Source organism: Camelus bactrianus, unplaced genomic scaffold (assembly GCF_048773025.1).
Source record: "Camelus bactrianus isolate YW-2024 breed Bactrian camel unplaced genomic scaffold, ASM4877302v1 HiC_scaffold_45, whole genome shotgun sequence".
Lineage (NCBI taxonomy): Eukaryota > Metazoa > Chordata > Mammalia > Artiodactyla > Camelidae > Camelus > Camelus bactrianus.
Genome location: NW_027413961.1, coordinates 1,051,443 through 1,195,621, shown reverse-complemented (window position 1 = coordinate 1,195,621; position 144,179 = coordinate 1,051,443).

The following is a 144,179-nucleotide window of genomic DNA, read 5'->3' as shown; positions in this document are numbered from 1 at the left end:
CTAACAAGCTAGGTGAAGGACGGATTTCACACACACTTATCTCTTAGAAGTGAGCATGTGGAGAGACGTTCGTTCATCTAGCACAAAGGGAACGGGTTTAAGGGGATATTATACTCAGCTTTCTCAGTCCGTTTCCTAGTGCCGGTTTGAAGTTCTTACAGTTTTCAATGTAAAACCGATTTGAGCTAGTACTTCCCCAATATATATGAATGGAGTGTAGTTAGCAACTGAAAAGAAACTTTGTGTTCCCAACAAGCTAGGTGAAGGACGGCTTTCACAAACATTTATCTCTCAGAACTGAGCATGCGGAGTGACGTTCAATCACCTAGCACAAACGGATTGGGTTGCAGGAGAAGCTTTTTCTGTGGGTTCTGAGTCTGTTTCCTAGTGCCGGTTTGAAGTTCCTGCAGTTTTCACTGTAAAATCGAGTTGGAGCTAGTACCTCCCCATATATATGTATGGAGTGTAACTTACAACTGAAAAGAAACTTGTGTTCCCAACAAGCTAGGTGAAGGACGGCTTTCACACACAAATATCTCTCAGATCTGAGCATCTGTAGAGATGTTCATTCATCTAGCACAAAGGGAACGTGTTGCATGGGAACATTTTACTCTGGTTTCTCAGTGTGTTTCCTAGTGTCGGATGGAATTTCTTGCATTTTTCTCTGTAAAAAATAGTTGGAGATAGTACCTACCCATATATATATATGGAGTGTTGTTTGCAACTGAGAAGAATCTTTGTGTTCCCAACAAGATAAATGAAGGACGGCATTCACACACACTTATCTCTCAGACCTGAGCATGTGGAGAGACGTTCGTTCACCTAGCACAAAGGGAACGGTTTGCAGGGAAACTTTTACTCTGGTTTTCAATCGGTTTCCTAGTGCCGGTTTGAATTTCCTGCAATTTTCACTGTAAAACCGAGTTGGAGCTTACACACCCCCATATATTTATGGAGTGTAGTTTGCAACTTAAAAGAAACTTTGTTTTCCAAACAAGGTTGGTGATTGACTGCTTTCACACACACTTATCTCTCAGAACTGATCATGTGGATAGACGTTCGTTCATCTAACACAAAGGGAACGTGTTGAAGGGAAATTTTTACTCAGCATTCTCAGTCTGTTTCCTAGTGCCGGATAGACATTCCTGCTTTTTTCACTGTAAAACCTATTTGAGCTAGTACCTCCGCATGTATATGTATAGAGTGTATTTTGCTACTGAAAATAAACTTTGTGTTCCCAGCAAGCTAGGTGAAGGACGGCTTTCACTCACACTTATCTCTCAGAACTGAGCATGTCGAGAGACTTTCGTTCACCTCGCGCAAAGACAACGGGTTGCAGGAGAAACTTTTACTCTGGTTTCTCAGTCTGTTTCCTAGTGCCAGTTTCAAGTTCCTGCAGTTTTCACTATAAAACTGATTTGGATCTAGTACCTCTCCATATATATTTATGGAGTGTAGTTTGCATCTGGAAAGAATCTATGAGTTCCCAACAAGCTAGGTGAAGGCGGCTTTCACACACATTTTTCTCTCAGAACTGAGCATGTGTAGAGACATTCGTTCACCTAGCACAAAGTGAACGGGTTGCAGGGAAAATTTTACTAAGTTTCTCAGTGTGTTTCCTAGTGCCGTATTGAAGTTTCTGAAGTTTTCACAGTAAAAACGATTTGGATGTTGTACCTACCCTTATATATGTATGGATTGTGGTTTGCAAATGAATAGAATCTTTGTGTTCCCAAAAAGCTAGGTGAAGAAAGGCTTTCACACACACTTATCTCTCAGATCTGAGCATCTGGAGGAACGTTCATTCATTTAGCACAAAGGGAACGGGTTGCAGGGGAACTTTTAACTCTGGTTTCTCAGTGTGTTTCCTAGTGTCAGTTGGAAGTTCCTGCAGTTTTCTCTGTAAAACTGAGTTGGAGCTAGTACCTACCCATTTATATATATGGAGTGAAGTTTGCAATTTAGAAGAATCTTTGTATTCCCAACAAGCTCGGTGAAGGACGGCTTTCACACACACTTATCTCTAAGAACTGAGCATGTGGAGAGACGTTCGTTCATCTAGCACAAAGGGAACGGGTTGCAGGGAAAATTTTACTAAGCTTTCTCAGTGTGTTTCCTAGTGCCGTATTGAAGTTTCTGAAGTTTTCACAGTAAAACCGAGTTGGATCTTGTACCTACACTTATATATGTAATGATTGTGGTTTGCAAATGAATAGAATCTTTTTGTTCCCAAAAAGCTAGGTGAAGAAAGGCTTTCACACACACTTATCTCTCAGATCTGAGCATGTGAAGAGACGGTCATTCATCTAGCAGAAAACTAACAGGTTGCAGTGGAAAGTTTTACTCTGTTTTCTCAGTCTGTTTCCTAGTGCCAGTTTCAAGTTCCTGCAGTTTTCACTATAAAACCGAGTTGGATTTAGTACCTCACCATATATATTTATGGAGTGTAGTTTGCAACTGGAAAGAAACTATGTGTTCCCAACAAGCTAGGTGAAGGCGGCTTTCACACACACTTTTGTCTCAGAACTGAGCATGTGGAGAGACTTTCGTTCATCTAGCAAGAAGGGAACGGGTTGAAGAGAAAATTTTACTCAGCATTCTCAGTCTTTTTCCTAGTGCCGGATAGAAATTCCTGCTTTTTTCACTGTAAAACCGATTTGAGCTAGTACATCCGCATGTATATGTTTGGAGTGTATTTTGCAACTGAAAAGATACTTTGTGTTCCCAGCAAGCTAGGTGAAGGACGGCTTTCACACACACTTATCTCTCAGAACTGAGCATGTCGAGAGACTTTCGTTCACCTCGCGCATAGTGAACGGTTTGCAGGAGAAACTTTTTCTCTGGTTTCTCAGTCTGTTTCCTAGTGCCAGTTTGAAGTTCCTGCAGTTTTCACTATAAAACCGAGTTGGATTTAGTACCTCACCATATATATTTATGGAGTGTAGTTTGCAACTGGAAAGAAACTATGTGTTCCCAACAAGCTAGGTGAAGGTGGCTTTCACACACACTTTTGTCTCAGAACTGAGCATGTGGAGAGACGTTCGTTCATCTAGCACGAAGGAAACGGGTTGCAGTGGTAACTTGTTCTCTGGTTTCTCAGTCAGTTTCCTAGTGCCGGTTTGAATTTCCTGCAGTTTTCACTGTAAAACCGTGTTGGAGATTATACCTCCCCATATATGTATGCAGTGTAGTTTGCAACTGAAACAATCTTTGTGTTCCCAACAAGCTAGGTGAAGTACGGCTTTCACACACACTTATATCTTAGAAGTGAGCATGTGGAGAGACGTTCGTTTATCTAGCACAAAGGGAACGTGTGGAAGGGGAAATTTTACTCAGCTTTATCAGTCCTTTTCCAAGTGTCGGTTTGATGTTCTTACAGTTTTCACTATAAAAACGATTTGAGATATTACCTCCCCAATATATATGAATGGAGTGTAGTTAGCAACTGAAAAGTAACTTTGTGTTCTAAACAAGCTAGGTGAAGGACGGCTTTCACACACACTTATCTCTCAAAATGAGCATGCGGAGTGACGTCCATTCACCTAGCACAAACGGAACGGTTTGCAGGAGAAACTTTTACTCTGTGTTCTGAGTCTGTTTCCTAGTGCCGTTTTGAAGTTCCTGCAGTTTTCACTGTAAAAACGAGTTTTAGCTACTACCTCCCCATACATATTTATGGAGTGTAGTTTGCAACTGAAAAGGAACTTTGTGTTCCCAAGAAGCTAGGTGAAGGACGGCTTTCACACCCACTTATCTCTCAGAACTGAGCATGTGGAGAGAAGCTCGTTCATCTAGCACAGAGGGAACGGTTTGCAGGGGAAATTTAACTAAGCTTTCTCAGTCTGTTTCCAAGTGCCGTATCGAAGTTCCTGCAGTTTTCACTGTAAAATCGAAATGAGCTAGTACCTCCCCATATATATGTATGGAGTGTTGTTTGCAACTGAAAAGAAACTTTGTGTTCCCAACAAGCTAGTTGAAGGAGGCCTTTCAAACACACTTACTTCTCAGAACTGAGCATGTGCCGAGACGTTCATTCATTTAGCCCAAAGGGAATGCGTTGCAGGAGAAATTATTCTCTGGTTTCTCAATTTGTTTCCTAGTGCCGGTTTGAAGTATCTGCAGTTTTCACTGTAAACACGAGTTGGAGCTAGTACTTCCCCTTATATATGTATGGTTTGTGGTTTGCAACTGAATAGAATCTTTGTGTTCCCAACAAGCTAAGTGAAGTACGTCTTTCACACACACTTATCTCTCAGATCTGAGCATCTGGAGAGACGTTCATTCATCTAGCACAAAGGGAACGGGTTGCAGGGGAACATTTTACTCTTCTTTCTCAGTGTTTTTCCTAGTGTCAGTTGGAAGTTTCTGCAGTTTTCTCTGTAAACCGAGGTTGAGGTAGTACCTACCCATATATATGAATGGAGTGAGGTTTCCAATTGAGAAGAATCTTTGTGTTCACAACAAGCTAGGTGAAGGACGGCTTTCACACACACTTATCTCTCAGAAATGAGCATGTTGAGAGACGTTCGTTCATCCAGCACAAAGGGAACGGGTTGCATGTGAAATTTTACTAAGCTTTCTAAGTCTGTTTCCTAGTGCCGTATTGAAGTTCCTGCAGTTTTCACTGTAAACCCGAGTTGGAGCTAGTACCTACCCTTATATATGTATGGATTGTGGTTTGCAACTGAATAGAATCTTTGTTTTCCCAACAAGCTATGTGAAGAAAGGCTTTCACACACACTTATCTCTCAGATCTGAGCAAAAGATGAGACGGTCATTCATCTAGCACAAAGGTAACGGGTTGCAGGGGAACATTTTATTCTGGTTTCTCAGTGTGTTTCCTAGTGTCGGATGGAAGTTCCTGCAGTTTTCTCTATAAAACCGAGTTGGGGCTAGCACTTACCCATATATATGTATGGAGTGTAATTTGCAACTGAGAAGAAACTTTGTTTTTCCAAAAAGCTAGTTGAAGGACGGCTTTCATCCACACTTATCTTTCAGAACTGAGCATGTGGAGAGACGTTCGTTCATATAGCACAAAGGAAACGCTTTTCAGGAGAAACTTTTACTCTGGTTTCTCAGTATTTTTCCTAGTGCCGTTTTGAAGTTCCTGCAGTTTTCACTGTAAAACCGATTTTGAGCTTGTACCTCCCCATATATATTTATGGAGTGTAGTTTGCAACTGAAAAGAAACTTTGTGTTCCCAACAAGCTACATGAATTACGGCTTTCACACACACTTATCTCTCAAAACTGAGCATGTGGAGAGACGTTCGTTCATGTAGCACAAACGAACTAGTTGCAGGTGAAACTTGTTCTCTGTGTTCTCAGTGTGTTTCCTAGTGCCGGTATGAAGTTCCTGCATTTTTCACTGTAAAATCGAGTTGGAGCTAGTACCTCCCCATTTATATGTATGAATTGTAGTTTGCAACTGAAAAGATAATTTGTGTTCCCAACAATCAAGGTGAAGGACAGCTTTTACACACACTAATCTCTCAGAACTGAGCATGTGGATAGACGATCGTTCATCTAGCACAAAGGGAACGGGTTGCAGGTGAAACTGTTTTTTTGATTTCTCAGTCTGTTTCCTAGTGCCGGTTTGAAGTTCCTGCATTTTTCACTGTAAACCCGAGTTGGAGCTAGTACCTCCCCATATATATATGCAGTGAAGTTTGCTACTGAAAGAAACTTTGTGTTCCCAACAAGCTAGGTAAAGGACGGCATTTGCACACATTAATCTCTCAGAATTGAGCATGTGGAGAGACGTTCGTTCATTTAGCAAAAAGGGAAAGGTTTGCAGAGGAAACTGTTTCTCTGGTTTCTCAGTCTGTTTCCTAGTGCCGGTATTAAGTTCCTGCATTTTTCACTGTAAAACTGAGTTGGAGCTAGTACCTCCCCATTTACATGTATGAAGTGTAGTTTGCAACTGAAATGAAAAGTTGTATTACCAATAAGCTAGGTGAAGTACGGCTTTCACACACAGTTATCTCTCAGAACTGAGCATGTGGAGAGACGTTCGTTCATCTAGCACAAAATGGAACGTTTTCAGGAGAAACTTTTACTCTGGTTCTCGGTCTGTTTCGTAGTGACGGTTTGAAATTACTTCAGTTTTCACTGTAAAATCGAGTTGGAGCTAGACCTCCCTATATATATTTATGGAGTGTAGTTTGCAAATGAAAAGAAACTTTGTGTTACTAACAAGCTAGGTGAAGGGCGTCTTTCACACAAATTTATCTCTCAGAACTGTGCATGTGGAGAGACTGTCGTTCACCTAGCACAAAGAGAATGGGTATAAGAGAAACTTTTACTCTGGTTTCTAAGTCTTTTTCCCAGTGCAGGTTTGAAGTTCCTGCAGTTTTCACTGTAAAACCGAGTTGGAGCTATTACAACCCCATATATATTTATGGAGTGTAGTTTGCAACTGAAAAAATAGTTTGTGTTCCCAACAAGCTAGGTGAAGGATGGCTTTCACACATAATTATCTCTCAGAACTGAGCATGTGGAGAGACTTTCGTTCATCTAGCACAAAGGGAACGGGTTGAAGGGGAAATTTTACTAAACATTCTCAGTCTGTTTCCTAGTGCCTTATTGAAGTTCCTGCAGTTTTCACTGTAAAACCGATATGAGCTAGTACCTCCCCATATATATGTATGGAGTGTAGTTTGCAACTGAAATGAAACTTTGTGTTCCCGATAAGCTAGGTGAAGGTCGGCTTTCACATACACATATCTCTCAGAACTGAGCATGTGGAGAGACGTTCATTCATCTAGCACAAAGGGAACGGTTTGCAGGGGAAACTGTACTCTGGTTTCTCAGTCTGTTTCCTAGGGCCGGTATTAAGTTCCTGAATTTTTCACTGTAAAACAGATTTGTAGCTAGTACATCCCATTTAAATGTATGAACTGTAGTTTGCAACTGAAGTGAAAATTTGTATTACCAACAAGCTCGGTGAAGGACGGATTTCAAACACACTTATCTCTCAGAACTGAGCATGTGGAGAGACGTTCGTTCATCTAGCACAAAATGGAACGTTCTGCAGGAGAAACTTTTCTCTGGATTCTCAGTCTGTTTCATAGTGCCGGATTGAAGTTCCTGCAGTTTTCACTGTAAAACCGAATTGGAGCTAGTACCTCCCCATTTACATGTATGAAGTGTAGTTTGCAACTGAAATGAAAAGTTGTATTACCAACAAGCTAGGTGAAGTACGGCTTTCACACACAGTTATCTCTCAGAACTGAGCATGTGGAGAGACGTACGTTCATCTAGCACAAAATGGAACGTTTTGCAGGAGAAACTTTTACTCTGGTTCTCGGTCTGTTTTCTAGTGACGGTTTGAAATTACTGCAGTTTTCACTGTAAATTCGATTTGGAGCTAGACCTCCCTATATATATGTATGGAGTGTAGTTTGCAAATGAAAAGAAACTTTGTGTTACTAACAAGCTAGGTGAAGGGCGTCTTTCACACAAATTTATCTCTCAGAACTGTGCATGTAGAGAGACTCTCGTTCACCTAGCACAAAGAGAATGGGTATAAGAGAAACTTTTACTCTGGTTTCTAAGTCTGTTTCCCAGTGCAGGTTTGAAGTTCCTGCAGTTTTCACTGTAAAACCGAGTTGGAGCTATTACAACCCCATATATATATATGGAGTGTAGTTTGCAACTGAAATGAAAATTTGTATTACCAACAAGCTATGTGAAGTACGGCTTTCACACACAATTATCTCTCAGAACTGAGCATGTGGAGAGACGTTCGTTCATCTAGCACAAATTGGAACGTTTTGCAGGAGAAACTTTTTCTCTGGTTCTCGGTCTGATTCCTAGTGCCGGTTTGAAGTTCCCGCAGTTTTCACTGTGAAACCGATTTGGAGCCAGGACCGCACCATATATATGTATGGAGTGTAGTTTGCAAGTGAAAAGAAACTTTGTGTTCCCAACAAGATAGGTGAAGGTCGGCTTTCACACACAGTTATCTCTCAGAACTGAGCATGAGGAGAGACTTTCGTTCATGTAGCACAAAGGGAAAGGTTTGAAGGAGAAATTTTACTAATCTTTCTCTGTCTTTTTCCTGGTGCCGTATTGAAGTTCCTGCAGTTTTCACTGTAAAACCGAGTTGGAGCTAGGACCTCCCTATATATATGTATGGAGTGTAGTTTGCAACTGAAAAGCAACTTTGTGTTCCTAACAAGCTAGGTGAAGGACGTCTTTCAAACAAATTTATCTCTCAGAACTGAGCATGTGGAGAGAGGTTCGTTCACCTAGCACAAAGAGAATGGGTTTAAGGGAAATTTTACTCTGGGTTCTGAGTCTGTTTCCTAGTGCAGGTTTGAAGTTCCTGCAGTTTTCACTGTAAAACCGAGTTGGAGCTAGGACCTCCCTATATATATGTATGGAGTGTAGTTTGCAACTGAAAAGCAACTTTGTGTTCCTAACAAGCTAGGTGAAGGACGTCTTTCACAAAAATTTTTCTCTCAGTACTGAGCATGTGGAGAGAAATTCGTTCACCTAGCACAAAGAGAATGGGTTTAAAGAGAAACTTTTACTCTGGGTTCTGAGTCTGTTTCCTAGTGCAGGTTTGAAGTTCCTGCAGTTTTCACTGTAAAACCGAGTTGGAGCTAGTACCTCCCCATATATATGTATGGAGTGTAGTTTGCAACTGAAAACATACTTTGTGTTCCCAACAAGCTAGGTGAAGGTCGGCTTTCACAAACAATTTTCTCTCAGAACTGAGCATGTGTAGAGACGTTCGTTCACCTAGCACAAATGTAACGCGTTGTAGGGGAAATTTTACTAAGCTTTCTCAGTCTGTTTCCTAGTGCCGTATTGAAGTTCCTGCAGTTTTCACTGTAAAATCGATATGAGCTAGTACCTCCCCATTTATATGTATGGAGTGTAGTTTGCAATTGGAAAGAAACTTTGTTTTCCCGACAAGATAATTGAAAGTCGGCTTTCATACACACTTATATCTCAGATCTGAGCATGTGGAAAGACTTTCATTCATCTAGCACAAAGGGAAAGTTTTGCAGGAGAAACTATTCTCTGGTTTCTCAAACTGTTTCCTAGTGCCTGTTTGAACTTCCTGCAGTTTTCACTGTAAACCTGTGTTGGAGCTAGTACCTCCCCTTATATATATATGGATTGTTGTTTGCTACTGAAAAGAAACTTTGTGTTCCCAACAAGCTAGTTGAAGAACGGCTTTCACATGCACTTAACTCTCAGATCTGATCATCTGGAGAGAATTTCATTCATCTAGCACAAATGGAACCGGATGCAGGGGAACATATTTCTCTGGTTTCTCATTGTGTTTCCTAGTGTCGTTTGGAAGTTCCTGCAGTTTTCTCTGTAAAACCTTGTTGGAACTAGTAACTCCCCATATATATGTATGGATTGTAGTTTGCAATTGAGAAGAATCTTTGTGTTCCCAACAACCTAGGTGAAGGTTGGCTTCCACAAACCCTTATCTCTCAGAACTGAGCATGTGGAGAGACATTCGTTCACCTAGCAAAAATGGAAGGGTTTGCAGGGGAAACTCTTTCTCTGGATTCTGAGTCTGTTTCCTAGTGCCGGTTTTAAGTTCCTGCAGTTTACACTGTAAAACCGAGTTGGAGCTATTACCTCCCCATATATATGTATGGATTGTAGTGTGCAACTGAAATGATACTTTGTGTTCCCAACAAGCTAGGTTAAGGACGGCTTTCACACACAATTATCTCTCAGAACTGATCTTGTGGAGAGAATTTCGTTCATCTAGCACAAAGGGAACGGGTTTTAGGGGAAATTTTACTAAGCTTTCTCAGTCTGTTTCCTAGTGCCTTATTGAAATTCCTGCAGGTTTCACTGTAAAACCGATATGAGCTATTACCCCACCATATATATGTATGGAGTGTAGTTTGCAACTGAAAAGAAACTTTGTGTTCCCGACAAGCTAGGTGAAAGTCAGCTTTCACACATACTAATATCTCAGAACTGAGCATGCGGATAGACGTTCATTCATCTAGCACAAAGGGAATGGGTTGCAGGAGAAACTATTCTCTGGTTTCTCAATCTGTTTCCTAGTGCCTGTTTGAAGTTCCTGCAGTTTTCACTGTAAACCTGAGTTGGAGCTAGTACCTCCCCTTATATATATATGAATTGTAGTTTGCAATTGAGAAGAATCTTTGTGTTCCCAACAAACAAGGTGAAGGATGGCTTGCACACACATTAATCTCTCAGAACTGAGCATGTGGGGAGACGTTCGTTCACCTAGCAAAATTGGAAGAGGTTGCAGTAGAAACTGTTTCTCTGGGTTCTGTGTCTGTTTCCTAGTGCCGGTTTTAAGTTCCTGCAGTTTTCACTGTAAAACCGATTTGGAGCTAGTACCTAACCATATATATGTATGGAGGGTAGATAGCAACTGAAAGGTAATTTTGTGTTCCCAACAAGCTATGTGAAGGACGGCTTTAACACACATATATCTCTCAGAAATGAGCATGTGGAGAGACGTTCATTCACCTAGGACAAAGAAAAGTTTTACAGGAGAAACTTTTATTCTGGGTTGTGAGACTGTTTCCTAGTGCCGGTTTGAAGTTCCTGCATTTTTCACTGTAAAACCGATTTGAACTAATACCTCACCATATATATATATGGAGTGTATTTTGCACCTGAAAAGAATCTTTTTGTTCCCAACAAGCTAGCTGAATTACGACTTTCACACACACTTGTCTCACAGAACTTAGCATGTGGGGAAAATTCGTTCACCTAGCACAATGGGAACGCTTTGCATGTGTAACAGTTACTCTGGTTTCTCCTTTTTTTTTTCTAGTGCCGGTTTGAATTCCTGCAGATTTCACTGTTAAACCGTGTTGGAGCGTATAACTCCCCATATATGTAAGCTTTGTTGTTTGCAACTAAAAGAAACTTTGTGTTCCCAACAAGCTAGTTTAAGGACGGCTTTCACACACACTTATCTCTCAGAACTGAGCATTTGGAGAGACGTTCGTTCATCTAGCACAAAGAGAACGGGTTGCAGGGGAATCTGTTACTCTGGTTTCTCAGTGTGTTTCCTTCCCTGTATTAAGTTCCTGCATTTTTCACTGTAAAACCGAGTTGGAGCTAGTACATCCCCATTTGTATGTATGAACTGTAGTTTGCGACTGAAATGAAAATTTGTATTAACAACAAGTTAGGTGAAGGACGGCTTTCACACACACATATCTTTCAGAAATGTGCTTGTGGAGAGACGTTCGTTCATCTAACACAAAATGGAAAGTTCTGCAGGAGAAACTTTTACTCTGGATTCTCAGTCTGTTTCCTAGTGCCGGTTTGAAGCTCCTGCAGTTTTCACTGTAAAACCGAGTTGGAACTAGTACCTCCCCATATATATGTTTGGAGTGTAGTTTGCTACTGAGAAGAAACTTTGTGTTCATAACAAGCAAGTTGAAGGACGGCTTTCACACACACTTATCTCTCAGAAAATAGCATGTGGGGAGACGTTCGTTCCTCTAGCTCAATGGGAACGGTTTGCAGGGGAAACTTTTACTCTGGTTTCTCAGTCTGGTTCCTAGTGCCGGTTTGAAGTTCCTGCATTTTTCACTGTAAAACCGAGTTGGAGCTAGTAACTACCGTTTTATATGTATGAAGTGTAGTTTGCAACTGAAATGAAAATTTGTATTCCGAACAAGCTAGTTGAAGGACGGCTTTCACACACAGTTATCACTCAGAACTGAGCATGTGGAGAAAATTCGTTCACCTAGCACAATTTAAACGCTTTGCAAGTGTAACATTTATCTGGATTCTAAGTCTTTTTTCTAGTGCCGGTTTGAATTCCTGCAGTTTTCACTGTTAAACCGTGTTGGATCTTAGAACTCCGCATATATGTAAGCAGTGTAGTTTGCAACTAAAATAATCTCTGTGTTCCCAACAAGCTAGGTGAAGGACGGCTTTTACACACACTAATTTCTCTGAACTGAGCATGTGGAGAGACGATCGTTCATCTAGCACAAAGGGAACGGGTTACAGTTGAAACTGTTTTTTTGGTTTCTCAGTCTGTTTCCTAGTGCCGGTTTGAAGTTCCTGCAGTTTTCACTGTAAAACCGTGTTGGAGCTTATTCCTCCCCATATATGTATGCAGTGTAATTTGCAACTGAAAGAAACTTTGTGTTCCCAACAAGCTTGGTGAAGGACGGCATTTGCACACACTTATCTCTCAGAACTGAGCATGTGGAGAGACGTTCGTTCATCTAGCACAAAGGACACGGTTTGGAGGGGAAACTGTTTCTGTGGTTTCTCAGTCTGTTTCCTAGTGCCGGTATTAAATTCCAGCATTTTTCACTGTAAAATCGTGTTGGAGCTAGTACCTCCCCATTTACATGTATGAAGTGTAGTTTGCAACTGAAATGAAAAATTGTATTACCAACAAACTAGGTGAAGCACGGCTTTCACACACACTTATCTCTCAGAACTGAGCATGTGGAGAGACGTTCGTTCATCTAGCACAAAATGGAACGTTTTGCAGGAGAAACTTTTACTCTGGTCTCGGTCTGTTTCCTAGTGCCGGTTTGAAGTTCCTGCAGTTTTCACTGTGAAACCGATTTGGAGCCAGGACCGCACCATATATATGTATGGAGTGTAGTTTGCAACTGAAAAGAAACTTTCTTTTCCCAACAAGGTAGGTGAATATAGGTTTTCACACACAGTTATCTCTCAGAATTGAGCATGTGGAGAGACGTTCGTTCATGTAGCACAAAGGGAAAGGTTTGCAGGAGAAATTTTCCTAACTTTTTTCATTCTGTTTCTGGTGACGTATTGAAGTTCCTGCAGTTTTCACTGTAAAACCGAGTTGGAGCTAGGACCTCGCTATATATATGTATTCAGTGTAGTTTGCAACTGAAAAGAAACTATGTGTTCCTAACAAGCTAGGTGAAGGACGTCTTTCACACAAATTTATCTCTCAGAAATTAGCATGTGGAGAGACGTTCGTTCACATAGCACAAAGAGAATGGGTTTAAAGAGAAACTTTTACTCTGGGTTCTGAGTCTGTTTCCTACTGCAGGTTTGAAGTTCCTGCAGTTTTCACTGTAAAACCGAGTTGGAGCTCATACCTCCCCATATATATGTATGGAGTGTAGTTTGCAACTGAATAGATTCTTTGTGTTCCAAACAAGCTATGTGAAGGACGCCTTTCACACACACTTATATCTCAGAACTGAGCATGTGGAGAGACGTACATTCATCTAGCACAAAGGGAAAGGGTTGCAGTAGAAACTATTCTCTGGTTTCTCAATCTGTTTCCAAGTGCCTGTTTGAAGTTCCTGCAGTTTTCACTGTAAACCTGAGTTGGAGCTAGTACCTCCCCTTATATATGTATGGATTGTTGTTTGCAACTGAAAAGAAACTTTGTGTTCCCAACAAGCTAGTCGAAGGACGGCTTTCACACACACTTAACTCTCTGATCTGAGCATCTGGAAAGAAGTTCATTCACCTAGCACAAATGGGAAGGGTTACAGAGGAACATTTTTCTCTGGTTTCTCAATGTGTTTCCTATTGTCGTTTGGAAGTTCCTGCAGTTTTCTCTGTAAAACCGGTTTGGAGCTAATACTTCCCTTATATATGTATGGATTGTAGTTTGCAATTGAGAAGAATCTTTGTGTTCCCAACAACCTAGTTCTAGTATGGTTTCCACACACACTTATCCCTCAGAACTGAGCATGTGGAGAGACGTTCATTCACCTAACAAAAAGGGAAGCGGTTGCAGGTGAAACTGTTTCTCTGGGTTCTGAGTCTGTTTCCTAGTGCCGGTTTTAAGTTCCTGCAGTTTTCACTGTAAAACCTAGTTGGAGCTAGTACCTAACCATATATATGTATGGAGTGTAGATTGCAACTGAAAGGAAACTTTGTGTTTCCAACAAGCACTGTGAAGGCGGCTTTCACACACATATATCTCTCAGAATGAGCATGTCGAGAGACGTTCATTCACCTAGGACAAAGAAACGGTTTACAGGAGAAACTTTTATTCTGGGTTCTGAGACTGTTTCGTAGTGCCGGTTTGAAGTTCCTGCAGTTTTCACCGTAAAACCGATTTGGAGCTAGTACCTCCCCATCTATATTTATGGAGTGTAGTTTGCAAATGTAAAGAAATTTTGTGTTCCCAACAAGCTAGTTGAATGACGGCTTTCACACACACTTATTTCTCAGAACTCAGCATGTGGAGATACATTCATTCATCTAGCACAAATGGAACGTGTTGCGGGAGGAACTATTCCCTTGTTTCTCATTTTGTTTCCTAGTGCTGGTTTGAAGTTCCTGCCGTTTTCACTGTAAACCCGAGTTGGAACTAGTACCTCCACTTATATATGTATGGATTGTGGTTTGCAAATTAAAAGAAACTTTTTGTTCCCAACAACCTAGGTGAAGGACGGCTTTCACACACATTTATCACTCAGATCTGAGCATCTGGAGAGACGTTCATTCATCAAACAAAATAGGAACGGGTTGCAGTGGAACATTTTACTCTGGTTTCTCAGTGTGTTTCCTAGTGTCGGTTGGAATTTCCTGCAGTTTTCTCTGTAAAATCGAGTTGGAGCTAGTACCTACCCATACATATTAATGGAGTGTAGATTGCACCTGAAAAGAAACTTTGTGTTCCCTACAAGCTTGGTGAAAGACGACTTTCACACACACTTACCTCTCAGAACTGAGCATGTGGAGAGACGTTCTTTCATCAGGCACAAAGGGAACGAATTGAAGTTGAAATTTTACTCAGCTTTCTCAGTCCGTATCCTAGTGCCGGTTTGAAGATCCTGCAGTTTTCACTGTAAAACCGATTTGAGCTAGTACCTCACCATATATATGTATGGAGTGTTGTTTTCAAATGAAAAGAATTTTTGTGTTCCCAACAAGCTAGCTGAAGGACGGCTTTCACACACAGTTATCTCTCAGAACTTAGAATTTGGAGAAAATTCGTTCACCTAGCACAATGGGAATTCTTTGCAAGTGTAACATTTACTCTGGTTTCTCATTCTTTTTTCTAGTGCCGGTTTGAATTCCTGCAGTTTTCACTGTAAAACCGTGTAGGATCTTATAACTCCCCATATATGTAAGCTGTTTTGTTTGCAACTAAAGAAACTTTGTGTTCCCAACAAGCTAGGTGAAGGACGGCTTTCACACACACTTATCTCTCAGAACTGAGCATGTGGAGAGACGTTCGTTCATCTAACACAAAGAGAAATGGTTGCAGAGGAATCTGTTACTCTGGTTTCTCAATGTGTTTCCTTCCCGGTATTAATTTCCTGCATTTTTCACTGTAAAACCGAGTTGGAGCTAGTACATCCCCATTTATATGTATGAACTGTAGTTTGCAACTGAAATGAAAATTTGTATTACCAACAAGCTAGGTGAAGGACGGCTTTCACACACACATATCTTTCAGAAATTACTATGTGGAGAGACGTTCGTTCATCTAGCACAAAGGGAACGGCTGGAAGGGAAAATTTACTCATCTTTCTCAGTCCGTTTCCTAGTGCCGGTTTGAAGTTCCTGCAGTTATCACAGTAAAACAGATTTGGAGCGAGTACTTCCCCATATATATATATGGAGTGTAGTTTGCAACTGAAAAGAAACTTTGTGTTCCCTCAAGCTAGGTGAAGGACGGCTTTCACACACACTTATCTCTCAGATCTGAGCATGAGGAGAGACGTTCGTTCATCTAGCACAATGGGAACGGGTAGCAGGAGAAATTGTTACTCTGGTTTCTCAGTCTGTTTCCTAGAGCCGGTTTGAAGTTCCTGCAGTTTTCACTGTAAAACCGAGTTGGAGATTATACCTCCCCATATATGTATGCAGTGTAGTTTGCAACTGAAAGAATCTGTGTTTTCCCAACAAGCTAGGTGAAGGATGGCTTTCACACACACTTATTTCTCAGAACTGAGCATGTGGAGAGACGTTCGTTCATCTAGCACAAAGGGAACTTGTGGAAGAGGAAACTTTCAATCTGGTTTTTCGTTCTGTTTCCTAGTGCCGGTTTGAAGTTCCAGCACTTTTAACTGTAAAACAGTGTTGGAGCCAGGACATCCCCATATATATGTATGGAGTGTAGTTTGCAACTGAATAGAAAATTTGTGTTCCCAAGAAGCTAGGTGAAGGACGGCTTTCACAGACACAAATCTCTCAGAAATGAACATGTAGGGAGACTTTCGTTCATCTAGCAAAAAGTGAACGGGAAGCAGGGGATAGTTTTACTCTGGTTTCTCAGTCAGTTTCATAGTGCCGGTATGAAGTTCCTGCATTTTTTGCTGTAAAAAAGAATTGGAGCTAGTACCTCCCCATTTATATGTATGAACTGTAGTTTGCAACTGAAATGAAAATTAGTATTCCCAACAAGCTAGGTGAAGTACGGCTTTCACACACACTTATCTCTCAGAAATGAGCATGTGGAGAATATTTCATTCAACTAGCAAAAAGGGAACGGGTTGCAGGAGAAACTTTTACTCTGGATTCTCTGGCTGTTTCCTAGTGCCGGTTTGAAGTTCCTGCAGTTTTCACTGTAAAACCGAGTTGGAGCTAGTACCTCCACATATATATATATGGAGTGTATTTTGCAACTTAAAAGAAACTTTGTGTTCCCAACATGCTATTAGATGGACAGCTTTCACACACACTTATCTCTCAGAACTGAGCATGTGAATAGACGTTCGTTCACCTAGCACAAAGGGAACGGGTTGTAGGGAAAATTTTACTCAGCATTCTCAGTCTGTTTCTTAGTGCCGGATGAAATTCCTGCTATTTTCACTGTAAAACCTATTTGAGTTTGTACCTCAGCATGTATATGTATGGAGTGTATTTTGCAACTGAAAAGAAACTTTGTGTTCCCGACATGCTAGCTGAAGGACGGCTTTCACACACACTTATCTCTCAGAATTTAGCATTTGGAGAAAATTCGTTCACCTAGCACAATGGGAATTCTTTGCTAGTGTAACATTTACTCTGGTTTCTCATTCTTTTTTCTAGTGCCGGTTTGAATTCCTGCAGTTTTCACTGTAAAACCGTGTTGGAGCTTATTACTCCCCATATATGTAAGCTGTGTTGTTTGCAACTAAAAGAAACTTTGTGTTCCCAACAAGCTAGGTGAAGGACTGCTTTCACACACACTTATCTCTCAGAACTGAGCATGTGGAGAGACGTTCGTTCATCTAGCACAAAGAGAACGTGTTGCAGGGGAATCTGTTACTCTGGTTTCTCAGTGTGTTTCCTTCCCGGTATTAAGTTCCTGCATTTTTCACTGTAAAACCGAGTTGGAGCTATTACCTCCCCATTTACACGTATGAAGTGTAGTTTGCAACTCAAATGAAAATTTGTATTACCAACAAGCTAGGTGAAGTACGGCTTTCACACACACTTGTCTCTCAGAACTGAGCATGTTGAGAGACGTTCGTTCATCTAGCACAAAATGGAAAGTTTTGCAGGAGAAACTTTTACTCTAGTTCTCGGTATGTTTCCTAGTGCCGGTTTAAAGTTCCTGCAGTTTTCAGTGTAAAACCGATTTGGAGCCAGGACCGACCCATATAAATTTATGGAGTGTAGTTTGCAACTGAAAAGAAACTGTGTGTTCCCAACAAGATAGGTGAAGGACGGCTTTCACACACACTTATCTCTCAAAACTGAGCATGTGGAGAAAAGTTCGTTCACCTAGAAAATTGGAACGCTTTGTAAGTGTAATATTTACACTGGTTTCTCAGTCTGTTTCTTAGTGCCGGTTTGAAGTTCTTGTAATTTTCACTGTAAAACCGTGTTGCAGCTTGGACCTCCCAATATAAATGTATGGACTGTAGTTTGCAACTGAAAGAATCTATGTGTTCCCTAAAAGCTATGTGAAGGACGGCTTTCAGACACACTTATCTCTAAGAACTGAGCATGTGGAGAGACGTTCGTTCATCTAGCACAAAGGGAACGCGAGGAAGGGGAAATTTTACTCATCTTTTTCAGTCCGTTTCCTAGTGCCGCGTTGAAGATCCTGTAGTTTTCACAGTAAAACAGATTTGAAGCAAGTACTTCCCCATATATATATTTGGAGTGTAGTTTGCAAGTGAAAAGAAATTTTGTGTTCCCAACAAGGTAGGTGAAGGTAGGTTTTCACACACAGTTATCTCTCAAAATTGAGCATGTGGAGAGACGTTCGTTCATGTAGCACAAAGGGAAATGTTTGCAGGAGAAATTTTACTAAACTTTCTCAGTCTGTTTCTGGTGACGTATTGAAGTTCCTGCAGTTTTCACTGTAAAACCGATATGAGCTAGTACCTCCCCATATATATGTATGGAGTGTAGTTTGCAACTGAAAAGATACTTTGTGTTCCCGACAAGCTAGGTGAAGGTCGGCTTTCACACACACTTATATCTCAGAACTGAGCATGTGGAGAGACGTACATTCATCTAGCACAAAGGGAAAGGGTTGCAGTAGAAACTATTCTCTGGTTTCTCAATCTGTTTCCAAGTGTCTGTTTGAAGTTCCTGCAGTTTTCACAGTAAACCTGAGTTGGAGCTAGTACCTCCCCTTATATATGTATGGATTGTTGTTTGCAACTGAAAAGAAACATTGTGTTCCCAACAAGCTAGTCGAAGGACGGCTTTCACACACACTTAACTCTCAGATCTGAGCATCTGGAGAGAACTTCATTCATCTAGCACAAATGGGAATGGTTGCAGGGGAACATTTTTCTCTGGTTTCTCAGTGTGTTTCCTAGTGTCATTTGGAAGTTCCTGCAGTTTTCTCTGTAAAACCGATTTGGAGCTAGTACATCCCCATATATATGTATGGATTGTAGTTTGCAATTGAGAAGAATCTTTGTGTTCCCAACAACCTAGTTGTAGGATGGCTTCCACACACACTTATCCCTCAGAACTGAGCATGTGGAGAGACGTTCATTCACCTAGCAATAAGGGAAGAGTTTGCAGGTGAAACTGTTTCTCTGGGTTCTGAGTCTGTTTCCTAGTGCCGGGTTTAAGTTCCTGCAGTTTTCACTGTAACATCGAGTTGGGGCTAGTACCTAACCATATATATGTATGGAGTGTAGATTGCAACTGAAAGGAAACTTTGTGTTTCCAACAAGCTCTGTGAAGGCGGCTTTCACACACATATATCTCTCAGAAATGAGCATGTTGAGAGACGTTCATTCACCTAGGACAAAGAAACGGTTTACAGGAGAAACTTTTATTCTGGGTTCTGAGACTGTTTCCTAGTGCCGGTTTGAAGTTCCTGCAGTTTTCACCGTAAAACCGATTTGGAGCTAGTACATCCCCATCTATATTTATGGAGTGTAGTTTGCAAATGTAAAGAAATTTTGTGTTCCCAACAAGCTAGTTGAATGACGGCTTTCACACACACTTATTTCTCAGAACTCAGCATGTGGAGATACATTCATTCATCTAGCACAAATGGAACGTGTTGCGGGAGGAACTATTCCCTTGTTTCTCATTTTGTTTCCTAGTGCTGGTTTGAAGTTCCTGCCGTTTTCACTGTAAACCCGAGTTGGAACAAGTACCTCCACTTATATATGTATGGATTGTGGTTTGCAAATTAAAAGAAACTTTGTGTTCCCAACAACCTAGGTGAAGGACGACTTTCACACACATTTATCACTCAGATCTGAGCATCTGGAGAGACGTTCATTCATCAAACAAAATAGGAACGGGTTGCAGTGGAACATTTTACTCTGGTTTCTCAGTGTGTTTCCTAGTGTCGGTTGGAATTTCCTGCAGTTTTCTCTGTAAAATCGAGTTGGAGCTAGTACCTACCCATACATATTAATGGAGTGTAGATTGCACCTGAAAAGAAACTTTGTGTTCCCTACAAGCTTGGTGAAAGACGACTTTCACACACACTTACCTCTCAGAACTGAGCATGTGGAGAGACGTTCTTTCATCAGGCACAAAGGGAACGAATTGAAGTTGAAATTTTACTCAGCTTTCTCAGTCCGTATCCTAGTGCCGGTTTGAAGATCCTGCAGTTTTCACTGTAAAACCGATTTGAGCTAGTACCTCACCATATATATGTATGGAGTGTTGTTTTCAAATGAAAAGAATTTTTGTGTTCCCAACAAGCTAGCTGAAGGACGGCTTTCACACACAGTTATCTCTCAGAACTTAGAATTTGGAGAAAATTCGTTCACCTAGCACAATGGGAATTCTTTGCAAGTGTAACATTTACTCTGGTTTCTCATTCTTTTTTCTAGTGCCGGTTTGAATTCCTGCAGTTTTCACTGTAAAACCGTGTAGGATCTTATAACTCCCCATATATGTAAGCTGTTTTGTTTGCAACTAAAGAAACTTTGTGTTCCCAACAAGCTAGGTGAAGGACGGCTTTCACACACACTTATCTCTCAGAACTGAGCATGTGGAGAGACGTTCGTTCATCTAACACAAAGAGAAATGGTTGCAGAGGAATCTGTTACTCTGGTTTCTCAATGTGTTTCCTTCCCGGTATTAATTTCCTGCATTTTTCACTGTAAAACCGAGTTGGAGCTAGTACATCCCCATTTATATGTATGAACTGTAGTTTGCAACTGAAATGAAAATTTGTATTACCAACAAGCTAGGTGAAGGACGGCTTTCACACACACATATCTTTCAGAAATTACTATGTGGAGAGACGTTCGTTCATCTAGCACAAAGGGAACGGCTGGAAGGGAAAATTTACTCATCTTTCTCAGTCCGTTTCCTAGTGCCGGTTTGAAGTTCCTGCAGTTATCACAGTAAAACAGATTTGGAGCGAGTACTTCCCCATATATATATATGGAGTGTAGTTTGCAACTGAAAAGAAACTTTGTGTTCCCTCAAGCTAGGTGAAGGACGGCTTTCACACACACTTATCTCTCAGAACTGAGCATGAGGAGAGACGTTCGTTCATCTAGCACAATGGGAACGGGTAGCAGGAGAAATTGTTACTCTGGTTTCTCAGTCTGTTTCCTAGAGCCGGTTTGAAGTTCCTGCAGTTTTCACTGTAAAACCGAGTTGGAGATTATACCTCCCCATATATGTATGCAGTGTAGTTTGCAACTGAAAGAATCTGTGTTTTCCCAACAAGCTAGGTGAAGGATGGCTTTCACACACACTTATTTCTCAGAACTGAGCATGTGGAGAGACGTTCGTTCATCTAGCACAAAGGGAACTTGTGGAAGAGGAAACTTTCAATCTGGTTTTTCGTTCTGTTTCCTAGTGCCGGTTTGAAGTTCCAGCACTTTTAACTGTAAAACAGTGTTGGAGCCAGGACATCCCCATATATATGTATGGAGTGTAGTTTGCAACTGAATAGAAAATTTGTGTTCCCAAGGAGCTAGGTGAAGGACGGCTTTCACACACACAAATCTCTCAGAAATGAACATGTAGGGAGACTTTCGTTCATCTAGCAAAAAGTGAACGGGAAGCAGGGGATAGTTTTACTCTGGTTTCTCAGTCAGTTTCATAGTGCCGGTATGAAGTTCCTGCATTTTTTGCTGTAAAAAAGAATTGGAGCTAGTACCTCCCCATTTATATGTATGAACTGTAGTTTGCAACTGAAATGAAAATTAGTATTCCCAACAAGCTAGGTGAAGTACGGCTTTCACACACACTTATCTCTCAGAAATGAGCATGTGGAGAATATTTCATTCAACTAGCAAAAAGGGAACGGGTTGCAGGAGAAACTTTTACTCTGGATTCTCTGGCTGTTTCCTAGTGCCGGTTTGAAGTTCCTGCAGTTTTCACTGTAAAACCGAGTTGGAGCTAGTACCTCCACATATATATATATGGAGTGTATTTTGCAACTTAAAAGAAACTTTGTGTTCCCAACATGCTATTAGATGGACAGCTTTCACACACACTTATCTCTCAGAACTGAGCATGTGAATAGACGTTCGTTCACCTAGCACAAAGGGAACGGGTTGTAGGGAAAATTTTACTCAGCATTCTCAGTCTGTTTCTTAGTGCCGGATGAAATTCCTGCTATTTTCACTGTAAAACCTATTTGAGTTTGTACCTCAGCATGTATATGTATGGAGTGTATTTTGCAACTGAAAAGAAACTTTGTGTTCCCGACATGCTAGCTGAAGGACGGCTTTCACACACACTTATCTCTCAGAATTTAGCATTTGGAGAAAATTCGTTCACCTAGCACAATGGGAATTCTTTGCTAGTGTAACATTTACTCTGGTTTCTCATTCTTTTTTCTAGTGCCGGTTTGAATTCCTGCAGTTTTCACTGTAAAACCGTGTTGGAGCTTATTACTCCCCATATATGTAAGCTGTGTTGTTTGCAACTAAAAGAAACTTTGTGTTCCCAACAAGCTAGGTGAAGGACTGCTTTCACACACACTTATCTCTCAGAACTGAGCATGTGGAGAGACGTTCGTTCATCTAGCACAAAGAGAACGTGTTGCAGGGGAATCTGTTACTCTGGTTTCTCAGTGTGTTTCCTTCCCGGTATTAAGTTCCTGCATTTTTCACTGTAAAACCGAGTTGGAGCTATTACCTCCCCATTTACACGTATGAAGTGTAGTTTGCAACTCAAATGAAAATTTGTATTACCAACAAGCTAGGTGAAGTACGGCTTTCACACACACTTGTCTCTCAGAACTGAGCATGTTGAGAGACGTTCGTTCATCTAGCACAAAATGGAAAGTTTTGCAGGAGAAACTTTTACTCTAGTTCTCGGTATGTTTCCTAGTGCCGGTTTAAAGTTCCTGCAGTTTTCAGTGTAAAACCGATTTGGAGCCAGGACCGACCCATATAAATTTATGGAGTGTAGTTTGCAACTGAAAAGAAACTGTGTGTTCCCAACAAGATAGGTGAAGGACGGCTTTCACACACACTTATCTCTCAAAACTGAGCATGTGGAGAAAAGTTCGTTCACCTAGAAAATTGGAACGCTTTGTAAGTGTAATATTTACACTGGTTTCTCAGTCTGTTTCTTAGTGCCGGTTTGAAGTTCTTGTAATTTTCACTGTAAAACCGTGTTGCAGCTTGGACCTCCCAATATAAATGTATGGACTGTAGTTTGCAACTGAAAGAATCTATGTGTTCCCTAAAAGCTATGTGAAGGACGGCTTTCAGACACACTTATCTCTAAGAACTGAGCATGTGGAGAGACGTTCGTTCATCTAGCACAAAGGGAACGCGAGGAAGGGGAAATTTTACTCATCTTTTTCAGTCCGTTTCCTAGTGCCGCGTTGAAGATCCTGTAGTTTTCACAGTAAAACAGATTTGAAGCAAGTACTTCCCCATATATATATTTGGAGTGTAGTTTGCAAGTGAAAAGAAATTTTGTGTTCCCAACAAGGTAGGTGAAGGTAGGTTTTCACACACAGTTATCTCTCAAAATTGAGCATGTGGAGAGACGTTCGTTCATGTAGCACAAAGGGAAATGTTTGCAGGAGAAATTTTACTAAACTTTCTCAGTCTGTTTCTGGTGACGTATTGAAGTTCCTGCAGTTTTCACTGTAAAACCGATATGAGCTAGTACCTCCCCATATATATGTATGGAGTGTAGTTTGCAACTGAAAAGATACTTTGTGTTCCCGACAAGCTAGGTGAAGGTCGGCTTTCACACACACTTATATCTCAGAACTGAGCATGTGGAGAGACGTACATTCATCTAGCACAAAGGGAAAGGGTTGCAGTAGAAACTATTCTCTGGTTTCTCAATCTGTTTCCAAGTGTCTGTTTGAAGTTCCTGCAGTTTTCACAGTAAACCTGAGTTGGAGCTAGTACCTCCCCTTATATATGTATGGATTGTTGTTTGCAACTGAAAAGAAACATTGTGTTCCCAACAAGCTAGTCGAAGGACGGCTTTCACACACACTTAACTCTCAGATCTGAGCATCTGGAGAGAACTTCATTCATCTAGCACAAATGGGAATGGTTGCAGGGGAACATTTTTCTCTGGTTTCTCAGTGTGTTTCCTAGTGTCATTTGGAAGTTCCTGCAGTTTTCTCTGTAAAACCGATTTGGAGCTAGTACATCCCCATATATATGTATGGATTGTAGTTTGCAATTGAGAAGAATCTTTGTGTTCCCAACAACCTAGTTGTAGGATGGCTTCCACACACACTTATCCCTCAGAACTGAGCATGTGGAGAGACGTTCATTCACCTAGCAATAAGGGAAGAGTTTGCAGGTGAAACTGTTTCTCTGGGTTCTGAGTCTGTTTCCTAGTGCCGGGTTTAAGTTCCTGCAGTTTTCACTGTAACATCGAGTTGGGGCTAGTACCTAACCATATATATGTATGGAGTGTAGATTGCAACTGAAAGGAAACTTTGTGTTTCCAACAAGCTCTGTGAAGGCGGCTTTCACACACATATATCTCTCAGAAATGAGCATGTTGAGAGACGTTCATTCACCTAGGACAAAGAAACGGTTTACAGGAGAAACTTTTATTCTGGGTTCTGAGACTGTTTCCTAGTGCCGGTTTGAAGTTCCTGCAGTTTTCACCGTAAAACCGATTTGGAGCTAGTACATCCCCATCTATATTTATGGAGTGTAGTTTGCAAATGTAAAGAAATTTTGTGTTCCCAACAAGCTAGTTGAATGACGGCTTTCACACACACTTATTTCTCAGAACTCAGCATGTGGAGATACATTCATTCATCTAGCACAAATGGAACGTGTTGCGGGAGGAACTATTCCCTTGTTTCTCATTTTGTTTCCTAGTGCTGGTTTGAAGTTCCTGCCGTTTTCACTGTAAACCCGAGTTGGAACAAGTACCTCCACTTATATATGTATGGATTGTGGTTTGCAAATTAAAAGAAACTTTGTGTTCCCAACAACCTAGGTGAAGGACGGCTTTCACACACATTTATCACTCAGATCTGAGCATCTGGAGAGACGTTCATTCATCAAACAAAATAGGAACGGGTTGCAGTGGAACATTTTACTCTGGTTTCTCAGTGTGTTTCCTAGTGTCGGTTGGAATTTCCTGCAGTTTTCTCTGTAAAATCGAGTTGGAGCTAGTACCTACCCATACATATTAATGGAGTGTAGATTGCACCTGAAAAGAAACTTTGTGTTCCCTACAAGCTTGGTGAAAGACGACTTTCACACACACTTACCTCTCAGAACTGAGCATGTGGAGAGACGTTCTTTCATCAGGCACAAAGGGAACGAATTGAAGTTGAAATTTTACTCAGCTTTCTCAGTCCGTATCCTAGTGCCGGTTTGAAGATCCTGCAGTTTTCACTGTAAAACCGATTTGAGCTAGTACCTCACCATATATATGTATGGAGTGTTGTTTTCAAATGAAAAGAATTTTTGTGTTCCCAACAAGCTAGCTGAAGGACGGCTTTCACACACAGTTATCTCTCAGAACTTAGAATTTGGAGAAAATTCGTTCACCTAGCACAATGGGAATTCTTTGCAAGTGTAACATTTACTCTGGTTTCTCATTCTTTTTTCTAGTGCCGGTTTGAATTCCTGCAGTTTTCACTGTAAAACCGTGTAGGATCTTATAACTCCCCATATATGTAAGCTGTTTTGTTTGCAACTAAAGAAACTTTGTGTTCCCAACAAGCTAGGTGAAGGACGGCTTTCACACACACTTATCTCTCAGAACTGAGCATGTGGAGAGACGTTCGTTCATCTAACACAAAGAGAAATGGTTGCAGAGGAATCTGTTACTCTGGTTTCTCAATGTGTTTCCTTCCCGGTATTAATTTCCTGCATTTTTCACTGTAAAACCGAGTTGGAGCTAGTACATCCCCATTTATATGTATGAACTGTAGTTTGCAACTGAAATGAAAATTTGTATTACCAACAAGCTAGGTGAAGGACGGCTTTCACACACACATATCTTTCAGAAATTACTATGTGGAGAGACGTTCGTTCATCTAGCACAAAGGGAACGGCTGGAAGGGAAAATTTACTCATCTTTCTCAGTCCGTTTCCTAGTGCCGGTTTGAAGTTCCTGCAGTTATCACAGTAAAACAGATTTGGAGCGAGTACTTCCCCATATATATATATGGAGTGTAGTTTGCAACTGAAAAGAAACTTTGTGTTCCCTCAAGCTAGGTGAAGGACGGCTTTCACACACACTTATCTCTCAGAACTGAGCATGAGGAGAGACGTTCGTTCATCTAGCACAATGGGAACGGGTAGCAGGAGAAATTGTTACTCTGGTTTCTCAGTCTGTTTCCTAGAGCCGGTTTGAAGTTCCTGCAGTTTTCACTGTAAAACCGAGTTGGAGATTATACCTCCCCATATATGTATGCAGTGTAGTTTGCAACTGAAAGAATCTGTGTTTTCCCAACAAGCTAGGTGAAGGATGGCTTTCACACACACTTATTTCTCAGAACTGAGCATGTGGAGAGACGTTCGTTCATCTAGCACAAAGGGAACTTGTGGAAGAGGAAACTTTCAATCTGGTTTTTCGTTCTGTTTCCTAGTGCCGGTTTGAAGTTCCAGCACTTTTAACTGTAAAACAGTGTTGGAGCCAGGACATCCCCATATATATGTATGGAGTGTAGTTTGCAACTGAATAGAAAATTTGTGTTCCCAAGAAGCTAGGTGAAGGACGGCTTTCACACACACAAATCTCTCAGAAATGAACATGTAGGGAGACTTTCGTTCATCTAGCAAAAAGTGAACGGGAAGCAGGGGATAGTTTTACTCTGGTTTCTCAGTCAGTTTCATAGTGCCGGTATGAAGTTCCTGCATTTTTTGCTGTAAAAAAGAATTGGAGCTAGTACCTCCCCATTTATATGTATGAACTGTAGTTTGCAACTGAAATGAAAATTAGTATTCCCAACAAGCTAGGTGAAGTACGGCTTTCACACACACTTATCTCTCAGAAATGAGCATGTGGAGAATATTTCATTCAACTAGCAAAAAGGGAACGGGTTGCAGGAGAAACTTTTACTCTGGATTCTCTGGCTGTTTCCTAGTGCCGGTTTGAAGTTCCTGCAGTTTTCACTGTAAAACCGAGTTGGAGCTAGTACCTCCACATATATATATATGGAGTGTATTTTGCAACTTAAAAGAAACTTTGTGTTCCCAACATGCTATTAGATGGACAGCTTTCACACACACTTATCTCTCAGAACTGAGCATGTGAATAGACGTTCGTTCACCTAGCACAAAGGGAACGGGTTGTAGGGAAAATTTTACTCAGCATTCTCAGTCTGTTTCTTAGTGCCGGATGAAATTCCTGCTATTTTCACTGTAAAACCTATTTGAGTTTGTACCTCAGCATGTATATGTATGGAGTGTATTTTGCAACTGAAAAGAAACTTTGTGTTCCCGACATGCTAGCTGAAGGACGGCTTTCACACACACTTATCTCTCAGAATTTAGCATTTGGAGAAAATTCGTTCACCTAGCACAATGGGAATTCTTTGCTAGTGTAACATTTACTCTGGTTTCTCATTCTTTTTTCTAGTGCCGGTTTGAATTCCTGCAGTTTTCACTGTAAAACCGTGTTGGAGCTTATTACTCCCCATATATGTAAGCTGTGTTGTTTGCAACTAAAAGAAACTTTGTGTTCCCAACAAGCTAGGTGAAGGACTGCTTTCACACACACTTATCTCTCAGAACTGAGCATGTGGAGAGACGTTCGTTCATCTAGCACAAAGAGAACGTGTTGCAGGGGAATCTGTTACTCTGGTTTCTCAGTGTGTTTCCTTCCCGGTATTAAGTTCCTGCATTTTTCACTGTAAAACCGAGTTGGAGCTATTACCTCCCCATTTACACGTATGAAGTGTAGTTTGCAACTCAAATGAAAATTTGTATTACCAACAAGCTAGGTGAAGTACGGCTTTCACACACACTTGTCTCTCAGAACTGAGCATGTTGAGAGACGTTCGTTCATCTTGCACAAAATGGAAAGTTTTGCAGGAGAAACTTTTACTCTAGTTCTCGGTATGTTTCCTAGTGCCGGTTTAAAGTTCCTGCAGTTTTCAGTGTAAAACCGATTTGGAGCCAGGACCGACCCATATAAATTTATGGAGTGTAGTTTGCAACTGAAAAGAAACTGTGTGTTCCCAACAAGATAGGTGAAGGACGGCTTTCACACACACTTATCTCTCAAAACTGAGCATGTGGAGAAAAGTTCGTTCACCTAGAAAATTGGAACGCTTTGTAAGTGTAATATTTACACTGGTTTCTCAGTCTGTTTCTTAGTGCCGGTTTGAAGTTCTTGTAATTTTCACTGTAAAACCGTGTTGCAGCTTGGACCTCCCAATATAAATGTATGGACTGTAGTTTGCAACTGAAAGAATCTATGTGTTCCCTAAAAGCTATGTGAAGGACGGCTTTCAGACACACTTATCTCTAAGAACTGAGCATGTGGAGAGACGTTCGTTCATCTAGCACAAAGGGAACGCGAGGAAGGGGAAATTTTACTCATCTTTTTCAGTCCGTTTCCTAGTGCCGCGTTGAAGATCCTGTAGTTTTCACAGTAAAACAGATTTGAAGCAAGTACTTCCCCATATATATATTTGGAGTGTAGTTTGCAAGTGAAAAGAAATTTTGTGTTCCCAACAAGGTAGGTGAAGGTAGGTTTTCACACACAGTTATCTCTCAAAATTGAGCATGTGGAGAGACGTTCGTTCATGTAGCACAAAGGGAAATGTTTGCAGGAGAAATTTTACTAAACTTTCTCAGTCTGTTTCTGGTGACGTATTGAAGTTCCTGCAGTTTTCACTGTAAAACCGATATGAGCTAGTACCTCCCCATATATATGTATGGAGTGTAGTTTGCAACTGAAAAGATACTTTGTGTTCCCGACAAGCTAGGTGAAGGTCGGCTTTCACACACACTTATATCTCAGAACTGAGCATGTGGAGAGACGTACATTCATCTAGCACAAAGGGAAAGGGTTGCAGTAGAAACTATTCTCTGGTTTCTCAATCTGTTTCCAAGTGTCTGTTTGAAGTTCCTGCAGTTTTCACAGTAAACCTGAGTTGGAGCTAGTACCTCCCCTTATATATGTATGGATTGTTGTTTGCAACTGAAAAGAAACATTGTGTTCCCAACAAGCTAGTCGAAGGACGGCTTTCACACACACTTAACTCTCAGATCTGAGCATCTGGAGAGAACTTCATTCATCTAGCACAAATGGGAATGGTTGCAGGGGAACATTTTTCTCTGGTTTCTCAGTGTGTTTCCTAGTGTCATTTGGAAGTTCCTGCAGTTTTCTCTGTAAAACCGATTTGGAGCTAGTACATCCCCATATATATGTATGGATTGTAGTTTGCAATTGAGAAGAATCTTTGTGTTCCCAACAACCTAGTTGTAGGATGGCTTCCACACACACTTATCCCTCAGAACTGAGCATGTGGAGAGACGTTCATTCACCTAGCAATAAGGGAAGAGTTTGCAGGTGAAACTGTTTCTCTGGGTTCTGAGTCTGTTTCCTAGTGCCGGGTTTAAGTTCCTGCAGTTTTCACTGTAACATCGAGTTGGGGCTAGTACCTAACCATATATATGTATGGAGTGTAGATTGCAACTGAAAGGAAACTTTGTGTTTCCAACAAGCTCTGTGAAGGCGGCTTTCACACACATATATCTCTCAGAAATGAGCATGTTGAGAGACGTTCATTCACCTAGGACAAAGAAACGGTTTACAGGAGAAACTTTTATTCTGGGTTCTGAGACTGTTTCCTAGTGCCGGTTTGAAGTTCCTGCAGTTTTCACCGTAAAACCGATTTGGAGCTAGTACATCCCCATCTATATTTATGGAGTGTAGTTTGCAAATGTAAAGAAATTTTGTGTTCCCAACAAGCTAGTTGAATGACGGCTTTCACACACACTTATTTCTCAGAACTCAGCATGTGGAGATACATTCATTCATCTAGCACAAATGGAACGTGTTGCGGGAGGAACTATTCCCTTGTTTCTCATTTTGTTTCCTAGTGCTGGTTTGAAGTTCCTGCCGTTTTCACTGTAAACCCGAGTTGGAACAAGTACCTCCACTTATATATGTATGGATTGTGGTTTGCAAATTAAAAGAAACTTTGTGTTCCCAACAACCTAGGTGAAGGACGGCTTTCACACACATTTATCACTCAGATCTGAGCATCTGGAGAGACGTTCATTCATCAAACAAAATAGGAACGGGTTGCAGTGGAACATTTTACTCTGGTTTCTCAGTGTGTTTCCTAGTGTCGGTTGGAATTTCCTGCAGTTTTCTCTGTAAAATCGAGTTGGAGCTAGTACCTACCCATACATATTAATGGAGTGTAGATTGCACCTGAAAAGAAACTTTGTGTTCCCTACAAGCTTGGTGAAAGACGACTTTCACACACACTTACCTCTCAGAACTGAGCATGTGGAGAGACGTTCTTTCATCAGGCACAAAGGGAACGAATTGAAGTTGAAATTTTACTCAGCTTTCTCAGTCCGTATCCTAGTGCCGGTTTGAAGATCCTGCAGTTTTCACTGTAAAACCGATTTGAGCTAGTACCTCACCATATATATGTATGGAGTGTTGTTTTCAAATGAAAAGAATTTTTGTGTTCCCAACAAGCTAGCTGAAGGACGGCTTTCACACACAGTTATCTCTCAGAACTTAGAATTTGGAGAAAATTCGTTCACCTAGCACAATGGGAATTCTTTGCAAGTGTAACATTTACTCTGCTTTCTCATTCTTTTTTCTAGTGCCGGTTTGAATTCCTGCAGTTTTCACTGTAAAACCGTGTAGGATCTTATAACTCCCCATATATGTAAGCTGTTTTGTTTGCAACTAAAGAAACTTTGTGTTCCCAACAAGCTAGGTGAAGGACGGCTTTCACACACACTTATCTCTCAGAACTGAGCATGTGGAGAGACGTTCGTTCATCTAACACAAAGAGAAATGGTTGCAGAGGAATCTGTTACTCTGGTTTCTCAATGTGTTTCCTTCCCGGTATTAATTTCCTGCATTTTTCACTGTAAAACCGAGTTGGAGCTAGTACATCCCCATTTATATGTATGAACTGTAGTTTGCAACTGAAATGAAAATTTGTATTACCAACAAGCTAGGTGAAGGACGGCTTTCACACACACATATCTTTCAGAAATTACTATGTGGAGAGACGTTCGTTCATCTAGCACAAAGGGAACGGCTGGAAGGGAAAATTTACTCATCTTTCTCAGTCCGTTTCCTAGTGCCGGTTTGAAGTTCCTGCAGTTATCACAGTAAAACAGATTTGGAGCGAGTACTTCCCCATATATATATATGGAGTGTAGTTTGCAACTGAAAAGAAACTTTGTGTTCCCTCAAGCTAGGTGAAGGACGGCTTTCACACACACTTATCTCTCAGAACTGAGCATGAGGAGAGACGTTCGTTCATCTAGCACAATGGGAACGGGTAGCAGGTGAAATTGTTACTCTGGTTTCTCAGTCTGTTTCCTAGAGCCGGTTTGAAGTTCCTGCAGTTTTCACTGTAAAACCGAGTTGGAGATTATACCTCCCCATATATGTATGCAGTGTAGTTTGCAACTGAAAGAATCTGTGTTTTCCCAACAAGCTAGGTGAAGGACGGCTTTCACACACACTTATTTCTCAGAACTGAGCATGTGGAGAGACGTTCGTTCATCTAGCACAAAGGGAACTTGTGGAAGAGGAAACTTTCAATCTGGTTTTTCGTTCTGTTTCCTAGTGCCGGTTTGAAGTTCCAGCACTTTTAACTGTAAAACAGTGTTGGAGCCAGGACATCCCCATATATATGTATGGAGTGTAGTTTGCAACTGAATAGAAAATTTGTGTTCCCAAGAAGCTAGGTGAAGGACGGCTTTCACACACACAAATCTCTCAGAAATGAACATGTAGGGAGACTTTCGTTCATCTAGCAAAAAGTGAACGGGAAGCAGGGGATAGTTTTACTCTGGTTTCTCAGTCAGTTTCATAGTGCCGGTATGAAGTTCCTGCATTTTTTGCTGTAAAAAAGAATTGGAGCTAGTACCTCCCCATTTATATGTATGAACTGTAGTTTGCAACTGAAATGAAAATTAGTATTCCCAACAAGCTAGGTGAAGTACGGCTTTCACACACACTTATCTCTCAGAAATGAGCATGTGGAGAATATTTCATTCAACTAGCAAAAAGGGAACGGGTTGCAGGAGAAACTTTTACTCTGGATTCTCTGGCTGTTTCCTAGTGCCGGTTTGAAGTTCCTGCAGTTTTCACTGTAAAACCGAGTTGGAGCTAGTACCTCCACATATATATATATGGAGTGTATTTTGCAACTTAAAAGAAACTTTGTGTTCCCAACATGCTATTAGATGGACAGCTTTCACACACACTTATCTCTCAGAACTGAGCATGTGAATAGACGTTCGTTCACCTAGCACAAAGGGAACGGGTTGTAGGGAAAATTTTACTCAGCATTCTCAGTCTGTTTCTTAGTGCCGGATGAAATTCCTGCTATTTTCACTGTAAAACCTATTTGAGTTTGTACCTCAGCATGTATATGTATGGAGTGTATTTTGCAACTGAAAAGAAACTTTGTGTTCCCGACATGCTAGCTGAAGGACGGCTTTCACACACACTTATCTCTCAGAATTTAGCATTTGGAGAAAATTCGTTCACCTAGCACAATGGGAATTCTTTGCTAGTGTAACATTTACTCTGGTTTCTCATTCTTTTTTCTAGTGCCGGTTTGAATTCCTGCAGTTTTCACTGTAAAACCGTGTTGGAGCTTATTACTCCCCATATATGTAAGCTGTGTTGTTTGCAACTAAAAGAAACTTTGTGTTCCCAACAAGCTAGGTGAAGGACTGCTTTCACACACACTTATCTCTCAGAACTGAGCATGTGGAGAGACGTTCGTTCATCTAGCACAAAGAGAACGTGTTGCAGGGGAATCTGTTACTCTGGTTTCTCAGTGTGTTTCCTTCCCGGTATTAAGTTCCTGCATTTTTCACTGTAAAACCGAGTTGGAGCTATTACCTCCCCATTTACACGTATGAAGTGTAGTTTGCAACTCAAATGAAAATTTGTATTACCAACAAGCTAGGTGAAGTACGGCTTTCACACACACTTGTCTCTCAGAACTGAGCATGTTGAGAGACGTTCGTTCATCTAGCACAAAATGGAAAGTTTTGCAGGAGAAACTTTTACTCTAGTTCTCGGTATGTTTCCTAGTGCCGGTTTAAAGTTCCTGCAGTTTTCAGTGTAAAACCGATTTGGAGCCAGGACCGACCCATATAAATTTATGGAGTGTAGTTTGCAACTGAAAAGAAACTGTGTGTTCCCAACAAGATAGGTGAAGGACGGCTTTCACACACACTTATCTCTCAAAACTGAGCATGTGGAGAAAAGTTCGTTCACCTAGAAAATTGGAACGCTTTGTAAGTGTAATATTTACACTGGTTTCTCAGTCTGTTTCTTAGTGCCGGTTTGAAGTTCTTGTAATTTTCACTGTAAAACCGTGTTGCAGCTTGGACCTCCCAATATAAATGTATGGACTGTAGTTTGCAACTGAAAGAATCTATGTGTTCCCTAAAAGCTATGTGAAGGACGGCTTTCAGACACACTTATCTCTAAGAACTGAGCATGTGGAGAGACGTTCGTTCATCTAGCACAAAGGGAACGCGAGGAAGGGGAAATTTTACTCATCTTTTTCAGTCCGTTTCCTAGTGCCGCGTTGAAGATCCTGTAGTTTTCACAGTAAAACAGATTTGAAGCAAGTACTTCCCCATATATATATTTGGAGTGTAGTTTGCAAGTGAAAAGAAATTTTGTGTTCCCAACAAGGTAGGTGAAGGTAGGTTTTCACACACAGTTATCTCTCAAAATTGAGCATGTGGAGAGACGTTCGTTCATGTAGCACAAAGGGAAATGTTTGCAGGAGAAATTTTACTAAACTTTCTCAGTCTGTTTCTGGTGACGTATTGAAGTTCCTGCAGTTTTCACTGTAAAACCGATATGAGCTAGTACCTCCCCATATATATGTATGGAGTGTAGTTTGCAACTGAAAAGATACTTTGTGTTCCCGACAAGCTAGGTGAAGGTCGGCTTTCACACACACTTATATCTCAGAACTGAGCATGTGGAGAGACGTACATTCATCTAGCACAAAGGGAAAGGGTTGCAGTAGAAACTATTCTCTGGTTTCTCAATCTGTTTCCAAGTGTCTGTTTGAAGTTCCTGCAGTTTTCACAGTAAACCTGAGTTGGAGCTAGTACCTCCCCTTATATATGTATGGATTGTTGTTTGCAACTGAAAAGAAACATTGTGTTCCCAACAAGCTAGTCGAAGGACGGCTTTCACACACACTTAACTCTCAGATCTGAGCATCTGGAGAGAACTTCATTCATCTAGCACAAATGGGAATGGTTGCAGGGGAACATTTTTCTCTGGTTTCTCAGTGTGTTTCCTAGTGTCATTTGGAAGTTCCTGCAGTTTTCTCTGTAAAACCGATTTGGAGCTAGTACATCCCCATATATATGTATGGATTGTAGTTTGCAATTGAGAAGAATCTTTGTGTTCCCAACAACCTAGTTGTAGGATGGCTTCCACACACACTTATCCCTCAGAACTGAGCATGTGGAGAGACGTTCATTCACCTAGCAATAAGGGAAGAGTTTGCAGGTGAAACTGTTTCTCTGGGTTCTGAGTCTGTTTCCTAGTGCCGGGTTTAAGTTCCTGCAGTTTTCACTGTAACATCGAGTTGGGGCTAGTACCTAACCATATATATGTATGGAGTGTAGATTGCAACTGAAAGGAAACTTTGTGTTTCCAACAAGCTCTGTGAAGGCGGCTTTCACACACATATATCTCTCAGAAATGAGCATGTTGAGAGACGTTCATTCACCTAGGACAAAGAAACGGTTTACAGGAGAAACTTTTATTCTGGGTTCTGAGACTGTTTCCTAGTGCCGGTTTGAAGTTCCTGCAGTTTTCACCGTAAAACCGATTTGGAGCTAGTACATCCCCATCTATATTTATGGAGTGTAGTTTGCAAATGTAAAGAAATTTTGTGTTCCCAACAAGCTAGTTGAATGACGGCTTTCACACACACTTATTTCTCAGAACTCAGCATGTGGAGATACATTCATTCATCTAGCACAAATGGAACGTGTTGCGGGAGGAACTATTCCCTTGTTTCTCATTTTGTTTCCTAGTGCTGGTTTGAAGTTCCTGCCGTTTTCACTGTAAACCCGAGTTGGAACAAGTACCTCCACTTATATATGTATGGATTGTGGTTTGCAAATTAAAAGAAACTTTGTGTTCCCAACAACCTAGGTGAAGGACGGCTTTCACACACATTTATCACTCAGATCTGAGCATCTGGAGAGACGTTCATTCATCAAACAAAATAGGAACGGGTTGCAGTGGAACATTTTACTCTGGTTTCTCAGTGTGTTTCCTAGTGTCGGTTGGAATTTCCTGCAGTTTTCTCTGTAAAATCGAGTTGGAGCTAGTACCTACCCATACATATTAATGGAGTGTAGATTGCACCTGAAAAGAAACTTTGTGTTCCCTACAAGCTTGGTGAAAGACGACTTTCACACACACTTACCTCTCAGAACTGAGCATGTGGAGAGACGTTCTTTCATCAGGCACAAAGGGAACGAATTGAAGTTGAAATTTTACTCAGCTTTCTCAGTCCGTATCCTAGTGCCGGTTTGAAGATCCTGCAGTTTTCACTGTAAAACCGATTTGAGCTAGTACCTCACCATATATATGTATGGAGTGTTGTTTTCAAATGAAAAGAATTTTTGTGTTCCCAACAAGCTAGCTGAAGGACGGCTTTCACACACAGTTATCTCTCAGAACTTAGAATTTGGAGAAAATTCGTTCACCTAGCACAATGGGAATTCTTTGCAAGTGTAACATTTACTCTGGTTTCTCATTCTTTTTTCTAGTGCCGGTTTGAATTCCTGCAGTTTTCACTGTAAAACCGTGTAGGATCTTATAACTCCCCATATACGTAAGCTGTTTTGTTTGCAACTAAAGAAACTTTGTGTTCCCAACAAGCTAGGTGAAGGACGGCTTTCACACACACTTATCTCTCAGAACTGAGCATGTGGAGAGACGTTCGTTCATCTAACACAAAGAGAAATGGTTGCAGAGGAATCTGTTACTCTGGTTTCTCAATGTGTTTCCTTCCCGGTATTAATTTCCTGCATTTTTCACTGTAAAACCGAGTTGGAGCTAGTACATCCCCATTTATATGTATGAACTGTAGTTTGCAACTGAAATGAAAATTTGTATTACCAACAAGCTAGGTGAAGGACGGCTTTCACACACACATATCTTTCAGAAATTACTATGTGGAGAGACGTTCGTTCATCTAGCACAAAGGGAACGGCTGGAAGGGAAAATTTACTCATCTTTCTCAGTCCGTTTCCTAGTGCCGGTTTGAAGTTCCTGCAGTTATCACAGTAAAACAGATTTGGAGCGAGTACTTCCCCATATATATATATGGAGTGTAGTTTGCAACTGAAAAGAAACTTTGTGTTCCCTCAAGCTAGGTGAAGGACGGCTTTCACACACACTTATCTCTCAGAACTGAGCATGAGGAGAGACGTTCGTTCATCTAGCACAATGGGAACGGGTAGCAGGTGAAATTGTTACTCTGGTTTCTCAGTCTGTTTCCTAGAGCCGGTTTGAAGTTCCTGCAGTTTTCACTGTAAAACCGAGTTGGAGATTATACCTCCCCATATATGTATGCAGTGTAGTTTGCAACTGAAAGAATCTGTGTTTTCCCAACAAGCTAGGTGAAGGACGGCTTTCACACACACTTATTTCTCAGAACTGAGCATGTGGAGAGACGTTCGTTCATCTAGCACAAAGGGAACTTGTGGAAGAGGAAACTTTCAATCTGGTTTTTCGTTCTGTTTCCTAGTGCCGGTTTGAAGTTCCAGCACTTTTAACTGTAAAACAGTGTTGGAGCCAGGACATCCCCATATATATGTATGGAGTGTAGTTTGCAACTGAATAGAAAATTTGTGTTCCCAAGAAGCTAGGTGAAGGACGGCTTTCACACACACAAATCTCTCAGAAATGAACATGTAGGGAGACTTTCGTTCATCTAGCAAAAAGTGAACGGGAAGCAGGGGATAGTTTTACTCTGGTTTCTCAGTCAGTTTCATAGTGCCGGTATGAAGTTCCTGCATTTTTTGCTGTAAAAAAGAATTGGAGCTAGTACCTCCCCATTTATATGTATGAACTGTAGTTTGCAACTGAAATGAAAATTAGTATTCCCAACAAGCTAGGTGAAGTACGGCTTTCACACACACTTATCTCTCAGAAATGAGCATGTGGAGAATATTTCATTCAACTAGCAAAAAGGGAACGGGTTGCAGGAGAAACTTTTACTCTGGATTCTCTGGCTGTTTCCTAGTGCCGGTTTGAAGTTCCTGCAGTTTTCACTGTAAAACCGAGTTGGAGTTAGTACCTCCACATATATATATATGGAGTGTATTTTGCAACTTAAAAGAAACTTTGTGTTCCCAACATGCTATTAGATGGACAGCTTTCACACACACTTATCTCTCAGAACTGAGCATGTGAATAGACGTTCGTTCACCTAGCACAAAGGGAACGGGTTGTAGGGAAAATTTTACTCAGCATTCTCAGTCTGTTTCTTAGTGCCGGATGAAATTCCTGCTATTTTCACTGTAAAACCTATTTGAGTTTGTACCTCAGCATGTATATGTATGGAGTGTATTTTGCAACTGAAAAGAAACTTTGTGTTCCCGACATGCTAGCTGAAGGACGGCTTTCACACACACTTATCTCTCAGAATTTAGCATTTGGAGAAAATTCGTTCACCTAGCACAATGGGAATTCTTTGCTAGTGTAACATTTACTCTGGTTTCTCATTCTTTTTTCTAGTGCCGGTTTGAATTCCTGCAGTTTTCACTGTAAAACCGTGTTGGAGCTTATTACTCCCCATATATGTAAGCTGTGTTGTTTGCAACTAAAAGAAACTTTGTGTTCCCAACAAGCTAGGTGAAGGACTGCTTTCACACACACTTATCTCTCAGAACTGAGCATGTGGAGAGACGTTCGTTCATCTAGCACAAAGAGAACGTGTTGCAGGGGAATCTGTTACTCTGGTTTCTCAGTGTGTTTCCTTCCCGGTATTAAGTTCCTGCATTTTTCACTGTAAAACCGAGTTGGAGCTATTACCTCCCCATTTACACGTATGAAGTGTAGTTTGCAACTCAAATGAAAATTTGTATTACCAACAAGCTAGGTGAAGTACGGCTTTCACACACACTTGTCTCTCAGAACTGAGCATGTTGAGAGACGTTCGTTCATCTAGCACAAAATGGAAAGTTTTGCAGGAGAAACTTTTACTCTAGTTCTCGGTATGTTTCCTAGTGCCGGTTTAAAGTTCCTGCAGTTTTCAGTGTAAAACCGATTTGGAGCCAGGACCGACCCATATAAATTTATGGAGTGTAGTTTGCAACTGAAAAGAAACTGTGTGTTCCCAACAAGATAGGTGAAGGACGGCTTTCACACACACTTATCTCTCAAAACTGAGCATGTGGAGAAAAGTTCGTTCACCTAGAAAATTGGAACGCTTTGTAAGTGTAATATTTACACTGGTTTCTCAGTCTGTTTCTTAGTGCCGGTTTGAAGTTCTTGTAATTTTCACTGTAAAACCGTGTTGCAGCTTGGACCTCCCAATATAAATGTATGGACTGTAGTTTGCAACTGAAAGAATCTATGTGTTCCCTAAAAGCTATGTGAAGGACGGCTTTCAGACACACTTATCTCTAAGAACTGAGCATGTGGAGAGACGTTCGTTCATCTAGCACAAAGGGAACGCGAGGAAGGGGAAATTTTACTCATCTTTTTCAGTCCGTTTCCTAGTGCCGCGTTGAAGATCCTGTAGTTTTCACAGTAAAACAGATTTGAAGCAAGTACTTCCCCATATATATATTTGGAGTGTAGTTTGCAAGTGAAAAGAAATTTTGTGTTCCCAACAAGGTAGGTGAAGGTAGGTTTTCACACACAGTTATCTCTCAAAATTGAGCATGTGGAGAGACGTTCGTTCATGTAGCACAAAGGGAAATGTTTGCAGGAGAAATTTTACTAAACTTTCTCAGTCTGTTTCTGGTGACGTATTGAAGTTCCTGCAGTTTTCACTGTAAAACCGATATGAGCTAGTACCTCCCCATATATATGTATGGAGTGTAGTTTGCAACTGAAAAGATACTTTGTGTTCCCGACAAGCTAGGTGAAGGTCGGCTTTCACACACACTTATATCTCAGAACTGAGCATGTGGAGAGACGTACATTCATCTAGCACAAAGGGAAAGGGTTGCAGTAGAAACTATTCTCTGGTTTCTCAATCTGTTTCCAAGTGTCTGTTTGAAGTTCCTGCAGTTTTCACAGTAAACCTGAGTTGGAGCTAGTACCTCCCCTTATATATGTATGGATTGTTGTTTGCAACTGAAAAGAAACATTGTGTTCCCAACAAGCTAGTCGAAGGACGGCTTTCACACACACTTAACTCTCAGATCTGAGCATCTGGAGAGAACTTCATTCATCTAGCACAAATGGGAATGGTTGCAGGGGAACATTTTTCTCTGGTTTCTCAGTGTGTTTCCTAGTGTCATTTGGAAGTTCCTGCAGTTTTCTCTGTAAAACCGATTTGGAGCTAGTACATCCCCATATATATGTATGGATTGTAGTTTGCAATTGAGAAGAATCTTTGTGTTCCCAACAACCTAGTTGTAGGATGGCTTCCACACACACTTATCCCTCAGAACTGAGCATGTGGAGAGACGTTCATTCACCTAGCAATAAGGGAAGAGTTTGCAGGTGAAACTGTTTCTCTGGGTTCTGAGTCTGTTTCCTAGTGCCGGGTTTAAGTTCCTGCAGTTTTCACTGTAACATCGAGTTGGGGCTAGTACCTAACCATATATATGTATGGAGTGTAGATTGCAACTGAAAGGAAACTTTGTGTTTCCAACAAGCTCTGTGAAGGCGGCTTTCACACACATATATCTCTCAGAAATGAGCATGTTGAGAGACGTTCATTCACCTAGGACAAAGAAACGGTTTACAGGAGAAACTTTTATTCTGGGTTCTGAGACTGTTTCCTAGTGCCGGTTTGAAGTTCCTGCAGTTTTCACCGTAAAACCGATTTGGAGCTAGTACATCCCCATCTATATTTATGGAGTGTAGTTTGCAAATGTAAAGAAATTTTGTGTTCCCAACAAGCTAGTTGAATGACGGCTTTCACACACACTTATTTCTCAGAACTCAGCATGTGGAGATACATTCATTCATCTAGCACAAATGGAACGTGTTGCGGGAGGAACTATTCCCTTGTTTCTCATTTTGTTTCCTAGTGCTGGTTTGAAGTTCCTGCCGTTTTCACTGTAAACCCGAGTTGGAACAAGTACCTCCACTTATATATGTATGGATTGTGGTTTGCAAATTAAAAGAAACTTTGTGTTCCCAACAACCTAGGTGAAGGACGGCTTTCACACACATTTATCACTCAGATCTGAGCATCTGGAGAGACGTTCATTCATCAAACAAAATAGGAACGGGTTGCAGTGGAACATTTTACTCTGGTTTCTCAGTGTGTTTCCTAGTGTCGGTTGGAATTTCCTGCAGTTTTCTCTGTAAAATCGAGTTGGAGCTAGTACCTACCCATACATATTAATGGAGTGTAGATTGCACCTGAAAAGAAACTTTGTGTTCCCTACAAGCTTGGTGAAAGACGACTTTCACACACACTTACCTCTCAGAACTGAGCATGTGGAGAGACGTTCTTTCATCAGGCACAAAGGGAACGAATTGAAGTTGAAATTTTACTCAGCTTTCTCAGTCCGTATCCTAGTGCCGGTTTGAAGATCCTGCAGTTTTCACTGTAAAACCGATTTGAGCTAGTACCTCACCATATATATGTATGGAGTGTTGTTTTCAAATGAAAAGAATTTTTGTGTTCCCAACAAGCTAGCTGAAGGACGGCTTTCACACACAGTTATCTCTCAGAACTTAGAATTTGGAGAAAATTCGTTCACCTAGCACAATGGGAATTCTTTGCAAGTGTAACATTTACTCTGGTTTCTCATTCTTTTTTCTAGTGCCGGTTTGAATTCCTGCAGTTTTCACTGTAAAACCGTGTAGGATCTTATAACTCCCCATATACGTAAGCTGTTTTGTTTGCAACTAAAGAAACTTTGTGTTCCCAACAAGCTAGGTGAAGGACGGCTTTCACACACACTTATCTCTCAGAACTGAGCATGTGGAGAGACGTTCGTTCATCTAACACAAAGAGAAATGGTTGCAGAGGAATCTGTTACTCTGGTTTCTCAATGTGTTTCCTTCCCGGTATTAATTTCCTGCATTTTTCACTGTAAAACCGAGTTGGAGCTAGTACATCCCCATTTATATGTATGAACTGTAGTTTGCAACTGAAATGAAAATTTGTATTACCAACAAGCTAGGTGAAGGACGGCTTTCACACACACATATCTTTCAGAAATTACTATGTGGAGAGACGTTCGTTCATCTAGCACAAAGGGAACGGCTGGAAGGGAAAATTTACTCATCTTTCTCAGTCCGTTTCCTAGTGCCGGTTTGAAGTTCCTGCAGTTATCACAGTAAAACAGATTTGGAGCGAGTACTTCCCCATATATATATATGGAGTGTAGTTTGCAACTGAAAAGAAACTTTGTGTTCCCTCAAGCTAGGTGAAGGACGGCTTTCACACACACTTATCTCTCAGAACTGAGCATGAGGAGAGACGTTCGTTCATCTAGCACAATGGGAACGGGTAGCAGGTGAAATTGTTACTCTGGTTTCTCAGTCTGTTTCCTAGAGCCGGTTTGAAGTTCCTGCAGTTTTCACTGTAAAACCGAGTTGGAGATTATACCTCCCCATATATGTATGCAGTGTAGTTTGCAACTGAAAGAATCTGTGTTTTCCCAACAAGCTAGGTGAAGGACGGCTTTCACACACACTTATTTCTCAGAACTGAGCATGTGGAGAGACGTTCGTTCATCTAGCACAAAGGGAACTTGTGGAAGAGGAAACTTTCAATCTGGTTTTTCGTTCTGTTTCCTAGTGCCGGTTTGAAGTTCCAGCACTTTTAACTGTAAAACAGTGTTGGAGCCAGGACATCCCCATATATATGTATGGAGTGTAGTTTGCAACTGAATAGAAAATTTGTGTTCCCAAGAAGCTAGGTGAAGGACGGCTTTCACACACACAAATCTCTCAGAAATGAACATGTAGGGAGACTTTCGTTCATCTAGCAAAAAGTGAACGGGAAGCAGGGGATAGTTTTACTCTGGTTTCTCAGTCAGTTTCATAGTGCCGGTATGAAGTTCCTGCATTTTTTGCTGTAAAAAAGAATTGGAGCTAGTACCTCCCCATTTATATGTATGAACTGTAGTTTGCAACTGAAATGAAAATTAGTATTCCCAACAAGCTAGGTGAAGTACGGCTTTCACACACACTTATCTCTCAGAAATGAGCATGTGGAGAATATTTCATTCAACTAGCAAAAAGGGAACGGGTTGCAGGAGAAACTTTTACTCTGGATTCTCTGGCTGTTTCCTAGTGCCGGTTTGAAGTTCCTGCAGTTTTCACTGTAAAACCGAGTTGGAGTTAGTACCTCCACATATATATATATGGAGTGTATTTTGCAACTTAAAAGAAACTTTGTGTTCCCAACATGCTATTAGATGGACAGCTTTCACACACACTTATCTCTCAGAACTGAGCATGTGAATAGACGTTCGTTCACCTAGCACAAAGGGAACGGGTTGTAGGGAAAATTTTACTCAGCATTCTCAGTCTGTTTCTTAGTGCCGGATGAAATTCCTGCTATTTTCACTGTAAAACCTATTTGAGTTTGTACCTCAGCATGTATATGTATGGAGTGTATTTTGCAACTGAAAAGAAACTTTGTGTTCCCGACATGCTAGCTGAAGGACGGCTTTCACACACACTTATCTCTCAGAATTTAGCATTTGGAGAAAATTCGTTCACCTAGCACAATGGGAATTCTTTGCTAGTGTAACATTTACTCTGGTTTCTCATTCTTTTTTCTAGTGCCGGTTTGAATTCCTGCAGTTTTCACTGTAAAACCGTGTTGGAGCTTATTACTCCCCATATATGTAAGCTGTGTTGTTTGCAACTAAAAGAAACTTTGTGTTCCCAACAAGCTAGGTGAAGGACTGCTTTCACACACACTTATCTCTCAGAACTGAGCATGTGGAGAGACGTTCGTTCATCTAGCACAAAGAGAACGTGTTGCAGGGGAATCTGTTACTCTGGTTTCTCAGTGTGTTTCCTTCCCGGTATTAAGTTCCTGCATTTTTCACTGTAAAACCGAGTTGGAGCTATTACCTCCCCATTTACACGTATGAAGTGTAGTTTGCAACTCAAATGAAAATTTGTATTACCAACAAGCTAGGTGAAGTACGGCTTTCACACACACTTGTCTCTCAGAACTGAGCATGTTGAGAGACGTTCGTTCATCTAGCACAAAATGGAAAGTTTTGCAGGAGAAACTTTTACTCTAGTTCTCGGTATGTTTCCTAGTGCCGGTTTAAAGTTCCTGCAGTTTTCAGTGTAAAACCGATTTGGAGCCAGGACCGACCCATATAAATTTATGGAGTGTAGTTTGCAACTGAAAAGAAACTGTGTGTTCCCAACAAGATAGGTGAAGGACGGCTTTCACACACACTTATCTCTCAAAACTGAGCATGTGGAGAAAAGTTCGTTCACCTAGAAAATTGGAACGCTTTGTAAGTGTAATATTTACACTGGTTTCTCAGTCTGTTTCTTAGTGCCGGTTTGAAGTTCTTGTAATTTTCACTGTAAAACCGTGTTGCAGCTTGGACCTCCCAATATAAATGTATGGACTGTAGTTTGCAACTGAAAGAATCTATGTGTTCCCTAAAAGCTATGTGAAGGACGGCTTTCAGACACACTTATCTCTAAGAACTGAGCATGTGGAGAGACGTTCGTTCATCTAGCACAAAGGGAACGCGAGGAAGGGGAAATTTTACTCATCTTTTTCAGTCCGTTTCCTAGTGCCGCGTTGAAGATCCTGTAGTTTTCACAGTAAAACAGATTTGAAGCAAGTACTTCCCCATATATATATTTGGAGTGTAGTTTGCAAGTGAAAAGAAATTTTGTGTTCCCAACAAGGTAGGTGAAGGTAGGTTTTCACACACAGTTATCTCTCAAAATTGAGCATGTGGAGAGACGTTCGTTCATGTAGCACAAAGGGAAATGTTTGCAGGAGAAATTTTACTAAACTTTCTCAGTCTGTTTCTGGTGACGTATTGAAGTTCCTGCAGTTTTCACTGTAAAACCGATATGAGCTAGTACCTCCCCATATATATGTATGGAGTGTAGTTTGCAACTGAAAAGATACTTTGTGTTCCCGACAAGCTAGGTGAAGGTCGGCTTTCACACACACTTATATCTCAGAACTGAGCATGTGGAGAGACGTACATTCATCTAGCACAAAGGGAAAGGGTTGCAGTAGAAACTATTCTCTGGTTTCTCAATCTGTTTCCAAGTGTCTGTTTGAAGTTCCTGCAGTTTTCACAGTAAACCTGAGTTGGAGCTAGTACCTCCCCTTATATATGTATGGATTGTTGTTTGCAACTGAAAAGAAACATTGTGTTCCCAACAAGCTAGTCGAAGGACGGCTTTCACACACACTTAACTCTCAGATCTGAGCATCTGGAGAGAACTTCATTCATCTAGCACAAATGGGAATGGTTGCAGGGGAACATTTTACTCTGGTTTCTCAGTGTGTTTCCTAGTGTCATTTGGAAGTTCCTGCAGTTTTCTCTGTAAAACCGATTTGGAGCTAGTACATCCCCATATATATGTATGGATTGTAGTTTGCAATTGAGAAGAATCTTTGTGTTCCCAACAACCTAGTTGTAGGATGGCTTCCACACACACTTATCCCTCAGAACTGAGCATGTGGAGAGACGTTCATTCACCTAGCAATAAGGGAAGAGTTTGCAGGTGAAACTGTTTCTCTGGGTTCTGAGTCTGTTTCCTAGTGCCGGGTTTAAGTTCCTGCAGTTTTCACTGTAACATCGAGTTGGGGCTAGTACCTAACCATATATATGTATGGAGTGTAGATTGCAACTGAAAGGAAACTTTGTGTTTCCAACAAGCTCTGTGAAGGCGGCTTTCACACACATATATCTCTCAGAAATGAGCATGTTGAGAGACGTTCATTCACCTAGGACAAAGAAACGGTTTACAGGAGAAACTTTTATTCTGGGTTCTGAGACTGTTTCCTAGTGCCGGTTTGAAGTTCCTGCAGTTTTCACTGTAAAACCGATTTGGAGCTAGTACCTCCCCATCTATATTTATGGAGTGTAGTTTGCAAATGAAAAGAAATTTTGTGTTCCCAACAACCTTGTTGAATGGCGGCTTTCACACACACTTATTTCTCAGAACTGAGCATGTGGGGAGACATTCATTCATCTAGCACAAATGGAACGTGTTGCAGGAGGAACTAGTCCCTTGATTCTCATTTTGTTTCCTAGTGCTGGTTTGAAGTTCCTGCAGTTTTCACTGTAAACCTGAGTTGGAACTAGTACCTCCAATTATATATGTATGGATTGTGGTTTGCAACTGAAAAAAAAATTTGTGTTCACAAAAAGCTATTTGAAGGACGGCATTCACACACATTTATCTCTCAGATCTAAGCATCTGGAGAGACGTTCACTCATCAAGCAAAATAGGAACGGGTTGCAGTGGAACATTTTACTCTGGGTTCTCAGTGTGTTTCCTAGTGTCGTTTGGAATTTCCTGCAGTTTTCTCTGTAAAATCGAGTTGGAGCTAGTACCTACCGATACATATGTATGGATTGTAGTTTGCAACTGAAAAGAAACTTTGTGTTCCCAACAAGCTTGGTGAAAGACGACTTTCACACACACTTATCTCTCAGAACTGAGCATGTGGAGAGACGTTCTTTCATCAGGCACAGAGGGAATGAATTGAAGTGGAAATTTTACTCAGCTTTCTCAGTCCGTATCCTAGAGCCGGTTTGAAGTTCCTGCAGTTTTCACTGTAAAACCGATTTGAGCTAGTACCTCACCATATATATTTATGGAGTGTTGTTTTCAACTGAAAAGAATCTTTGTGTTCCCAACAAGCTAGCTGAAGTACAGCTTTCACACAAAGTTATCTCTCAGAACTTAGAATTTGGAGAAAATTCGTTCACCTAGCACAATGGGAATTCTTTGCAAGTGTAACATTTACTCTGGTTTCTCATTCTTTTTTCTAGTGCCGGTTTGAATTCCTGCAGTTTTCACTGTAAAACCGTGTTGGAGCTTATAACTCCCCATATATGTAAGCTGTGTTGTTTGCAACTAAAATAAACTTTGTGTTCCCAACAAGCTAGATGAAGGACGGCTTTCACACACACATATCTCTCAGAACTGAGCATGTGGAGAGATGTTCGTTCATCTAGCACAAAGAGAACGGGTTGCAGGGGAATCTGTTACTCTGGTTTCTCAGTGTGTTTCCTTCCCTGTATTAAGTTCCTGCATTTTTCACTGTAAAACCGAGTTGGAGCTATTACCTCCCTATTTACATGATTGAAGTGTAGTTTGCAACTCAAATGAAAATTTGTATTACCAACAAGCTAGGTGAAGTACGGCTTTCACACACACTTGTCTCTCAGAATTGAGCATGTTGAGAGACGTTCGTTCATCTAGCACAAAATGGAACGTTTTGCAGGAGAAACTTTTACTCTAGTTCTCGGTATGTTTCCTAGTGCCGGTTTGAAGTTCCTGCAGTTTTCAGTGTAAAACCGATTTGGAGCCAGGCCTGCCCAATCTAAATTTATGGAGTGCAGTTTGCAACTGAAAGAAACTGTGTGTTCCCAAAAAGATAGGTGAAGGACGGTTTTCACACACACTTATCTCTCAAAACTGAGCATGTGGAGAAAAGTTCGTTCACCTAGAAAATGGGAACACTTTGCAAGTGCAATATTTACTGTGGTTTCTCAGTCTGTTTCTTAGTGCCGGTTTGAAGTTCTTGTAATTTTCACTGTAAAACCGTGTAGCAGCTTGAACCTCCCAATATAAATGTATGGACTGTAGTTTGCAACTGAAAGAATCTTGTGTTCCCTAAAAGCTATGTGAAGGACAGCTTTCAGACACACTTGTCTCTTAGAACTGAGCATGTGGAGAGACGTTCGTTCATCTAGCACAAAGGGAAATTTTGGAAAAGGAAACTTTCACTGTGGTTTTTCCTTCTGTTTCCTAGTGCCGGTTTGAAGTTCCAGCAGTTTTCACTGTAAATCAGAGTTGGAGCCAGGATATCCCCATATATATGTATGGAGTGTAGTTTGCAACTGAAAAGAAAATTTGTGTTCCCAAGAAGCTTGGTGAAGGACGGCTTTCACAGACACAAATCTCTCAGAAATGATCATGTAGGGAGACTTTCGTTCATCTAGCACAAAGTGAACGGGAAGCAGGGGAAAGTTTTACTCTAGATTCTCAGTCAGTTTCATAGTGCCGGTATGAAGTTCCTGCATTTTTCACTGTAAAGACGAATTGGAGCTAGTACCTCCCCATTTATATGTATGAACTGTAGTTTGCAACTGAAATGAAAATTAGTATTCCCAACAAGCTAGGTGAAGTACGGCTTTCACACACACTTATATCTCAGAACTGAGCATGTGGAGAATATGTCGTTCAACTAGCCAAAAGGGAACGGGTTGCAGGAGAAACTTTTACTCTGGATTCTCTGGCTGTTTTCTAGTGCCGGTTTGAAGTTCCTGCAGTTTTCACTGTAAAACCGAGTTGGAGCTAGTACCTCCCCATATATATAAATGGAGTGTATTTTGCAACTTAAAAGAAACTTTGTGTTCCCAACATGCTATTAGATGGACAGCTTTCACACACACTTATCTCTCAGAACTGAGCATGTGAATAGACGTTCGTTCACCTAGCACAAAGGGAACGGGTTGTAGGGAAAATTTTACTCAGCATTCTCAGTCTGTTTCTTAGTGCCGGATTGAAATTCCTGCTATTTTCACTGTAAAACCTATTTGAGTTTGTACGTCAGCATGTATATGTATGGAGTGTATTTTGCAACTGAAAAGAAAATTTGTGTTCCCAACAAGCTATCTGAAGGACGGCTTTCACACACACTTATCTCTCAGAACTTAGCATTTGGAGAAAATTCGTTCACCTAGCACAATGGGAATTCTTTGCTAGTGTAACATTTACTCTGGTTTCTCATTCTTTTTTCTAGTGCCTGTTTGAATTCCTGCAGTTTTCACTGTAAAACCGTGTTGGAGCTTATTACTCCCCATATATGTAAGCTATGTTGTTTGCAACTAAAAGAAACTTTGTGTTCCCAACAAGCTAGGTGAAGGACGGCTTTCACAGACACTTATCTCTCAGAACTGAGCATGTGGAGAGACGTTCATTCATCTAGCACAAAGAGAACGGGTTGCAGTGGAATCTGTTACTCTGGTTTCTCAGTGTGTTTCCTTCCCGGTATTAAGTTCCTGCATTTTTCACTGTAAAACCGAGTTGGAGCTAGTACATCCCCATTTATATGTATGAACTGTAGTTTGCAACTGAAATGAAAATTTGTATTACCAACAAGCTAGTTGAAGGACGGCTTTCACACACACATATCTTTCAGAAATGACCATGTGGAGAGACGTTCGTTCATGTAGCACAAAATTGAACGTTCTGCAAGAGAAACTTTTACTCTGGATTCTCAGTCTCTTTCCTAGTGCCGGTTTGAAGTTCCTTCAGTTTTCACTGTAAAACCGAGTTGGAACTAGTACCTCCCCATATATATGTATGGAGTGTTGTTACCTACTGAGAAGAAACTTTGTGTTCATAACAAGCAAGTTGAAGGACGGCTTACCACACACTTATCTCTCAGAAAATAGCATGTGGGGAGACGTTGATTCCTCTAGCTCAATGGGAACAGTTTGCAGGTGAAACTTTTACTCTGGTTTCTCAGTCTGGTTCCTAGTGCCGGTTTGAAGTTCCTGCATTTTTCACTGTAAAACTGAGTTGGAGATAGTAAGTACCCTTTTATATGTATGAAGTGTAGTTTGCAACTGAAATGAAAATTTGTATTCCCAACAAGCTAGGTGAAGGACGGCTTTCACACACACTTATCACTCAGAACTGAGCATGTGGAGAAAAGTTCGTTCACGTAGCACAATTGAAACGCTTTGCAAGTGTAACATTTAATCTGGATTCTCAGTCTGTTTCCTAGTGCCGTTTTGAAGTTCCTGCAGTTTTCACTGTAAAACCGTGTTGGAGCCAGGACCTCCCATTATAAATGTATGGACGGTAGTTTGCAACTGAAAGAAACTTTCTGTTCCCAACATGCTAGGTGTAGGTCGGCATTTGCACACACATATCTCTTAGAAATGAGCATGTGAAGAGACGTTCGTTCATCTAGCACAAATGGAATGTGTGGAAGGGGAAATTTTACTCATCTTTCTCAGTCCGTTTCCTAGTGCCGGTATTAAATTCCTGCATTTTTCACTGTAAAACTGATTTGGAGCTATTACCTCCCTATATATATATATGGATTGTAGTTTGCAACTCAAATGAAAATTTGTGTTCCCAACAAGCTAGGTGAAGTACGGCTTTCAAACACACTTATCTCTCAGAACTGAGCATGTTGAGAGACGTTCGTTCATCTAGCACAAAATGGAACGTTTTGCAGGAGAAACTGTTACTCTGGTTTTTCAGTCTGTTTCCTAGAGCCGGTTTGAAGTTCCTGCAGTTTTCACTGTAAAAACGAGTTGGAGATTTTACCTCCCCATATATGTATGCAGTGTAGTTTGCAACTGAAAGAATCTTTGTTTTCCCAACAAACTAGGTGAAGGACGGCTTTCACACACACTTATCTCTCAGAACTGAGCATGTGGAGAGACGTTCCTTCATGTAGCACAAAATGGAACTTTTTGCAGGAGAAACTTTTACTCTTGTCTCGGTCTGTTTCTTAGTGCCGGTTTGAAGTTCCTGCAGTTTTCACTGTGAAACCGATTTGGAGCCAGGAGGCACCATATATATGTAAGGAGTGTAGTTTGCAACTGAAAAGAAACTTTGTTTTCCCAACAAGGTAGGTGAAGGTAGGTTTTCACACACAGTTATCACTCAGAATTGAGCATGTGGAAAGACGTTCGTTCATGTAGCACAAAGGGAAAGGTTTGCAGGAGAAATTTTACTAACCTTTCTCAGTCTGTTTCTGGTGACGTATTGAAGTTCCTGCAGTTTTCACTGTAAAACGGAGTTGGAATTAGGACCTCCCTATATATATGTATGCAGTGTAGTTTGCAACTGAAAAGAAACTTTGTGTTCCTAACAAGCTAGGTGAAGGACGTCTTTCACACAAATTTATCTCTCAGAAATGAGCATGTGGAGAGACGTTCATACACATAGCACAAAGAGAATGGTTTTAAAGAGAAACTTTTACTCTGGGTTCTGAGTCTGTTTCCTAGTGCAGGTTTGAAGTTCCTGCAGTTTTCACTGTAAAACCGAGTTGGAGCTAGTACTTCCCCTTATATATGTATGGAGTGTAGTTTGCAACTGAAAAGATACTTTGTGTTCCCAACAAGCTATGTGAAGGACGGCTTTCACACACAATTATCTCTCAGAACTGAGCATGTGGATAGACTTTCGTTCATCTAGCACAAAGGGAACGGGTTGTAGGGGAAATTTTACTAAGCTTTCTCAGTCTGTTTCCTAGTGCCGTATTGAAGTTCCTGCAGTTTTCACTGTAAAACCGATATGAGCTATTACCTCCCCATATATATGTATGGAGTGTAGTTTGCAAATGAAAAGATACTTTGTGTTCTCGACAAGCTAGGTGAAGTTCGGCTTTCACACACACTTATATCTCAGAACTGAGCATGTGGAGAGACGTACATTCATCTAGCACAAAGGGAAAGGGTTGCAGGAGAAACTATTCTCTGGTTTCTCAATCTGTTTCCAAGTGCCTGTTTGAAGTTCCTGCAGTTTTCACTGTAAACCTGAGTTGGAGCTAGTACCTCCCCTTATATATGTATGGATTGTTGTTTGCAACTGAAAAGAAACTTTGTGTTCCCAACAAGCTAGTCAAAGGACGGCTTTCACACACACTTAACTCTCAGATCTGAGCATCTGGAGAGAAGTTCATTCATCTAGCACAAATGGGAAGGGTTGCAGGGGAACATTTTTCTCTGGTATTTCAGTGTGTTTCCTAGTGTCGTTTGGAAGTTCCTGCAGTTTTCTCTGTAAAACCGATTTGGAGCTAGTACATCCCCATATATATGTATGGATTGTAGTTTGCAATTGAGAAGAATCTTTGTGTTCCTTACAACCTTGGTGTAGGATGGCTTCCACACACACTTATCCCTCAGAAATGAGCATGTGGAGAGACGTTCATTCACCTAGCAAAAAGGGAAGAAGTTGCAGTTGAAACTGTTTCTCTGGGTTCTGAGACTGTTTCCTAGTGCCGGTTTTAAGTTCCTGCAATTTTCACTGTAAAACCGAGTTGGAACTAGTACCTAACCATATATATGTATGGAGTGTAGATTGCAACTGAAAGGAAACTTTGTGTTTCCAACATGCTCTGTGAAGGCGGCTTTCACACACATATATCTCTCAGAAATGAGTATGTTGAGAGACGTTCATTCACCTAGGACAAAGAAACGGTATACAGGATAACATTTATTCTGGGTTCTGAGACTGTTTCCTAGTGCCGGTTTGAAGTTCCTGCAGTTTTCACTGTAAAACCGATTTGGAGCTTGTACCTCCCCATCTATATTTATGGAGTGTAGTTTGCAAATGAAAAGAAATTTTGTGTTCCCAACAAGCTAGTTGAATGACGGCTTTCACACACACTTATTTCTCAGAACTGAGCATGTGGAGAGACATTCATTCATCTAGCACAAATGGAACGTGTTGCAGGAGGAACTATTCCCTTGTTTCTCATTTTGTTTCCTAGTGCTGGTTTGAAGTTCCTGCAGTTTTCACAGTAAACCCGAGTTGGAACTAGTACCTCCAATTATATATGTATGGATTGTGGTTTGCAACTGAAAAGAAACTTTGTGTTCCCAAAAAGCTATGTGAAGGACGGCTTTCACACACATTTATCTCTCAGATCTAAGCATCTGGAGAGACGTTCATTCATCAAGCAAAATAGGAACGGGTTGCAGTGGAACATTTTACTCTGGTTTCTCAGTGTGTTTCGTAGAGCCTGTTTGAAGTTCCTGCAGTTTTCATTGTAAATCCGATTTGAAGATTATACCTCCCCATATATGTATGCAGTGTAGTTAGCAACTGAAAGAATCTTTGTTTTCCCAACAAGCTAAGTGAAGGACGGCTTTCACACACACTTATCTCTTATAACTGAGCATGTGGAGAGACGTTCATTCATCTAGCACAAAGGGAACGGGTTGCAGTGGAACATTTTACTCTGGTTTCTCAGTGTGTTTCCTAGTGTCAGTTGGAAGTTCCTGCAGTTTTCTCTGTAAAACCGAGATGGAGCTAGTACCTACCCATAAATATGTATGGAGTGAGGTTTGCAATTGAGAAGAATCTTTGTGTTCCCAACAAGCTAGGTGAAGGACGGTTTTCACACACACTTATCTCTCAGAACTGAGCATGTGGAGAGACTTTCGTTCAACTAGCACAAAGGGAACATGTTGCAGGGGAAATTTTACTAAGCTTTCTCAGTCTGTTTCCTAGTGCCGTATTGAAGTTCCTGCAGTTTTCACTGTAAACCCGAGTTGGAGCTAGTACCTACCCTTATATATGTATGGATTGTGGTTTGCAACTGAATATAATCTTTGTGTTCCCAACAAGCTAGGTGAAGAAAGGCTTTCACACACACTTATCTCTCAGATCTGATCATCTGAAGAGACTGTCATTCATCTAGCAGAAGGGGAACGGGTTGCAGGGGAACAATTTACTCTGGTTTCTCAGTGTATTTAGTAGTGTCCGATGGAAGTTCCTGCAGATTTCTCTATAAAACCGAGTTGGGGCTAGTACTTACCCATATATATCTATGGCGTGTAGTTTGCAACTGACAAGAAACTTTGTGTTTACAACAAACTAGGTGAAGGACGGCTTTCATCCACACTTATCTTTCAGAACTCAGCATGTGGAGAGACGTTCGTTCCTTTAGCAAAAAGGAAACGGGTTTCAGGAGAAACTTTTACTCTGGTTTTTCACCCTTTTTCCTAGTGCCGTTTTGAAGTTCCTGCAGTTTTCACTGTAAAACGGAAATGAGCTTGTCCCTCCCCATATATATGTATGGTTTGGAGTTTGCAAGTGAAAAGAAACTTTGTGTTCTCAACAAGCTATGTGAAGGACGGCTTTCACACACAAATATCTCTCAGAACTGAGCATGCGGAGTGACGTTCGTTCACCTAGCACAAATGGAAAGGGTTGCAGGAGAAACTTTTACTCTGGGTACTGAGTCTGTTTATTAGTGCCAGTATGAAATTCCTGCATTTTTCACTGTAAATCCCAGTTGGAACTAGGTCCTCCCCATATATATGTATGGAGTGTAGTTTGCAACTGAAAAGAAACCTTGTGTTTCCAACAAGCTAGTAGAAGGACGGCTTTCACACATACATATCTCTCAGAACTGAGCATGTGGAGAGACGTTCGTTCATGTAGCACAAAGGGAATGGGTTGCAGCAGAAACTTTTACTCTGATTTCTCAGTCAGTTTCCTAGTGCCGGTTTGAAGTTCCTGCAGTTTTCACTGTAAAACCGTTTTGGGGCAAGGACATCCCCATACAAATTTATGGAGTGTTGTTTGCAACTAAAAAGAAACTTTGTGTTCCCAACAAGCAAGTTGAAGGACGGCTTACACACACACTTATCTCTCAGATCTGAGCATGTGGAGAGAATTTCGTTCATCAAGCCCAAAGGGAACGGTTTTAAGTGGAAATTTTCCTAAGCTTTCTCAGTCCGTTTCCTAGTGCCGGTTTGAATTTCCTGCAGTTTTCACTGTAAAACCGATTTGAGCTAGTACCTCCCCATATATATGTATGAAGTGTAGTTTGCAACTGAAAAGAAACTTTGTGTTCCCAAAAAGCTAAGTGAAGGACGGCTTTCACACACACTTATCTCTTATAACAGCATGTGGAGAGACTTTCGTAAATCTAGCACAAAGGGAACGGGTGGAAGGGGAAATTTTACTCTGATTTCTCAGTCCGTTTCCTAGTGCCGGTTTGAAGTTCCTGCAGTTTTCAGTATAAAACCGATTTGAGCTAGTACATCCCCAATATATATGAATGGAGTGTAGTTAGCAACTGAAAAGAAACTATGTGTTCCCAAAAAGCTAGCTGAAGGACGGCTTTCACACAAACTTATCTCTTATAACTGAGCATGTGGAGAGACGTTCGTTAATATAGCACAAAGGGAACGGGTGGAAGGGGAAATTTTACTCAGCTTTCTCAGTCCGTTTCCTAGTGCTGGTTTGAAGTTTCTGCAGTTTTCACTGTAAAACAGATTTGAGCTAGTACATCCCCAATATATATGAATGGAGTGTAGTTAGCAACTGAAAAGAAACTATGTGTTCCCAAAAAGCTAGCTGAAGGACGGCTTTCACACACACTTATCTCTCAAACCTGAGCATGCGGAGTGAAGTTCGTTCACCTAGCACAAAGGGAACGGGTTGCAGTGGAACATTTTACTCTGGTTTCTCAGTGTGTTCCCTAGTGTCAGTTGGAAGTTCCTGCAGTTTTCTCTGTAAAACCGAGATGGAGCTAGTACCTACCCATAAATATGTATGGAGTGAGGTTGGCAATTGAGAAGAATCTTTGTGTTCCCAAAAAGCTAGGTGAAGGACGGCTTTCACACACACTTATCTCTCAGAACTGAGCATGTGGAGAGACTTTCGTTCATCTAGCACAAAGGGAACATGTTGCAGGGGAAATTTTACTAAGCTTTCTCAGTCTGTTTCCTAGTGCCGTATTGAAGTTCCTGCAGTTTTCACTGTAAACCCGAGTTGGAGCTAGTACCTACCCTTATATATGTATGGATTGTGGTTTGCAACTGAATATAATCTTTGTGTTCCCAACAAGCTAGGTGAAGAAAGGCTTTCACACACACTTATCTCTCATTTCTGATCATCTGAAGAGACGGTCATTCATCTAGCACAATGGGAACGGGTTGCAGGGGAACAATTTACTCTGGTTTCTCAGTGTATTTAGTAGTGTCTGATGGAAGTTCCTGCAGATTTCTCTATAAAACCGAGTTGGGGCTAGTACTTACCCATATATATCTATGGCGTGTAGTTTGCAACTGAGAAGAAACTTTGTGTTTACAACAAACTAGGTGAAGGACGGCTTTCATCCACACTTATCTTTCAGAACTCAGCATGTGGAGAGACGTTCGTTCCTTTAGCAAAAAGGAAACGGGTTTCAGGAGAAACTTTTACTCTGGTTTTTCACCCTTTTTCCTAGTGCCGTTTTGAAGTTCCTGCAGTTTTCACTGTAAAACGGAAATGAGCTTGTCCCTCCCCATATATATGTATGGATTGGAGTTTGCAAGTGAAAAGAAACTTTGTGTTCTCAACAAGCTATGTGAAGGACGGCTTTCACACACAAATATCTCTCAGAACTGAGCATGCGGAGTGACGTTCATTCACCTAGCACAAATGGAAAGGGTTGCAGGAGAAACTTTTACTCTGGGTACTGAGTCTGTTTCCTATTACCGGTTTGAAATTCCTGCAATTTTCACTGTAAAACCGATATGAGCTAGTACCTCCCCATATATATGTATGGAGTGTAGTTTGCAACTGAAAAGAAACTTTGTGTTCCCGACAAGCTAGGTGAAGACGGCTTTCACACACACTTACCTCTCAGATCTGAGCATCTGGAGAGACGTTCATTCATCTAGCACAAGGGGAACGGGTTGCAGGGGAACATTTTACTGTTGTTTCTCAGTGTGTTTCTTATTGTCGGTTGGAAGTTCCTGCAGTTTTATTTTTAAAACAGAGTTCTAGCTAGTACCTCCCCATATATATGCATGGATTGTAGTTTTCAATTGAGAAGAAACTTTGTGTTCCCATCAACCTAGGTGAAGGATGGCTTCCACACACACATATCTCTCAGACCTGAGCATGTGGAGAGAAGTTCATTCACCTAGGACAAAGGAAACGGTTTAAAGGAGAAACTTTTACTCTGGGCTCTGAGACTGTTTCCTAGTGCCGGTTTGAAGTTCCTGCAGTTTTCACTGTAAAACCGATTTGGAGCTTGTACCTCCCTATCTATATTTATGGATTCTAGTTTGCAACTGAAAAGAAACTTTGTGTTCCCAACAAGCTATGTGAAGGACGGCTTTCACACAAACTTATCTCTCAGAACTGAGCATGTGGAAAGACGTTCATTCATCTAGCACAAAGGGAATGGGTTGCAGGTGGAACTATTCTCTGGTTTCTCATTCTGTTTCCTAGTGCCAGTTTGAAGATCCTGCAGTTTTCACTGTAAACCCGAGTTGGAGCTAGTATATCCCCTTATATATGTTTGGATTGTGGTTTGCAACTGAATAGAAACAATGTGTTCCCAACAAGCTAGGTGAAGGGCGGGTTTCACACACATTTATCTCTCAGATCTGAGCATCTGGAGAGACGTTCATTCATCTAGCACAATGTGAACGTTTTGCAGGGGATCATATTACTCTGGTTTCTCAGTGTGTTTCCTAGTGTCGGTTGGAAGTTCCTGCAGTTTTCTCTGTAAAACCGAGTTGGAGCTATTACCTACCCATATATAATTACGGAGTGTAGTTTGCCATTGAGAAGAATCTTTGTGTTCCCAACCAGCTAGTTGAAGGACGGCTTTCACACACACTTATCTCTCAGAACTGAGCATGTGGAGAGAATTTCGTTCATCAAGCCCAAAGGGAACGGTTTTAAGTGGAAATTTTCCTAAGCTTTCTCAGTCCGTTTCCTAGTGCCGGTTTGAATTTCCTGCAGTTTTCACTGTAAAACCGATTTGAGCTAGTACCTCCCCATATATATGTATGAAGTGTAGTTTGCAACTGAAAAGAAACTTTGTGTTCCCAACAAGCTAAGTGAAGGACGGCATTCACACACACTTATCTCTTATAACTGAGCATGTGGAGAGACGTTCGTTAATCTAGCACAATGGGAAAGGGTGGAAGGGGAAATTTTACTCAGATTTCTCTGTCCGTTTCCTAGTGCCGGTTTGAAGTTTCTGCAGTTTTCACTGTAAAACAGATTTGAGCTAGTACCTCCCCAATATATATGAATGGATTGTAGTTAGCAACTGAAAAGAAACTATGTGTTCCCAAAAAGCTAGCTGAAGGACGGCTTTCACACACACTTATCTCTCAAACCTGAGCATGCGGAGTGACGTTCGTTCACCTAGCACAAACGAAACGGGTTGCAGGAGAATATATTACTCTGGGTTCTGAGTCATTTTCCTAGTGTCGGTTTGAAGTTCCAGCACTTTTCACTGTAAATCCGAGTTGGAGCTAGTACATCCCCATATATATGTATGGATTGTAGTTTGCAACTGAAAAGAAACTTTGTGTTCCCAACAAGATATGTGAAGGACGGCTTTCACACCCACTTATCTCTCAGAACTGAGCATGTGGAGAGACGTTCGTTCATCTAGCACAAAGGGAACGGGTTGCAGGGGAAATTTTACTAAGATTTCTGAGTCTGTTTCCTAGTTCCATATTGAATTTCCTGCAGTTTTCACTATAAAACCTAAATGAGCTTGTCCCTCCCCATATATATGTATGGAGTGTAGTTTGCAACTGAAAAGAAACTTTGTGTTCCCGACAAGCTAGGTGAAGAACACCTTTCACACACACTTATCTCTCAGATCTGAGCATCTGAAGAGACGTTCATTCATCTAGCACAAAGGAAACGGGTTGCAGTGGAACATTTTACTCTGGTTTCTCAGTGTGTTTCCTAGTGTCAGTTGGAAGTTCCTGCAGTTTTCTCTGTTAAACCGAGATGGAGCTAGTACCTACCCATAAATATGTATGGATTGAGGTTTGCAATTGAGAAGAATCTTTGTGTTCCCAAAAAGCTAGGTGAAGGACGGCTTTCACACACACTTATCTCTCAGATCTGAGCATGTGGAGAGACTTTCGTTCATCTAGCACAAAGGGAAAATGTTGCAGGGGAAATTTTACTAAGCTTTCTCAGTCTGTTTCCTAGTGCCGTATTGAAGTTCCTGCAGTTTTCACTGTAAACCCGAGTTGGAGCTAGTACTTACCCTTATATATGTATGGATTGTGGTTTGCAACTGAATATAATCTTTGTGTTCCCAACAAGCTAGGTGAAGTAAGGCTTTCACACACACTTATCTCTCAGATCTGATCATCTGAAGACACGGTCATTCATCTAGCACAAGGGGAACGGGTTGCAGGGGAACAATTTACTCTGGTTTCTCAGTGTTTTTAGTAGAGTCTGATGGAAGTTCCTGCAGTTTTCTCTATAAAACCGAGTTGGGGCTTGTACTTCCCCATATATATCTATGGCGTGTAGTTTGCAACTGAGAAGAAACTTTGTGTTTACAACAAGCTAGGTGAAGGACGGCTTTCATCCACACTTATCTTTCAGAACTCAGCATGTGGAGAGACGTTCGTTCATTTAGCAAAAAGGAAACGGGTTTCAGGAAAAACTTTTACTCTGGTTTTTCAGCCTTTTTCCTAGTGCCGTTTTGAAGTTCCTGCAGTTTTCACTGTAAAACCGAAATGAGCTAGTCCCTCTCAATATATATGTATGGATTGTAGTTTGCAAGTGAAAAGAAACTTTGTTTTCCCAACAAGATATGTGAAGGACGGCTTTCACACAAACTTATCTCTCAGAACTGAGCATGTGGAAAGACGTTCATTCATCTAGCACAAAGGGAACGGGTTGCAGGAGGAACTATTCTCTGATTTCTCATTCTGTTTCCTAGTGCCGGTTTGAAAATCCTGCAGTTTTCACTGTAAAACCGATATGAGCTAGTACCTCCGCATATATATGTATGGAGTGTAGTTTGCAACTGAAAAGAAACTTTGTGTTCCCGACAAGCTAGGTGAAGACGGCTTTCACACACACTTACCTCTCAGATCTGAGCATCTGGAGAGAAGTTCATTCATCTAGCACAAGGGGAACGGGTTGCAGGGGAACATTTTACTGTTGTTTCTCAGTGTGTTTCTTATTGTCGGTTGGAAGTTCCTGTAGTTTTATTTTTAAAACATAGTTGGAGCTTTTACCTCCCCATATATATGTATGGATTGTAGTTTTTAATTGAGAAGAAACTTTGTGTTCCCTTCAACCTAGGTGAAGGATGGCTTCAACACACAAATATCCCTCAGACCTGAGCATGTGTAAAGACGTTCATTCACCTAGGACAAAGGAAACGGTTTAAAGGAGAAACTTTTACTCTGGGTTCTGAGACTGTTTCCTAGTGCTGGTTTGAAGTTCCTGCAGTTTTCACTGTAAAACCGATTTGGAGCTAGTACCTCCCTATCTATATTTATGGATTCTAGTTTGCAACTGGAAAGAAACTTTGTGTTCCCAACAAGCTATGTGAGGGACGGCTTTCACACAAACTTATCTCTCACAACTGAGCATGTGGAAAGACGTTCATTCATCTAGCACAAAGGGAACGGGTTGCAGGAGGAACTATTCTCTGGTTTCTCATTCTGTTTCCTAGTGCCAGTTTGAAGATCCTGCAGTTTTCACTGTAAACCCGAGTTGGAGCTAGTATATCCCCTTATATATGTTTGGATTGTGGTTTGCAACTGAATAGAAACATTGTGTTCCCAATAAGCTAGGTGAAGGGCGGGTTTCACACACATTTACCTCTCAGATCTGAGCATCTGGAGAGACATTCATTCATCTAGCACAAAGTGAACGGGTTGCAGGGGATCATTTTCTCTGGTTTCTCAGTGTGTTTCCTAGTGTCGGTTGGAAGTTCCTGCAGTTTTCTCTGTAAAACCGAGTTGGAGCTATTACCTACCCATATATAATTACGGAGTGTAGTTTGCCATTGAGAAGAATCTTTGTGTTCCCAACCAGCTAGTTGAAGGACGGCTTTCACACACACTTATCTCTCAGAACTGAGCATGTGGAGAGACGTTCGTTCACCTAGCACAAAGGGACCGTGTTGCAGGAGAAACTTTTATTCTGGTTTCTCAGTCTGTTTCCTAGTGCCAGTTTGAAGTTCCTGCAGTTTTCACTGTAAATCCCAGTTGGAACTAGGTCCTCCCCATATATATGTATGGAGTGTAGACTGCAACTGAAAAGAAACCTTGTGTTCCCAACAAGCTAGTTGAAGGACGGCTTTCACACACACGTATCTCTCAGAACTGAGCATGTGGAAAGACGTTCGTTCATGTAGCACAAAGGGAATGGTTTGCAGCAGAATACTTTACTCTGATTTCTCAGTCAGTTTCCTACTGCCGGTTTGAAGTTCCTGCAGTTTTCACTGTAAAACCGTTTTGGGGCAAGGACATCCCCATAAAAATTTATGGAGTGTAGTTTGCAACTAAAAAGAAACTTTGTGTTCCCAACAAGCATGTTGAAGGACGGCTTACACACACACTTATTTCTCAGAACTGAGCATGTGGAGAGAATTTCGTTCATCAAGCCCAAAGCGAACGGTTTTAAGTGGAAATTTTCCTAAGCTTTCTCAGTCCGTTTCCTAGTGCCGGTTTGAATTTCCTGCAGTTTTCACTGTAAAACCGATTTGAGCTGGTACCTCCCCATATATATGTATGAAGTGTAGTTTGCAACTGAAAAGAAACTTTGTGTTCCCAACAAGCTAAGTGAAGGACGGCATTCACACACACTTATCTCTTATAACTGAGCATGTGGAGAGACGTTCGTTAATCTAGCACAAAGGGAACGGGTGGAAGGGGAAATTTTACTCAGATTTCTCAGTCCGTTTCCTAGTGCCGGTTTGAATTTCCTGCAGTTTTCACTGTAAAACCGATTTGAGCTAGTACATCCCCAATATATATGAATGGAGTGTAGTTAGCAACTGAAAAGAAACTATGTGTTCCCAAAAAGCTAGCTGAAGGACGGCTTTCACACACACTTATCTCTCAAAACTGAGCATGCGGAGTGACGTTCGTTCACCTAGCACAAACGAAACGGGTTGCAGGAGAAAATATTACTCTGGGTTCTGAGTCTGTTTCCTAGTGTCGGTTTGAAGTTCCAGCACTTTTCACTGTAAAAACGAGTTGGAGCTAGTACCTCCCCATATATATGTATGGATTGTAGTTTGCAAGTGAAAAGAAACTTTGTGTTCTCAACTAGCTATGTGAAGAACGGCTTTCACACCCACTTATCTCTCAGAACTGAGCATGTGGAGAGACGTTCGTTCATCTAGCACAAAGGGAACGGGTTGCAGGGGAAATTTTACTAAGATTTCTCAGTCTGTTTCCTAGTTCCGTATTGAATTTCCTGCAGTTTTCACTGTAAAATCAAAATGAGCTTGTCCCTCCCCATATATATGTATGGAATGTAGTTTGCAACTGAAAAGAAACTTTGTGTTCCCGACAAGCTAGGTGAAGAACACCTTTCACACACACTTATCTCTCAGATCTGAGCATCTGGAGAGACGTTCATTCATCTAGCACAAAGAAAACGGGTTGCAGTGGAACAGTTTACTCTGGTTTCTCAGTGTGTTTAGTAGTGTCTGATGGAAGTTCCTGCAGTTTTCTCTATAAAACCGAGTTGGGGTTAGTACTTACCCATATATATCTATGGCGTGTGGTTTGCAACTGAGAAGAAACTTTGTGTTTACAACAAACTAGGTGAAGGACGGCTTTCATCCACACTTATCTTTCAGAACTCAGCATGTGGAGAGACGTTCGTTCTTTTAGCAAAAAGGAAACGGGATTCAGGAGAAACTTTTTCTCTGGTTTTTCAGCCTTTTTCCTAGTGCCGTTTTGAAGTTCCTGCAGTTTTCACTGTAAAACCGAAATGAGCTTGTCCATCCCCATATATATGTATGGATTGTAGTTTGCAAGTGAAAAGAAACTTTGTGTTCTCAACTAGCTATGTGAAGAACGGCTTTCACACACAAATATCTCTCAGAACTGAGCTTGCGGAGTGACGTTCGTTCACCTACACAAATGGAACGGGTTGCAGGAGAAACTTTTACTCTGGGTACTGAGTCTGTTTCCTATTACCGGTTTGAAGTTCCTGCAATTTTCACTGTAAAACCGATATGAGCTAGTACCTCCCCATATATATGTATGGAGTGTAGTTTGCAACTGAAAAGAAACTTTGTGTTCCCGACAAGCTAGGTGAAGACGGCTTTCACACACACTTACCTCTCAGATCTGAGCATCTGGAGAGACGTTCATTCATCTAGCAAAAGGGGAACGGGTTGCAGGGGAACATTTTACTGTTGTTTCTCAGTGTGTTTCTTATTGTCGGTTGAAAGTTCCTGCAGTTTTATTTTTAAAACAGAGTTGGAGCTAGTACCTCCCCATATATATGTATGGATTGTAGTTTTCAATTGAGAAGAAACTTTGTGTTCCCATCAACATAGGTGAAGGATGGCTTCCACAGACACATATCCCTCAGACCTGAGCATTTGGAGAGACGTTCATTCACCTAGGACAAAGGAAACTGTTTAAAGGAGAAACTTTTACTCTGGGTTCTGAGACTCTTTCCTAGTGCCGGTTTGAAGTTCCCGCAGTTTTCACTGTAAAACCGATTTGGAGCTAGTACCTCCCTATCTATATTTATGGATTCTAGTTTGCAACTGAAAAGTATATTTGTGTTCCCAACAAGCTATGTGAAGGACGGCTTTCACACAAAATTATCTCTCAGAAATGAGCATGTGGAAAGACGTTCATTCATCTAGCACAAAGAAAACGGGTTGCAGTGGAACATTTTACTCTGGTTTCTCAGTGTGTTTAGTAGTGTCTGATGGAAGTTCCTGCAGTTTTCTCTATAAAACCGAGTTAGGGTCAGTACTTACCCATATATATATATGGCGTGTGGTTTGCAACTGAGAAGAAACTTTGTGTTTACAACAAACTAGGTGAAGGACGGCTTTTATCCACACTTATCTTTCAGAACTCAGCATGTGGAGAGACTTTCGTTCATTTAGCAAAAAGGAAACGGGATTCAGGAGAAACTTTTTCTCTGGTTTTTCAGCCTTTTTCCTAGTGCCGTTTTGAAGTTCCTGCAGTTTTCACTGTAAAACCGAAATGAGCTTGTCCATCCCCATATATATGTATGGATTGTAGTTTGCAAGTGAAAAGAAACTTTGTGTTCTCAACTAGCTATGTGAAGAACGGCTTTCACACACAAATATCTCTCAGAACTGAGCATGCGGAGTGACGTTCGTTCACCTACACAAATGTAATGTGTTGCAGGAGAAACTTTTACTCTGGGTACTGAGTCTGTTTCCTATTACCGGTTTCAAGTTCCTGCAATTTTCACTGTAAAACCGATATGAGCTAGTACCTAACCATATATATGTATGGAGTGTAGTTTGCAACTGAAAAGAAACTTTGTGTTCCCGACAAGCTAGGTGAAGACGGCTTTCACACACACTTACCTCTCAGATCTAAGCATCTGGAGAGACGTTCATTCATCTAGCAAAAGGAGAACGGGTTGCAGGGGAACATTTTACTGTTGTTTCTCAGTGTGTTTCTTATTGTCGGTTGGAAGTACCTGCAGTTTTATTTTTAAAACAGAGTTGGAGCTAGTACCTCCCCATATATATGTATGGATTGTAGTTTTCAATTGAGAAGAAACTTTGTGTTCCCATCAACCTAGGTGAATAATGGCTTCCACAGACACATATCCCTCAGACCTGAGCATGTGGAGAGACGTTCATTCACCTAGGACAAAGGAAACGGTTTAAAGGAGAAACTTTTACTCTGGGATCTGAGACTCTTTCCTAGTGCCGGTTTGAAGTTCCTGCAGTTTTCACTGTAAAACCGATTTGGAGCTAGTACCTCCCTATCTATATTTATGGATTCTAGTTTGCAACTGAAAAGAATATTTGTGTTCCCAACAAGCTATGTGAAGGACGGCTTTCACACAAACTTATCTCTCAGAACTGAGCATGTGGAAAGACGTTCATTCATCTAGCACAAAGGGAACGGGTTGCAGGAGGAATTATTCTCTGGTTTCTCATTCTGTTTCCTAGTGCCAGTTTGAAGATCCTGCAGTTTTCACTGTAAACCCGAGTTGGAGCTAGTATATCCCCTTATATATGTTTGGATTGTGGTTTGCAACTGAATAGAAACATTGTGTTCCCAAACAAGCTAGGTGAAGTGTGGGTTTCACACACATTTATCTCTCAGATCTGAGCATCTGGAGAGACGTTCATTCATCTAGCACAATGTGATCGTTTTGCAGGGGATCATTTTACTCTGGTTTCTCAGTGTGTTTCCTAGTGTCGGTTGGAATTTCCTGCAGTTTTCTCTGTAAAACCGAGTTGGAGCTATTACCAGCCCATATATAATTACGGAGTGTAGTTTGCCATTTAGAAGAATCTTTGTGTTCCCAACCAGCTAGTTGAAGGACGGCTTTCACACACACTTATCTCTCAGAACTGAGCATGTGGAGAGACGTTCGTTCACCTAGCACAAAGGAACATGTTGCAGGAGAAACTTTTATTCTGGTTTCTCAGTCTGTTTCCTAGTGCCAGTTTGAAGTTCCTGCAGTTTTCACTGTAAATCCCAGTTGGAACTAGGTCCTCCCCATATATATGTATGGAGTGTAGACTGCAACTGGAAAGAAAACTTGTGTTCCCAACAAGCTAGTTGAAGGACAGCTTTCACACACACTTATCTCTCAGAACTGAGCATGTGGAGAATATTTGGTTCACCTAGCAAAAAGGGAACGGGTTGCAGGAGAAACTTTTACTCTGGATTCTCTGGCTGTTTCCTAGTGCCGGTTTGAAGTTCCTGCATTTTTCAGTGTAAAACCGAGTTGGAGCTAGTACATCCCCATTTATATGTATGAACTGTAGTTTGCAACTGAAATGAAAATTTGTATTACCAACAAGCTAGTTGAAGGACGGCTTTCACACACACATATCTTTCAGAAATGACCATGTGGAGAGACGTTCGTTCATGTAGCACAAAATGGAACGTTCCGCAGGAGAAACTTTTTCTCTGGATTATCAGTCTGTTTCCTAGTGCCGGTTTGAAGTTCCTTCAATTTTCACTGTAAAACCGAGTTGGAACTAGTACCTCCCCATATAAATGTATGGAGTGTAGTTTGCAACTGAAAGAAACTTTCTGTTCCCAACATGCTAGGTGAAGGTCGGCATTTGCACACACATGTCTCTCAGAAATGAGCATGTGGAGAGACGTTCGTTCATCTAGCACAAAGGGAACTGTTTGCAGGGGAAAATATTTCTCTGGTTTCTCAGTATGTTTCCTAGTGCCGGTATTAAATTCCTGCATTTTTCACTGTAAAACCGAGTTGGAGCTATTACCTCCCCATTTACATGTATGAAGTGTAGTTTGCAACTCAAATGAAAATTTGTATTACCAACAAGCTAGGTGAAGTGCGGCTTTTACACACACTTGTCTCTCAGAACTGAGCATCTTGAGAGACGTTCGTTCATCTAGCACAAAATGGAACTTTTTGCAGGAGAAACTTTTACTCTAGTTCTCGGTATGTTTCCTAGTGCCGGTTTGAAGTTCCTGCAGTTTTCAGTGTAAAACGGATTTGGAGCCAGGACCGCCCCATATAAATTTATGGAGTGTAGTTTGCAACTGAAAAGAAACTGTGTGTTCCCAACAAGATAGGTGAAGGACGGCTTTCACACACACTTATCTCTCAAAACTGAGCATGTGGAGAAAAGTTCGTTCACCTAGAAAATGAGAACGCTTTGCAAGTGTAATATTTACTCTGGTTTCTCAGTCTGTTTCTTAGTGCCGGTTTGAAGTTCTTGTAATTTTCACTGTAAAACCGTGTTGCAGCTTGGACTTCCCAATATAAATATATGGACTGTAGTTTGCAACTGAAAGAATTTTTGTGTTCCCTAAAAGCAATGTGAAGGACGGCTTTCAGACACACTTATCTCTTAGAACTGAGCATGTGGAGAGACGTTCGTTCATCTAGCACAAAGGGAACGGGTGGAAGGGGAAATTTTACTCATCTTTCTCAGTCCGTTTCCTAGTGCCGCGTTGAAGTTCCTGCAGTTATCACAGAAAAACAGATTTGGAGCGAGTACTTCCCCATATATATATATATGGAGTGTAGTTTGCAACTTAAAAGAAACTTTGTGCTCCCAACATGCTTGGAGATGGACTGCTTTCACACACACTTATCTCTCAGAACTGAGCATGTGAAAAGACGTTCGTTCACCTAGCACAAATGAAAAGGGTTGTAGGGAAAATTTTACTCAGCATTCTCAGTCTGTTTCTTAGTGCCGGATTGAAATTCCTGCTATTTTCACTGTAAAACCTATTTGAGCTTGTACCTCAGCATGTATATGTATGGAGTGTATTTTGCAACTGAAAAGAAACTTTGTGTTCCCGACAAGCTAGTTGAAGGACGGCTTTCACACACACATATCTTTCAGAACTGAGCATGTGGAGAGAAGTTCGTTTATCTAGCACAAAGAAACCGGTTTCAGGAGGAACTTTTACTCTGGTTCCTCAGACTTTCTCCTAGTGCCGTTTTGAAGTTCCTGCAGTATTCACTCTAAAATCAATTTCGAGCTAGTACCACCCCATATATATGTACGGAGTGTACTTAGCTACTCAAAAGAAAGTTTGTGTTCCCAACAAGCTAGGTGAAGTACGGCTTTCACACCCACTTATCTCTCAGAACTGAACATGTGGAGAGACGTTCATTCATCTAGCACAAAGGGAACTTGTTGCAAGAGAAACTATTCTCTGGTTTCTCTATCTGTTTCCTAGTGCCGGTTTGAAGTTCCTGCAGTTTTCACTGTAAAACCTAGTTGGAGTTTATACACCCCCATATATTTAAGGAGTGTAGTTTGCAACTTAAAGGAAACTTTGTTTTATCAACAAGCTTGGTGAATTTCGGCTTTCACACACACTTATCTCTGAGAACTGAGCACGTGGATAGACGTTCGTTCATCTAGCACAAAGGGAACGGGTTGAAGGGAAAATTTCCTCAGCATTCTCAGTCTGTTTCCTACTGCCGGATTGAAATTCCTGCTATTTTCACTGTAAAACCGATTTGAGTTCGTACTTCCGCATGTATATGTATGGAGTGTCTTTTGCAATTGAAAAGAAACTTTGTGGTCCCAGCAAGCTAGGTGAAGGACGGCTTTCACACACACATATCTCTCAGAACTGAGCATGTGGAGAGACTTTCGTTCACCTATTGCAAAGGAACGGGTTGCAGGAGAAAATTTTACTCTGGTTTCTCACTCTGTTTCCTAGTGCCAGTTTGAAGTTCCTGCAGATTTCACTATAAAACCGAGTTGGAGCTAGTACCTACCCATAGATATATATATAGAGTGTAGTTTGCAGCTGGAAAGAAACTTTGTTTTCCCAACAAGCTATGTGAAGGACCTTTTTCACACACACTTATCTCTCAGCACTGAGCATGTGGAGAGACGTTCATTCATCTAGCACAAAGGGAACGGTTTGCAGTGAAATTTTACTATGCTTTCTCAGTCTGTTTCCTAGTGCCTTATTGAAGTACCTGCAGTTTTCAATGTAAAACCGAGTTGGAGCAAGATCCTCCCCATATATATATTTGGAGTGTATTTTGCAACTGAAAAGAAACCTTGTGTTTCCAAAAAGCTAGGTGAAGGACGGCTTTCACCCACACTTATCGTTCTGAACTGAGCATGTGGAGAGACGTTCGTTCATCTAGCACAAAAGAAACGGTTTTCAGGAGAAACTTTTACTCTGGTTTCTCAGCCTTTTTCCTAGTGCCATTTTGAAGTTCCTGCAGTTTTCAATGTGACACACATTTGGAGTAGTACAACCCCATATATATGTACGGACTTTAGTTTGCAACTGAAAAGAAACTTTCCGTTCTTAACAAGGTAGTTGAAGGACGGCTTCCACACACACTTGTCTCTCAGAACTGAGCATGTGGAGAGACTTTCGTTCACCTAGCGCAAAGGGAACGGGTTGCAGGAGAAAATTTTACTCTGGTTTCTCACTCTGTTTCCTAGTGCCAGTTTGAAGTTCCTGCAGATTTCACTATAAAACCGAGTTGGAGCTTGTACCTACCCATAGATATATATATAGAGTGTTGTTTGCAGCTGGAAAGAAACTTTGTTTTCCCAACAAGCTATGTGAAGGACGGCTTTCACACACACTTATCTCTCAGCATTGAGCATGTGGAGAGACTTTCATTCATCTAGCACAAAGGGAACGGTTTGCACTGAAATTTTACTATGCTTTCTCAGTCTGTTTCCTAGTGCCTTATTGAAGTACCTGCAGTTTTCAATGTAAAACCGAGTTGGAGCAAGATCCTCCCCATATATATATTTGGAGTGTATTTTGCAACTGAAAAGAAACTTTGTGTTTCCAAAAAGCTAGGTGAAGGACGGCTTTCACCCACACTTATCTTTCTGAACTGAGCATGTGGAGAGACGTTCGTTCATCTAGCACAAAAGAAACGGTTTTCAGGAGAAACTTTTACTCTGGTTTCTCAGCCTTTTTCCTAGTGCCATTTTGAAGTTCCTGCAGTTTTCAACGTGACACACATTTGGAGTAGTACAACCCCATATATATATACGGACTTTAGTTTGCAACTGAAAAGAAACTTTCCGTTCTCAACAAGGTAGGTGAAGGACGGCTTCCACACACACTTGTCTCTCAGAACTGAGCATGTGGAGAGACGTTCGTTCATCCAGCACAATGGGAACGGGTAGCAGGAGAAACTGTTACTCTGGATTCTCAGTCTGTTTCGTAGAGCCTGTTTGAAGTTCCTGCTGTTTTCATTGTAAAACCGAGTTGGAGATTATACCTCCCCATATATGTATGCAGTGTAGTAGGCAACTGAAAGAATCTTTGTTTTCCCAACAAGCTAAGTTAAGGACGGCTTTCACACACACTTATCTCTTATAACTGAGCATGTGGAGAGACGTTCGTTAATCTAGCACAAAGGGAACGGATGGAAGGGGAAATTTTACTCAGCTTTCTCAGTCCGTTTCCTAGTGCCGGTTTGAAGTTTCTGCAGTTTTCACTGTAAAACCGATTTGAGCTAGTACATCCCCAATATATATGAATGGAGTGTAGTTAGCAACTGAAAAGAAACTATGTGTTCCCAACAAGTTGGCTGAATGACGGCTTTCACACACACTTATCTCTCAAAACTGAGCATGCGGAGTGAAGTTCGTTCACCTAGCACAAACGAAACGGGTTGCAGGAGAAAATATTACTCTGGGTTCTGAGTCTGTTTCCTAGTGTCGGTTTGAAGTTCCAGCAGTTTTCACTGTAAAACCGTTTCGGGGCTAGGACATCCCCATATAAATTTATGGAGTGTAGTTTGCAACTAAAAAGAAACTTTGTGTTCCAATCAAGCAAGTTGAAGGACGGCTTAAACACACACTTATCTCTCAGAACTGAGCATGTGGAGTGAATTTCGTTCATCAAGCCCAAAGGGAACGGTTTGAAGTGGAAATTTTCCTAAGCGCTCTCTGCCCGTTTCCTAGTGCCGGTTTGAATTTCCTGCAGTTTTCACTGTAAAACCGATTTGAGCTAGTACCTCCCCTTACATATGTATGAAGTGTAGTTTGCAACTGATAAGAAACTTTGTGTTCCCAACAAGCTAAGTGAAGGACGGCTTTCACACACACTTATCTCTCAAAACTGAGCATGTGGAGAGACGTTCGTTCATCTAGCACAAAATGGAAGGTTTTGCAAAAGAAACGTTTACTCTGTTTTTTCGGTCTGTTTCCTAGAGCCGGTTTGAAGTTCCTGCAGTTTTCACTGTAAAACCAAATTGGAGCCATGATTTTCCCATATATATGTATGGATTGTAGTTTGGAACTGAAAAGAAACTTTGTTTTCCCAAGAAGATTTTTGAAGGACGGCATTCACACACAATTATCTCTCAGAAATAAGCATGTGGAGAGACGTTCGTTCATGTAGCACAAAGCGAAAGTGTTGCAGAGGAAACTTGTTCTCTGTTTTCTCAATCTGTTTCCTAGTGCCGGAATGAAGTTCCTGCATTTTTCACTGTAAAATCGAGTTGGAGCTATTACCTCACCTTTTATATGTATGAAGTGTTGTTTGCAACTGAAATGAAAATTTGTATTCCCAACAAGATATGTGAAGGACAGCTTTCACACACACTTATCTTTCAGAACTGAGCATGTGGAGAGACGTTCGTTCATCTAGCACAAAGGGAACGGGTGGAAGGGGAAATTTTACTCATCTTTCTCAGTCCGTTTCCTAGTGCCGCGTTGAAGTTCCTGCAGTTATCACAGTAAAACAGATTTGGAGCGAGTACTTCCCCATATATATATATGGAGTGTAGTTTGCAACTGAAAAGAAACTTTGTGTTCCCAACAAGCTAGGTGAAGGACGGCTTTCACACAAACTTATCTCTCAGAACTGAGCATGTGGAGAGACGTTCGTTCATCTAGCAAAATGGGAACGGGTAGCAGGAGAAACTGTTACTCTGGTTTCTTAGTATGTTTCCTAGAGCCGGTTTGAAGTTCCTGCAGTTTTCACTGTAAAACCGAGTTGGAGATCATACCTCACCATATATGTATGCAGTGTAGTTTGCAACTGAAAGAATCTTTGTTTTCCCAACAAGCTAGGTGAAGTACGGCTTTCACACACACTTATCTCTTAGAACTGAGCATGTGGAGAGACGTTCGTTCATCTAGCACAAAGGTAACTTGTGGAAGGGGAAACTTTCACTCTGGGTTTTCATTCTGTTTCCTAGTGCCGGTTTGAAGTTCCAGCAGTTTTCAATGTAAAACAGAGTTGGGGCCAGGACATCCCCACATATATATATATAGGGAGTGTAGTTTGCAAATGAAAACAAAATTTGTGTTCCCAAGAAGCTAGGTGAAGGACGGTTTTCACACACACTTATCTCTCAGATATGAGCATCTGGAAAGACCTTCATTTATCTAGAAAAAAGGGAACTTTTGTCAGGGGAAAATTTTACTCTGGTTTCTCAGTGTGTTTCCTAGTGTCGGTTGGAAGTTCCTGCAGTTTTCTCTTTAAAACCGAGTTGGAGCTAGTACCTACCCATATATATATATGGAGTGTTGTTTGCATCTGAGAAGAATCTTTGTGTTCCCAACAAGATTGGTGAAGGACGGCTTTCACACACACTTATCTCTCAGACATGAGCATGTGGAGAGACGTTCGTTCACCTAGCACAAAGGGAACGGTTTGCAGTGAAACTTTTACTCTGGTTTCTCTATCTGTTTCCTAGTGCCTGTTTGAAGTTCCTGCAGTTTTCACTGTAAAACCTAGTTGGAGTTTATACACCCCCATATATTTAAGGAGTGTAGTTTGCAACTTAAAGGAAACTTTGTTTTATCAACAAGCTTGGTGAATTTCGGCTTTCACGCACACTTATCTCTGAGAACTGAGCACGTGGATAGACGTTCGTTCATCTAGCACAAAGGGAACTGGTTGAAGGGAAAATTTCCTCAGCATTCTCAGTCTGTTTCCTACTGCCGGATTGAAATTCCTGCTATTTTCACTGTAAAACCGATTTGAGTTCGTACTTCCGCATGTATATGTATGGAGTGTCTTTTGCAACTGAAAGAAACTTTGTGGTCCCAGCAAGCTAGGTGAAGGACGGCTTTCACACACACATATCTCTCAGAAATGAGCATGTGGAGAGACTTTCGTTCACCTAGCGCAAAGGGAACGGGTTGGAGGAGAAAATTTTACTCTGGTTTCTCACTCCGTTTCCTAGTGCCAGTTTGAAGTTCCTGCAGATTTCACTATAAAACCGAGTTGGAGCTAGTACCTACCCATAGATATATATATAGAGTGTAGTTTGCAGCTGGAAAGAAACTTTGTTTTCCCAACAAGCTATGTGAAGGACGGCTTTCACACACACTTATCTCTCAGCACTGAGCATATGGAGAGACGTTCATTCATCTAGCACAAAGGGAACGGTTTGCAGTGAAATTTTACTATGCTTTCTCAGTCTGTTCCCTAGTGCCTTATTGAAGTACCTGCAGTTTTCAATGTAAAACCGAGTTGGAGCAAGATCCTCCCCATATATATATTTGGAGTGTATTTTGCAACTGAAAAGAAACTTTGTGTTTCCAAAAAGCTAGGTGAAGGACGGCTTTCACCCACACTTATCTTTCTGAACTGAGCATGTGGAGAGACGTTCGTTCATCTAGCACAAAAGAAACGGTTTTCAGGAGAAACTTTTACTCTGGTTTCTCAGCCTTTTTCCTAGTGCCATTTTGAAGTTCCTGCAGTTTTCAACGTGACACACATTTGGAGTAGTACAACCCCATATATATGTACGGACTTTAGTTTGCAACTGAAAAGAAACTTTCCGTTCTCAACAAGGTAGGTGAAGGACGGCTTCCACACACACTTGTCTCTCAGAACTGAGCATGTGGAGAGACGTTCGTTCATCCAGCACAATGGGAACGGGTAGCAGGAGAAACTGTTACTCTGGTTTCTCAGTCTGTTTCGTAGAGCCTGTTTGAAATTCCTGCAGTTTTCATTGTAAAACCGAGTTGGAGGTTATACCTCCCCATATATGTATGCAGTGTAGTAGGCAACTGAAAGAATCTTTGTTTTCCCAACAAGCTAAGTGAAGGACGGCTTTCACACACACTTATCTCTTATAACTGAGCATGTGGAGAGACGTTCGTTAATCTAGCACAAAGGGAACGGATGGAAGGGGAAATTTTACTCAGCTTTCTCAGTCCGTTTCCTAGTGCCGGTTTGAAGTTTCTGCAGTTTTCACTGTAAAACCGATTTGAGCTAGTACATCCCCAATATATATGAATGGAGTGTAGTTAGCAACTGAAAAGAAACTATGTGTTCCCAACAAGCTAGCTGAATGACGGCTTTCACACCCACTTATATCTCAAAACTGAGCATGCGGGGTGACGTTCGTTCACCTAGCACAAACGAAACGGGTTGCAGGAGAAAATATTACTCTGGGTTCTGAGTCTGTTTCCTAGTGTCGGTTTGAAGTTCCAGCAGTTTTCACTGTAAAACCGAGTTGGAGCTAGTACCTCCCCATATATAATTATGGATTGTAGTTTGCAACTGAAAAGAAACTTTGTGTTCCCAACAAGATATGTGAAGGACGGCTTTCACACCCACTTATCTCTCAGAACTGAGCATGTGGAGAGACGTTCGTTCATCTAGCACAAAGGGAACGGGTTGCAGTGGAACATTTTACTCTGGTTTCTCTGTGTGTTTCCTAGTGTCAGTGGGAAGTTCCTGCAGTTTTCTCTGTAAAACCGAGTTGGAGCTAGTACCTACCCATAAATATGTATGGAGTGAGGTTTGCAATTGAGAAGAATCTTTGTGTTCCCAAAAAGCTAGGTGAAGGACGGCTTTCACACACACTTATCTCTCAGAATTGAGCATGTGGAGAGACGTTCGTTCATCTAGCACAAAGGGATCGTGTTGCAGGGGAAATTTTACTAAGCTTTCTCAGTCTGTTTCCTAGTGCTGTATTGAAGTTCCTGCAGTTTTCACTGTAAACCCGAGTTGTAGCTAGTACCTACCCTTATATATGTATGGATTGTGGTTTGCAACTGAATATAATCTTTGTGTTCCCAACAAGCTAGGTGAAGTAAGGCTTTCACACACACTTATCTCTCAGATCTGAGCATCTGAAGAGGCGGTCATTCATCTAGCACAAGGGGAACGGGTTGCAGGGGAACATTTTACTCTGGTTTCTCAGTGTATTTAGTAGAGTCTGATGGAAGTTCCTGCAGTTTTCTCTATAAAACCGAGTTGGGGCTAGTACTTACCCATATATATCTATGGCGTGTAGTTTGCAACTGAGAAGAAACTTTGTGTTTACAACAAGCCAAGTGAAGGACGGCTTTCATCCACACTTATCTTTCAGAACTCAGCATGTGGAGAGACGTTCGTTCATTTAGCAAAAAGGAAACGGGTTTCAGGAGAAACTTTTACTCTGGTTTTTCAGCCTTTTTCCTAGTGCCGTTTTGAAGTTCCTGCAGTTTTCACTGTAAAACCGAAATGAGCTAGTCCCTCCCCATATATATGTATGGATTGTAGTTTGCAAGTGAAAAGAAACTTTGTTTTCCCAACAATCTTGGTGAAGGACGGCTTTCACACAAACTTATCTCTCAGAACTGAGCATGTGGAAAGACGTTCATTCATGTAGCACAAAGGGAAAGGGTTGCAGGAGGAATTATTCTCTGATTTCTCATTCTGTTTCCTAGTGCCGGTTTGAAGATCCTGCAGTTTTCACTGTAAACCCGAGTTGGATCTAGTATATCCCCTTATATATGTTTGGATTGTGGTTTGCAACTGAATAGAAACATTGTGTTCCCAACAAGCTAGGTGAAGGGCGGGTTTCACACACATTTATGTCTCAGATCTGAGCATCTAGAGAGACGTTCATTCATCTAGCACAAAGTGAACGGGTTGCAGGTGATCATTTTACTCTGGTTTCTCAGTGTGTTTCCTAGTGTCGGTTGGAAGTTCCTGCAGTTTTCTCTGTAAAACCGAGTTGGAGCTATTACCTACCCATATATAATTACGGAGTGTAGTTTGCCATTGAGAAGAATCTTTGTGTTCCCAACCAGCTAGATGAAGGACGGCTTTCACACACACTTATCTCTCAGAACTGAGCATGTGGAGAGACTTTCGTTCACCTAGCACAAAGGGAACGTGTTGCAGGAGTAACTTTTATTCTGGTTTCTCAGTCTGTTTCCTAGTGCCAGTTTGAAGTTCCTGCAGTTTTCACTGTAAATCCCAGTTGGAACTAGGTCCTCCCCATATATATGTATGGAGTGTAGACTGCAACTGAAAAGAAACCTTGTGTTCCCAACAAGCTAGTTGAAGGACGGCTTTCACACACACATATCTCTCAGAACTGAGCATGTGGAGAGACGTTCGTTCATGTAGCACAAAGGGAATGGGTTGCAGCAGAATCTTTTACTCTGATTTCTCAGTCAGTTTCCTAGTGCCGGTTTGAAGTTCCTGCAGTTTTCACTGTAAAACCAAATTGGAGCCATGACTTTCCCATATATATGTATGGATTGTAGTTTGGAACTGAAAAGAAACTTTGTTTTCCCAAGAAGATTTTTGAAGGACGGCATTCACACACAATTATGTCTCAGAAATAAGCATGTGGAGAGACGTTCGTTCATGTAGCACAAAGCGAAAGTGTTGCAGAGGAAACTTGTTCTCTGTTTTCTCAATCTGTTTCCTAGTGCCGGAATGAAGTTCCTGCATTTTTCACTGTAAAATCGAGTTGGAGCTATTACCTCACCTTTTATATGTATGAAGTGTTGTTTGCAACTGAAATGAAAATTTGTATTCCCAACAAGATATGTGAAGGACAGCTTTCACACACACTTATCTTTCAGAACTGAGCATGTGGAGATTATTCGTTAACCTAACACAATAAGAACGCTTTGCAAGTGTAACATTTACTCTGGTTTCTCAGTCTTTTTTCTAGTGCCGGTTTGAATTCCTGCAGTTTTCACTGTAAAACCGTGTTGGTGCTTATAACTCCCCATATATGTAAGCAGTGTAGTTTGCAACTAAAAGAATCTTTGTGTTCCCAACAAGCTAGGTGAAGGAGGGCTTTCACACACAGTTATCTCTCAGAACTGAGCATGTGGAGAAACGTTCGTTCATCTAGCATAAAGGGAACGGGTTGCAGGTGAAACTGTACTCTGGTTTCTCAGTCTGTTTCCTAGTGCCGGTATTAAGTTCCTGCATTTTTCACTGTAAACCGAGTTGGAGCTAGTACCTCGCCATATATATATATGGAGTGTAGTTTGCTACTGAGAAGAAACTTTGTGTTCATAACAAGCAAGTTGAAGGACGGCTTTCACACACACTTATCTCTCAGAAAAAAGCATGTGCGAAGGCGTTCGTTCCTCTAGCACAATGGGAACGGGTTGCAGGGGAAACTTTTCATCTGGTTTTTCACTCTGTTTCCTAGTGCCGGTATGAAGATCCTGCAATTTTCTCTGTAAAACAGATTTGGAGCTAGTACCTCCCCGTTTATATGTATGAAGTGTAGTTTGCAACTTAAATGAAAATTTGTATTCCCAAGAAGCTAGGTAAAGGATGGTTTTCACACAAACTTATCTCTCAAAACTGAGCATGTGGAGAGACGTTCGTTCATCTAGCACAAAGGGAACGGGTGGAAGGGGAAATTTTACTCATCTTTCTCAGTCCGTTTCCTAGTGCCGCGTTGAAGTTCCTGCAGTTATCACAGTAAAACAGATTTGGAGCGAGTACTTCCCCATATATATATATGGAGTGTAGTTTGCAACTGAAAAGAAACTTTGTGTTCCCAACAAGCTAGGTGAAGGACGGCTTTCACACAAACTTATCTCTCAGAACTGAGCATGTGGAGAGACGTTCGTTCATCTAGCAAAATGGGAACGGGTAGCAGGAGAAACTGTTACTCTGGTTTCTCAGTCTGTTTCCTAGAGCCGGTTTGAAGTTCCTGCAGTTTTCACTGTAAAACCGAGTTGGAGATCATACCTCACCATATATGTATGCAGTGTAGTTTGCAACTGAAAGAATCTTTGTTTTCCCAACAAGCTAGGTGAAGTACGGCTTTCACACACACTTATCTCTTAGAACTGAGCATGTGGAGAGACGTTCGTTCATCTAGCACAAAGGTAACTTGTGGAAGGGGAAACTTTCACTCTGGGTTTTCATTCTGTTTCCTAGTGCCGGTTTGAAGTTCCAGCAGTTTTCAATGTAAAACAGAGTTGGGGCCAGGACATCCCCACATATATATATATAGGGAGTGTAGTTTGCAAATGAAAACAAAATTTGTGTTCCCAAGAAGCTAGGTGAAGGACGGCTTTCACACACACTTATCTCTCAGATATGAGCATCTGGAAAGACCTTCATTTATCTAGAAAAAAGGGAACTTTTGTCAGGGGAAAATTTTACTCTGGTTTCTCAGTGTGTTTCCTAGTGTCGGTTGGAAGTTCCTGCAGTTTTCTCTTTAAAACCGAGTTGGAGCTAGTACCTACCCATATATATATATGGAGTGTTGTTTGCAACTGAGAAGAATCTTTGTGTTCCCAACAAGATAGGTGAAGGACGGCTTTCACACACACTTATCTCTCAGACATGAGCATGTGGAGAGACGTTCGTTCACCTAGCACAAAGGGAACGGTTTGCAGTGAAACTTTTACTCTGGTTTCTCTATCTGTTTCCTAGTGCCTGTTTGAAGTTCCTGCAGTTTTCACTGTAAAACCTAGTTGGAGTTTATACACCCCCATATATTTAAGGAGTGTAGTTTGCAACTTAAAGGAAACTTTGTTTTATCAACAAGCTTGGTGAATTTCGGCTTTCACACACACTTATCTCTGAGAACTGAGCACGTGGATAGACGTTCGTTCATCTAGCACAAAGGGAACGGGTTGAAGGGAAAATTTCCTCAGCATTCTCAGTCTGTTTCCTACTGCCGGATTGAAATTCCTGCTATTTTCACTGTAAAACCGATTTGAGTTCGTACTTCCGCATGTATATGTATGGAGTGTCTTTTGCAACTGAAAGAAACTTTGTGGTCCCAGCAAGCTAGGTGAAGGACGGCTTTCACACACACATATCTCTCAGAAATGAGCATGTGGAGAGACTTTCGTTCACCTAGCGCAAAGGGAACGGGTTGGAGGAGAAAATTTTACTCTGGTTTCTCACTCAGTTTCCTAGTGCCAGTTTGAAGTTCCTGCAGATTTCACTATAAAACCGAGTTGGAGCTAGTACCTACCCATAGATATATATATAGAGTGTAGTTTGCAGCTGGAAAGAAACTTTGTTTTCCCAACAAGCTATGTGAAGGACGGCTTTCACACACACTTATCTCTCAGCACTGAGCATATGGAGAGACGTTCATTCATCTAGCACAAAGGGAACGGTTTGCAGTGAAATTTTACTATGTTTCTCAGTCTGTTCCCTAGTGCCTTATTGAAGTACCTGCAGTTTTCAATGTAAAACCGAGTTGGAGCAAGATCCTCCCCATATATATATTTGGAGTGTATTTTGCAACTGAAAAGAAACTTTGTGTTTCCAAAAAGCTAGGTGAAGGACGGCTTTCACCCACACTTATCTTTCTGAACTGAGCATGTGGAGAGACGTTCGTTCATCTAGCACAAAAGAAACGGTTTTCAGGAGAAACTTTTACTCTGGTTTCTCAGCCTTTTTCCTAGTGCCATTTTGAAGTTCCTGCAGTTTTCAACGTGACACACATTTGGAGTAGTACAACCCCATATATATGTATGGACTTTAGTTTGCAACTGAAAAGAAACTTTCCGTTCTCAACAAGGTAGGTGAAGGACGGCTTCCACACACACTTGTCTCTCAGAACTGAGCATGTGGAGAGACGTTCGTTCATCCAGCACAATGGGAACGGGTAGCAGGAGAAACTGTTACTCTGGTTTCTCAGTCTGTTTCGTAGAGCCTGTTTGAAATTCCTGCAGTTTTCATTGTAAAACCGAGTTGGAGGTTATACCTCCCCATATATGTATGCAGTGTAGTAGGCAACTGAAAGAATCTTTGTTTTCCCAACAAGCTAAGTGAAGGACGGCTTTCACACACACTTATATCTTATAACTGAGCATGTGGAGAGACGTTCGTTAATCTAGCACAAAGGGAACGGATGGAAGGGGAAATTTTACTCAGCTTTCTCAGTCCGTTTCCTAGTGCCGGTTTGAAGTTTCTGCAGTTTTCACTGTAAAACCGATTTGAGCTAGTACATCCCCAATATATATGAATGGAGTGTAGTTAGCAACTGAAAAGAAACTATGTGTTCCCAACAAGCTAGCTGAATGACGGCTTTCACACCCACTTATATCTCAAAACTGAGCATGCGGGGTGACGTTCGTTCACCTAGCACAAACGAAACGGGTTGCAGGAGAAAATATTACTCTGGGTTCTGAGTCTGTTTCCTAGTGTCGGTTTGAAGTTCCAGCAGTTTTCACTGTAAAACCGAGTTGGAGCTAGTACCTCCCCATATATAATTATGGATTGTAGTTTGCAACTGAAAAGAAACTTTGTGTTCCCAACAAGATATGTGAAGGACGGCTTTCACACCCACTTATCTCTCAGAACTGAGCATGTGGAGAGACGTTCGTTCATCTAGCACAAAGGGAACGGGTTGCAGTGGAACATTTTACTCTGGTTTCTCTGTGTGTTTCCTAGTGTCAGTGGGAAGTTCCTGCAGTTTTCTCTGTAAAACCGAGTTGGAGCTAGTACCTACCCATAAATATGTATGGAGTGAGGTTTGCAATTGAGAAGAATCTTTGTGTTCCCAAAAAGCTAGGTGAAGGACGGCTTTCACACACACTTATCTCTCAGAATTGAGCATGTGGAGAGACGTTCGTTCATCTAGCACAAAGGGATCGTGTTGCAGGGGAAATTTTACTAAGCTTTCTCAGTCTGTTTCCTAGTGCTGTATTGAAGTTCCTGCAGTTTTCACTGTAAACCCGAGTTGTAGCTAGTACCTACCCTTATATATGTATGGATTGTGGTTTGCAACTGAATATAATCTTTGTGTTCCCAACAAGCTAGGTGAAGTAAGGCTTTCACACACACTTATCTCTCAGATCTGAGCATCTGAAGAGGCGGTCATTCATCTAGCACAAGGGGAACGGGTTGCAGGGGAACATTTTACTCTGGTTTCTCAGTGTATTTAGTAGAGTCTGATGGAAGTTCCTGCAGTTTTCTCTATAAAACCGAGTTGGGGCTAGTACTTACCCATATATATCTATGGCGTGTAGTTTGCAACTGAGAAGAAACTTTGTGTTTACAACAAGCCAAGTGAAGGACGGCTTTCATCCACACTTATCTTTCAGAACTCAGCATGTGGAGAGACGTTCGTTCATTTAGCAAAAAGGAAACGGGTTTCAGGAGAAACTTTTACTCTGGTTTTTCAGCCTTTTTCCTAGTGCCGTTTTGAAGTTCCTGCAGTTTTCACTGTAAAACCGAAATGAGCTAGTCCCTCCCCATATATATGTATGGATTGTAGTTTGCAAGTGAAAAGAAACTTTGTTTTCCCAACAATCTTGGTGAAGGACGGCTTTCACACAAACTTATCTCTCAGAACTGAGCATGTGGAAAGACGTTCATTCATGTAGCACAAAGGGAAAGGGTTGCAGGAGGAATTATTCTCTGATTTCTCATTCTGTTTCCTAGTGCCGGTTTGAAGATCCTGCAGTTTTCACTGTAAACCCGAGTTGGATCTAGTATATCCCCTTATATATGTTTGGATTGTGGTTTGCAACTGAATAGAAACATTGTGTTCCCAACAAGCTAGGTGAAGGGCGGGTTTCACACACATTTATGTCTCAGATCTGAGCATCTAGAGAGACGTTCATTCATCTAGCACAAAGTGAACGGGTTGCAGGTGATCATTTTACTCTGGTTTCTCAGTGTGTTTCCTAGTGTCGGTTGGAAGTTCCTGCAGTTTTCTCTGTAAAACCGAGTTGGAGCTATTACCTACCCATATATAATTACGGAGTGTAGTTTGCCATTGAGAAGAATCTTTGTGTTCCCAACCAGCTAGATGAAGGACGGCTTTCACACACACTTATCTCTCAGAACTGAGCATGTGGAGAGACTTTCGTTCACCTAGCACAAAGGGAACGTGTTGCAGGAGTAACTTTTATTCTGGTTTCTCAGTCTGTTTCCTAGTGCCAGTTTGAAGTTCCTGCAGTTTTCACTGTAAATCCCAGTTGGAACTAGGTCCTCCCCATATATATGTATGGAGTGTAGACTGCAACTGAAAAGAAACCTTGTGTTCCCAACAAGCTAGTTGAAGGACGGCTTTCACACACACATATCTCTCAGAACTGAGCATGTGGAGAGACGTTCGTTCATGTAGCACAAAGGGAATGGGTTGCAGCAAAATCTTTTACTCTGATTTCTCAGTCAGTTTCCTAGTGCCGGTTTGAAGTTCGTGCAGTTTTCACTGTAAAACCGTTTCGGGGCTAGGACATCCCCATATAAATTTATGGAGTGTAGTTTGCAACTAAAAGGAAACTTTGTGTTCCCAACAAGCAAGTTGAAGGACGGCTTTCACACACACTTATTTCTCAGAACTGAGCATGTGGAGTGAATTTCGTTCATCAAGCCCAAAGGGAACGGTTTGAAGTGGAAATTTTCCTAAGCGCTCTCTGTCCGTTTCCTAGTGCCGGTTTGAAGTTCCTGCAGTTTTCACTTTAAAACCGATTTGAGCTAGTACCTCCCCTTATATATGTATGAAGTGTAGTTTGCAACTGAAAAGAAACTTTGTGTTCCCAACAAGCTAAGTGAAGGACGGCTTTCACACACACTTATATCTCAAAACTGAGCATGTGGAGAGACGTTCGTTCATCTAGCACAAAATGGAAGGTTTTGCAAAAGAAACGTTTACTCTGGTTTTTCGGTCTGTTTCCTAGAGCCGGTTTGAAGTTCCTGCAGTTTTCACTGTAAAACCAAATTGGAGCCATGACTTTCCCATATATATGTATGGATTGTAGTTTGGAACTGAAAAGAAACTTTGTTTTCCCAAGAAGATTGTTGAAGGACGGCATTCACACACACTTATCTCTCAGAAATAAGCATGTGGAGAGACGTTCGTTCATGTAGCACAAAGCGAAAGTGTTGCAGAGGAAACTTGTTCTCTGTTTTCTCAATCTGTTTCCTAGTGCCGGAATGAAGTTCCTGCATTTTTCACTGTAAAATCGAGGTGGAGCTATTACCTCACCTTTTATATGTATGAAGTGTTGTTTGCAACTGAAATGAAAATTTGTATTCCCAACAAGATATGTGAAGGACAACTTTCACACACACTTATCTTCAGAACTGAGCATGTGGAGATTATTAGTTAACCTAACACAATAAGAACGCTTTGCAAGTGTAACATTTACTCTGGTTTCTCAGTCTTTTTTCTAGTGCCGGTTTGAATTCCTGCAATTTTCACTGTAAAACCGTGTTGGTGCTTATAACTCCCCATATATGTAAGCAGTGTAGTTTGCAACTAAAATAATCTTGTGTTCCCAACAAGCTAGGTGAAGGAGGGCTTTCACACACAGTTATCTCTCAGAACTGAGCATGTGGAGAAACGTTCGTTCATCTAGCATAAAGGGAACGGGTTGCAGGTGAAACTGTACTCTGGTTTCTCAGTCTGTTTCCTAGTGCCGGTATTAATTTCCTGCATTTTTCACTGTAAACCGAGTTGGAGCTAGTACCTCATCATATATATATATGGAGTGTAGTTTGCTACTGAGAAGAAACTTTGTGTTCATAACAAGCAAGTTGAAGGACGGCTTTCACACACACTTATCTCTCAGAAAAAAGCATGTGGGAAGGCGTTCGTTCCTCTAGCACAATGGGAACGGGTTGCAGGGGAAACTTTTCATCTGGTTTTTCACTCTGTTTCCTAGTGCCGGTATGAAGATCCTGCAATTTTCTCTGTAAAACAGATTTGGAGCTAGTACCTCCCCGTTTATATGTATGAAGTGTAGTTTGCAACTTAAATGAAAATTTGTATTCCCAAGAAGCTAGGTAAAGGATGGTTTTCACACAAACTTATCTCTCAAAACTGAGCATGTGGAGAGACGTTCGTTCATCTAGCACAAAGGGAACGGGTGGAAGGGGAAATTTTACTCATCTTTCTCAGTCCGTTTCCTAGTGCCGCGTTGAAGTTCCTGCAGTTATCACAGTAAAACAGATTTGGAGCGAGTACTTCCCCATATATATATATGGAGTGTAGTTTGCAACTGAAAAGAAACTTTGTGTTCCCAACAAGCTAGGTGAAGGACGGCTTTCACACAAACTTATCTCTCAGAACTGAGCATGTGGAGAGACGTTCGTTCATCTAGCAAAATGGGAACGGGTAGCAGGAGAAACTGTTACTCTGGTTTCTCAGTCTGTTTCCTAGAGCCGGTTTGAAGTTCCTGCAGTTTTCACTGTAAAACCGAGTTGGAGATCATACCTCACCATATATGTATGCAGTGTAGTTTGCAACTGAAAGAATCTTTGTTTTCCCAACAAGCTAGGTGAAGTACGGCCTTCACACACACTTATCTCTTAGAACTGAGCATGTGGAGAGACGTTCGTTCATCTAGCACAAAGGTAACTTGTGGAAGGGGAAACTTTCACTCTGGTTTTTCATTCTGTTTCCTAGTGCCGGTTTGAAGTTCCAGCAGTTTTCAATGTAAAACAGAGTTGGGGCCAGGACATCCCCACATATATATATATAGGGAGTGTAGTTTGCAAATGAAAACAAAATTTGTGTTCCCAAGAAGCTAGGTGAAGGACGGCTTTCACACACACTTATCTCTCAGATATGAGCATCTGGAAAGACCTTCATTTATCTAGAAAAAAGGGAACTTTTGTCAGGGGAAAATTTTACTCTGGTTTCTCAGTGTGTTTCCTAGTGTCGGTTGGAAGTTCCTGCAGTTTTCTCTTTAAAACCGAGTTGGAGCTAGTACCTACCCATATATATATATGGAGTGTTGTTTGCAACTGAGAAGAATCTTTGTGTTCCCAACAAGCTAGGTGAAGGACGGCTTTCACACACACTTATCTCTCAGACATGAGCATGTGGAGAGACGTTCGTTCACCTAGCACAAAGGGAACGGTTTGCAGTGAAACTTTTACTCTGGTTTCTCTATCTGTTTCCTAGTGCCTGTTTGAAGTTCCTGCAGTTTTCACTGTAAAACCTAGTTGGAGTTTATACACCCCCATATATTTAAGGAGTGTAGTTTGCAACTTAAAGGAAACTTTGTTTTATCAACAAGCTTGGTGAATTTCGGCTTTCACACACACTTATCTCTGAGAACTGAGCACGTGGATAGACGTTCGTTCATCTAGCACAAAGGGAACGGGTTGAAGGGAAAATTTCCTCAGCATTCTCAGTCTGTTTCCTACTGCCGGATTGAAATTCCTGCTATTTTCACTGTAAAACCGATTTGAGTTCGTACTTCCGCATGTATATGTATGGAGTGTCTTTTGCAACTGAAAAGAAACTTTGTGGTCCCAGCAAGCTAGGTGAAGGACGGCTTTCACACACACATATCTCTCAGAAATGAGCATGTGGAGAGACTTTCGTTCACCTAGCGCAAAGGGAACGGGTTGGAGGAGAAAATTTTACTCTGGTTTCTCACTCAGTTTCCTAGTGCCAGTTTGAAGTTCCTGCAGATTTCACTATAAAACCGAGTTGGAGCTAGTACCTACCCATAGATATATATATAGAGTGTAGTTTGCAGCTGGAAAGAAACTTTGTTTTCCCAACAAGCTATGTGAAGGACGGCTTTCACACACACTTATCTCTCAGCACTGAGCATATGGAGAGACGTTCATTCATCTAGCACAAAGGGAACGGTTTGCAGTGAAATTTTACTATGCTTTCTCAGTCTGTTCCCTAGTGCCTTATTGAAGTACCTGCAGTTTTCAATGTAAAACCGAGTTGGAGCAAGATCCTCCCCATATATATATTTGGAGTGTATTTTGCAACTGAAAAGAAACTTTGTGTTTCCAAAAAGCTAGGTGAAGGACGGCTTTCACCCACACTTATCTTTCTGAACTGAGCATGTGGAGAGACGTTCGTTCATCTAGCACAAAAGAAACGGTTTTCAGGAGAAACTTTTACTCTGGTTTCTCAGCCTTTTTCCTAGTGCCATTTTGAAGTTCCTGCAGTTTTCAACGTGACACACATTTGGAGTAGTACAACCCCATATATATGTACGGACTTTAGTTTGCAACTGAAAAGAAACTTTCCGTTCTCAACAAGGTAGGTGAAGGACGGCTTCCACACACACTTGTCTCTCAGAACTGAGCATGTGGAGAGACGTTCGTTCATCCAGCACAATGGGAACGGGTAGCAGGAGAAACTGTTACTCTGGTTTCTCAGTCTGTTTCGTAGAGCCTGTTTGAAATTCCTGCAGTTTTCATTGTAAAACCGAGTTGGAGGTTATACCTCCCCATATATGTATGCAGTGTAGTAGGCAACTGAAAGAATCTTTGTTTTCCCAACAAGCTAAGTGAAGGACGGCTTTCACACACACTTATCTCTTATAACTGAGCATGTGGAGAGACGTTCGTTAATCTAGCACAAAGGGAACGGATGGAAGGGGAAATTTTACTCAGCTTTCTCAGTCCGTTTCCTAGTGCCGGTTTGAAGTTTCTGCAGTTTTCACTGTAAAACCGATTTGAGCTAGTACATCCCCAATATATATGAATGGAGTGTAGTTAGCAACTGAAAAGAAACTATGTGTTCCCAACAAGCTAGCTGAATGACGGCTTTCACACCCACTTATATCTCAAAACTGAGCATGCGGGGTGACGTTCGTTCACCTAGCACAAACGAAACGGGTTGCAGGAGAAAATATTACTCTGGGTTCTGAGTCTGTTTCCTAGTGTCGGTTTGAAGTTCCAGCAGTTTTCACTGTAAAACCGAGTTGGAGCTAGTACCTCCCCATATATAATTATGGATTGTAGTTTGCAACTGAAAAGAAACTTTGTGTTCCCAACAAGATATGTGAAGGACGGCTTTCACACCCACTTATCTCTCAGAACTGAGCATGTGGAGAGACGTTCGTTCATCTAGCACAAAGGGAACGGGTTGCAGTGGAACATTTTACTCTGGTTTATCTGTGTGTTTCCTAGTGTCAGTGGGAAGTTCCTGCAGTTTTCTCTGTAAAACCGAGTTGGAGCTAGTACCTACCCATAAATATGTATGGAGTGAGGTTTGCAATTGAGAAGAATCTTTGTGTTCCCAAAAAGCTAGGTGAAGGACGGCTTTCACACACACTTATCTCTCAGAATTGAGCATGTGGAGAGACGTTCGTTCATCTAGCACAAAGGGATCGTGTTGCAGGGGAAATTTTACTAAGCTTTCTCAGTCTGTTTCCTAGTGCTGTATTGATGTTCCTGCAGTTTTCACTGTAAACCCGAGTTGTAGCTAGTACCTACCCTTATATATGTATGGATTGTGGTTTGCAACTGAATATAATCTTTGTGTTCCCAACAAGCTAGGTGAAGTAAGGCTTTCACACACACTTATCTCTCAGATCTGAGCATCTGAAGAGGCGGTCATTCATCTAGCACAAGGGGAACGGGTTGCAGGGGAACATTTTACTCTGGTTTCTCAGTGTATTTAGTAGAGTCTGATGGAAGTTCCTGCAGTTTTCTCTATAAAACCGAGTTGGGGCTAGTACTTACCCATATATATCTATGGCGTGTAGTTTGCAACTGAGAAGAAACTTTGTGTTTACAACAAGCCAAGTGAAGGACGGCTTTCATCCACACTTATCTTTCAGAACTCAGCATGTGGAGAGACGTTCGTTCATTTAGCAAAAAGGAAACGGGTTTCAGGAGAAACTTTTACTCTGGTTTTTCAGCCTTTTTCCTAGTGCCGTTTTGAAGTTCCTGCAGTTTTCACTGTAAAACCGAAATGAGCTAGTCCCTCCCCATATATATGTATGGATTGTAGTTTGCAAGTGAAAAGAAACTTTGTTTTCCCAACAAGCTTGGTGAAGGACGGCTTTCACACAAACTTATCTCTCAGAACTGAGCATGTGGAAAGACGTTCATTCATCTAGCACAAAGGGAACGGGTTGCAGGAGGAACTATTCTCTGATTTCTCATTCTGTTTCCTAGTGCCGGTTTGAAGATCCTGCAGTTTTCACTGTAAACCCGAGTTGGATCTAGTATATCCCCTTATATATGTTTGGATTGTGGTTTGCAACTGAATAGAAACATTGTGTTCCCAACAAGCTAGGTGAAGGGCGGGTTTCACACACATTTATGTCTCAGATCTGAGCATCTAGAGAGACGTTCATTCATCTAGCACAAAGTGAACGGGTTGCAGGTGATCATTTTACTCTGGTTTCTCAGTGTGTTTCCTAGTGTCGGTTGGAAGTTCCTGCAGTTTTCTCTGTAAAACCGAGTTGGAGCTATTACCTACCCATATATAATTACGGAGTGTAGTTTGCCATTGAGAAGAATCTTTGTGTTCCCAACCAGCTAGATGAAGGACGGCTTTCACACACACTTATCTCTCAGAACTGAGCATGTGGAGAGACTTTCATTCACCTAGCACAAAGGGAACGTGTTGCAGGAGTAACTTTTATTCTGGTTTCTCAGTCTGTTTCCTAGTGCCAGTTTGAAGTTCCTGCAGTTTTCACTGTAAATCCCAGTTGGAACTAGGTCCTCCCCATATATATGTATGGAGTGTAGACTGCAACTGAAAAGAAACCTTGTGTTCCCAACAAGCTAGTTGAAGGACGGCTTTCACACACACATATCTCTCAGAACTGAGCATGTGGAGAGACGTTCGTTCATGTAGCACAAAGGGAATGGGTTGCAGCAAAATCTTTTACTCTGATTTCTCAGTCAGTTTCCTAGTGCCGGTTTGAAGTTCGTGCAGTTTTCACTGTAAAACCGTTTCGGGGCTAGGACATCCCCATATAAATTTATGGAGTGTAGTTTGCAACTAAAAAGAAACTTTGTGTTCCCAACAAGCAAGTTGAAGGACGGCTTTCACACACACTTATCTCTCAGAACTGAGCATGTGGAGTGAATTTCGTTCATCAAGCCCAAAGGGAACGGTTTGAAGTGGAAATTTTCCTAAGCGCTCTCTGTCCGTTTCCTAGTGCCGGTTTGAAGTTCCTGCAGTTTTCACTGTAAAACCGATTTGAGCTAGTACCTCCCCTTATATATGTATGAAGTGTAGTTTGCAACTCAAAAGAAACTTTGTGTTCCCAACAAGCTAAGTGAAGGACGGCTTTCACACACACTTATCTCTCAAAACTGAGCATGTGGAGAGACGTTCGTTCATCTAGCACAAAATGGAAGGTTTTGCAAAAGAAACGTTTACTCTGTTTTTTCGGTCTGTTTCCTAGAGCCGGTTTGAAGTTCCTGCAGTTTTCACTGTAAAACCAAATTGGAGCCATGACTTTCCCATATATATGTATGGATTGTAGTTTGGAACTGAAAAGAAACTTTGTTTTCCCAAGAAGATTTTTGAAGGACGGCATTCACACACACTTATCTCTCAGAAATAAGCATGTGGAGAGACGTTCGTTCATGTAGCACAAAGCGAAAGTGTTGCAGAGGAAACTTGTTCTCTGTTTTCTCAATCTGTTTCCTAGTGCCGGAATGAAGTTCCTGCATTTTTCACTGTAAAATCGAGTTGGAGCTATTACCTCACCTTTTATATGTATGAAGTGTTGTTTGCAACTGAAATGAAAATTTGTATTCCCAACAAGATATGTGAAGGACAGCTTTCACACACACTTATCTTCAGAACTGAGCATGTGGAGATTATTAGTTAACCTAACACAATAAGAACGCTTTGCAAGTGTAACATTTACTCTGGTTTCTCAGTCTTTTTTCTAGTGCCGGTTTGAATTCCTGCAATTTTCACTGTAAAACCGTGTTGGTGCTTATAACTCCCCATATATGTAAGCAGTGTAGTTTGCAACTAAAATAATCTTGTGCTCCCAACAAGCTAGGTGAAGGAGGGCTTTCACACACAGTTATCTCTCAGAACTGAGCATGTGGAGAAACGTTCGTTCATCTAGCATAAAGGGAACGGGTTGCAGGTGAAACTGTACTCTGGTTTCTCAGTCTGTTTCCTAGTGCCGGTATTAATTTCCTGCATTTTTCACTGTAAACCGAGTTGGAGCTAGTACCTCCCCGTTTATATGTATGAAGTGTAGTTTGCAAATTAAATGAAAATTTGTATTCCAACAAACTAGGTAAAGGATGGTTTTCACACAAACTTATCTTTCAAAACTGGGCATGTGGAGAAAAGTTCGTTCAACTAGCACAATGGGAACGTTTTGCAAGTGTAAAATTTACTCTGGTTTTTCAGTCTGTTTCCAAGTGCCGTTTTGAAATTCCTGCAGATTTCACTGTAAAACCATGTTGGAGATAGGTCCTCCCCATATATATGTATGGATTGTAGTTTGCAACTGAAGAGAAACTATGTGTTCCCAACAAACAAGGTGAAGGACGGCTTTTACACACACTAATCTCTCAGAACTGAGCATGTGGAGAGACGTTCGTTCATCTAGCACAAAGTGAACGGGAAGCATGGGAAAGTTTTACTCTGGTTTCTCAGTCAGTTTCATAGTGCCGGTAAGGAGTTCCTGCATTTTTCACTGTAAAAACGAATTGGAGCTAGTACCTCCACATTTATATGTATGAAATGTAGTTTGCAACTGAAATGAAAATTAGTATTCCCAACAAGGTAGGTGAAGTACGGCTTTCACACACAATTATCTCTCAGAACTGAGCATGTGGAGAATATTTCGTTCACCTAGCAAAAAGGGAACGGGTTGCAGGAGAAACTTTTACTCTGGATTCTCTGGCTGTTTCCTAGTGCTGGTTTGAAGTTCCTGCAGTTTTCACTGTAAAACCGAGTTGGAGCTAGTACCTCCCCATATAAATGTATGGAGTGGAGTTTGCATCTGAAAAGAAACTTTGTGTTCCAAACAAGCTAGGTGAAGGACGGCTTTCTCACCCACTTATCTCTCAGAACTGAGCAAGTGGAGATACGTTCGTTCACCTAGCATAAAGGGAACGGGTTGTAGGGAAAATTTTACTCAGCATTCTCAGTCTGTTTCTTAGTGCCGGATTGAAATTCCTGCTATTTTCACTGTAAATTCTATTTGAGATTGTACCTCAGCATGTATATGTATGGAGTGTATTTTGCAACTGAAAAGAAACTTTGTGTTCCCGACAAGCAAGGTGAAGGACGGCTTTCACACACACATATCTTTCAGAACTGAGAATGTGGAGAGAAGTTCGTTTATCTAGCACAAAGAAACCGGTTTCAGGAGAAACTTTTACTCTGGTTTCTCAGTTTTTTCCTAGTGCCGTTTTGAAGTTCCTGCAGTTTTCACTCTAAAACCAATTTCGAGCTAGTACCACCCCATATATATGTACGGAGTGTAGTTTGCAACTGAAAAGAAAGTTTGTGTTACCAACAAGCCAGGTGAAGGACGGCTTTCACTCACACTTATCTCTCAGAACTGAGCATGTGGAGAGACGTTCGTTCATCTAGCACAAAGGGAACGGGTTGCAGTGGAACATTTTACTCTGGTTTATCTGTGTGTTTCCTAGTGTCAGTGGGAAGTTCCTGCAGTTTTCTCTGTAAAACCGAGTTGGAGCTAGTACCTACCCATAAATATGTATGGATTGAGGTTTGCAACTGAAGTGAAAATTTGTATTACCAACAAGTTAAGTGAAGGACGGCTTTCACACACACTTATCTCTCAGAACTGAGCATGTGGAGAGACGTTCGTTCATCTAGCACAAAATGGAACGTTCTGCAGGAGAAACTTTTACTCTGGATTCTCAGTCTGTTTCATAGTGCAGGTTTGAAGTTCCTGCAGTTTTCACTGTAAACCGAGTTGGAGCTAGTACCTCGCCATATATATTTATGGAGTGTAGTTTGCTACTGAGAAGAAACTTTGTGTTCATAACAAGCAAGTTGAAGGACTGCTTTCACACACACTTATCTCTCAGAAATTAGCATGTGTGGAGACGTTCGTTCCTCTAGCACAATGGGAACGGGTTGCAGGGGAAATTTTTAATCTGGTTTCTCACTCTGTTTCCTAGTGCCGGTATGAAGATCCTGCAATTTTCTCTGTAAAACAGAGTTGGAGCTTGTACCTCCCCGTTTATATGTATGAAGTGTAGTTTGCAACCTAAATGAAAATTTGTATTCCCAACAAGCTAGGTAAAGGACGGTTTTCAAACACACATATCCCTCAGAACTGGGCATGTGGAGAAAAGTTCGTTCATCTAGCACAATGGGAACGCTTTGCAAGTGTAACATTTACTCTGGTTTCTCAGTCTGTTTCCTAGAGCCGGTTTGAAGTTCTTGCAATTTTCACTGTGAAACCGTGTTGCAGCTTCACCTCCCCATATAAATGTATGGACTGTAGTTTGCAACTGAAAAGGAACTTTGTGTTCACAACAAGCTGGTTGAAGGACTGCATTCACCCAAACTTATCTCTCAGACTGAGCATAAGGAGAGACGTTCGTTCACCTAGCAAAACGGGAATGGGTTGCAGGAGAAACTTTTACCCTGGTTTCTCATTCAGTTTCCTAGTGCCAATTGGAATTTACTGCAGTTTTCACTGCAAAACCCAGTTGGAGCTATTACCATCCCATATATATGTATGGAGTGTTGTTTGCAACTGGAAAGAGACTATGCGTTCTCAACAAGCTAGGTGAAGTTCGGCTTTCACACACAGTTATCTCTCAGAAGTGAGCATATGGAGAGACGTTCGTTAAACTAGCACAAAGGGTACGGTTTGTAGGGGAAATTTTACTAAGCATTCTCAGTCAGTTTCCTAGTGCTGTATTGAAGTTCCTGCAGTTTTCACTGTAAAACCGATATGAGCTAGTACCTAACCATATATATGTATGGAGTGTAATTTGCAACTGAAAAGAAACTTTGTGTTCCCGACAAGCTATGTGAAGGTCGGCTTTCACACACAGTTATCTCTCAGAACTGAGCATGTGGAGAGACTTTCATTCATCTAGCACAAAGGGTAAGGTTTGCAGGAGAAATTTTTCTATGATTTCTCAATCTGTTTCCTAGTGCCGGTTAGAAGTTCCTACAGTTCTCACTGTAAAACCCAGTTGGAGCTACTACCTCCCAATATATACGTATGGAGCGTAGTTTGCACCTGAAAAGAAACTTTGTGTTCCCAACAAGCTAGGTGAAGAACGGATTTCACACACACTTATCTCTCACAACAGAACATGTGGAGAAACGTTTGTTCATCAAGCACAAAGGGAACGGATTGAAGTGGAACATTTTACTCTGGTTTCTCAGTGTGTTTCCTAGTGTCAGTTGGAAGTTCCTGCAGTTGTCTCTGTAAATCCGAGTTGGAGCTAGTACTTCCCCATATATATGTATGGATTGTAGTTTGCAATTGAGAAAAAAATTTGTGTTCCCAACAACCTAGGTGATGATGGCTTTCACACACACTTATCTCTCAGAACTGAGCATGTGGAGAGACGTTCGTTCATGTAGCACAATGCGAAAGTGTTGCAGAAGAAACTTGTTCTCTGTTTTCTCAGTCTGTTTCCTAGTGCCGGTATGAAGTTCCTGCATTTTTCACTGTAAAATCGAGTTGGAGCTAGTACCTCCCCTTTTATAAGTATGAAGTGTTGTTTGCAACTGAAATGAAAATTTGTATTCCCAACAAGATATGTGAAGGACAGCTTTCACACACACTTATCTCTCAGAACTGAGCATGTGGAGAAACGTTCGTTCATCTAGCATAAAGGGAACGGGTTGCAGGTGAAACTGTACTCTGGTTTCTCAGTCTGTTTCCCAGTGCCGTTATTAAGTTCCTGCATTTTTCACTGTAAAACCGAGTTGGAGCTAGTACATCCCCATTTATATGTATGAACTGTAGTTTGCAACTGAAGTGAAAATTTGTATTACCAACAAGCTAGGTGAAGGACGGCTTTCACACACAATTATCTCTCAAAACTGAGCATGTGGAGAGACGTTCGTTCATCTAGCACAAAATGGAACGTTCTGCAGGAGAAACTTTTACTCTGCATTCTCAGTCTGTTTCATAGTGCAGGTTTGAAGTTCCTGCAGTTTTCACTGTAAACAGATTTGGAGCTAGTACCTCGCCATATATATATATGGAGTGTAGTTTGCTACTGAGAAGAAACTTTGTGTTCATAACAAGCAAGTTGAAGGACCGCATTTGCACACACTTTTCTCTCAGAACTGAGCATGTGGAGAGACGTTCGTTCATCTAGCACAAAATGGAACGTTTTACAGGAGAAACATTTACTCTGGTTCTCGGTCTGTTTCCTAGTGCCGGTTTGATGTTCCTGTAGTTTTCACTGTAAAATCGATGTGCAGCCAGTACCGCCCCATATATATGTAAGGAGTGTAGTTTGCAACTTAAAGAAACTTTGTGTTCCAAACAAGCTAGGTGAATTACGGCTTTCACACACACTTATCTCTCAGAATTGAGCATGTGGAGAAAAGTTCGTTCACCTAGCAAATTGGGAACGCTTTGCAAGTGTAACATATACTCTGGGTTCTCAGTTTGTTTCCTAGTGCCGATTTGAAGTTCCTGCAGTTTTCACTGTAAAACCCAGTTGGAGCTTTACCCTCCCATATATATGTTTGGAGTGTAGTTTGCAACTGAAAAGAATCTTTGCGTTCTCAACAAGGTAGGTGAAAGTCGACATTCACACACAGTTATCTCTCAGAACTGAGCATGTGGAGAGACGTTCGTTCATGTAGCAAAAAGAGAAAGGTTTGCAGGAGAAATTTACTCTCCTGTCTAAGTCTGTTTCCTGGTGCCGTAATGAAGTACCTGCAGTTTTCAATGTAAAAGCGAGTTGGAGGTAGTACATAATCATATAAATATAGGGAGTGTAGTTTGCAACTTAGAAGAATCTTTGTGTTCCTAACAAGCTAGGTGAAGGACGGCTTCCACACACACTTATCTCTCAGAACTGAGCATGTGGAGAGACGTTCGTTTACCTAGCACAAAGGAACGTGTTGCAGTAGAAACTTTTACTCTGGTTTCTCAGGCTGTTTCCTAGTACCAGTTTGAAGTTCCTGCAGTTCTCACTGTAAAACCCAGTTGGAGCTAGTACCTCCCAATATATACGTATGGAGTGTAGTTTGCACCTGAAAAGAAACTTTGTGTTCCCAACAAGCAAGGTGAAGTACGGATTTCACACACACTTATCTCTCAGAACTGAACATGTGGAGAAACGTTCGTTCATCTAGCACAAAGGGAACGGATTGAAGTGGAAATTTTACTCAGCTTTCCCAGTCCATTTCCTAGTGCCGATTTGTAGTTCCTGCAGTTTTCACTGTAAAACCGATTTGAGCTAGTACCTCCATATATATATGTATGGAGTGGAGTTTTCAACTGAAAAGAATCTTTGTGTTCCCCACATGCTACGTGAAGTACGGCTTTCACACACACTTATCTCTCAGAACTGAGCATGTGGAGAGACGTTCGTTCATCTAGCACAAAGAGAACGGGTTGCAGGGGAATCTGTTATTCTGGTTTCTCAGTCTGTTTCTTTACCGGTAGTAAGTTCCTGCATTTTTAACTGTAAAACCGACTTGGAGCTACTACATCCCCATTTATATATATGAACTGTAGTTTGCATCTGAAATGAAAATTTGTATTACAAACAAGCTAGATGAAGGACGGCTTTCATACACACATATATTTCAGAAATGAGCATGTGGAGAAACTTTCGTTCATCTAGCACAAAATGGTACGTTCTGCAGCAGAAACTTTTTCTCTTGATTCTCAGTCTGTTTGCTAGTGCCGGTTTGAAGTTCCTGCATTTTTCACTGTAAAACCGAGTTGGAACTAGTACCTCCCCTTATATTTGTATGGAGTGTAATTTGCTACTGAGAAGAAACATTGTGTTCATAACAAGTAAGTTGAAGGACGGCTTTCACACACAATTATCTCTCAGAAATTAGCATTTGGGGAGACGTTCGTTTCTCTACAACAATGGGAATTTGTTGCAGGGGAAAATTTTACTCTGGTTTCTCATTCTGTTTCCTAGTGCCAGTATGAATTTCCTGCATTTTTCACTGTAAAACCGAGTTGGAGCTAGTACCTTCCCTTTTATATGTATGAAGTGTAGTTTGCAACTGAAATGAAAATTTGTATTCCCAACAAGCTAGGTGAAGGACGGCTTTCACACACATTTATCAATCAGAATTGAGCATGTGGAGAAAAGATCGTTCACCTAGCAAAATGGAAATGCTTTGCATGTGTAACATTTACTCTGGTTTCTCAGTCTGTTTCCTAGTGCCGTTTTGAAGTTCCTGCAGTTTTCACTGTAAAACCGTGTTGGAGCTAGGTCCTCCAAATATAAATGTATGGAGTGTAGTTTGCAACTGAAGATTAACTTTGTGTTCCCAACAAACAAGATGAAGGACGGCTTTTACACACACTATTCTCTCAGAAATGAGCATGTGGAGAGACGATCGTTCATCTAGCACAAAGGGAACGGGTTGCAGGTGAAACTGTTTTTTTGATTTCTCAGTCTTTTTTCTAGTGCCGGTTTGAATTCCTGCAGTTTTCACTGTAAAACCGTGTTGGAGCTTATATCTCCCCATATATGTAAGCAGTGTAGTTTGCAACTAAAGGAATCTTTGTGTTCCCAACAAGCTAGGTGAAGGACGGCTTTGACACACAGTTATCTCCCAGAACTGAGCATGTTGAGAGACGTTCGTTCATCTAGCACAAAATGGAACGTTCTGCAGGAGAAACTTTTACTCTGGATTCTCTGTCTGTTTCATAGTGCCGGTTTGAAGTTCCTGCAGTTTTCACTGTAAACCGAGTTGGAGCTAGTACCTCACCATATATATATATGGAGTGTAGTTTTTCTACTGAGAAGAAACTTTGTGTTCATAACAAGCAAATTGAAGGACGGCTTTCACACACACTTATCTCTCAGAAATTAGCAAGTGGGGAGACTTTTGTTTCTCTAGCACAATGGGAACGATTTGCAGGGGAAACTTTTAATCTTGTTTCTCAGTCCGTTTCCTAGTGCCGGTGTGAAGTCCTGCAGTTTTCACTGTAAAACCAAATTGGAGCCATGACTTCTCCATATATATGTATGAAGTGTAGTTTGGAACTGAAAAGAAACTTTGTTTTCCCAACAAGATTGTTGAAGGACGGCTTTCACAAACACTTATCTCTCAGAACTGAGCATGTGGAGAGACGTTCGTTCATGTAGCACAAAGCGAACGGGTTGCAGGGGAAACTTGTTCTCTGTTTTCTCAGTCTGTTTCCTAGTGCCGGTTTGAAGTCCTGCATTTTTCACTGTAAAATCGTGTTGGAGCTAGTCCTCCCCGTTTATATGTATGAAGTGTTGTTTGCAACTGAAATGAAAATATGTATTCCCAACAAGATATGTGAAGGAGAACTTTAACACACACTTATCTTTCAGAACTGAGCATGTGGTGAAAATTCGTTCACCTAGCACAATAAGAACGCTTTGCAAGTATAACATATACTCTGGTTTTTCAGTCTTTTTTCTAGTGCCGGTTTGAATTCCTGCTGTTTTCACTGTAAAACCGTGTTGGAGCTTATAACTCCACATATATGTAAGCAGTGTAGATTGAAACTAAAAGAATCTTTGTGTTCCCAACAAGCAAGGTGAAGGACGGTATTCACACACTGTTATCTCTCAGAACTGATCATGTGGAGAGTCGTTCGTTCATGTAGCACAAAGGGAACGGGTTGCAGGTGAAACTGTACTCTGGTTTCTCAGTCTGTTTCCTAGTGCCGGTATTAAGTTCCTGCATTTTTCACTGTAAAATCAATTTGGAGCAAGTTCATCCACATTCATATGTATGAACTGTAGTTGGCCACTGAATTGAAAATTGGTATTACCAACAAGCTAAGTGAAGGACGGCTTTCACACACACTTATCTCTCAGAACTGAGCATGTGGAGAGACGTTCGTTCATCTAGCACAAAATGGAACGTTCTGCAAGAGAAGCTTTTACTCTGGATTCTCAGTCTGTTTCAGAGTGCCGGTTTGAAGTTCCTGCAGTTTTCACTGTAAAACCGAGTTGGAGCTAGAACCTCACCATATATATATATGGAGTGTAGTTTGCTACTGAGAAGAAACTTTGTGTTCATAACAAGCAAGTTGAAGGACGGCTTTCACACACACTTATCTCTCAGAAATTAGCATGTGTGGAGATGTTCTTTCCTCTAGCACAATGGGAACGGGTTGCAGGGGAAACTTTTAATCTTGTTTCTCAGTCTGTTTCCTAGTGCCGGTATGAAGATCCTGCAATTTTCTCTGTAAAACAGAGTTGGAGATTGTACCTCCCCATTTATACGTATGAAGTGTATTTTGCAACTGAAATGAAAATTTGTATTCCCAACAAGCTAGGTAAAGGACGGATTTCACACACACTTATCTCTCAGAACTGGGCATGTGGAGAAAAGTTCGTTCAACAAGCACAATGGGAACGCTTTGCAAGTGTAATATTTACTCTGGTTTCTCAGTCTGTTTCCTAGTGCCGGTTTGAAATTCCTGCAGATTTCACTGTAAAACCGTGTTGGAGCTAAGTCCTCCCCATATATATGTATGTATTGTAGTTTGCAACTGAAGAGAAACTATGTGTTCCCAACAAACAAGGTGAAGGACGGCTTTTACACACACTAATCTCTCAGAACTGAGCATGTGGAGAGACGATCGTTCATCTAGCACAAAGGGAACGGGTTGCAGGGGAAACTTTTTTTTTGGTATCTCAGTCTGTTTCCTAGTGCCGGTTTGAAGTTCCTGCAGTTTTCACTGTAAAACCGAGTTGGAGTTTATACCTCCCCATATATGTATGCAGTGTAGTTTGCAACTGAAAGAAACTTTGTGTTCCCAACAAGCTAGGTGGAGGACGGCATTTGCACACATTTATCTCTCAGAACTGAGCATGTGGAGAGACGTTCGTTCATCTAGCACAAAGGGAAATGTTTGCAGGGGATACTGTTACACTGGTTTCTCAGTCTGTTTCCTAGTGCCGGTTTTAAGTTCCTGCATTTTTCACTGTAAAACCGAGTTGGAGCTAGTACCTCCCCATTTACATGTATGAAGTGTAGTTTGCAATTGAAATGAAAATTTGTATTACCAACAAGCTAGGTGAAGTACGGTTTTCACACACACTTATATCTCAGAACTGAGCTTGTGGAGAGACGTTCGTTCATCTAGCACAAAATGGAACGTATTGCAGGAGATAGTTTTACTATGGTTCTCGGTCTGTCTCCTAATGCCGGTTTGTAGTTCCTGCAGTTTTCACTGTGAAACCGAGTTGGAGCCAGGACCGCACCATATATATGTATGGAGTGTAGATTGCAACTGAAAAGAAACTTTGTGTTCCCAACTAGATAGTTGAAGGTCGGCTTTCACACACACTTATCTCTCAGAACTGAGCATGTGGAGAGACTTTCGTTCATCTAGCACAAAGGGAACGGGTGGAAGGGGAAATTTTTACTCTGGTTTCTCGTTCAGTTTCCTAGTGCCGATTGGAATTTATAGCAGTTTTCACTGCAAAACCCAGTTGGAGCTATTACCATCCCATATATATGTATGGAGAGTTGTTTGCAACTGAAAAGAGACTATGCGTTCTCAACAAGCTTGGTGAAGGTCGGCTTTCACACACAGTTATCTCTCAGAATTGAGCATGTGGAGAGACGTTCGTTAATCTAGCAGAAAGGAAACGATTTGTAAGGGAAATTTTACTAAGCTTTCTCAGTCTTTTTCCTAGTGCCGTATTGAAGTTCCTGCAGTTTTCACTGTAAAACCGATATGAGCTAGTACCTCCCTATATATATGTATGGAGTGTTATTTGCAACTGAAAAGAAACTTTGTGTTCCCGACAAGCTAGGTGAAGGTCGGCTTTCACAAAGAGTTATCTCTCTGAACTGAGCATGTGGAGAAACTTTCATTCATCTAGCACAAAGGGTAAGTTTTGCAGGAGAAACTTTTCTATGGTTTCCTAATCTGTTTCCTAGTGCCGGTTAGAAGTTCCTTCAGTTTTCACTGTAAACCCGTTTTGGAACTAGTACCACACTTTATATATGTATGGATTGTGGTTTGCAACTGAAAAGAAACTTTGTGTTCCCAACAAGCTAGGTGAAGGACGGATTTCACACACCCTTAACTCTCAGATCTGAGCATCTGGAGAGACGTTCATTCATCTAGGACAAAGGGAACGGGTTGCAGGGGAACATTTTACTCTGATTTCTCAGTGTGTTTCCTAGTGTCAGTTTGAAGTTCCTTCAGTTGTCTCTGTAAAACCGAGTAGGAGCTAGTACCTCCCCATATATATGTATGGAATGTAGTTTGCAATTGAGAAAAATCTTTGTGTTCCCAACAACCTAGGTGATGATGGCTTCCACACACACTTATCTCTCAGAAATGAGCATGTGGAGAGACGTTCGTTCACCTAGCAAAAAGGGAAAAGGTTGCAGGAGAAACAGTTTCTCTGATTTCTGAGTCTGTTTCCTAGTGCCGGTTTGAAGTTCCTTCAGTTTTCACGGTAAAACAGAGTTGTAGCTTGTACCTCCCCATTTATATTTATGAAGTGTAGTTTGCAACTGAAATGAAAATTTGTATTCCCAGCAAGATAGGTGAAGGACGGCTTTTACACACACTTATCTCTCAGAACTGAGCATGTGGAGAGACGATCGTTCATCTAGCACAAAGGGAACGTGTTGCAGGGGAACCTGTTTTTTTGTTTCTCAGTCTCTTTCCTAGTGCCGGTTTGAAGTTCCTGCAATTTTCACTGTAAAACCGAGTTGGAGCTTATACCTCCCCATATATGTATGCAGTTTACTTGCAACTGAAAGAAACTTTGTGTTCCCAACAAGCTAGTTGAAGGACGGAATTTGCACACACTTATCTCTCAGAACTGAACATGTGGAGAGACGTTCGTTCATCTAGCACAAAATGGAACGTTTTACAGGAGAAACTTTTACTCTGGTTCTCGGTCTGTTTCCTAGTGCCGGTTTGAAGTTCCTGCAGTTTTCACAGTAAAACCGAGGTGGAGCCAGGACCACCCCATATATATACATGGAGTGTATTTTGCAACTCTAAAGAAACATTGTGTGCCCAACAAGATACGTGAAGTTCGGAATTCACACACACTTATCTCTCAGAACAGAGCATGTGGAGAAAAGTTCGTTCACCTAGCAAAATGGGAACACTTTGCAAGTGTAATATTTACTCTGGTTTCTCAGTCTGTTTCCTAGTGCCGTTTTGAAATTCTTGAAATTTTCACTGTAAAACCGTGTTGCTGCTTGAAACTCCCCATATAAATGTATGGACTGTAGTTTGCAACTGAAAAGGAACATTGTGTTCACAACAAGAAAGGTGAAGGACGGCTTTCACCGACACTTATCTCTCAGACTGAGCATAAGGAGAGACGTTTGTTCACCTTGCACAAATTGAATGGATTGCAGGAGGAACTTTTACTCTGGTTTCTCAGTCTGTTTCCTAGTGCCGATTTGAAGTTCCTGCAGTTTTCATTGTAAAACCGAGTTGGAACTAGTACCTCCCCTTATATTTGTATGGAGTGTAATTTGCTACTGAGAAGAAACATTGTGTTCATAACAAGTAAGTTGAAGGACGGCTTTCACACACAATTATCTCTCAGAAATTAGCATTTGGGGAGACGTTCGTTTCTCTACAACAATGGGAATTTGTTGCAGGGGAAAATTTTACTCTGGTTTCTCATTCTGTTTCCTAGTGCCAGTATGAATTTCCTGCATTTTTCACTGTAAAACCGAGTTGGAGCTAGTACCTTCCCTTTTATATGTATGAAGTGTAGTTTGCAACTGAAATGAAAATTTGTATTCCCAACAAGCTAGGTGAAGGACGGCTTTCACACACATTTATCAATCAGAATTGAGCATGTGGAGAAAAGATCGTTCACCTAGCAAAATGGAAATGCTTTGCATGTGTAACATTTACTCTGGTTTCTCAGTCTGTTTCCTAGTGCCGTTTTGAAGTTCCTGCAGTTTTCACTGTAAAACCGTGTTGGAGCTAGGTCCTCCAAATATAAATGTATGGAGTGTAGTTTGCAACTGAAGATTAACTTTGTGTTCCCAACAAACAAGATGAAGGACGGCTTTTACACACACTATTCTCTCAGAAATGAGCATGTGGAGAGACGATCGTTCATCTAGCACAAAGGGAACGGGTTGCAGGTGAAACTGTTTTTTTGATTTCTCAGTCTTTTTTCTAGTGCCGGTTTGAATTCCTGCAGTTTTCACTGTAAAACCGTGTTGGAGCTTATATCTCCCCATATATGTAAGCAGTGTAGTTTGCAACTAAAGGAATCTTTGTGTTCCCAACAAGCTAGGTGAAGGACGGCTTTGACACACAGTTATCTCCCAGAACTGAGCATGTTGAGAGACGTTCGTTCATCTAGCACAAAATGGAACGTTCTGCAGGAGAAACTTTTACTCTGGATTCTCTGTCTGTTTCATAGTGCCGGTTTGAAGTTCCTGCAGTTTTCACTGTAAACCGAGTTGGAGCTAGTACCTCACCATATATATATATGGAGTGTAGTTTTTCTACTGAGAAGAAACTTTGTGTTCATAACAAGCAAATTGAAGGACGGCTTTCACACACACTTATCTCTCAGAAATTAGCAAGTGGGGAGACTTTTGTTTCTCTAGCACAATGGGAACGATTTGCAGGGGAAACTTTTAATCTTGTTTCTCAGTCCGTTTCCTAGTGCCGGTGTGAAGTCCTGCAGTTTTCACTGTAAAACCAAATTGGAGCCATGACTTCTCCATATATATGTATGAAGTGTAGTTTGGAACTGAAAAGAAACTTTGTTTTCCCAACAAGATTGTTGAAGGACGGCTTTCACAAACACTTATCTCTCAGAACTGAGCATGTGGAGAGACGTTCGTTCATGTAGCACAAAGCGAACGGGTTGCAGGGGAAACTTGTTCTCTGTTTTCTCAGTCTGTTTCCTAGTGCCGGTTTGAAGTCCTGCATTTTTCACTGTAAAATCGTGTTGGAGCTAGTCCTCCCCGTTTATATGTATGAAGTGTTGTTTGCAACTGAAATGAAAATATGTATTCCCAACAAGATATGTGAAGGAGAACTTTAACACACACTTATCTTTCAGAACTGAGCATGTGGTGAAAATTCGTTCACCTAGCACAATAAGAACGCTTTGCAAGTATAACATATACTCTGGTTTTTCAGTCTTTTTTCTAGTGCCGGTTTGAATTCCTGCTGTTTTCACTGTAAAACCGTGTTGGAGCTTATAACTCCACATATATGTAAGCAGTGTAGATTGAAACTAAAAGAATCTTTGTGTTCCCAACAAGCAAGGTGAAGGACGGTATTCACACACTGTTATCTCTCAGAACTGATCATGTGGAGAGTCGTTCGTTCATGTAGCACAAAGGGAACGGGTTGCAGGTGAAACTGTACTCTGGTTTCTCAGTCTGTTTCCTAGTGCCGGTATTAAGTTCCTGCATTTTTCACTGTAAAATCAATTTGGAGCAAGTTCATCCACATTCATATGTATGAACTGTAGTTGGCCACTGAATTGAAAATTGGTATTACCAACAAGCTAAGTGAAGGACGGCTTTCACACACACTTATCTCTCAGAACTGAGCATGTGGAGAGACGTTCGTTCATCTAGCACAAAATGGAACGTTCTGCAAGAGAAGCTTTTACTCTGGATTCTCAGTCTGTTTCAGAGTGCCGGTTTGAAGTTCCTGCAGTTTTCACTGTAAAACCGAGTTGGAGCTAGAACCTCACCATATATATATATGGAGTGTAGTTTGCTACTGAGAAGAAACTTTGTGTTCATAACAAGCAAGTTGAAGGACGGCTTTCACACACACTTATCTCTCAGAAATTAGCATGTGTGGAGATGTTCTTTCCTCTAGCACAATGGGAACGGGTTGCAGGGGAAACTTTTAATCTTGTTTCTCAGTCTGTTTCCTAGTGCCGGTATGAAGATCCTGCAATTTTCTCTGTAAAACAGAGTTGGAGATTGTACCTCCCCATTTATACGTATGAAGTGTATTTTGCAACTGAAATGAAAATTTGTATTCCCAACAAGCTAGGTAAAGGACGGATTTCACACACACTTATCTCTCAGAACTGGGCATGTGGAGAAAAGTTCGTTCAACAAGCACAATGGGAACGCTTTGCAAGTGTAATATTTACTCTGGTTTCTCAGTCTGTTTCCTAGTGCCGGTTTGAAATTCCTGCAGATTTCACTGTAAAACCGTGTTGGAGCTAAGTCCTCCCCATATATATGTATGTATTGTAGTTTGCAACTGAAGAGAAACTATGTGTTCCCAACAAACAAGGTGAAGGACGGCTTTTACACACACTAATCTCTCAGAACTGAGCATGTGGAGAGACGATCGTTCATCTAGCACAAAGGGAACGGGTTGCAGGGGAAACTTTTTTTTTGGTATCTCAGTCTGTTTCCTAGTGCCGGTTTGAAGTTCCTGCAGTTTTCACTGTAAAACCGAGTTGGAGTTTATACCTCCCCATATATGTATGCAGTGTAGTTTGCAACTGAAAGAAACTTTGTGTTCCCAACAAGCTAGGTGGAGGACGGCATTTGCACACATTTATCTCTCAGAACTGAGCATGTGGAGAGACGTTCGTTCATCTAGCACAAAGGGAACTGTTTGCAGGGGATACTGTTACACTGGTTTCTCAGTCTGTTTCCTAGTGCCGGTTTTAAGTTCCTGCATTTTTCACTGTAAAACCGAGTTGGAGCTAGTACCTCCCCATTTACATGTATGAAGTGTAGTTTGCAATTGAAATGAAAATTTGTATTACCAACAAGCTAGGTGAAGTACGGTTTTCACACACACTTATATCTCAGAACTGAGCTTGTGGAGAGACGTTCGTTCATCTAGCACAAAATGGAACGTATTGCAGGAGATAGTTTTACTATGGTTCTCGGTCTGTCTCCTAATGCCGGTTTGTAGTTCCTGCAGTTTTCACTGTGAAACCGAGTTGGAGCCAGGACCGCACCATATATATGTATGGAGTGTAGATTGCAACTGAAAAGAAACTTTGTGTTCCCAACTAGATAGTTGAAGGTCGGCTTTCACACACACTTATCTCTCAGAACTGAGCATGTGGAGAGACTTTCGTTCATCTAGCACAAAGGGAACGGGTGGAAGGGGAAATTTTTACTCTGGTTTCTCGTTCAGTTTCCTAGTGCCGATTGGAATTTATAGCAGTTTTCACTGCAAAACCCAGTTGGAGCTATTACCATCCCATATATATGTATGGAGAGTTGTTTGCAACTGAAAAGAGACTATGCGTTCTCAACAAGCTTGGTGAAGGTCGGCTTTCACACACAGTTATCTCTCAGAATTGAGCATGTGGAGAGACGTTCGTTAATCTAGCAGAAAGGAAACGATTTGTAAGGGAAATTTTACTAAGCTTTCTCAGTCTTTTTCCTAGTGCCGTATTGAAGTTCCTGCAGTTTTCACTGTAAAACCGATATGAGCTAGTACCTCCCTATATATATGTATGGAGTGTTATTTGCAACTGAAAAGAAACTTTGTGTTCCCGACAAGCTAGGTGAAGGTCGGCTTTCACAAAGAGTTATCTCTCTGAACTGAGCATGTGGAGAAACTTTCATTCATCTAGCACAAAGGGTAAGTTTTGCAGGAGAAACTTTTCTATGGTTTCCTAATCTGTTTCCTAGTGCCGGTTAGAAGTTCCTTCAGTTTTCACTGTAAACCCGTTTTGGAACTAGTACCACACTTTATATATGTATGGATTGTGGTTTGCAACTGAAAAGAAACTTTGTGTTCCCAACAAGCTAGGTGAAGGACGGATTTCACACACCCTTAACTCTCAGATCTGAGCATCTGGAGAGACGTTCATTCATCTAGGACAAAGGGAACGGGTTGCAGGGGAACATTTTACTCTGATTTCTCAGTGTGTTTCCTAGTGTCAGTTTGAAGTTCCTTCAGTTGTCTCTGTAAAACCGAGTAGGAGCTAGTACCTCCCCATATATATGTATGGAATGTAGTTTGCAATTGAGAAAAATCTTTGTGTTCCCAACAACCTAGGTGATGATGGCTTCCACACACACTTATCTCTCAGAAATGAGCATGTGGAGAGACGTTCGTTCACCTAGCAAAAAGGGAAAAGGTTGCAGGAGAAACAGTTTCTCTGATTTCTGAGTCTGTTTCCTAGTGCCGGTTTGAAGTTCCTTCAGTTTTCACGGTAAAACAGAGTTGTAGCTTGTACCTCCCCATTTATATTTATGAAGTGTAGTTTGCAACTGAAATGAAAATTTGTATTCCCAGCAAGATAGGTGAAGGACGGCTTTTACACACACTTATCTCTCAGAACTGAGCATGTGGAGAGACGATCGTTCATCTAGCACAAAGGGAACGTGTTGCAGGGGAACCTGTTTTTTTGTTTCTCAGTCTCTTTCCTAGTGCCGGTTTGAAGTTCCTGCAATTTTCACTGTAAAACCGAGTTGGAGCTTATACCTCCCCATATATGTATGCAGTTTACTTGCAACTGAAAGAAACTTTGTGTTCCCAACAAGCTAGTTGAAGGACGGAATTTGCACACACTTATCTCTCAGAACTGAACATGTGGAGAGACGTTCGTTCATCTAGCACAAAATGGAACGTTTTACAGGAGAAACTTTTACTCTGGTTCTCGGTCTGTTTCCTAGTGCCGGTTTGAAGTTCCTGCAGTTTTCACAGTAAAACCGAGGTGGAGCCAGGACCACCCCATATATATACATGGAGTGTATTTTGCAACTCTAAAGAAACATTGTGTGCCCAACAAGATACGTGAAGTTCGGAATTCACACACACTTATCTCTCAGAACAGAGCATGTGGAGAAAAGTTCGTTCACCTAGCAAAATGGGAACACTTTGCAAGTGTAATATTTACTCTGGTTTCTCAGTCTGTTTCCTAGTGCCGTTTTGAAATTCTTGAAATTTTCACTGTAAAACCGTGTTGCTGCTTGAAACTCCCCATATAAATGTATGGACTGTAGTTTGCAACTGAAAAGGAACATTGTGTTCACAACAAGAAAGGTGAAGGACGGCTTTCACCGACACTTATCTCTCAGACTGAGCATAAGGAGAGACGTTTGTTCACCTTGCACAAATTGAATGGATTGCAGGAGGAACTTTTACTCTGGTTTCTCAGTCTGTTTCCTAGTGCCGATTTGAAGTTCCTGCAGTTTTCATTGTAAAACCGAGTTGGAACTAGTACCTCCCCTTATATTTGTATGGAGTGTAATTTGCTACTGAGAAGAAACATTGTGTTCATAACAAGTAAGTTGAAGGACGGCTTTCACACACAATTATCTCTCAGAAATTAGCATTTGGGGAGACGTTCGTTTCTCTACAACAATGGGAATTTGTTGCAGGGGAAAATTTTACTCTGGTTTCTCATTCTGTTTCCTAGTGCCAGTATGAATTTCCTGCATTTTTCACTGTAAAACCGAGTTGGAGCTAGTACCTTCCCTTTTATATGTATGAAGTGTAGTTTGCAACTGAAATGAAAATTTGTATTCCCAACAAGCTAGGTGAAGGACGGCTTTCACACACATTTATCAATCAGAATTGAGCATGTGGAGAAAAGATCGTTCACCTAGCAAAATGGAAATGCTTTGCATGTGTAACATTTACTCTGGTTTCTCAGTCTGTTTCCTAGTGCCGTTTTGAAGTTCCTGCAGTTTTCACTGTAAAACCGTGTTGGAGCTAGGTCCTCCAAATATAAATGTATGGAGTGTAGTTTGCAACTGAAGATTAACTTTGTGTTCCCAACAAACAAGATGAAGGACGGCTTTTACACACACTATTCTCTCAGAAATGAGCATGTGGAGAGACGATCGTTCATCTAGCACAAAGGGAACGGGTTGCAGGTGAAACTGTTTTTTTGATTTCTCAGTCTTTTTTCTAGTGCCGGTTTGAATTCCTGCAGTTTTCACTGTAAAACCGTGTTGGAGCTTATATCTCCCCATATATGTAAGCAGTGTAGTTTGCAACTAAAGGAATCTTTGTGTTCCCAACAAGCTAGGTGAAGGACGGCTTTGACACACAGTTATCTCCCAGAACTGAGCATGTTGAGAGACGTTCGTTCATCTAGCACAAAATGGAACGTTCTGCAGGAGAAACTTTTACTCTGGATTCTCTGTCTGTTTCATAGTGCCGGTTTGAAGTTCCTGCAGTTTTCACTGTAAACCGAGTTGGAGCTAGTACCTCACCATATATATATATGGAGTGTAGTTTTTCTACTGAGAAGAAACTTTGTGTTCATAACAAGCAAATTGAAGGACGGCTTTCACACACACTTATCTCTCAGAAATTAGCAAGTGGGGAGACTTTTGTTTCTCTAGCACAATGGGAACGATTTGCAGGGGAAACTTTTAATCTTGTTTCTCAGTCCGTTTCCTAGTGCCGGTGTGAAGTCCTGCAGTTTTCACTGTAAAACCAAATTGGAGCCATGACTTCTCCATATATATGTATGAAGTGTAGTTTGGAACTGAAAAGAAACTTTGTTTTCCCAACAAGATTGTTGAAGGACGGCTTTCACAAACACTTATCTCTCAGAACTGAGCATGTGGAGAGACGTTCGTTCATGTAGCACAAAGCGAACGGGTTGCAGGGGAAACTTGTTCTCTGTTTTCTCAGTCTGTTTCCTAGTGCCGGTTTGAAGTCCTGCATTTTTCACTGTAAAATCGTGTTGGAGCTAGTCCTCCCCGTTTATATGTATGAAGTGTTGTTTGCAACTGAAATGAAAATATGTATTCCCAACAAGATATGTGAAGGAGAACTTTAACACACACTTATCTTTCAGAACTGAGCATGTGGTGAAAATTCGTTCACCTAGCACAATAAGAACGCTTTGCAAGTATAACATATACTCTGGTTTTTCAGTCTTTTTTCTAGTGCCGGTTTGAATTCCTGCTGTTTTCACTGTAAAACCGTGTTGGAGCTTATAACTCCACATATATGTAAGCAGTGTAGATTGAAACTAAAATAATCTTTGTGTTCCCAACAAGCAAGGTGAAGGACGGTATTCACACACTGTTATCTCTCAGAACTGATCATGTGGAGAGTCGTTCGTTCATGTAGCACAAAGGGAACGGGTTGCAGGTGAAACTGTACTCTGGTTTCTCAGTCTGTTTCCTAGTGCCGGTATTAAGTTCCTGCATTTTTCACTGTAAAATCAATTTGGAGCAAGTTCATCCACATTCATATGTATGAACTGTAGTTGGCCACTGAATTGAAAATTGGTATTACCAACAAGCTAAGTGAAGGACGGCTTTCACACACACTTATCTCTCAGAACTGAGCATGTGGAGAGACGTTCGTTCATCTAGCACAAAATGGAACGTTCTGCAAGAGAAGCTTTTACTCTGGATTCTCAGTCTGTTTCAGAGTGCCGGTTTGAAGTTCCTGCAGTTTTCACTGTAAAACCGAGTTGGAGCTAGAACCTCACCATATATATATATGGAGTGTAGTTTGCTACTGAGAAGAAACTTTGTGTTCATAACAAGCAAGTTGAAGGACGGCTTTCACACACACTTATCTCTCAGAAATTAGCATGTGTGGAGATGTTCTTTCCTCTAGCACAATGGGAACGGGTTGCAGGGGAAACTTTTAATCTTGTTTCTCAGTCTGTTTCCTAGTGCCGGTATGAAGATCCTGCAATTTTCTCTGTAAAACAGAGTTGGAGATTGTACCTCCCCATTTATACGTATGAAGTGTATTTTGCAACTGAAATGAAAATTTGTATTCCCAACAAGCTAGGTAAAGGACGGATTTCACACACACTTATCTCTCAGAACTGGGCATGTGGAGAAAAGTTCGTTCAACAAGCACAATGGGAACGCTTTGCAAGTGTAATATTTACTCTGGTTTCTCAGTCTGTTTCCTAGTGCCGGTTTGAAATTCCTGCAGATTTCACTGTAAAACCGTGTTGGAGCTAAGTCCTCCCCATATATATGTATGTATTGTAGTTTGCAACTGAAGAGAAACTATGTGTTCCCAACAAACAAGGTGAAGGACGGCTTTTACACACACTAATCTCTCAGAACTGAGCATGTGGAGAGACGATCGTTCATCTAGCACAAAGGGAACGGGTTGCAGGGGAAACTTTTTTTTTGGTATCTCAGTCTGTTTCCTAGTGCCGGTTTGAAGTTCCTGCAGTTTTCACTGTAAAACCGAGTTGGAGTTTATACCTCCCCATATATGTATGCAGTGTAGTTTGCAACTGAAAGAAACTTTGTGTTCCCAACAAGCTAGGTGGAGGACGGCATTTGCACACACTTATCTCTCAGAACTGAGCATGTGGAGAGACGTTCGTTCATCTAGCACAAAGGGAACTGTTTGCAGGGGATACTGTTACACTGGTTTCTCAGTCTGTTTCCTAGTGCCGGTTTTAAGTTCCTGCATTTTTCACTGTAAAACCGAGTTGGAGCTAGTACCTCCCCATTTACATGTATGAAGTGTAGTTTGCAATTGAAATGAAAATTTGTATTACCAACAAGCTAGGTGAAGTACGGTTTTCACACACACTTATATCTCAGAACTGAGCTTGTGGAGAGACGTTCGTTCATCTAGCACAAAATGGAACGTATTGCAGGAGATAGTTTTACTATGGTTCTCGGTCTGTCTCCTAATGCCGGTTTGTAGTTCCTGCAGTTTTCACTGTGAAACCGAGTTGGAGCCAGGACCGCACCATATATATGTATGGAGTGTAGATTGCAACTGAAAAGAAACTTTGTGTTCCCAACTAGATAGTTGAAGGTCGGCTTTCACACACACTTATCTCTCAGAACTGAGCATGTGGAGAGACTTTCGTTCATCTAGCACAAAGGGAACGGGTGGAAGGGGAAATTTTTACTCTGGTTTCTCGTTCAGTTTCCTAGTGCCGATTGGAATTTATAGCAGTTTTCACTGCAAAACCCAGTTGGAGCTATTACCATCCCATATATATGTATGGAGAGTTGTTTGCAACTGAAAAGAGACTATGCGTTCTCAACAAGCTTGGTGAAGGTCGGCTTTCACACACAGTTATCTCTCAGAATTGAGCATGTGGAGAGACGTTCGTTAATCTAGCAGAAAGGAAACGATTTGTAAGGGAAATTTTACTAAGCTTTCTCAGTCTTTTTCCTAGTGCCGTATTGAAGTTCCTGCAGTTTTCACTGTAAAACCGATATGAGCTAGTACCTCCCTATATATATGTATGGAGTGTTATTTGCAACTGAAAAGAAACTTTGTGTTCCCGACAAGCTAGGTGAAGGTCGGCTTTCACAAAGAGTTATCTCTCTGAACTGAGCATGTGGAGAAACTTTCATTCATCTAGCACAAAGGGTAAGTTTTGCAGGAGAAACTTTTCTATGGTTTCCTAATCTGTTTCCTAGTGCCGGTTAGAAGTTCCTTCAGTTTTCACTGTAAACCCGTTTTGGAACTAGTACCACACTTTATATATGTATGGATTGTGGTTTGCAACTGAAAAGAAACTTTGTGTTCCCAACAAGCTAGGTGAAGGACGGATTTCACACACCCTTAACTCTCAGATCTGAGCATCTGGAGAGACGTTCATTCATCTAGGACAAAGGGAACGGGTTGCAGGGGAACATTTTACTCTGATTTCTCAGTGTGTTTCCTAGTGTCAGTTTGAAGTTCCTTCAGTTGTCTCTGTAAAACCGAGTAGGAGCTAGTACCTCCCCATATATATGTATGGAATGTAGTTTGCAATTGAGAAAAATCTTTGTGTTCCCAACAACCTAGGTGATGATGGCTTCCACACACACTTATCTCTCAGAAATGAGCATGTGGAGAGACGTTCGTTCACCTAGCAAAAAGGGAAAAGGTTGCAGGAGAAACAGTTTCTCTGATTTCTGAGTCTGTTTCCTAGTGCCGGTTTGAAGTTCCTTCAGTTTTCACGGTAAAACAGAGTTGTAGCTTGTACCTCCCCATTTATATTTATGAAGTGTAGTTTGCAACTGAAATGAAAATTTGTATTCCCAGCAAGATAGGTGAAGGACGGCTTTTACACACACTTATCTCTCAGAACTGAGCATGTGGAGAGACGATCGTTCATCTAGCACAAAGGGAACGTGTTGCAGGGGAACCTGTTTTTTTGTTTCTCAGTCTCTTTCCTAGTGCCGGTTTGAAGTTCCTGCAATTTTCACTGTAAAACCGAGTTGGAGCTTATACCTCCCCATATATGTATGCAGTTTACTTGCAACTGAAAGAAACTTTGTGTTCCCAACAAGCTAGTTGAAGGACGGAATTTGCACACACTTATCTCTCAGAACTGAACATGTGGAGAGACGTTCGTTCATCTAGCACAAAATGGAACGTTTTACAGGAGAAACTTTTACTCTGGTTCTCGGTCTGTTTCCTAGTGCCGGTTTGAAGTTCCTGCAGTTTTCACAGTAAAACCGAGGTGGAGCCAGGACCACCCCATATATATACATGGAGTGTATTTTGCAACTCTAAAGAAACATTGTGTGCCCAACAAGATACGTGAAGTTCGGAATTCACACACACTTATCTCTCAGAACAGAGCATGTGGAGAAAAGTTCGTTCACCTAGCAAAATGGGAACACTTTGCAAGTGTAATATTTACTCTGGTTTCTCAGTCTGTTTCCTAGTGCCGTTTTGAAATTCTTGAAATTTTCACTGTAAAACCGTGTTGCTGCTTGAAACTCCCCATATAAATGTATGGACTGTAGTTTGCAACTGAAAAGGAACATTGTGTTCACAACAAGAAAGGTGAAGGACGGCTTTCACCGACACTTATCTCTCAGACTGAGCATAAGGAGAGACGTTTGTTCACCTTGCACAAATTGAATGGATTGCAGGAGGAACTTTTACTCTGGTTTCTCAGTCTGTTTCCTAGTGCCGATTTGAAGTTCCTGCAGTTTTCATTGTAAAACCGAGTTGGAACTAGTACCTCCCCTTATATTTGTATGGAGTGTAATTTGCTACTGAGAAGAAACATTGTGTTCATAACAAGTAAGTTGAAGGACGGCTTTCACACACAATTATCTCTCAGAAATTAGCATTTGGGGAGACGTTCGTTTCTCTACAACAATGGGAATTTGTTGCAGGGGAAAATTTTACTCTGGTTTCTCATTCTGTTTCCTAGTGCCAGTATGAATTTCCTGCATTTTTCACTGTAAAACCGAGTTGGAGCTAGTACCTTCCCTTTTATATGTATGAAGTGTAGTTTGCAACTGAAATGAAAATTTGTATTCCCAACAAGCTAGGTGAAGGACGGCTTTCACACACATTTATCAATCAGAATTGAGCATGTGGAGAAAAGATCGTTCACCTAGCAAAATGGAAATGCTTTGCATGTGTAACATTTACTCTGGTTTCTCAGTCTGTTTCCTAGTGCCGTTTTGAAGTTCCTGCAGTTTTCACTGTAAAACCGTGTTGGAGCTAGGTCCTCCAAATATAAATGTATGGAGTGTAGTTTGCAACTGAAGATTAACTTTGTGTTCCCAACAAACAAGATGAAGGACGGCTTTTACACACACTATTCTCTCAGAAATGAGCATGTGGAGAGACGATCGTTCATCTAGCACAAAGGGAACGGGTTGCAGGTGAAACTGTTTTTTTGATTTCTCAGTCTTTTTTCTAGTGCCGGTTTGAATTCCTGCAGTTTTCACTGTAAAACCGTGTTGGAGCTTATATCTCCCCATATATGTAAGCAGTGTAGTTTGCAACTAAAGGAATCTTTGTGTTCCCAACAAGCTAGGTGAAGGACGGCTTTGACACACAGTTATCTCCCAGAACTGAGCATGTTGAGAGACGTTCGTTCATCTAGCACAAAATGGAACGTTCTGCAGGAGAAACTTTTACTCTGGATTCTCTGTCTGTTTCATAGTGCCGGTTTGAAGTTCCTGCAGTTTTCACTGTAAACCGAGTTGGAGCTAGTACCTCACCATATATATATATGGAGTGTAGTTTTTCTACTGAGAAGAAACTTTGTGTTCATAACAAGCAAATTGAAGGACGGCTTTCACACACACTTATCTCTCAGAAATTAGCAAGTGGGGAGACTTTTGTTTCTCTAGCACAATGGGAACGATTTGCAGGGGAAACTTTTAATCTTGTTTCTCAGTCCGTTTCCTAGTGCCGGTGTGAAGTCCTGCAGTTTTCACTGTAAAACCAAATTGGAGCCATGACTTCTCCATATATATGTATGAAGTGTAGTTTGGAACTGAAAAGAAACTTTGTTTTCCCAACAAGATTGTTGAAGGACGGCTTTCACAAACACTTATCTCTCAGAACTGAGCATGTGGAGAGACGTTCGTTCATGTAGCACAAAGCGAACGGGTTGCAGGGGAAACTTGTTCTCTGTTTTCTCAGTCTGTTTCCTAGTGCCGGTTTGAAGTCCTGCATTTTTCACTGTAAAATCGTGTTGGAGCTAGTCCTCCCCGTTTATATGTATGAAGTGTTGTTTGCAACTGAAATGAAAATATGTATTCCCAACAAGATATGTGAAGGAGAACTTTAACACACACTTATCTTTCAGAACTGAGCATGTGGTGAAAATTCGTTCACCTAGCACAATAAGAACGCTTTGCAAGTATAACATATACTCTGGTTTTTCAGTCTTTTTTCTAGTGCCGGTTTGAATTCCTGCTGTTTTCACTGTAAAACCGTGTTGGAGCTTATAACTCCACATATATGTAAGCAGTGTAGATTGAAACTAAAAGAATCTTTGTGTTCCCAACAAGCAAGGTGAAGGACGGTATTCACACACTGTTATCTCTCAGAACTGATCATGTGGAGAGTCGTTCGTTCATGTAGCACAAAGGGAACGGGTTGCAGGTGAAACTGTACTCTGGTTTCTCAGTCTGTTTCCTAGTGCCGGTATTAAGTTCCTGCATTTTTCACTGTAAAATCAATTTGGAGCAAGTTCATCCACATTCATATGTATGAACTGTAGTTGGCCACTGAATTGAAAATTGGTATTACCAACAAGCTAAGTGAAGGACGGCTTTCACACACACTTATCTCTCAGAACTGAGCATGTGGAGAGACGTTCGTTCATCTAGCACAAAATGGAACGTTCTGCAAGAGAAGCTTTTACTCTGGATTCTCAGTCTGTTTCAGAGTGCCGGTTTGAAGTTCCTGCAGTTTTCACTGTAAAACCGAGTTGGAGCTAGAACCTCACCATATATATATATGGAGTGTAGTTTGCTACTGAGAAGAAACTTTGTGTTCATAACAAGCAAGTTGAAGGACGGCTTTCACACACACTTATCTCTCAGAAATTAGCATGTGTGGAGATGTTCTTTCCTCTAGCACAATGGGAACGGGTTGCAGGGGAAACTTTTAATCTTGTTTCTCAGTCTGTTTCCTAGTGCCGGTATGAAGATCCTGCAATTTTCTCTGTAAAACAGAGTTGGAGATTGTACCTCCCCATTTATACGTATGAAGTGTATTTTGCAACTGAAATGAAAATTTGTATTCCCAACAAGCTAGGTAAAGGACGGATTTCACACACACTTATCTCTCAGAACTGGGCATGTGGAGAAAAGTTCGTTCAACAAGCACAATGGGAACGCTTTGCAAGTGTAATATTTACTCTGGTTTCTCAGTCTGTTTCCTAGTGCCGGTTTGAAATTCCTGCAGATTTCACTGTAAAACCGTGTTGGAGCTAAGTCCTCCCCATATATATGTATGTATTGTAGTTTGCAACTGAAGAGAAACTATGTGTTCCCAACAAACAAGGTGAAGGACGGCTTTTACACACACTAATCTCTCAGAACTGAGCATGTGGAGAGACGATCGTTCATCTAGCACAAAGGGAACGGGTTGCAGGGGAAACTTTTTTTTTGGTATCTCAGTCTGTTTCCTAGTGCCGGTTTGAAGTTCCTGCAGTTTTCACTGTAAAACCGAGTTGGAGTTTATACCTCCCCATATATGTATGCAGTGTAGTTTGCAACTGAAAGAAACTTTGTGTTCCCAACAAGCTAGGTGGAGGACGGCATTTGCACACACTTATCTGTCAGAACTGAGCATGTGGAGAGACGTTCGTTCATCTAGCACAAAGGGAACTGTTTGCAGGGGATACTGTTACACTGGTTTCTCAGTCTGTTTCCTAGTGCCGGTTTTAAGTTCCTGCATTTTTCACTGTAAAACCGAGTTGGAGCTAGTACCTCCCCATTTACATGTATGAAGTGTAGTTTGCAATTGAAATGAAAATTTGTATTACCAACAAGCTAGGTGAAGTACGGTTTTCACACACACTTATATCTCAGAACTGAGCTTGTGGAGAGACGTTCGTTCATCTAGCACAAAATGGAACGTATTGCAGGAGATAGTTTTACTATGGTTCTCGGTCTGTCTCCTAATGCCGGTTTGTAGTTCCTGCAGTTTTCACTGTGAAACCGAGTTGGAGCCAGGACCGCACCATATATATGTATGGAGTGTAGATTGCAACTGAAAAGAAACTTTGTGTTCCCAACTAGATAGTTGAAGGTCGGCTTTCACACACACTTATCTCTCAGAACTGAGCATGTGGAGAGACTTTCGTTCATCTAGCACAAAGGGAACGGGTGGAAGGGGAAATTTTTACTCTGGTTTCTCGTTCAGTTTCCTAGTGCCGATTGGAATTTATAGCAGTTTTCACTGCAAAACCCAGTTGGAGCTATTACCATCCCATATATATGTATGGAGAGTTGTTTGCAACTGAAAAGAGACTATGCGTTCTCAACAAGCTTGGTGAAGGTCGGCTTTCACACACAGTTATCTCTCAGAATTGAGCATGTGGAGAGACGTTCGTTAATCTAGCAGAAAGGAAACGATTTGTAAGGGAAATTTTACTAAGCTTTCTCAGTCTTTTTCCTAGTGCCGTATTGAAGTTCCTGCAGTTTTCACTGTAAAACCGATATGAGCTAGTACCTCCCTATATATATGTATGGAGTGTTATTTGCAACTGAAAAGAAACTTTGTGTTCCCGACAAGCTAGGTGAAGGTCGGCTTTCACAAAGAGTTATCTCTCTGAACTGAGCATGTGGAGAAACTTTCATTCATCTAGCACAAAGGGTAAGTTTTGCAGGAGAAACTTTTCTATGGTTTCCTAATCTGTTTCCTAGTGCCGGTTAGAAGTTCCTTCAGTTTTCACTGTAAACCCGTTTTGGAACTAGTACCACACTTTATATATGTATGGATTGTGGTTTGCAACTGAAAAGAAACTTTGTGTTCCCAACAAGCTAGGTGAAGGACGGATTTCACACACCCTTAACTCTCAGATCTGAGCATCTGGAGAGACGTTCATTCATCTAGGACAAAGGGAACGGGTTGCAGGGGAACATTTTACTCTGATTTCTCAGTGTGTTTCCTAGTGTCAGTTTGAAGTTCCTTCAGTTGTCTCTGTAAAACCGAGTAGGAGCTAGTACCTCCCCATATATATGTATGGAATGTAGTTTGCAATTGAGAAAAATCTTTGTGTTCCCAACAACCTAGGTGATGATGGCTTCCACACACACTTATCTCTCAGAAATGAGCATGTGGAGAGACGTTCGTTCACCTAGCAAAAAGGGAAAAGGTTGCAGGAGAAACAGTTTCTCTGATTTCTGAGTCTGTTTCCTAGTGCCGGTTTGAAGTTCCTTCAGTTTTCACGGTAAAACAGAGTTGTAGCTTGTACCTCCCCATTTATATTTATGAAGTGTAGTTTGCAACTGAAATGAAAATTTGTATTCCCAGCAAGATAGGTGAAGGACGGCTTTTACACACACTTATCTCTCAGAACTGAGCATGTGGAGAGACGATCGTTCATCTAGCACAAAGGGAACGTGTTGCAGGGGAACCTGTTTTTTTGTTTCTCAGTCTCTTTCCTAGTGCCGGTTTGAAGTTCCTGCAATTTTCACTGTAAAACCGAGTTGGAGCTTATACCTCCCCATATATGTATGCAGTTTACTTGCAACTGAAAGAAACTTTGTGTTCCCAACAAGCTAGTTGAAGGACGGAATTTGCACACACTTATCTCTCAGAACTGAACATGTGGAGAGACGTTCGTTCATCTAGCACAAAATGGAACGTTTTACAGGAGAAACTTTTACTCTGGTTCTCGGTCTGTTTCCTAGTGCCGGTTTGAAGTTCCTGCAGTTTTCACAGTAAAACCGAGGTGGAGCCAGGACCACCCCATATATATACATGGAGTGTATTTTGCAACTCTAAAGAAACATTGTGTGCCCAACAAGATACGTGAAGTTCGGAATTCACACACACTTATCTCTCAGAACAGAGCATGTGGAGAAAAGTTCGTTCACCTAGCAAAATGGGAACACTTTGCAAGTGTAATATTTACTCTGGTTTCTCAGTCTGTTTCCTAGTGCCGTTTTGAAATTCTTGAAATTTTCACTGTAAAACCGTGTTGCTGCTTGAAACTCCCCATATAAATGTATGGACTGTAGTTTGCAACTGAAAAGGAACATTGTGTTCACAACAAGAAAGGTGAAGGACGGCTTTCACCGACACTTATCTCTCAGACTGAGCATAAGGAGAGACGTTTGTTCACCTTGCACAAATTGAATGGATTGCAGGAGGAACTTTTACTCTGGTTTCTCAGTCTGTTTCCTAGTGCCGATTTGAAGTTCCTGCAGTTTTCATTGTAAAACCGAGTTGGAACTAGTACCTCCCCTTATATTTGTATGGAGTGTAATTTGCTACTGAGAAGAAACATTGTGTTCATAACAAGTAAGTTGAAGGACGGCTTTCACACACAATTATCTCTCAGAAATTAGCATTTGGGGAGACGTTCGTTTCTCTACAACAATGGGAATTTGTTGCAGGGGAAAATTTTACTCTGGTTTCTCATTCTGTTTCCTAGTGCCAGTATGAATTTCCTGCATTTTTCACTGTAAAACCGAGTTGGAGCTAGTACCTTCCCTTTTATATGTATGAAGTGTAGTTTGCAACTGAAATGAAAATTTGTATTCCCAACAAGCTAGGTGAAGGACGGCTTTCACACACATTTATCAATCAGAATTGAGCATGTGGAGAAAAGATCGTTCACCTAGCAAAATGGAAATGCTTTGCATGTGTAACATTTACTCTGGTTTCTCAGTCTGTTTCCTAGTGCCGTTTTGAAGTTCCTGCAGTTTTCACTGTAAAACCGTGTTGGAGCTAGGTCCTCCAAATATAAATGTATGGAGTGTAGTTTGCAACTGAAGATTAACTTTGTGTTCCCAACAAACAAGATGAAGGACGGCTTTTACACACACTATTCTCTCAGAAATGAGCATGTGGAGAGACGATCGTTCATCTAGCACAAAGGGAACGGGTTGCAGGTGAAACTGTTTTTTTGATTTCTCAGTCTTTTTTCTAGTGCCGGTTTGAATTCCTGCAGTTTTCACTGTAAAACCGTGTTGGAGCTTATATCTCCCCATATATGTAAGCAGTGTAGTTTGCAACTAAAGGAATCTTTGTGTTCCCAACAAGCTAGGTGAAGGACGGCTTTGACACACAGTTATCTCCCAGAACTGAGCATGTTGAGAGACGTTCGTTCATCTAGCACAAAATGGAACGTTCTGCAGGAGAAACTTTTACTCTGGATTCTCTGTCTGTTTCATAGTGCCGGTTTGAAGTTCCTGCAGTTTTCACTGTAAACCGAGTTGGAGCTAGTACCTCACCATATATATATATGGAGTGTAGTTTTTCTACTGAGAAGAAACTTTGTGTTCATAACAAGCAAATTGAAGGACGGCTTTCACACACACTTATCTCTCAGAAATTAGCAAGTGGGGAGACTTTTGTTTCTCTAGCACAATGGGAACGATTTGCAGGGGAAACTTTTAATCTTGTTTCTCAGTCCGTTTCCTAGTGCCGGTGTGAAGTCCTGCAGTTTTCACTGTAAAACCAAATTGGAGCCATGACTTCTCCATATATATGTATGAAGTGTAGTTTGGAACTGAAAAGAAACTTTGTTTTCCCAACAAGATTGTTGAAGGACGGCTTTCACAAACACTTATCTCTCAGAACTGAGCATGTGGAGAGACGTTCGTTCATGTAGCACAAAGCGAACGGGTTGCAGGGGAAACTTGTTCTCTGTTTTCTCAGTCTGTTTCCTAGTGCCGGTTTGAAGTCCTGCATTTTTCACTGTAAAATCGTGTTGGAGCTAGTCCTCCCCGTTTATATGTATGAAGTGTTGTTTGCAACTGAAATGAAAATATGTATTCCCAACAAGATATGTGAAGGAGAACTTTAACACACACTTATCTTTCAGAACTGAGCATGTGGTGAAAATTCGTTCACCTAGCACAATAAGAACGCTTTGCAAGTATAACATATACTCTGGTTTTTCAGTCTTTTTTCTAGTGCCGGTTTGAATTCCTGCTGTTTTCACTGTAAAACCGTGTTGGAGCTTATAACTCCACATATATGTAAGCAGTGTAGATTGAAACTAAAAGAATCTTTGTGTTCCCAACAAGCAAGGTGAAGGACGGTATTCACACACTGTTATCTCTCAGAACTGATCATGTGGAGAGTCGTTCGTTCATGTAGCACAAAGGGAACGGGTTGCAGGTGAAACTGTACTCTGGTTTCTCAGTCTGTTTCCTAGTGCCGGTATTAAGTTCCTGCATTTTTCACTGTAAAATCAATTTGGAGCAAGTTCATCCACATTCATATGTATGAACTGTAGTTGGCCACTGAATTGAAAATTGGTATTACCAACAAGCTAAGTGAAGGACGGCTTTCACACACACTTATCTCTCAGAACTGAGCATGTGGAGAGACGTTCGTTCATCTAGCACAAAATGGAACGTTCTGCAAGAGAAGCTTTTACTCTGGATTCTCAGTCTGTTTCAGAGTGCCGGTTTGAAGTTCCTGCAGTTTTCACTGTAAAACCGAGTTGGAGCTAGAACCTCACCATATATATATATGGAGTGTAGTTTGCTACTGAGAAGAAACTTTGTGTTCATAACAAGCAAGTTGAAGGACGGCTTTCACACACACTTATCTCTCAGAAATTAGCATGTGTGGAGATGTTCTTTCCTCTAGCACAATGGGAACGGGTTGCAGGGGAAACTTTTAATCTTGTTTCTCAGTCTGTTTCCTAGTGCCGGTATGAAGATCCTGCAATTTTCTCTGTAAAACAGAGTTGGAGATTGTACCTCCCCATTTATACGTATGAAGTGTATTTTGCAACTGAAATGAAAATTTGTATTCCCAACAAGCTAGGTAAAGGACGGATTTCACACACACTTATCTCTCAGAACTGGGCATGTGGAGAAAAGTTCGTTCAACAAGCACAATGGGAACGCTTTGCAAGTGTAATATTTACTCTGGTTTCTCAGTCTGTTTCCTAGTGCCGGTTTGAAATTCCTGCAGATTTCACTGTAAAACCGTGTTGGAGCTAAGTCCTCCCCATATATATGTATGTATTGTAGTTTGCAACTGAAGAGAAACTATGTGTTCCCAACAAACAAGGTGAAGGACGGCTTTTACACACACTAATCTCTCAGAACTGAGCATGTGGAGAGACGATCGTTCATCTAGCACAAAGGGAACGGGTTGCAGGGGAAACTTTTTTTTTGGTATCTCAGTCTGTTTCCTAGTGCCGGTTTGAAGTTCCTGCAGTTTTCACTGTAAAACCGAGTTGGAGTTTATACCTCCCCATATATGTATGCAGTGTAGTTTGCAACTGAAAGAAACTTTGTGTTCCCAACAAGCTAGGTGGAGGACGGCATTTGCACACACTTATCTCTCAGAACTGAGCATGTGGAGAGACGTTCGTTCATCTAGCACAAAGGGAACTGTTTGCAGGGGATACTGTTACACTGGTTTCTCAGTCTGTTTCCTAGTGCCGGTTTTAAGTTCCTGCATTTTTCACTGTAAAACCGAGTTGGAGCTAGTACCTCCCCATTTACATGTATGAAGTGTAGTTTGCAATTGAAATGAAAATTTGTATTACCAACAAGCTAGGTGAAGTACGGTTTTCACACACACTTATATCTCAGAACTGAGCTTGTGGAGAGACGTTCGTTCATCTAGCACAAAATGGAACGTATTGCAGGAGATAGTTTTACTATGGTTCTCGGTCTGTCTCCTAATGCCGGTTTGTAGTTCCTGCAGTTTTCACTGTGAAACCGAGTTGGAGCCAGGACCGCACCATATATATGTATGGAGTGTAGATTGCAACTGAAAAGAAACTTTGTGTTCCCAACTAGATAGTTGAAGGTCGGCTTTCACACACACTTATCTCTCAGAACTGAGCATGTGGAGAGACTTTCGTTCATCTAGCACAAAGGGAACGGGTGGAAGGGGAAATTTTTACTCTGGTTTCTCGTTCAGTTTCCTAGTGCCGATTGGAATTTATAGCAGTTTTCACTGCAAAACCCAGTTGGAGCTATTACCATCCCATATATATGTATGGAGAGTTGTTTGCAACTGAAAAGAGACTATGCGTTCTCAACAAGCTTGGTGAAGGTCGGCTTTCACACACAGTTATCTCTCAGAATTGAGCATGTGGAGAGACGTTCGTTAATCTAGCAGAAAGGAAACGATTTGTAAGGGAAATTTTACTAAGCTTTCTCAGTCTTTTTCCTAGTGCCGTATTGAAGTTCCTGCAGTTTTCACTGTAAAACCGATATGAGCTAGTACCTCCCTATATATATGTATGGAGTGTTATTTGCAACTGAAAAGAAACTTTGTGTTCCCGACAAGCTAGGTGAAGGTCGGCTTTCACAAAGAGTTATCTCTCTGAACTGAGCATGTGGAGAAACTTTCATTCATCTAGCACAAAGGGTAAGTTTTGCAGGAGAAACTTTTCTATGGTTTCCTAATCTGTTTCCTAGTGCCGGTTAGAAGTTCCTTCAGTTTTCACTGTAAACCCGTTTTGGAACTAGTACCACACTTTATATATGTATGGATTGTGGTTTGCAACTGAAAAGAAACTTTGTGTTCCCAACAAGCTAGGTGAAGGACGGATTTCACACACCCTTAACTCTCAGATCTGAGCATCTGGAGAGACGTTCATTCATCTAGGACAAAGGGAACGGGTTGCAGGGGAACATTTTACTCTGATTTCTCAGTGTGTTTCCTAGTGTCAGTTTGAAGTTCCTTCAGTTGTCTCTGTAAAACCGAGTAGGAGCTAGTACCTCCCCATATATATGTATGGAATGTAGTTTGCAATTGAGAAAAATCTTTGTGTTCCCAACAACCTAGGTGATGATGGCTTCCACACACACTTATCTCTCAGAAATGAGCATGTGGAGAGACGTTCGTTCACCTAGCAAAAAGGGAAAAGGTTGCAGGAGAAACAGTTTCTCTGATTTCTGAGTCTGTTTCCTAGTGCCGGTTTGAAGTTCCTTCAGTTTTCACGGTAAAACAGAGTTGTAGCTTGTACCTCCCCATTTATATTTATGAAGTGTAGTTTGCAACTGAAATGAAAATTTGTATTCCCAGCAAGATAGGTGAAGGACGGCTTTTACACACACTTATCTCTCAGAACTGAGCATGTGGAGAGACGATCGTTCATCTAGCACAAAGGGAACGTGTTGCAGGGGAACCTGTTTTTTTGTTTCTCAGTCTCTTTCCTAGTGCCGGTTTGAAGTTCCTGCAATTTTCACTGTAAAACCGAGTTGGAGCTTATACCTCCCCATATATGTATGCAGTTTACTTGCAACTGAAAGAAACTTTGTGTTCCCAACAAGCTAGTTGAAGGACGGAATTTGCACACACTTATCTCTCAGAACTGAACATGTGGAGAGACGTTCGTTCATCTAGCACAAAATGGAACGTTTTACAGGAGAAACTTTTACTCTGGTTCTCGGTCTGTTTCCTAGTGCCGGTTTGAAGTTCCTGCAGTTTTCACAGTAAAACCGAGGTGGAGCCAGGACCACCCCATATATATACATGGAGTGTATTTTGCAACTCTAAAGAAACATTGTGTGCCCAACAAGATACGTGAAGTTCGGAATTCACACACACTTATCTCTCAGAACAGAGCATGTGGAGAAAAGTTCGTTCACCTAGCAAAATGGGAACACTTTGCAAGTGTAATATTTACTCTGGTTTCTCAGTCTGTTTCCTAGTGCCGTTTTGAAATTCTTGAAATTTTCACTGTAAAACCGTGTTGCTGCTTGAAACTCCCCATATAAATGTATGGACTGTAGTTTGCAACTGAAAAGGAACATTGTGTTCACAACAAGAAAGGTGAAGGACGGCTTTCACCGACACTTATCTCTCAGACTGAGCATAAGGAGAGACGTTTGTTCACCTTGCACAAATTGAATGGATTGCAGGAGGAACTTTTACTCTGGTTTCTCAGTCTGTTTCCTAGTGCCGATTTGAAGTTCCTGCAGTTTTCATTGTAAAACCGAGTTGGAACTAGTACCTCCCCTTATATTTGTATGGAGTGTAATTTGCTACTGAGAAGAAACATTGTGTTCATAACAAGTAAGTTGAAGGACGGCTTTCACACACAATTATCTCTCAGAAATTAGCATTTGGGGAGACGTTCGTTTCTCTACAACAATGGGAATTTGTTGCAGGGGAAAATTTTACTCTGGTTTCTCATTCTGTTTCCTAGTGCCAGTATGAATTTCCTGCATTTTTCACTGTAAAACCGAGTTGGAGCTAGTACCTTCCCTTTTATATGTATGAAGTGTAGTTTGCAACTGAAATGAAAATTTGTATTCCCAACAAGCTAGGTGAAGGACGGCTTTCACACACATTTATCAATCAGAATTGAGCATGTGGAGAAAAGATCGTTCACCTAGCAAAATGGAAATGCTTTGCATGTGTAACATTTACTCTGGTTTCTCAGTCTGTTTCCTAGTGCCGTTTTGAAGTTCCTGCAGTTTTCACTGTAAAACCGTGTTGGAGCTAGGTCCTCCAAATATAAATGTATGGAGTGTAGTTTGCAACTGAAGATTAACTTTGTGTTCCCAACAAACAAGATGAAGGACGGCTTTTACACACACTATTCTCTCAGAAATGAGCATGTGGAGAGACGATCGTTCATCTAGCACAAAGGGAACGGGTTGCAGGTGAAACTGTTTTTTTGATTTCTCAGTCTTTTTTCTAGTGCCGGTTTGAATTCCTGCAGTTTTCACTGTAAAACCGTGTTGGAGCTTATATCTCCCCATATATGTAAGCAGTGTAGTTTGCAACTAAAGGAATCTTTGTGTTCCCAACAAGCTAGGTGAAGGACGGCTTTGACACACAGTTATCTCCCAGAACTGAGCATGTTGAGAGACGTTCGTTCATCTAGCACAAAATGGAACGTTCTGCAGGAGAAACTTTTACTCTGGATTCTCTGTCTGTTTCATAGTGCCGGTTTGAAGTTCCTGCAGTTTTCACTGTAAACCGAGTTGGAGCTAGTACCTCACCATATATATATATATGGAGTGTAGTTTTTCTACTGAGAAGAAACTTTGTGTTCATAACAAGCAAATTGAAGGACGGCTTTCACACACACTTATCTCTCAGAAATTAGCAAGTGGGGAGACTTTTGTTTCTCTAGCACAATGGGAACGATTTGCAGGGGAAACTTTTAATCTTGTTTCTCAGTCCGTTTCCTAGTGCCGGTGTGAAGTCCTGCAGTTTTCACTGTAAAACCAAATTGGAGCCATGACTTCTCCATATATATGTATGAAGTGTAGTTTGGAACTGAAAAGAAACTTTGTTTTCCCAACAAGATTGTTGAAGGACGGCTTTCACAAACACTTATCTCTCAGAACTGAGCATGTGGAGAGACGTTCGTTCATGTAGCACAAAGCGAACGGGTTGCAGGGGAAACTTGTTCTCTGTTTTCTCAGTCTGTTTCCTAGTGCCGGTTTGAAGTCCTGCATTTTTCACTGTAAAATCGTGTTGGAGCTAGTCCTCCCCGTTTATATGTATGAAGTGTTGTTTGCAACTGAAATGAAAATATGTATTCCCAACAAGATATGTGAAGGAGAACTTTAACACACACTTATCTTTCAGAACTGAGCATGTGGTGAAAATTCGTTCACCTAGCACAATAAGAACGCTTTGCAAGTATAACATATACTCTGGTTTTTCAGTCTTTTTTCTAGTGCCGGTTTGAATTCCTGCTGTTTTCACTGTAAAACCGTGTTGGAGCTTATAACTCCACATATATGTAAGCAGTGTAGATTGAAACTAAAAGAATCTTTGTGTTCCCAACAAGCAAGGTGAAGGACGGTATTCACACACTGTTATCTCTCAGAACTGATCATGTGGAGAGTCGTTCGTTCATGTAGCACAAAGGGAACGGGTTGCAGGTGAAACTGTACTCTGGTTTCTCAGTCTGTTTCCTAGTGCCGGTATTAAGTTCCTGCATTTTTCACTGTAAAATCAATTTGGAGCAAGTTCATCCACATTCATATGTATGAACTGTAGTTGGCCACTGAATTGAAAATTGGTATTACCAACAAGCTAAGTGAAGGACGGCTTTCACACACACTTATCTCTCAGAACTGAGCATGTGGAGAGACGTTCGTTCATCTAGCACAAAATGGAACGTTCTGCAAGAGAAGCTTTTACTCTGGATTCTCAGTCTGTTTCAGAGTGCCGGTTTGAAGTTCCTGCAGTTTTCACTGTAAAACCGAGTTGGAGCTAGAACCTCACCATATATATATATGGAGTGTAGTTTGCTACTGAGAAGAAACTTTGTGTTCATAACAAGCAAGTTGAAGGACGGCTTTCACACACACTTATCTCTCAGAAATTAGCATGTGTGGAGATGTTCTTTCCTCTAGCACAATGGGAACGGGTTGCAGGGGAAACTTTTAATCTTGTTTCTCAGTCTGTTTCCTAGTGCCGGTATGAAGATCCTGCAATTTTCTCTGTAAAACAGAGTTGGAGATTGTACCTCCCCATTTATACGTATGAAGTGTATTTTGCAACTGAAATGAAAATTTGTATTCCCAACAAGCTAGGTAAAGGACGGATTTCACACACACTTATCTCTCAGAACTGGGCATGTGGAGAAAAGTTCGTTCAACAAGCACAATGGGAACGCTTTGCAAGTGTAATATTTACTCTGGTTTCTCAGTCTGTTTCCTAGTGCCGGTTTGAAATTCCTGCAGATTTCACTGTAAAACCGTGTTGGAGCTAAGTCCTCCCCATATATATGTATGTATTGTAGTTTGCAACTGAAGAGAAACTATGTGTTCCCAACAAACAAGGTGAAGGACGGCTTTTACACACACTAATCTCTCAGAACTGAGCATGTGGAGAGACGATCGTTCATCTAGCACAAAGGGAACGGGTTGCAGGGGAAACTTTTTTTTTGGTATCTCAGTCTGTTTCCTAGTGCCGGTTTGAAGTTCCTGCAGTTTTCACTGTAAAACCGAGTTGGAGTTTATACCTCCCCATATATGTATGCAGTGTAGTTTGCAACTGAAAGAAACTTTGTGTTCCCAACAAGCTAGGTGGAGGACGGCATTTGCACACACTTATCTCTCAGAACTGAGCATGTGGAGAGACGTTCGTTCATCTAGCACAAAGGGAACTGTTTGCAGGGGATACTGTTACACTGGTTTCTCAGTCTGTTTCCTAGTGCCGGTTTTAAGTTCCTGCATTTTTCACTGTAAAACCGAGTTGGAGCTAGTACCTCCCCATTTACATGTATGAAGTGTAGTTTGCAATTGAAATGAAAATTTGTATTACCAACAAGCTAGGTGAAGTACGGTTTTCACACACACTTATATCTCAGAACTGAGCTTGTGGAGAGACGTTCGTTCATCTAGCACAAAATGGAACGTATTGCAGGAGATAGTTTTACTATGGTTCTCGGTCTGTCTCCTAATGCCGGTTTGTAGTTCCTGCAGTTTTCACTGTGAAACCGAGTTGGAGCCAGGACCGCACCATATATATGTATGGAGTGTAGATTGCAACTGAAAAGAAACTTTGTGTTCCCAACTAGATAGTTGAAGGTCGGCTTTCACACACACTTATCTCTCAGAACTGAGCATGTGGAGAGACTTTCGTTCATCTAGCACAAAGGGAACGGGTGGAAGGGGAAATTTTTACTCTGGTTTCTCGTTCAGTTTCCTAGTGCCGATTGGAATTTATAGCAGTTTTCACTGCAAAACCCAGTTGGAGCTATTACCATCCCATATATATGTATGGAGAGTTGTTTGCAACTGAAAAGAGACTATGCGTTCTCAACAAGCTTGGTGAAGGTCGGCTTTCACACACAGTTATCTCTCAGAATTGAGCATGTGGAGAGACGTTCGTTAATCTAGCAGAAAGGAAACGATTTGTAAGGGAAATTTTACTAAGCTTTCTCAGTCTTTTTCCTAGTGCCGTATTGAAGTTCCTGCAGTTTTCACTGTAAAACCGATATGAGCTAGTACCTCCCTATATATATGTATGGAGTGTTATTTGCAACTGAAAAGAAACTTTGTGTTCCCGACAAGCTAGGTGAAGGTCGGCTTTCACAAAGAGTTATCTCTCTGAACTGAGCATGTGGAGAAACTTTCATTCATCTAGCACAAAGGGTAAGTTTTGCAGGAGAAACTTTTCTATGGTTTCCTAATCTGTTTCCTAGTGCCGGTTAGAAGTTCCTTCAGTTTTCACTGTAAACCCGTTTTGGAACTAGTACCACACTTTATATATGTATGGATTGTGGTTTGCAACTGAAAAGAAACTTTGTGTTCCCAACAAGCTAGGTGAAGGACGGATTTCACACACCCTTAACTCTCAGATCTGAGCATCTGGAGAGACGTTCATTCATCTAGGACAAAGGGAACGGGTTGCAGGGGAACATTTTACTCTGATTTCTCAGTGTGTTTCCTAGTGTCAGTTTGAAGTTCCTTCAGTTGTCTCTGTAAAACCGAGTAGGAGCTAGTACCTCCCCATATATATGTATGGAATGTAGTTTGCAATTGAGAAAAATCTTTGTGTTCCCAACAACCTAGGTGATGATGGCTTCCACACACACTTATCTCTCAGAAATGAGCATGTGGAGAGACGTTCGTTCACCTAGCAAAAAGGGAAAAGGTTGCAGGAGAAACAGTTTCTCTGATTTCTGAGTCTGTTTCCTAGTGCCGGTTTGAAGTTCCTTCAGTTTTCACGGTAAAACAGAGTTGTAGCTTGTACCTCCCCATTTATATTTATGAAGTGTAGTTTGCAACTGAAATGAAAATTTGTATTCCCAGCAAGATAGGTGAAGGACGGCTTTTACACACACTTATCTCTCAGAACTGAGCATGTGGAGAGACGATCGTTCATCTAGCACAAAGGGAACGTGTTGCAGGGGAACCTGTTTTTTTGTTTCTCAGTCTCTTTCCTAGTGCCGGTTTGAAGTTCCTGCAATTTTCACTGTAAAACCGAGTTGGAGCTTATACCTCCCCATATATGTATGCAGTTTACTTGCAACTGAAAGAAACTTTGTGTTCCCAACAAGCTAGTTGAAGGACGGAATTTGCACACACTTATCTCTCAGAACTGAACATGTGGAGAGACGTTCGTTCATCTAGCACAAAATGGAACGTTTTACAGGAGAAACTTTTACTCTGGTTCTCGGTCTGTTTCCTAGTGCCGGTTTGAAGTTCCTGCAGTTTTCACAGTAAAACCGAGGTGGAGCCAGGACCACCCCATATATATACATGGAGTGTATTTTGCAACTCTAAAGAAACATTGTGTGCCCAACAAGATACGTGAAGTTCGGAATTCACACACACTTATCTCTCAGAACAGAGCATGTGGAGAAAAGTTCGTTCACCTAGCAAAATGGGAACACTTTGCAAGTGTAATATTTACTCTGGTTTCTCAGTCTGTTTCCTAGTGCCGTTTTGAAATTCTTGAAATTTTCACTGTAAAACCGTGTTGCTGCTTGAAACTCCCCATATAAATGTATGGACTGTAGTTTGCAACTGAAAAGGAACATTGTGTTCACAACAAGAAAGGTGAAGGACGGCTTTCACCGACACTTATCTCTCAGACTGAGCATAAGGAGAGACGTTTGTTCACCTTGCACAAATTGAATGGATTGCAGGAGGAACTTTTACTCTGGTTTCTCAGTCTGTTTCCTAGTGCCGATTTGAAGTTCCTGCAGTTTTCATTGTAAAACCGAGTTGGAACTAGTACCTCCCCTTATATTTGTATGGAGTGTAATTTGCTACTGAGAAGAAACATTGTGTTCATAACAAGTAAGTTGAAGGACGGCTTTCACACACAATTATCTCTCAGAAATTAGCATTTGGGGAGACGTTCGTTTCTCTACAACAATGGGAATTTGTTGCAGGGGAAAATTTTACTCTGGTTTCTCATTCTGTTTCCTAGTGCCAGTATGAATTTCCTGCATTTTTCACTGTAAAACCGAGTTGGAGCTAGTACCTTCCCTTTTATATGTATGAAGTGTAGTTTGCAACTGAAATGAAAATTTGTATTCCCAACAAGCTAGGTGAAGGACGGCTTTCACACACATTTATCAATCAGAATTGAGCATGTGGAGAAAAGATCGTTCACCTAGCAAAATGGAAATGCTTTGCATGTGTAACATTTACTCTGGTTTCTCAGTCTGTTTCCTAGTGCCGTTTTGAAGTTCCTGCAGTTTTCACTGTAAAACCGTGTTGGAGCTAGGTCCTCCAAATATAAATGTATGGAGTGTAGTTTGCAACTGAAGATTAACTTTGTGTTCCCAACAAACAAGATGAAGGACGGCTTTTACACACACTATTCTCTCAGAAATGAGCATGTGGAGAGACGATCGTTCATCTAGCACAAAGGGAACGGGTTGCAGGTGAAACTGTTTTTTTGATTTCTCAGTCTTTTTTCTAGTGCCGGTTTGAATTCCTGCAGTTTTCACTGTAAAACCGTGTTGGAGCTTATATCTCCCCATATATGTAAGCAGTGTAGTTTGCAACTAAAGGAATCTTTGTGTTCCCAACAAGCTAGGTGAAGGACGGCTTTGACACACAGTTATCTCCCAGAACTGAGCATGTTGAGAGACGTTCGTTCATCTAGCACAAAATGGAACGTTCTGCAGGAGAAACTTTTACTCTGGATTCTCTGTCTGTTTCATAGTGCCGGTTTGAAGTTCCTGCAGTTTTCACTGTAAACCGAGTTGGAGCTAGTACCTCACCATATATATATATGGAGTGTAGTTTTTCTACTGAGAAGAAACTTTGTGTTCATAACAAGCAAATTGAAGGACGGCTTTCACACACACTTATCTCTCAGAAATTAGCAAGTGGGGAGACTTTTGTTTCTCTAGCACAATGGGAACGATTTGCAGGGGAAACTTTTAATCTTGTTTCTCAGTCCGTTTCCTAGTGCCGGTGTGAAGTCCTGCAGTTTTCACTGTAAAACCAAATTGGAGCCATGACTTCTCCATATATATGTATGAAGTGTAGTTTGGAACTGAAAAGAAACTTTGTTTTCCCAACAAGATTGTTGAAGGACGGCTTTCACAAACACTTATCTCTCAGAACTGAGCATGTGGAGAGACGTTCGTTCATGTAGCACAAAGCGAACGGGTTGCAGGGGAAACTTGTTCTCTGTTTTCTCAGTCTGTTTCCTAGTGCCGGTTTGAAGTCCTGCATTTTTCACTGTAAAATCGTGTTGGAGCTAGTCCTCCCCGTTTATATGTATGAAGTGTTGTTTGCAACTGAAATGAAAATATGTATTCCCAACAAGATATGTGAAGGAGAACTTTAACACACACTTATCTTTCAGAACTGAGCATGTGGTGAAAATTCGTTCACCTAGCACAATAAGAACGCTTTGCAAGTATAACATATACTCTGGTTTTTCAGTCTTCTTTCTAGTGCCGGTTTGAATTCCTGCTGTTTTCACTGTAAAACCGTGTTGGAGCTTATAACTCCACATATATGTAAGCAGTGTAGATTGAAACTAAAAGAATCTTTGTGTTCCCAACAAGCAAGGTGAAGGACGGTATTCACACACTGCTATCTCTCAGAACTGATCATGTGGAGAGTCGTTCGTTCATGTAGCACAAAGGGAACGGGTTGCAGGTGAAACTGTACTCTGGTTTCTCAGTCTGTTTCCTAGTGCCGGTATTAAGTTCCTGCATTTTTCACTGTAAAATCAATTTGGAGCAAGTTCATCCACATTCATATGTATGAACTGTAGTTGGCCACTGAATTGAAAATTGGTATTACCAACAAGCTAAGTGAAGGACGGCTTTCACACACACTTATCTCTCAGAACTGAGCATGTGGAGAGACGTTCGTTCATCTAGCACAAAATGGAACGTTCTGCAAGAGAAGCTTTTACTCTGGATTCTCAGTCTGTTTCAGAGTGCCGGTTTGAAGTTCCTGCAGTTTTCACTGTAAAACCGAGTTGGAGCTAGAACCTCACCATATATATATATGGAGTGTAGTTTGCTACTGAGAAGAAACTTTGTGTTCATAACAAGCAAGTTGAAGGACGGCTTTCACACACACTTATCTCTCAGAAATTAGCATGTGTGGAGATGTTCTTTCCTCTAGCACAATGGGAACGGGTTGCAGGGGAAACTTTTAATCTTGTTTCTCAGTCTGTTTCCTAGTGCCGGTATGAAGATCCTGCAATTTTCTCTGTAAAACAGAGTTGGAGATTGTACCTCCCCATTTATACGTATGAAGTGTATTTTGCAACTGAAATGAAAATTTGTATTCCCAACAAGCTAGGTAAAGGACGGATTTCACACACACTTATCTCTCAGAACTGGGCATGTGGAGAAAAGTTCGTTCAACAAGCACAATGGGAACGCTTTGCAAGTGTAATATTTACTCTGGTTTCTCAGTCTGTTTCCTAGTGCCGGTTTGAAATTCCTGCAGATTTCACTGTAAAACCGTGTTGGAGCTAAGTCCTCCCCATATATATGTATGTATTGTAGTTTGCAACTGAAGAGAAACTATGTGTTCCCAACAAACAAGGTGAAGGACGGCTTTTACACACACTAATCTCTCAGAACTGAGCATGTGGAGAGACGATCGTTCATCTAGCACAAAGGGAACGGGTTGCAGGGGAAACTTTTTTTTTGGTATCTCAGTCTGTTTCCTAGTGCCGGTTTGAAGTTCCTGCAGTTTTCACTGTAAAACCGAGTTGGAGTTTATACCTCCCCATATATGTATGCAGTGTAGTTTGCAACTGAAAGAAACTTTGTGTTCCCAACAAGCTAGGTGGAGGACGGCATTTGCACACACTTATCTCTCAGAACTGAGCATGTGGAGAGACGTTCGTTCATCTAGCACAAAGGGAACTGTTTGCAGGGGATACTGTTACACTGGTTTCTCAGTCTGTTTCCTAGTGCCGGTTTTAAGTTCCTGCATTTTTCACTGTAAAACCGAGTTGGAGCTAGTACCTCCCCATTTACATGTATGAAGTGTAGTTTGCAATTGAAATGAAAATTTGTATTACCAACAAGCTAGGTGAAGTACGGTTTTCACACACACTTATATCTCAGAACTGAGCTTGTGGAGAGACGTTCGTTCATCTAGCACAAAATGGAACGTATTGCAGGAGATAGTTTTACTATGGTTCTCGGTCTGTCTCCTAATGCCGGTTTGTAGTTCCTGCAGTTTTCACTGTGAAACCGAGTTGGAGCCAGGACCGCACCATATATATGTATGGAGTGTAGATTGCAACTGAAAAGAAACTTTGTGTTCCCAACTAGATAGTTGAAGGTCGGCTTTCACACACACTTATCTCTCAGAACTGAGCATGTGGAGAGACTTTTGTTCATCTAGCACAAAGGGAACGGGTGGAAGGGGAAATTTTTACTCTGGTTTCTCGTTCAGTTTCCTAGTGCCGATTGGAATTTATAGCAGTTTTCACTGCAAAACCCAGTTGGAGCTATTACCATCCCATATATATGTATGGAGAGTTGTTTGCAACTGAAAAGAGACTATGCGTTCTCAACAAGCTTGGTGAAGGTCGGCTTTCACACACAGTTATCTCTCAGAATTGAGCATGTGGAGAGACGTTCGTTAATCTAGCAGAAAGGAAACGATTTGTAAGGGAAATTTTACTAAGCTTTCTCAGTCTTTTTCCTAGTGCCGTATTGAAGTTCCTGCAGTTTTCACTGTAAAACCGATATGAGCTAGTACCTCCCTATATATATGTATGGAGTGTTATTTGCAACTGAAAAGAAACTTTGTGTTCCCGACAAGCTAGGTGAAGGTCGGCTTTCACAAAGAGTTATCTCTCTGAACTGAGCATGTGGAGAAACTTTCATTCATCTAGCACAAAGGGTAAGTTTTGCAGGAGAAACTTTTCTATGGTTTCCTAATCTGTTTCCTAGTGCCGGTTAGAAGTTCCTTCAGTTTTCACTGTAAACCCGTTTTGGAACTAGTACCACACTTTATATATGTATGGATTGTGGTTTGCAACTGAAAAGAAACTTTGTGTTCCCAACAAGCTAGGTGAAGGACGGATTTCACACATCCTTAACTCTCAGATCTGAGCATCTGGAGAGACGTTCATTCATCTAGGACAAAGGGAACGGGTTGCAGGGGAACATTTTACTCTGATTTCTCAGTGTGTTTCCTAGTGTCAGTTTGAAGTTCCTTCAGTTGTCTCTGTAAAACCGAGTAGGAGCTAGTACCTCCCCATATATATGTATGGAATGTAGTTTGCAATTGAGAAAAATCTTTGTGTTCCCAACAACCTAGGTGATGATGGCTTCCACACACACTTATCTCTCAGAAATGAGCATGTGGAGAGACGTTCGTTCACCTAGCAAAAAGGGAAATGTTTGCAGGAGAAACAGTTTCTCTGATTTCTGAGTCTGTTTCCTAGTGCCGGTTTGAAGTTCCTTCAGTTTTCACGGTAAAACAGAGTTGTAGCTTGTACCTCCCCATTTATATTTATGAAGTGTAGTTTGCAACTGAAATGAAAATTTGTATTCCCAGCAAGATAGGTGAAGGACGGCTTTTACACACACTTATCTCTCAGAACTGAGCATGTGGAGAGACGATCGTTCATCTAGCACAAAGGGAACGTGTTGCAGGGGAACCTGTTTTTTTGTTTCTCAGTCTCTTTCCTAGTGCCGGTTTGAAGTTCCTGCAATTTTCACTGTAAAACCGAGTTGGAGCTTATACCTCCCCATATATGTATGCAGTTTACTTGCAACTGAAAGAAACTTTGTGTTCCCAACAAGCTAGTTGAAGGACGGAATTTGCACACACTTATCTCTCAGAACTGAACATGTGGAGAGACGTTCGTTCATCTAGCACAAAATGGAACGTTTTACAGGAGAAACTTTTACTCTGGTTCTCGGTCTGTTTCCTAGTGCCGGTTTGAAGTTCCTGCAGTTTTCACAGTAAAACCGAGGTGGAGCCAGGACCACCCCATATATATACATGGAGTGTATTTTGCAACTCTAAAGAAACATTGTGTGCCCAACAAGATACGTGAAGTTCGGAATTCACACACACTTATCTCTCAGAACAGAGCATGTGGAGAAAAGTTCGTTCACCTAGCAAAATGGGAACACTTTGCAAGTGTAATATTTACTCTGGTTTCTCAGTCTGTTTCCTAGTGCCGTTTTGAAATTCTTGAAATTTTCACTGTAAAACCGTGTTGCTGCTTGAAACTCCCCATATAAATGTATGGACTGTAGTTTGCAACTGAAAAGGAACATTGTGTTCACAACAAGAAAGGTGAAGGACGGCTTTCACCGACACTTATCTCTCAGACTGAGCATAAGGAGAGACGTTTGTTCACCTTGCACAAATTGAATGGATTGCAGGAGGAACTTTTACTCTGGTTTCTCAGTCTGTTTCCTAGTGCCGATTTGAAGTTCCTGCAGTTTTCATTGTAAAACCGAGTTGGAACTAGTACCTCCCCTTATATTTGTATGGAGTGTAATTTGCTACTGAGAAGAAACATTGTGTTCATAACAAGTAAGTTGAAGGACGGCTTTCACACACAATTATCTCTCAGAAATTAGCATTTGGGGAGACGTTCGTTTCTCTACAACAATGGGAATTTGTTGCAGGGGAAAATTTTACTCTGGTTTCTCATTCTGTTTCCTAGTGCCAGTATGAATTTCCTGCATTTTTCACTGTAAAACCGAGTTGGAGCTAGTACCTTCCCTTTTATATGTATGAAGTGTAGTTTGCAACTGAAATGAAAATTTGTATTCCCAACAAGCTAGGTGAAGGACGGCTTTCACACACATTTATCAATCAGAATTGAGCATGTGGAGAAAAGATCGTTCACCTAGCAAAATGGAAATGCTTTGCATGTGTAACATTTACTCTGGTTTCTCAGTCTGTTTCCTAGTGCCGTTTTGAAGTTCCTGCAGTTTTCACTGTAAAACCGTGTTGGAGCTAGGTCCTCCAAATATAAATGTATGGAGTGTAGTTTGCAACTGAAGATTAACTTTGTGTTCCCAACAAACAAGATGAAGGACGGCTTTTACACACACTATTCTCTCAGAAATGAGCATGTGGAGAGACGATCGTTCATCTAGCACAAAGGGAACGGGTTGCAGGTGAAACTGTTTTTTTGATTTCTCAGTCTTTTTTCTAGTGCCGGTTTGAATTCCTGCAGTTTTCACTGTAAAACCGTGTTGGAGCTTATATCTCCCCATATATGTAAGCAGTGTAGTTTGCAACTAAAGGAATCTTTGTGTTCCCAACAAGCTAGGTGAAGGACGGCTTTGACACACAGTTATCTCCCAGAACTGAGCATGTTGAGAGACGTTCGTTCATCTAGCACAAAATGGAACGTTCTGCAGGAGAAACTTTTACTCTGGATTCTCTGTCTGTTTCATAGTGCCGGTTTGAAGTTCCTGCAGTTTTCACTGTAAACCGAGTTGGAGCTAGTACCTCACCATATATATATATGGAGTGTAGTTTTTCTACTGAGAAGAAACTTTGTGTTCATAACAAGCAAATTGAAGGACGGCTTTCACACACACTTATCTCTCAGAAATTAGCAAGTGGGGAGACTTTTGTTTCTCTAGCACAATGGGAACGATTTGCAGGGGAAACTTTTAATCTTGTTTCTCAGTCCGTTTCCTAGTGCCGGTGTGAAGTCCTGCAGTTTTCACTGTAAAACCAAATTGGAGCCATGACTTCTCCATATATATGTATGAAGTGTAGTTTGGAACTGAAAAGAAACTTTGTTTTCCCAACAAGATTGTTGAAGGACGGCTTTCACAAACACTTATCTCTCAGAACTGAGCATGTGGAGAGACGTTCGTTCATGTAGCACAAAGCGAACGGGTTGCAGGGGAAACTTGTTCTCTGTTTTCTCAGTCTGTTTCCTAGTGCCGGTTTGAAGTCCTGCATTTTTCACTGTAAAATCGTGTTGGAGCTAGTCCTCCCCGTTTATATGTATGAAGTGTTGTTTGCAACTGAAATGAAAATATGTATTCCCAACAAGATATGTGAAGGAGAACTTTAACACACACTTATCTTTCAGAACTGAGCATGTGGTGAAAATTCGTTCACCTAGCACAATAAGAACGCTTTGCAAGTATAACATATACTCTGGTTTTTCAGTCTTCTTTCTAGTGCCGGTTTGAATTCCTGCTGTTTTCACTGTAAAACCGTGTTGGAGCTTATAACTCCACATATATGTAAGCAGTGTAGATTGAAACTAAAAGAATCTTTGTGTTCCCAACAAGCAAGGTGAAGGACGGTATTCACACACTGCTATCTCTCAGAACTGATCATGTGGAGAGTCGTTCGTTCATGTAGCACAAAGGGAACGGGTTGCAGGTGAAACTGTACTCTGGTTTCTCAGTCTGTTTCCTAGTGCCGGTATTAAGTTCCTGCATTTTTCACTGTAAAATCAATTTGGAGCAAGTTCATCCACATTCATATGTATGAACTGTAGTTGGCCACTGAATTGAAAATTGGTATTACCAACAAGCTAAGTGAAGGACGGCTTTCACACACACTTATCTCTCAGAACTGAGCATGTGGAGAGACGTTCGTTCATCTAGCACAAAATGGAACGTTCTGCAAGAGAAGCTTTTACTCTGGATTCTCAGTCTGTTTCAGAGTGCCGGTTTGAAGTTCCTGCAGTTTTCACTGTAAAACCGAGTTGGAGCTAGAACCTCACCATATATATATATGGAGTGTAGTTTGCTACTGAGAAGAAACTTTGTGTTCATAACAAGCAAGTTGAAGGACGGCTTTCACACACACTTATCTCTCAGAAATTAGCATGTGTGGAGATGTTCTTTCCTCTAGCACAATGGGAACGGGTTGCAGGGGAAACTTTTAATCTTGTTTCTCAGTCTGTTTCCTAGTGCCGGTATGAAGATCCTGCAATTTTCTCTGTAAAACAGAGTTGGAGATTGTACCTCCCCATTTATACGTATGAAGTGTATTTTGCAACTGAAATGAAAATTTGTATTCCCAACAAGCTAGGTAAAGGACGGATTTCACACACACTTATCTCTCAGAACTGGGCATGTGGAGAAAAGTTCGTTCAACAAGCACAATGGGAACGCTTTGCAAGTGTAATATTTACTCTGGTTTCTCAGTCTGTTTCCTAGTGCCGGTTTGAAATTCCTGCAGATTTCACTGTAAAACCGTGTTGGAGCTAAGTCCTCCCCATATATATGTATGTATTGTAGTTTGCAACTGAAGAGAAACTATGTGTTCCCAACAAACAAGGTGAAGGACGGCTTTTACACACACTAATCTCTCAGAACTGAGCATGTGGAGAGACGATCGTTCATCTAGCACAAAGGGAACGGGTTGCAGGGGAAACTTTTTTTTTGGTATCTCAGTCTGTTTCCTAGTGCCGGTTTGAAGTTCCTGCAGTTTTCACTGTAAAACCGAGTTGGAGTTTATACCTCCCCATATATGTATGCAGTGTAGTTTGCAACTGAAAGAAACTTTGTGTTCCCAACAAGCTAGGTGGAGGACGGCATTTGCACACACTTATCTCTCAGAACTGAGCATGTGGAGAGACGTTCGTTCATCTAGCACAAAGGGAACTGTTTGCAGGGGATACTGTTACACTGGTTTCTCAGTCTGTTTCCTAGTGCCGGTTTTAAGTTCCTGCATTTTTCACTGTAAAACCGAGTTGGAGCTAGTACCTCCCCATTTACATGTATGAAGTGTAGTTTGCAATTGAAATGAAAATTTGTATTACCAACAAGCTAGGTGAAGTACGGTTTTCACACACACTTATATCTCAGAACTGAGCTTGTGGAGAGACGTTCGTTCATCTAGCACAAAATGGAACGTATTGCAGGAGATAGTTTTACTATGGTTCTCGGTCTGTCTCCTAATGCCGGTTTGTAGTTCCTGCAGTTTTCACTGTGAAACCGAGTTGGAGCCAGGACCGCACCATATATATGTATGGAGTGTAGATTGCAACTGAAAAGAAACTTTGTGTTCCCAACTAGATAGTTGAAGGTCGGCTTTCACACACACTTATCTCTCAGAACTGAGCATGTGGAGAGACTTTCGTTCATCTAGCACAAAGGGAACGGGTGGAAGGGGAAATTTTTACTCTGGTTTCTCGTTCAGTTTCCTAGTGCCGATTGGAATTTATAGCAGTTTTCACTGCAAAACCCAGTTGGAGCTATTACCATCCCATATATATGTATGGAGAGTTGTTTGCAACTGAAAAGAGACTATGCGTTCTCAACAAGCTTGGTGAAGGTCGGCTTTCACACACAGTTATCTCTCAGAATTGAGCATGTGGAGAGACGTTCGTTAATCTAGCAGAAAGGAAACGATTTGTAAGGGAAATTTTACTAAGCTTTCTCAGTCTTTTTCCTAGTGCCGTATTGAAGTTCCTGCAGTTTTCACTGTAAAACCGATATGAGCTAGTACCTCCCTATATATATGTATGGAGTGTTATTTGCAACTGAAAAGAAACTTTGTGTTCCCGACAAGCTAGGTGAAGGTCGGCTTTCACAAAGAGTTATCTCTCTGAACTGAGCATGTGGAGAAACTTTCATTCATCTAGCACAAAGGGTAAGTTTTGCAGGAGAAACTTTTCTATGGTTTCCTAATCTGTTTCCTAGTGCCGGTTAGAAGTTCCTTCAGTTTTCACTGTAAACCCGTTTTGGAACTAGTACCACACTTTATATATGTATGGATTGTGGTTTGCAACTGAAAAGAAACTTTGTGTTCCCAACAAGCTAGGTGAAGGACGGATTTCACACACCCTTAACTCTCAGATCTGAGCATCTGGAGAGACGTTCATTCATCTAGGACAAAGGGAACGGGTTGCAGGGGAACATTTTACTCTGATTTCTCAGTGTGTTTCCTAGTGTCAGTTTGAAGTTCCTTCAGTTGTCTCTGTAAAACCGAGTAGGAGCTAGTACCTCCCCATATATATGTATGGAATGTAGTTTGCAATTGAGAAAAATCTTTGTGTTCCCAACAACCTAGGTGATGATGGCTTCCACACACACTTATCTCTCAGAAATGAGCATGTGGAGAGACGTTCGTTCACCTAGCAAAAAGGGAAAAGGTTGCAGGAGAAACAGTTTCTCTGATTTCTGAGTCTGTTTCCTAGTGCCGGTTTGAAGTTCCTTCAGTTTTCACGGTAAAACAGAGTTGTAGCTTGTACCTCCCCATTTATATTTATGAAGTGTAGTTTGCAACTGAAATGAAAATTTGTATTCCCAGCAAGATAGGTGAAGGACGGCTTTTACACACACTTATCTCTCAGAACTGAGCATGTGGAGAGACGATCGTTCATCTAGCACAAAGGGAACGTGTTGCAGGGGAACCTGTTTTTTTGTTTCTCAGTCTCTTTCCTAGTGCCGGTTTGAAGTTCCTGCAATTTTCACTGTAAAACCGAGTTGGAGCTTATACCTCCCCATATATGTATGCAGTTTACTTGCAACTGAAAGAAACTTTGTGTTCCCAACAAGCTAGTTGAAGGACGGAATTTGCACACACTTATCTCTCAGAACTGAACATGTGGAGAGACGTTCGTTCATCTAGCACAAAATGGAACGTTTTACAGGAGAAACTTTTACTCTGGTTCTCGGTCTGTTTCCTAGTGCCGGTTTGAAGTTCCTGCAGTTTTCACAGTAAAACCGAGGTGGAGCCAGGACCACCCCATATATATACATGGAGTGTATTTTGCAACTCTAAAGAAACATTGTGTGCCCAACAAGATACGTGAAGTTCGGAATTCACACACACTTATCTCTCAGAACAGAGCATGTGGAGAAAAGTTCGTTCACCTAGCAAAATGGGAACACTTTGCAAGTGTAATATTTACTCTGGTTTCTCAGTCTGTTTCCTAGTGCCGTTTTGAAATTCTTGAAATTTTCACTGTAAAACCGTGTTGCTGCTTGAAACTCCCCATATAAATGTATGGACTGTAGTTTGCAACTGAAAAGGAACATTGTGTTCACAACAAGAAAGGTGAAGGACGGCTTTCACCGACACTTATCTCTCAGACTGAGCATAAGGAGAGACGTTTGTTCACCTTGCACAAATTGAATGGATTGCAGGAGGAACTTTTACTCTGGTTTCTCAGTCTGTTTCCTAGTGCCGATTTGAAGTTCCTGCAGTTTTCATTGTAAAACCGAGTTGGAACTAGTACCTCCCCTTATATTTGTATGGAGTGTAATTTGCTACTGAGAAGAAACATTGTGTTCATAACAAGTAAGTTGAAGGACGGCTTTCACACACAATTATCTCTCAGAAATTAGCATTTGGGGAGACGTTCGTTTCTCTACAACAATGGGAATTTGTTGCAGGGGAAAATTTTACTCTGGTTTCTCATTCTGTTTCCTAGTGCCAGTATGAATTTCCTGCATTTTTCACTGTAAAACCGAGTTGGAGCTAGTACCTTCCCTTTTATATGTATGAAGTGTAGTTTGCAACTGAAATGAAAATTTGTATTCCCAACAAGCTAGGTGAAGGACGGCTTTCACACACATTTATCAATCAGAATTGAGCATGTGGAGAAAAGATCGTTCACCTAGCAAAATGGAAATGCTTTGCATGTGTAACATTTACTCTGGTTTCTCAGTCTGTTTCCTAGTGCCGTTTTGAAGTTCCTGCAGTTTTCACTGTAAAACCGTGTTGGAGCTAGGTCCTCCAAATATAAATGTATGGAGTGTAGTTTGCAACTGAAGATTAACTTTGTGTTCCCAACAAACAAGATGAAGGACGGCTTTTACACACACTATTCTCTCAGAAATGAGCATGTGGAGAGACGATCGTTCATCTAGCACAAAGGGAACGGGTTGCAGGTGAAACTGTTTTTTTGATTTCTCAGTCTTTTTTCTAGTGCCGGTTTGAATTCCTGCAGTTTTCACTGTAAAACCGTGTTGGAGCTTATATCTCCCCATATATGTAAGCAGTGTAGTTTGCAACTAAAGGAATCTTTGTGTTCCCAACAAGCTAGGTGAAGGACGGCTTTGACACACAGTTATCTCCCAGAACTGAGCATGTTGAGAGACGTTCGTTCATCTAGCACAAAATGGAACGTTCTGCAGGAGAAACTTTTACTCTGGATTCTCTGTCTGTTTCATAGTGCCGGTTTGAAGTTCCTGCAGTTTTCACTGTAAACCGAGTTGGAGCTAGTACCTCACCATATATATATATGGAGTGTAGTTTTTCTACTGAGAAGAAACTTTGTGTTCATAACAAGCAAATTGAAGGACGGCTTTCACACACACTTATCTCTCAGAAATTAGCAAGTGGGGAGACTTTTGTTTCTCTAGCACAATGGGAACGATTTGCAGGGGAAACTTTTAATCTTGTTTCTCAGTCCGTTTCCTAGTGCCGGTGTGAAGTCCTGCAGTTTTCACTGTAAAACCAAATTGGAGCCATGACTTCTCCATATATATGTATGAAGTGTAGTTTGGAACTGAAAAGAAACTTTGTTTTCCCAACAAGATTGTTGAAGGACGGCTTTCACAAACACTTATCTCTCAGAACTGAGCATGTGGAGAGACGTTCGTTCATGTAGCACAAAGCGAACGGGTTGCAGGGGAAACTTGTTCTCTGTTTTCTCAGTCTGTTTCCTAGTGCCGGTTTGAAGTCCTGCATTTTTCACTGTAAAATCGTGTTGGAGCTAGTCCTCCCCGTTTATATGTATGAAGTGTTGTTTGCAACTGAAATGAAAATATGTATTCCCAACAAGATATGTGAAGGAGAACTTTAACACACACTTATCTTTCAGAACTGAGCATGTGGTGAAAATTCGTTCACCTAGCACAATAAGAACGCTTTGCAAGTATAACATATACTCTGGTTTTTCAGTCTTTTTTCTAGTGCCGGTTTGAATTCCTGCTGTTTTCACTGTAAAACCGTGTTGGAGCTTATAACTCCACATATATGTAAGCAGTGTAGATTGAAACTAAAAGAATCTTTGTGTTCCCAACAAGCAAGGTGAAGGACGGTATTCACACACTGTTATCTCTCAGAACTGATCATGTGGAGAGTCGTTCGTTCATGTAGCACAAAGGGAACGGGTTGCAGGTGAAACTGTACTCTGGTTTCTCAGTCTGTTTCCTAGTGCCGGTATTAAGTTCCTGCATTTTTCACTGTAAAATCAATTTGGAGCAAGTTCATCCACATTCATATGTATGAACTGTAGTTGGCCACTGAATTGAAAATTGGTATTACCAACAAGCTAAGTGAAGGACGGCTTTCACACACACTTATCTCTCAGAACTGAGCATGTGGAGAGACGTTCGTTCATCTAGCACAAAATGGAACGTTCTGCAAGAGAAGCTTTTACTCTGGATTCTCAGTCTGTTTCAGAGTGCCGGTTTGAAGTTCCTGCAGTTTTCACTGTAAAACCGAGTTGGAGCTAGAACCTCACCATATATATATATGGAGTGTAGTTTGCTACTGAGAAGAAACTTTGTGTTCATAACAAGCAAGTTGAAGGACGGCTTTCACACACACTTATCTCTCAGAAATTAGCATGTGTGGAGATGTTCTTTCCTCTAGCACAATGGGAACGGGTTGCAGGGGAAACTTTTAATCTTGTTTCTCAGTCTGTTTCCTAGTGCCGGTATGAAGATCCTGCAATTTTCTCTGTAAAACAGAGTTGGAGATTGTACCTCCCCATTTATACGTATGAAGTGTATTTTGCAACTGAAATGAAAATTTGTATTCCCAACAAGCTAGGTAAAGGACGGATTTCACACACACTTATCTCTCAGAACTGGGCATGTGGAGAAAAGTTCGTTCAACAAGCACAATGGGAACGCTTTGCAAGTGTAATATTTACTCTGGTTTCTCAGTCTGTTTCCTAGTGCCGGTTTGAAATTCCTGCAGATTTCACTGTAAAACCGTGTTGGAGCTAAGTCCTCCCCATATATATGTATGTATTGTAGTTTGCAACTGAAGAGAAACTATGTGTTCCCAACAAACAAGGTGAAGGACGGCTTTTACACACACTAATCTCTCAGAACTGAGCATGTGGAGAGACGATCGTTCATCTAGCACAAAGGGAACGGGTTGCAGGGGAAACTTTTTTTTTGGTATCTCAGTCTGTTTCCTAGTGCCGGTTTGAAGTTCCTGCAGTTTTCACTGTAAAACCGAGTTGGAGTTTATACCTCCCCATATATGTATGCAGTGTAGTTTGCAACTGAAAGAAACTTTGTGTTCCCAACAAGCTAGGTGGAGGACGGCATTTGCACACACTTATCTCTCAGAACTGAGCATGTGGAGAGACGTTCGTTCATCTAGCACAAAGGGAACTGTTTGCAGGGGATACTGTTACACTGGTTTCTCAGTCTGTTTCCTAGTGCCGGTTTTAAGTTCCTGCATTTTTCACTGTAAAACCGAGTTGGAGCTAGTACCTCCCCATTTACATGTATGAAGTGTAGTTTGCAATTGAAATGAAAATTTGTATTACCAACAAGCTAGGTGAAGTACGGTTTTCACACACACTTATATCTCAGAACTGAGCTTGTGGAGAGACGTTCGTTCATCTAGCACAAAATGGAACGTATTGCAGGAGATAGTTTTACTATGGTTCTCGGTCTGTCTCCTAATGCCGGTTTGTAGTTCCTGCAGTTTTCACTGTGAAACCGAGTTGGAGCCAGGACCGCACCATATATATGTATGGAGTGTAGATTGCAACTGAAAAGAAACTTTGTGTTCCCAACTAGATAGTTGAAGGTCGGCTTTCACACACACTTATCTCTCAGAACTGAGCATGTGGAGAGACTTTCGTTCATCTAGCACAAAGGGAACGGGTGGAAGGGGAAATTTTTACTCTGGTTTCTCGTTCAGTTTCCTAGTGCCGATTGGAATTTATAGCAGTTTTCACTGCAAAACCCAGTTGGAGCTATTACCATCCCATATATATGTATGGAGAGTTGTTTGCAACTGAAAAGAGACTATGCGTTCTCAACAAGCTTGGTGAAGGTCGGCTTTCACACACAGTTATCTCTCAGAATTGAGCATGTGGAGAGACGTTCGTTAATCTAGCAGAAAGGAAACGATTTGTAAGGGAAATTTTACTAAGCTTTCTCAGTCTTTTTCCTAGTGCCGTATTGAAGTTCCTGCAGTTTTCACTGTAAAACCGATATGAGCTAGTACCTCCCTATATATATGTATGGAGTGTTATTTGCAACTGAAAAGAAACTTTGTGTTCCCGACAAGCTAGGTGAAGGTCGGCTTTCACAAAGAGTTATCTCTCTGAACTGAGCATGTGGAGAAACTTTCATTCATCTAGCACAAAGGGTAAGTTTTGCAGGAGAAACTTTTCTATGGTTTCCTAATCTGTTTCCTAGTGCCGGTTAGAAGTTCCTTCAGTTTTCACTGTAAACCCGTTTTGGAACTAGTACC